Genomic DNA, 114,866 nt, shown 5'->3' with positions numbered 1-114,866 from the left:
CTTATCTGGTTGTTTCTTGTCAAATTGCAGCTTGGTTACAGTAACCATTACCCAACTCAAATTATTATTATTTTTAGCAGCCGTAAATAACTATTAATTGAAGATAATTAACTACTAATACACACTTTATTCATAGTGGTTGTGATAAGGTGTTATTAAAAAAATCTTGAGAATTGTAAATACAGATGTTGACATGTAAAAGTTGCAAACGTGAGATAATGAAGCAATTTCTACTCGCATTTTGACCCAGTTAGTAGTGCTGGCCTATCAGGTTTAAAATACACTGAATTTAATAAACTTGGTCACATTTTGTGGTTTTATACTTGTTGTTGTCATTGTTGTTAATGAACTTCCATACAGCGACAGGTGGTAGGTTTGTTACCGTTTAACACTCTAAAGGCGTCGTTCATGATATCACTCTCATGTCCAAAGCCAAAAGTAAATCTTCAAAGTTAAACTTAGACCTTAAAATTAATTCTGAATTAAATGATAAACTGAAAAATGAAATAAAAAAACATAATTTTAATAATTCTTCATCTTTTGGATACATAATGCTGATAAATCATCTGCACAAGAAGGAAAAATGTTGTACATGTTTTACATTCTACCAGAGACATTCAACACAACAATCTGGATATCACAATGAATGCCACTGTATCCACGGTGGCATTCATTGTAATATAATCTGTCAGAACATTGTTTCATCCCTTCTGCAGTTACACTGTAGAGAATTTCCACATCTCATAATCAGATCAAGTTTGCACTCTTGTTTTGTTTTTTATGGTTTGGATGTTCCTGAGTTGAATATTGCTTGAGACAGTTGTGCTTCCAGTCACCAGAAATGTAATATGATCTGCTGCTGCTTCGAGAAATGTTTCATTCTTTTAAATCAAATTGTACTGATGCTGTAACTTACTTTTTAAAAAATGTCTCTCAGTTGTTTTTCCCACCAAATTTGCTAAATTGTCTTGAAGAGTTTTTTTTGCCCCAGAAACTGGTTAATTTAAGCATATTTTAGGTACCTCTTAACGTTAGCTAGTCACTATTCTATTAACATCTGTAGCCCTGTGTGCCTCCATACATAGTTTCTGGTATACAGCTAAAACATGTTAATGAAGTGTCTATACAATAATGAGTATTTATAACCTAGGGACGCAACAAGTAGTCTGTATTTGGATTGGATATTGGTCAGATGTGAGGTCATCTGTTAAATTCATTTCGACTCAGAGTCCACTTGCGATCAGCTGTGAGCTGCTACACTTCTTGGAAAGCTGATGTGTGTTGTAAGCACGAGTGATAACATTTCATTTACGCTTTTGTCTTTTGTTGGATATTTATTTGTAACATTTTATTTTACTCACATCTCGAGTCAAGCCTGATGATGCCATAGAAATGATTTCCCAGCCCTTGTTTCATTTAAACACTGGTACCAGAGTGGTGAAACGTGAACTGGAAAATGTTGGATTGTTGCATCCTTGCTACAATCATGTAGAACTGGAGCAGCTTCAGAGTGCTACTTTGCGCTTGACTGCTGCTCACATTGGTTTTAATGAGGAGCGCGGTGGCTCAGTGATTAGCACAGATGCTGCTGGTTTCAAACATGTGTTGGGTCTTTCTGTGCAGTTTGCATGTTTTACTAGATTAATGCTCCCTGTATCGGCCTAAGAAACGCACTCTTCACTTCCCGGTTAAATAAAAGTAAAAAAAACAAACCAACAAACCTGTAACTGAAGAACAATGGAAACTGTATTTCATCTGTGCTTATCAAAGTAAAGCTAACAACCTACAGCAAATCACTGACATGGATTTATTTGTTTTTTTCCTTCTTCTTCTTTTTCATTGGCTGGCACGCTAAATAAAAAGTATTTAATGCACACTAGCAATGCAGCAAATGTCTGGCACAATTTTGATGGTGATGCCATTGGTAAAATGCTAATTTAAATAAATATGTTTTGCCATGCACTGATTTTTGCGGCACCATGAAATGCATAAAATGTATTTAATACCAAATGAGCCAAAAAAGGCAAATTCTGTTTTGTTGATTGATTTTCTGTAGTATATTCTGTAAACATACTGTGTATATACATATACATATATATTTATATATACATATACTAGGGGTGCAACGATACTCGTATCGATATTGAACCTTTCGATACAGTGCTTTCGGTTCGGTACGCATATGTATCGAACAACACAAAATTTTTAATTTATTTTATCAACTTTCCTTCTGACGATGCTGTCTGTGTTGAGCGCTCAGTGGATCTGCGCTCGACAGTGCAGCCTAGGTGGAGTAGTCGAACGCAGATTTACTAATCACCTGATATGTTTAATATGCTGCTGAGAATATAGCCCAGAAGAAGCGTATAGTATAGCTTATTTTGGAAAGAGCCATTTCTCTGTAATAAACTCTCTTTTCCAAAGATGAGTGATTTCTCAATCAGATAGATTTATTTATTTTTTATTACTTTGTTGTTTCAGCAACATTAATTTTAAAAACTGTACTTTTGAGTTAAAATATATTTTTATAATTTTAATAAATGACAAATTAAAAAGGCATGAACATTTTTTGTATCGAAAAAATATTGAACCGTGAATTTTGTGTATCGTTGCACCCCTAATATATATATATATCATTAATATGTATACTGTGATAAATATCAGAATATTATAATTATATTAGAATTTTGAATTGGCACTGTTAACAAGCTTGTGGACCTTTTCTTTCAGGAAAGTCTACAAACGTTTGAAACCAGTGGTTCCCAAAATTTTCACCTAAGACTGAGACGTGTTTAGAGTGCGTTTGGGGTGCAGTGCTTTCTTCATTTAGGTCGTTTTTGTTTGAATTGCAGTTTGGAAGGCAGATATAGAAAAGCTTAAAAATCTTATTAAAAATGACTTGAAATGCTTTTATTCACATGGCATGCTCATGTTTTACCTCCAATACTCTAATGCTCTTTGGCATACAAACTCCACAAGCAAGCAGGATTTAATGAGGCTTTAATCTGTGCCTCCTCGTCTCCCCTGTCCTCCTCGCTGTGACCCTGAATCAATCTCAGTACTCCAAGCTGAGGGATGTCTCACTTCCTAAAATGCATCAAGAGGACAGAGGAGAGAGGACAGGCTGAGGCACAGGAAGAAGCTGTGATTAAGGATGCACAGACATATCCTTGGAGATGTTTTTAGCTTCACTATAAAAGAAGCATGGCACATAGCTGGACTATGAAGAACATGGAGAGAGGAGAACTCATCTTTTTATTCATATGTTGTGTCAGTTATGTAAGAGGATCAAACATTCAGCCTTTGTGTGTGAGATTTTTGAAAAAAAGGTATGATATCCTGTCACATTGCATCATATTATGAATTTAATTCACAACATGATGCAATGCCCTAAATATAAAACATGTCACGAGCACAGTTACATCTGAGGTCATAAATTCGGCAGTAGATGGGCTGTAGTTGTTGTCGTTTCCATTCATCGCCTCCCCCGCTTGAATCGCTGGTGGGAGGGACGTGGGGAGAGGAGTCGATGATGTTCAATCTGGGAAAATTAGAAAGGATGGAAACCGTCGCTTTTCTCTAGTCATGTGCAACCAACAGGAATCTTCTAGCAATAGGAATCAACAAAAAGCACTCACATCTACAGAAAGCCCTCATTTAGGCCGAGGTGTTTGCTGGTCTGTAATTTATAAATCGAAGCTTGTGTTTGTGTACGTCTTCTTTATTTGTTGCTTCTTTGTATGTAAAGAACGAAGTGGTCCGTTCCAAAACCTGAAATTCGGATGGGTTCTGGATGTCCAGGTTGATGACCCGTAGATTGTCCTTTTTGATCCAAAGATGTCTTTTTATGTGGACATCCTTTTGTACGCCTCATCCTATTGGTGGAATATCCTTCACACCAGGTTGTGTGTATATGTTAGTCCCCATAGGGAAATTGCTCCTCTGCATTTAACCCATTCACCCAGTGCAGCGCCCGGGCAGCTATGTGCTTTGCAATGGAACTTTGCTATTGTTTTAATAAACAAAGACTCTTATTAGTGGAAGTAGCAAAGAGGTACTATTTCCTGATGAAGGCTTGTTGTCGAAACTCAAAGAATTTTCATTGAACATGACCACGCCATGAGAATAACAGGCATCTTTGATTTTTAAGCTGAGACTTTATTTTAGCGCTGTCAGCGTTAATCTTGTTAAGATGACATCAACGCCATAACCACATTAACGCAGTTATGGCGCTAACGTCTCCGTTAGCGAGTTAGTGCGTATCGCTCCGTGCTTGGGGCTGCACGGTGCTAACGCGTTAACGAGCTAACCGCGCTAACGCATTGACGCCGTGAAGCCCCACGCACGGTGGAGACGGAGATTTGCCGCGTTAATGCGGTTAAGGCGTTAACGCCATTTTAACGAGATTAACGCTGAAAGCACTACTTTATTTACTTGGGGTTATATTTGAATGAATGCAGATGGTACGTATATAGATAGATGTAGATGGTATACAAAAGGGAGTTCTTCCCACTGTTTCCAAGTGTTTCTCATAGTCGATTATCTGTTTGTTGCCGTTTTATCTCTAATATTATACAAAGTATAAGCCACTGTTGTTGTGAATAGACACTGTGTGAATTAAATTTAATCTAGTTTAAGGATTTAATAATGTTGATTTAGAATAAACTTCTTTAAACTGCCTATTTAAAAACTTGCCATGTGACCTCTTATGGGTCCTTATCCCGTATATTGGGAACCACTGATTAAACCATACCAGCAGAGATGGAAAACATGAAGACAATCAGATTGGAAAATTACTACTTAATCTACTATATGCAATAATGTTAAATTTGGGATTATATAGAATCAACATAGCAATACAGTGTTATAGACAATTTGTAAAATGTAAGTTTCAATATTTATAGATATCATATCTGAGAGTGCTTTAAATACAAACCTACTTCAGTCACTAGTGTATTTACATTCAGATAGATTATAAATGCTGGGTTTTACATATTCAAATCTATTAACATGTTTATATATTTATATATATATTTAAAACACACACATCCATGTGTACAGATAGTAAATGTCATATTTACATACAGTAGGTCACACTGTTGTGAATGTGCTGATGGCCTGTTTGAGTTCAGCAGCTGGACTGGAAATAGCGCTTCGAGTCGAGCTGCTTTGGGACACGCTGAGATTCCCGAAGGCAGCAGGGGTATTGCTTCGTGTTTTATTATTTTCTGACAGAAAAAAGTGAGTCTCGACTGTAGCCTCCTGTTCCCCAAAAACCAGACCTGGACCTGTTAGAGCATTGCCCGGGGCGTTTCCTTCTCCTATATTGCTTTCAATATTGCTGCTGTTGAAGGAGAAGCCCGGGAGAGCTGTGCCGCTGTAGTCCAGGGGCGCTGACAGTGTTTAATAAGGGTGAGGGATTCAACGGGAGGTTGGAGTTTGTTGCTGTGTCTTTCCTCTGTGGACTGGAAGGGTCAGAAAAGATCCTGAGGGCCCAGGTGGATGATTATAGGTGTGGCTATGGTCTGCGGCTGGTAATAGGCACTGTCGATGTACAGGCCGCCTGCGGAGAGGAGACAGGCAGGGTTAACATGATTAGGAATCATTATCAGCTAATGGAAGGCTTTTTTTCTGAGAGTAGATAAACCCACTAAGAATAAGTCCATACCAAAAGCTGCTGTTCTGAAGCGGATCTCAGCCTATATCCAATCTGAAAATTACTGCCATCTTGTGGCCACAGTTGGTTACTGTCTCTGAAAGCTAGCTTGCCTACCAGCCACTGAATCTGTCGTGTCAAGGGTTATGGTCCACCCTCTGTCAACAAAAGCTGGAGCTTGTTAATCATAGAGATTTGAACTTTTTTAAAAGTTAAAATCATTTGCTAGTCGAGCTGTTCCTGCCCTTAGGCGGTATAAAAGATGAACACAGCTACTAGGATGTCACCCAATGGTTAATGAGGTCTCTATGACGCCTCGAGCAGAGTGTTTTTACCATTTTCATCTTAGTGTAGCTAGTTAGCCAATGAGCATACCTAGGATAATCCTCCTTCACAACTGTAGTAATGCACTTTCTCACAAAACAAGAGAGTTGCCTCGTTTTTTTGCAGCCAGAGCAGTCGCCCCCTGCTGGCCATTGAAAAGAATACAGGCACTTCCAGGCTGGCTTCATTTTTTTAGACGTTGAAGTTACCCCCATGTTTTATAAACATATGTTACAGTCTGATTCTGCAGATTTGTGTGGAGACGCAGGTAGCTGTAGCATGATGGTCATGAAGAGGGGACCATCAAAACAGGAAGTTTATCCAGCAGTATTTTTAAACAGGAAGTCGTAAGAGGTCGTCTTGGTTGACCAGAGTTTAACAAGTTTCCAAACAGGAAGTCGCAAGAGAGACGCTTTCAGCACAGAAAACAGAGGCAGCACAAAATTCGGAAATGTTGTGTTTTAGTCGACTTTAATTTGTATCATTGATGTGTTAACAGTCGAACTGCTCATTAACACAGAGGATAAATTGGGGAGCTGCACTGAGGCATAGTATAAGAGAAACGAAGCTTATTTAGACCTGTGAATAATGCAGGGCTTTACTTTATGCTAGTAAAGTCAAAGTATGAATAAAAGTCTTAATATGTTGTAGGTGGCGATAAGGTTTTCTTCCCGATTCAGTGTAAGCAGTGAACCTAACTGCACTTTTCTCTATACTGTAGTTGATCGAGGATACGGGCTTGGAGATCAACTGTATGAGTGAGGAAATGAATGTGAGACAGTTGCTTCAGCCTGAGCAGGTTCACGGTGGAGCCCTCGGGGAGTTTGTTGTAGAAACTTACCCAGAATGTGAGCTCTCCTTCAGGAGCAGAAAACCCAGAGTTTCCTTCATCACAAGTTTATCAAACTAAACTCACTTACTGGAACAAGCCCCAGGGGATCAAAACTCATCGAGTGCAACAGTTTTGGTTTTTAAATGGTGTTAATGCAGTTCATTAAAACTCCACCTTTAAGATATTTTCTTCTCTCTGCAGTCAGTTTAACAAAAACAAACAAACAAACCAAACATCCAGTGTCATCAATTTAACCTGTAACATGAGCAGAGCAGGATACGGATCCCTAACATTCAGGGTGCTGCTGTTTTTAGAGGAAGCTTTATTGGCTCTCAGGATTGTTAAAGGCCAGAAGAATTAAGTAGATTCAATGCATGCATGATGGATGCAAGCCCTTTAAACAGGGAAACAGAGAAACTTACAGATAAATAGAGAAACCTATTAAAGCCTTGTACTTGGTGACCGCGATGTAAAGTCAGGCAGAAAGAGCATTAGAGATTACTGCAGACATGGCTTTACTAGCATTGTTTAGAAATCTAATTTAATTGTTTTTAAGACCTGTGCACATTAATACCTGTTATCCTGCTCTAAAGCTATCGCTATATTAACAGTTAATTAACTAACAACTGTTCTGTATGTACTGCAAGGACTAAAACCTTCACGCCTCTGACACAAAGCCTTAAATAATGAATTTTAGAAGCTTCAAATTAATAATTATCTTGAGATTCTTCAATTAGCCAATGACAAATTTGTTAATGTCAAAGATAATAAAGCTTCTTTTCTGAAGGCACCGGGTGGACTTTATCTTCAAATTATGAGAAGGTTTTGAGTTGATAAATACTGCAGAAAGACAGATTTCATATTTTAAAAAAAAATCTGTTTGTACATCAAAAAATTCAGAGATTTTATTTTAAAAAGTGCTTGGCCTTGAAAGTTTAAAATATGATGCTAACAAAAGCCAGAGCTATGAAAATTGGATGTAACAATTATAATAAACTTGAGGTCATGTTTAAGGGTTTCTTAGAGGACACGTGAGATGGAATAGGTGAGTATGTTTTGCATTTCTATTACCCAAGTCAGGACAAAGTTTCTTCAGGTTATATTTGCCTGACTGTGGATGTTCAATACTTTACAATTATTTCTTACCCACGTTTTGACATATACGATCCCAGTAGCAGTTGGGGTCGACCCTGCCACTAGTTGCTAGAAACTGGGTGGTTGTTGACTGCCGCTAGGTGAGAATGATCACAAAGACGTTGCTTCAATAAAGACGGGATCTGATGCAGCATTGTAAACCTCTCTGTGACCAGTATCACCCACGGACTGTCAGCACCCTCCAGTTCGCCTGTCGGTTGTGGTGTCCAGAGGCTTTTTAGCAATACCATACATTGGTTAATGCGATGAATATCCATCGGCATGGGAAAAACTAAACGTTTCACACATTTGGCAAGAAAGCCTGTCCTGTAACAGAGTAATTAGTGTGACTAATACAATATACTAATTAGAAATTTCAGCATGCAACAAACTGGGGACCACAAGTTAATCAGTTGTTGACAAAAATATTAATTTATTTAAAAAGAATATTACCTACAAACATAAAACAGCTCTCTGAGAAGAAATTATTTGAACTCAACACAAAATGGCTCATACTCAACAGTAAGTGTAAACTCGGACACTCGATATCCAAACGAAAGGAAAATATTTCTCAGTGCAACCGAATATTGTAAACCTGTCTTTTTTCTCTCTCTAACAGAAACAAAACATCTGCAGAAAACGGAGAGAAATGAAAATACAAAACAACATTCACATATATGAATGATTGTTAAAGGAATACATAGCCTTTTGACAAAGAAGCTCTGATCACTTTCACCTCAAGGACATGCTTTAATTTAACAAAGTATGTTTATAATTATTCATTTCCCTACAACAACTGATTTTTTTTTTTACTCTATTAGGGACGCTGAATTATTGTATGTTTAGTGTGGTGTTGGCTCTTTTGGTTCTTTACAATCACGGTATAGCTCCATATTGTTGGTATTTAGTAGTTACTTAGATTTGAAAGGTCTTTGGTTCCCTCCAGATTTATTTTTAGTTCTCTAGTTTCCACATTGAATATTTGTTACTCTCTTTTTTTCAAAATATATATAAAAAAAATAATTAAAAAAAATTTAGTTTGCTACTTTGTAGTCACTTTATACCCGGTCTTAATTTAGTTCCCTCGAGTAGTTAAACATTTGTTTTTAAATCTATTAAATCAAATAGAATATGGTAAGCTTTGGGACACTTTAGGGAAATTAAATAAATAAATAATTTAACTAGAGATGATGTTTTATTGAATATTCCCATCGTATTCTTTGTCATCTGTGTTTCTTTTGCTAAAAGTTAGTTTTAGTGAGCCATTTCATCATCCGTGTGTAGTTGTTGCTAATTTAGTTCCCTAAAAACCTGAATTTATGCATTTAGTTTTAAGTAACCTACCTGCTAGTATATTACATTTGTTTTGTAGATACTTAATACTTAGTTAAATGTATTTTTAAATCCCTTCTGAACATTTAATGTATTTATTTACATATTTACTGCATCGTATTTTCAGTAGTCTCACTTCACTTCCTTGTAATGCTCATGCCATATTTAATTCTCTGCAGTAGCCATCTTCAGTAGATCGAAGGGAACAAAATAAGAGCCTCTAAATATATCACTATCCTGTTAATTTAATCCTACAGGGAATGTTTGGATCATTAAAATAATTTAGGAACACTGTAGGATGATGTATTAGAACCAGTTGCTTTTCCCCCCACTGCAAAAACTCTCACCGATAATCATGTAGTCGTCCTATACAGAAATTCCCACAATACGAAACTCAACCATGGTCATAAATTATTGTTTATTGCGCCTCATAATACTAATGACATTTAAGTGGATAATATATTTTTGTTTAGTAAGTTTTAAGAAAAACAAACTACACTGTATTATTGTGTTCTCTGCTGGATGTATTACCCAGCAGGACATGTAGGGCTGTTTAATTTGTCATATTTACCTCACCAGTCTTCCATACACTGCTCATTAAACGCTGAACTTTTGATTGCGTAATGATTTAATGATACAGAGCTTTTTTGTCAAACTCTGTGTTCACATGGATAGTAATGACATGACTGTGAAACTGTTTTAGCCCAGAGGATGAATGCTGTACAAAAATCCCACTGCCTGATTTGATGCTTAAAGGTTTGTAGACTGCAGGGTTGGGTTTGTGTCGTGAATACACAGCCAGTCAGGATATTCCTTTAACAAGTGACTTCCTGTGAAGTGGGTGAGGGAGAGTCCTAATAGGGGTAGAGGTGGGTGACGGGGTATGCTGTGGGAACTCTGATGACTGGGACAACTACTGAGGGCATTCTGGAGGGAAAACCTGAGGAAGAGTGAAAGAAAGAAAAAGAAACTCAAATGTTGGGGTGATGGAATAGATTAAATGGATGGATTAAGGATCGAAAGTGAAACTAGGAAATTACCGTAAGCAGGGAGGGTGCCTGCAGGGCTGTAACCATAAGGAGCACCAAAACCTGCGGGGAGATAAAATAAATCAAATGTTATCATTAAATAGCACCTATATATACACACCAGTATCACCCACAGCTTTTGTAATCTATTATCATCTCAGCAATAGTTTTCACCTACATTTATGTTGAATCATATTAAAAACTGTTGTGCTTCCAGCCCTTTTTCCCTTGTAGATTGTCTGCTCAGCTGCCCTTTTATTATGAACCTCGCCAGAAACTTTGTTAATCTGAGCAGCTTTGTACAGCACTGGGGGGCAATTCAATGTTGCACTCAATTAATGTAGCACTATCAATCTGCTACAGCTTTAATTGTGAGGCGCAGATGGAACACGAGTGTGTATTTACCAGTGAGAGAGCACCGAATTATGGCTAAAGTTACTCTCAAATGGGGGAAAAAAAAAGATCTAATCTACTGTAATTGGTGGACACAAGGGTCATGTCAGTTCATCAAATAAAAATAATAATCCTACCAGACCAAGATGAATTTGCCTGAAAGAAATCTTGGGAAAGACATGTCTTAATATGAATTATACAAAATTTTGGGTCCAGGCTGTCATTAGTTTTCTCCAATAAATAAATCAGGGTGAGGTGTTGTTAAGTGTTTTTAGCACTAGATCCATTATCTAGAAAACTACTTGAGATAGGTCCTTCAAATTTATTCTGGGTAAATATTTGGTGCTAATCTGCTCCATTCTCTTGGACCTGGACACTGGATAGTGTAGTGGTAAGACTACACACCTTTGGAGCAGGAGTCACAAGTTCAATTCCCACCTGGTATCCAGTAGGTCCTGGCTAGACCCCCCCCCCCCCCCATGCTTAAAACCAAGCCCTGGAATGGCGCGGCTATGTCTGCAGCTCGGACGCAAGAATTTCACTACATCTTGTACCCTGTATAACTGTGTATGTGGGAAATAAAGGTTGTTTGTTTTGTAGGGGACTGATTTTATTTCCAGATTCTTATACAGAAGGCTAAGAGCAAGAGGAAGCTAATTAAAACACTTTACACTCTGGTGTAAATCCTGAGCACTGAATTAAAGATCATTCAGTATAACGCAGGTTTGTACAGCTTAATAACAGTCAGTCAAATGAAGGAGTATTGATTTATTAATTTTCCCCTTGGTATATGTAACGGACATGTTAAACAATGATGTGACTGCTGTGTGACTCACCTGGTGGGATGTATCCATGTGCGGGTGGGGTGCTGATGTAGGGAGCTCTGGGGATAATGGGGACCCGTGGAGGTCTGGCAGCGAGGGCTGGGAGGGTGAGGACCGAAGCCACGGGTCGCTTTGGCTGCACAAAAAATAGACCACAGTAAGAACAATACATGTTTTCTTTCACTGGGAATTTATCAACATTTTACTCACATCCTGATCTAACTGCTAAAAGGAAAAAGACTGATTTAAGTGTAAAACTCTCTGATTTGTCTCATCTGTCAATATCTGCAGGACGTTAATTTGAAAGTCATTCTGAGAACCTTAATGTTTTACTCACTGGAGGGTTTGGCCGTTTCTTCTTGTTGGTCGTAGATTTAGAGCCGGAGAACAGGCTGTTCAGAGCGGCGAGCGCAGCGCTGGCTTTGGCTACTTTCTTGTTGGGACCCGTTCCCCGAAAAACCTGCTTGTCTACCTCAACCTGTTATCGCACACAGAGATGAGAGCTCATATTAACAGGGTTCCTCCTGCTAAAGACTGAAGTCTTCAAGACGACAAAGAAGAACAAAAAAACCACTTGGATTTGTGTACAAGATCGACTCAACAATAACTTTATTAATAAGAACAAAACGCTGTTCCCCGATGGTTAGAGAAAAAGTTTATGTTTGAAAGAAAGAAGAAAATCAAAATGCTTGAATTTGAGCGGGCTGCCTCGATTCCCATCATGTAAAAATTTAAAACACATTCTGCACAAACACAACACGGCTTCAGTACAGCTGCAGAACTGATTCTCATTGAATGTGCATTTCTTTATTTTGTTGCTAGCAAACATACAGTGCAGTAAACTGTTTATCCAACTTTTAAATTGCAATATTAGAATTTTATTTAAAACAATTAACTCCTGCTTCCTTAAATCCCCCTTTAAAGCATGTTAGCATGATTAAGCCTGATGTCTGTAGACTAATACCAGTTAAGGCCCTGTTTTTTAAGATAAATGAATTTTCTTAAAATTTAAAAAACAAATTTACATATTAAATTTACATTTTTCTGTTATATTTACATATAATAGAAACATACAGATTTTCATTATCAATGTTACAATAAATCTAATAAATTATGCCACGCTATTATAGATTATGCCAACCAGCTTAATCTATAAAAAGTCAAAAACAACCTTCTTTTCCTGAAGCACCGCTTTGAAAAAGCTCTTCTTTTGTTTTAATAATGACTTAATCGACAAGGGAGAAACCGGAAATTAAAGTAACTGCTATGTGATATGAGTAATTCAGTCCCACACCTGTCGTTAACATAGTCTCTGGAGCACCTTTGTTTCTTAATAAGACATCTACATATGCAGCTCTTTTGTTGTTAAGGCCAAAGGAAATCATCGCCACATAAAGAAACACAGAGCTTCTTGCATAAAGCACTGCAACAACATATAGCCTTAAAAAGCAAGCAGAAAACAAACTACAGCAGCGATTTTACAGGGACTAAACTAGTTTCATGTTCGGCTGCGTTTGCTGGCATTTAAAGCTGTTTTCATATACAGGAAGCTCTGAACATAAAACGCATTCTGTCGTTCATCTGCTCCTAATAAGAGAAGACATCGGAGACAGAGCGGAGCAGTGAGTGGAGGTGTGTTTGTTTTCCTACCTCTATGATGAAGCGTTTGTCGTAGCTGCTGCCGCTCTCCGATATCAGCTCGTATTTGAGGCCGCGGCGTTTCTCATTCAGCTCCATCACCGGGTTCTTACCTCCTGCCGTCAGGATCGGTCCAGGAGCTCTAGACTGCAGACGCATGCAGAGAGAGAGAATCAGCTGCAGGCTTTACATCCAGTTTATCCCCTGAATGAGGAAACATGAGCTCTTGAGCACAAAGTAAGACAAGCTATCTAAGCAGCCCGTTCACATCAGGTATACCTCCTACATGCTGGAAGAGTGAGAAAGAACAAGCTGCTGATATTCAGTATTTGCTGCACAGCTTACAGATACAAATGCCTATTACAGCTAATTAGAAAATGTAGTCTTTTTGTTTTTCATCTTTACTAAGCTGCTTCTTTTCTGTTTTCTGTTTAAGTTCCTTGAAGATGTTTCACTCTCTCATCCAAGAAGTTTCTTCACTTCTCAGAGAGAAGAAGAGTGGAGAAGTGGAGAGTCCCAGGTATTTAAGCCCTAGTGGGAGTTGTGCTGTGAAAGAGACGCAACAAATGCAACAACGGGCGTATGTCCCACAAATAAGTGTCCAGCCCGCAGTATTTAATTATTTAGTTAGTTAGATGGTTATAAGTGCACAAACTCTGTGCTGACAGGTAGGCCAAAACAGTCATTAGCGTTCAACCTGGTCTTAATGAAGTATGCAGACGGTGCTCTCAGCACCACCAGGCTACCATATTTTTTTTTAACTATGCAATTCTGATTATTGAGAGCTGATACCTTTTTTTAAATTATATTTTTTCTATATTGGTTCTTGGGATTGTTCAATCAAAGCATCATCATCATATGACCCCTCAACCTGAATGTAGGGAATAAACCACGCAAAATTTACAGGAAACCCCGGGGCCTGTCTGAACCCTGACCACGAATAAAAATAAACACTTTAATAATTTAATTTGTTAAAATTTATGGAATTCACATAGTAATAAGTTTTGGTATGCAGCCTATATTATGAGGTTCTTTGTGTTTTTGCTCACATTTTCAAAGACATCATCCCAGCCCACATAAAACGCAGCCCACTGATAGTCACACACCCATGCACATCTATCAAGTTAACACTGATCTAACACACTTTAATTTCTATGACTGGAAGGTTAAAACAGAGCTTGAAAAAACGTTCTGAGGACACGACTGAAAATGATTTTTAAAAAGTATTTTCAAATAACAACTTTGAAACATCTTGATGTAAGTTGGAGAGCACTTAAAATAAAAGAAAAACTATCTGAAAGTCTGGCTCAATACTTTAAAGAAGAGTTCAAAGAAATCTATAGAATAAATCAAAATATCAAGTTGCAACCTAACAGAATAAAATGAAGCTCATGCTTCTTCATGGTCTGATGAACTAATAACCCAGCAAACCACTGGCTAAATGAAAAATCAGGTTCTACCAGTCTCAGAAATAACCTCCACATCTGGTTTGGGATCTATGAGGAAACCTGTGTGTAAGAATATTATTTTACTGTATTTCATTTTCTTTTAAATTGTATCTATTTTTTTATGTTATTAGATTAGACTGAAATGGATGAATGAAGAAATGCTTACTGGAAATAGTTTCGGTGATTTGCAGTATAACATGTCTGAATGGTCAAACTGACAGTAAACTTTTATTTATTTTACATTTTCAAAACTCAACTTTGAGTTTTTATATTTTAATGGATGAGGAGGTTTACAATGAAAGCTATCAAAAGAATGAAATTCAATTAACTTTTATTTATATGGCGCCAGACTCCCAGCAGCTGAGCTCTGACCGAGCAGCAATTTTAAATGGCTGTATCTGTCATTTTAAAAAAATGATTGTAAACCTATCGAGATTAATATTTCACACACAACACCTACAAGCAAGGTCGTCTGCTCTTTATAAAACACGGGCATAACCATTGTGAGGTCGACAAACGTTTTTGAAGTCCCAAGTTGAGTGTTTTCACCATCGCCATTGTCAGTGGTTTGACGCCGGACGTGACGAGCGAGGGGCGGCTCTGACTGTGAAGTCTCACTCTCATTGAGTGTGCAAGTATGTAAACCTACTGTACACACACACACACACACACACACACACACACACACACACACACACACACACACACACACACACACACGTAAAAAGGAGACACAACCTCAACAACCAAGGGACTGCAGGGGACAAACGGAGCTACAGATATAAGAACTAATAAGATGATTAAGCAAAACTTGCTTTCACGCTGCTCATGTTATTGATACCTGATGACATGTTTCTGTTTTGCTGGCCTCAGGGTAATCCCTAACATTAGTTAAGTGTGGTTGTGAAACCCAAACTCTCCCCACACTCTGCTGGAGGTCTCTTCCTGTTAAAAGGGAGTTTTTCCTTCCCCTAGTCACCAATTGCCCCCAAGAGGGGATCCTCTTTCTAAAATTTTACTTTATGATGAAAGCATCTTGAGGTGATTGCTGCTGTGAATTGGTGCCATATGAATAAAACAGAAATGAATTTTAGTGGTGATTTTAAGAGAGGCATTGAGGTATCCGGGAGTGAGTAGAAACATGACGGCCTTTTGGATTTTTAGAAAATTTGTCCTTCAGGCTCTCAGAGGCAACAGAGTCGGGGAAGGTTACATTTTTGTTCACATAAGGACAGGAAAAAAAAAATTAGTAATACATGAAAAGAAAGTTCCACAGAACATGTTTAAATCCAAGGTTTCCAGCCTTTGTAATCAGGACGACCGAAAATCTGCAGAAGAATTTTTATTGTGTTGAATCTCTAATGAACCTCATGGATGTGTTGTAATCAGGAAGAACCTTTCACAAAAGGCCATAGTCTGTGTGTGTGTGTTCGTTCCTCACCTCCTGTGTGTCTGTGGAGGAGGTGATGGAGGTGGAGCTGGAGCTGGTGGACATCCTGTCGTTCTTCCCTTCGCCATCTGACTTCTCGTCGGCACTCAGCGAGTCCACGTCTCCATCGCTGCCGAGCACGTAGCCCAAAGCCTGCAGCGCCTGAGGACGACAGCAGCGAAAACAAAAACAGCCAGAGGACGTTCATTTAAATTTCATCACCGCACGACTTCCTGCTGCATTCAACACGACAGTCATCGGATTACAAAAGTAGCGGATAAACTTTTTGTGACGTCCTGACAGCCGCAAATGGGAGATGAGTCACGCTTTCACATCCATCATTTGTCACTGAGCTGTCCTTGAGCAAGGCACTCAAACCCCAGCTGCTGCAGTGAGGCTGCAAAGCGAACAACAAGAACAGAAAGACTGGCTGTGCTGAGAGTGTGAAAGTGCAACTGAATGAATAAATGTGTGTGAAAAAGACTCTGTGTGAGCAGTCAAACTTCTAGTTCAATAAAAGATTTGTTACAAAAAGAACATTGTGTGTTCTTGTATCGATTTAGAAGAAAACTTCAGCTGCTGTTTCTTTGTCCAACTTAATGTTCAGCTTTTAAACACCTGAGTACAAAATTATTGACAAACCAAACTAACAGGCAGACACAGGACTGGAAGCTAAAGTGGTGTTGTTAACCCTCTGAACCCCCTTTTACTTGCTTCACTTACAGATGTCATAATTTTAAAAGTAGAGAAAGCAACTTGATACCTGTGCTGATATTAAAGTGGACCTATTCTGCTTTTCCTTTATTTTTTATGTCTTTTGCTTTTAGTGGAGTTTCTGCAACTAACGACAAACCGGATTTCCTTTGTTCTCATGATTTCTCTTGTTCTTTTTAGTCTTAGAAGACTAAAACGGGGGGCGACCGTGGCGCAGGAGGTTGGGAAGTGCATTTGTAACTGGAAGGTCGCCGGTTTGATCCCTGTGCTTTCTGTCCTGGTCGTTGTGTCCTTGGGCAAGACACTTTACCCTACCGCCTACTGGTGTTGACCAGAGGGGCCGATGGCGCGATATGGCAGCCTTGCTTCTGTCAGTCTGCCCCAGGGCAGTGTGGCTACAACTGTAGCTTGCCTCCACCAGTGTGTGAATGTGAGAGTGAATGAATAGTGGAATTGTAAAGCGCTTTGGGTGCCTTGAAAAGCGCTATATAAACGCAATCCATTATTATTATCATTATTATAAAACAGTTTTCAGCAGTTTGAAAACTCTTATATGTGTATTAGAATTTGAAATTAGAGCCTAAAAGAACTGCAGGACAGTTTGAATCCACTTTCTGTGATGTTTCCTGTTTGTTTTGTTTTTTAATCTTTCTGTATCTGCTCGTCTGTGTCTAAGTGTTTATGGAGCTAGTGCTGTGGAATCCAAGTCCCTATAAATCAATCGGTCTATCTATGATAACCCAGTTAACCCAGTATCTAAAGGAATAGGCTCTAGCCCATTGTGACCCTGAGCAGAATTAAATGGTAGTGATGTTCATCATTTTAGTTTGTCTCAATCTGAAGCTTTCAAACATTAAGCACAAATCATACTCTGGATTTTGAGGTGTTTACATGTCCCAAAGAAGACATTTGCTAACCGATGACTATCAGACAACCCATCTAAGGTTCATTAAAATACAACCCCCAGACTTCTGTGACTTTTATGCAGCTCTTTGAACTGTGTTGGTACCTTGAGAGCTACTTGGAGCTTGGCGGTTCTCTTGGAGTTCCCTGTGGCCTGGTATGTGGTTCCCTGGATTTCCACGGACATGGTGAAGACTGGAGCGTGCACTGGGCCGGATTGGGACAGCAGGCGGTACTGAAGGCCCGGGTGGATCTGGTTCAGACGCATCAGAGCATTCATGGGATGGTTTGGATCGGTCATCCTCCAGTCTAGCACTTAAAGAGGAGAGATGCACATGTTATTAATGAAACAGAGACCTCATGACTCCACAAGCAGGAAGTGAGAGAAGCCATTTCATTGGCCCAGCTTCTTTCCTATTAGCAGCTAGCTGATGGGACTAGAATGACACCGTCCGGGTGTTACACCACTGACACTTCAGCCAGCGACACTTCACACCTACACAGTGACGAGAGATGAGCTGCCTCCCCGGAGTCCTGAGCAGTAATATCTCACTGATGAATTGGAAATGAAACCTCACTCCTGGTGACATCCATTACAAAACAAGTGCTGAGTGTCGCCAAATAATAAGCATTTTTAATAATAAGCAGATTTTAGTCCAACTCTGTCAACTGTGCTATGAGGCTACAAAAGATTTGACTTTGTAAACAAATAAGATCTATAAAGGACAGAACTGAAGTCAAATGACATTTGTCAGCTGTCAAACTTTTAATATTAATATAGAAATGGGAACAACATCACAGTCTGAAATCAAGTTCAACAAGATGCTTTAAAAAAACAAAAACTCTTCGGACCCACAGGAAAACTGATCAATTAAACAGGTGCTGGTTGTTTCCAAGGAACTGACGAATGCTCATTACATAAACGTGTGCACAATATAATGGAGACAGATCCATGTACGTGGACTTATCCAGTCAGTTCTATTTATTAATCTATGAATTTAATAAAAAATAAACTGTTCAAACAACCTGCAGGGTTTCATAGAGAGGTGATAACAGATGTCACCAAGTGGAAACATCCGGGGCAGAAAAATGAAATCAATTTCCAAAAAGTGCAGTTCCTGTTAGGGCCACCTGAGCCTGGCTTCAAAACGGAGTCAAACCCACAGACTTGTATGTTAAAATGTACAACTCTAAAACAGAGATGAACTTGCAGGTATTAAAACAAATAAACAACCATTTTGGCCTCTGTGGATAGTGTCCACTCTTCCTTGAGTTATACTGGTAAGGCTAGAAGTTATGGCTCCTCTGACTGACAGATGCTGTTCCTCTAATGACCACTTGGGGCTCGTCACAAAAGCGAGTAAATCCACATAGAAACATTCTGTTACCTGTTTAGATTTTTTTTTTTAATTATTCTTGTCATCTGAGTTTTAATTTGTAGTTTTATAAAAAAAACAAAAACAAAAAAACATGCTTTAGAGCTTCAAGGCTACAGCTGTCACCACCTGTACCATTATTACAGGTATTCAAATCTAACGCAGGGTTAATGGACTGGGCAAAGTTGAAGAGGAAGAGGGCCGGCAGAAACGTTCATGTGTAATTTCAGATTCTTGAGAAACACTACAGAGTTATCGATGATGCTGAGGTGATCATTTATTTGCATATGGCCACCCACAGATTTCAGCTTTTGTGTAACAGGTGTCACAGCGGGGACACTTGAGGCTTGTGAAGTGTGCAGCCGCCTGGTTCTGCAGCCACTGTGTGTAATTACTGAAAGGTTCTGACAGGCACTTTAGACTTGAGTGCGACTTCTATGAATATGGATGCAGACGAGGTGTAAGAAAACGAATGTGGAGGTGCTGGTGGACAGGTGCCGGAAGGAAGACAGGGGGAGGTGTTAAAGCACTGTAAGTGTGTGTGTAAAACCCAACATGCGCGTGTGTGGTGGGAGGTGGTGAGATAATTGCGTGGCAACAGCAGCAGTATTAATCCTCCTCTATCTCTGCCTCCGTCACCTCCTTTGAACTGGAAGCAGATGAGGGTTGCCGGAGACGATGGTCCCAGCGAGGGCCAATTTAATTACTGTGACACTGACAGACAAGACTCTGAGAGCGAGGGGGAGGAGGAGTGAAGAGGCCGAAGGCTGCAGCCATCAGTGCCAAGACCGTTTAGTTTACGGCTGCAGCTAATTATTATTTTCACTGTCAGCTAATCTGCTGATTTTTTTTTTTTTTTTTTTTAGCAATTATTGGATTAAACTGTCTATAAAATACCAGAAAAAGCAGCCAGACATCTTTAAATGTCTTGTTTAACGAGCAGTCCATGGCTAAAAATATCCATATGAATATCTGTACAAAACAGGTGTCAAACTCATGGCCAAACACAGCCCTCTGTATGCTTTAATCCAGTTGGAACATCCCTTTTTGGCTAACACATTTTGGTCCACCTAAGCTCAGCTGTGGTCTGCACAGGAACACAACAAACCAAACAAAGGGATTCAGCTTCCCAGCACCCGAGCTTACGAACACAAACTGGCGAAAAAAAAAAAGACTGGTGCAGAGGGCAGGCGGTTTAAAGAAAGATGGGAGACTGAGAAGCGTGTGTGAAGGGAGGCCTGCGTTTCCACCACGACACAGGCTCTGTATTCAAACAACATTTCAACTCCACGCACCAGCAGAGATGCAGAGCCACGGAGGAGGAGACGCGAGGCAGAAAGCTGCTGAGCTGAAGAGGCAACTAAAGCCAAACATGTTTTTTCTCAAAGTGAGATTTCTTCACTGCAGAGGGGAGAGCTGAGCGAGAGATTTTCAGGGAAACTGAAGTTTATTTGCAAGTTTTCATTTTTATTTGTTACTTGTAGTTAATTTTATGCAACACTAGCCTGTGTGCAGCACAGTACATGATCAAAGATTCTTTTTCTTTTGTTGCTGAGACCAGGATATAAAGAACAGAACTAAAGTAGTGCATTAGGAGAGAAACCTATATGATCTGAAAGTGAAAGCTGATGTGATGCACTTGAATACACCATAGAAGCTAAAACCATTCAGTGTCTGAACACAGGTGATGTGATCTGTGCATATCAGGTGACCTGTGCACGTGGATTTTATGGATTTTATGGTCTGAACCAAGAGAAAGTTAAAATCCTTTGAGACATCAGTGGGCAAGTAAAAATTATTATTAAAAAATTGACATAAATCATCAATATTTCATTGAATTTGAGTGAACTAGAGCAGCGGTCCCCAACCCCCGGGCCTCGGACCGGTACCGGGCCGCGAGAGTTGAGGCTCAGGTGTGAAATGTATAGTTTTCAGGGTTTTCAGCGTTATTTTGTTATCGTTTTTATCGTTTACTCGGTTTTCCTGGGTCTTTTCACGTGTGTTATGAATAAATCTTTTTTCGGTACCGGTACTAGTTTTATTTTGTTGTATTTACCCGCAACACCTTAAAGGCCGGTCCGTGAAAATATTGTCGGGCATAAACCGGTCCGTGGCGCAAAAAAGGTTGGGGACTGCTGCACTAGAGGAAAAATGTCTCATTAGCAGAAAAATCAGTGAGAAGTTGTGTTTTGAGTGAAACTTTGTGTAATATGTCAACAGAGCAGCACAGCAGGGGGGCCACACAACACTGTAAATCATGTCCTGACAGCACCATATGAAGTTATGTCAGCCAAGAAATATGACAAGATGCCATACTTAAAAAATTAGCCTGATAAACACACTGTCACAACAGAAGACGCCGCCTGTGTAAGTGCTGTCCAAACAGCTGCCACAAAACCCTCTGTGAGGAGGGAGCGTTCAGAAGGCTAATAAAAATCTGGGTGGTTTGACACTGTTCTGGTGTTCAGGACTGAAATCTGACATTAAGCCACTGTCACACAGACCTCTGTCAACCTGAGCTGATTGATTCCTAAAACTGTCCGAAGCTGAATGTCTTTTAAGCTTCACCAGCTTCTCTATCAGCTCTGTGGAAATCTGATAACTTCACACAATTTTCTGCTTCGAGGACACATCTCACCTAAAAGCCACTGCTGCCTGAAATCTTCCTTAACCCGCTTCATGCTGCTGACTAACGCCGCTCTGAGATGCAGTGAAGGGGGCGACCTGGTTCCTGAAATGGATTCCTAATAAGATCTCATGAAGATATCGGACGTCGCTGCCTGCTGGGTTTTACACATCCAGACTATAATGGATCACTTTCAGCAGGGTCAGGCCATTTTCTCTCCTCTGATACAGAGATTGAAGTGAATGTGCCGTGTTATTCTTTGGCCTGACAGGCCGATTTGATCCCTGTCACAACAAAGCGTCCCGGTTTCTGAGAAAAGATCAGCGTCGCTGCTCACTTCTTTCAGCTCCAGTGCTTCACTTTTCCACCTTTTACACAAAGACCTCTTTTACAGACAGCTATAGTGCATGTCCAACACACACTGAACCATGAGCCTTGTCTCTTAGTCGTCAGTCAATATCCACTTATCTGCTGTGAAGAGTTTTTGTCCAGGGAAGTCAGCCTCTGTGCGACGTGGCAAATGTGACCCGCACAGGATCAATCTTTTGTGCACATTTTTAATATGTCGCCATTTTCCATTAAAGACAAGCCAGAGTTTTTAATATCATGATGGTGGAAAGGAATCCAAATAGCGCTTTAGAGGACACAACCTGCAACAGCCAGTCCCTACAAACACATTAGCGCTGTGTCACTAAACGTCGTGTCTTTTGTTATAGACAAATGCAGGGTTGAGTTGCTTTAAAGCACTTCATCAGCACTTTAATTGCCACTCAGATATGCACAAGTGCACATTGCTGGAAAATTACGTTTGTCAATGGGGTAATTTGACTGTTCATCGAGAGCAGGAGAAATTAACCACCGCCTTAATAACTTTTACAGAGCTGGAAAATCCGCTGCCACAATATTACAGCAAACGCGCTGTTTAAACAAAATCTGAATGAACAAAAATCAGCTTAGTATTAAGAAGAATCATTATTAAAAAGGCAAATTTAAAAGAGAAAGATAAAAATGGGTTTATCTACAAGAAGTAAAAAAAACAATCTTACTTTCACATTGGTTCATATGTTAACTCATGAATGTTCAGCTGTAATCCAAAAAGTTCCAGGAATGGGCTCATAAAAAGAAAAAAAAAAAATCTGACTTAAATTTGGCAGGTTCCAATGTGGCGGCTTATTTTTAGATCATTCATTTATGCCCTCTTGTACCACTGTGACGAGTGCTGGATCAACTCCAGTGGGTCAAAGCAATGATCCTTCAATCAGATTTTCATTTTCTGGAAGTGGACAAAGTCACAGAGAAGCAAAGCTGGCAAGCAGACGCATGGTGAGTACAAACTGTGCTGGTGTGGCCAAAAAACTCCAGTGTTTTCAAAGCACTTTGTGTTGGCACGAGATTGCACGCTGGCAGGTACTAGTTCAGAGGCACCAGTTCAGAGCATTTCCTCAGAGTTTTCTCCATCAGATGGTACGGGACATTACAGCAAAACTCTGGGCTGGCGGTCTCCGAGTGGGAAATGAATTCTTGGTGCAAAGCAAAACAGCAAATGCTTCCAGTCTCGCTCATCGCCTGACGAGCTGCCTTTGTTCTTCCGCTGAAGACCGCTCGGTTGTATCTGGAGAGCCAGCTTTGATGACACTCCTCATAAAATTTGAGTCTGTTTGAAACAGAGTTGATGTTTGCTCTTTGTGTTAGTTTTGATCACAATGATCTAAAAATGAAATCTTCAAAAACTCCAGAAGATGACCGTGAACAAAAGAGCTTAAAAATGTAAGTTAGCTGAGGCTTTATGGTTTTATCACTGCATCCAATGATTTTATGGTCTTAAATAAACGCCGAAGCTAGTCTCTAACTTTCATCTCAGTCAAATTATGATCTTATATTCAAACACAATTTGCAGTTAACTATTGTGCATTACTTTTGGAGGGCACTGCATATGGTATCTACAGTTGTATAAATAATTAATATTTGATGAGCCGTTTCCAAGAAGTGCCAGAACCTCTCTGTGGCTCTTGGCCAGAATAATATGAAAGAAAGAAAAGACCAAAAAGCAATAGTTATAAGATGCAATAAAAATAACATTAGTAAAATATAAAACAATAATAAATTCATGATAAATCTAACCCAGCTATCCTGCTGCTCCAGAAACCAGAGGCATGCTGAACTCTCACATTACACACATACTTTCACCCACATGTACTCACAGTACTGCAAGTGTCTGACTGTGGTTTTATTGCAATAATTACACTTATGCATATGTGTTTTTGTCTCTTTTTGTCTTCTATTTAAGCATTTTTCAGATAAATTATGACCTTCAAGAAAGCCGGCTAGTTTAGCAGCTCTGTTCATGTTGTATCATATCTATAGTCTTCTTTATATTCCTTTTTTGTCTTTTCATAATGATGTAATGAATTACGCTGTCAGTTTTCTTATGCAGAAAGAAGTTTTAGGATCACAGCTCCAACTAGATCTTTATGCCATACTTGGCATGTTTAGAAGGGATGTATCGCCTGAAACTGCACCTGCCCCTGAAAAGCTACCAACTGTTCATCCACACAGAGATCAGGACGAGCGATATAATATTTAAACATGCAAAAATCCCTGAAAAGATATCCTTCATGCACATGTAGAGTTTAGATGTGGAAAATACAACAAAAGCCTGATAAAGTTTATAAAAACCCACCAGCACACCAATGAACCAATTTATCTAAGTGACTATGGGAAGTAGATTGATGTAGGAAACTTTATGTTTGGAAATATCACAAGAGCATAGAGAAACATATGGACTGGGTTAATAAATGAGCCCCTTCAGCCACTTTAAAGTTAAATTACAGCACACAACATAAGGTTTTTAATCAATATTCATTATATCGGAGTCTTGCTCTTTTCTCCTGTGTGACTTCGAGCTTCCAGCAATGAACTCTGTTTAATATAAAGCTACAGCCAGCCACGTGTATCAGCCTGAATCTAAGTGTCTGCTGCACCTCAGAAGTGAGAGGAAGAGGATTTCGATCATATGAGCAGTGATTCTTCGATACGGGTGAGTTGACGGTCAAAGTCACCTTTCATCCTTTTGATGAAGTCTCTGTCGTCTGACCCGATGTCCTCCCGGAGCCTCTTCTGACAGCCGCCTGCAGAGCGGAAACGACCGAGCACTTAAAACATCACACTGCCCACTCAGACGCACATGCCGTCTAAGCATGCTGTTTTTATTAATGCTGCCAGGACTGTATCTGAACAGAGGGCTCAAAAATGAATTTAAAAAAGGTAAAAACAGGGAAACGAATAAACTTGCAAAACAGAGAGCACAAACAAGTCTGCACGCACCTTCTAACAGCCTCGGTGAGGGCTTGCTGGCTGGCAGAGGATCCATATTCAAGACCTTGTAAAGCTGTCCAAAGGCCAGGAGGCGTAACGCATGCTGAAACACACACAGCCGACAGAATAAGGGCACATCACTGCGGTGGTAAAGCAACAGAAACCCTCCTGCACTCACAGGAGAGCAGGGCCATTTATTCTCAGATCAATGTGCTTTAATTATCGGGGAAACTTGAGCGAGCTGCTCGCCGTTTGTGTAAACCAACTAATTCTGTTGGGAGAAACTTCATGCATTATGGAGACGAGGCACAAACAAAGGAGGAAATGGGAAAAATATATTCCCAGACTTGCACTTCATCAAGAGAGCAAAACAAAGATGAAGATGAGGATGTCTTTATATTTCTCACTGCTGAGCCTACACTTTCTGCCCGGGGGCCAGATTTTGTTATTTTGTGTGGAGCAGCAGCGGTGGTGGTGGTAGTAGTTGTAGTAGTCTTGGTGTGGGTGTAGATGAGGAAGAGCGTTCCCACGGTCATTAGCTGGCTAATTAAGCTGCCAGTTTGTCAAAGCTTCTGCAGCACTGAGGGGCTGCTTATCTGAGGTCAGAAACCGTGTTTCTGTGGACACTCAGCTATTTATAGTGCTGACATGAGCTCAGGGCTCCACCGGCGGAGGCCCAGGACTCGTTTTAAATAACCCTCCATCAATCGGTGTAGCGGGAAGGAGTGTTACATGTCCGATTTACTGGAAAAAATGCTGACTTTCGTACAGTGGGTGGAGGGGGGCATCGAAACGCACCATAGTGGGATGTTTCAAGGTCTCACAAGTTGCATGGCTGAGTCTGACTTTTTCTTTCTTGGCACATGAACTGATTTTTCTCAGTGTCTGTGGCTGGTTTTATAGTTGGAAAGCAGGAAGGGAATTTCTCAGAGGGAAAGATGTAAATCTAACATCCATAAAGAAGAGTGTCTTAGATGGAAAATGGATCTCTAAATTCAGAACATCTGTGGTTTTGCAGCACTGATTCACCTCCAGGGAGGAACGAGTTTGGACGTCACTGATCTCTGAAAATACGGAAATATTCTCAACTTAACTTTAATCTTTCTTTTAGTGATTTAGTGTTTAAAAAAATAAAATAAAAAAATTTACTTCTTCTCTCATCCCAGACTCGATGAAACTGGAGATTTTCAGCAGCACCAGTTAAAACCTGGACAGCTTCTTTCTGTCATCGTTGTATTTTTACTCAGTTGTATATAGTATTTGTATTTGTATTCTATTTTTATCTTATTGTATATTTATTTTATTTTATTCTACTGTATATAGTATTTTATTTTATTCTATTCTGTACAGTTGTGTACTGTATTTATTCTTATTATATTCTAATTTTTGCCTCATAACTTTTGCACTGTCCACTTCCTGCTGTGACAAAACAAATTTCCCACGTGTGGGACTAATAAAGGTTATCTTATCTTATCTTATCTTAGCTGTGGCCCACAGGTGAGACATGGAGTCCTTTAATTGAAGCTTTCAAGGTTCATCCCCCAGGAGCAAACAGCATATTATGAATGGGAACTTCTTTACAGCTACGGTCAAAGAGCGAGAGTAATTTGGCTGAGCTAAAGGGGGTAATATAATATTAAGGTGTAAGCACAGTTAGGTTCATAAGTTTTTGGGCAATGACACAATTTTTGTAAATTAATGGACCTCACTGTGTATCATTGTGCAAAAGGGATATAACGGCTCACTAAATCCACAGTTTGTGTCTTCTTTTCCTTCAAAATAAGACATTCCGTTCCTTCAGAAGGCTCGACTGAAGGAATATTATACTAGTAGGTGTTCAAATGTAAAATATGCTCAAAGTCTGTTCTTGCAGAATGTTGTAAGCTTCATCATGCCTTCATCTTATTACACATGAGACATTTTGTCATATTTACTGAGTAATCTCAGATCAATTTCAGATAACCGGTTAACAAGAATGTGGTTATTATGTAGTAGTAACGCCTTTGTCACACAAAGCAAACAGTATTATACAAACACACTGAAACCCACCCGAGGGGAAAAAGTCCTGCACTATGGGGCAGATGGCTAAAATACTAAAAAAAAATCGGTACCTTTATGTGAATAAAAACATATCAGTATGATATCTGCTGAGTAATTACTACCATTACTCAACATCCTCTCCTACCTCAGTGATTCCTTCACTGCACTGGTTGTCTTTAAACTTGCTCCATCTCAATCCTGGCAGAACTGAGGCGCTGGTGTTCAGCCCGACAGTTTCTCTGAAAAGGTCAGTCATTACATCGGCCCGCCTGCGAGCAATATCAGATCTTCTGCTAAGACGCCTGGTGTTATTTTTGACCAGCATTTGAACTTTGAATCTCACATCTCAAAGCACCTCCAGTTTCTTTCATCTAAAAAACATCACAAAAATCAAACCTCTACTGTCATCCAGTAATTCTGAACTTTTAGTACACACTTTGATTTTCTCCCGTCTCGATTACTGTGACTCACTTTTCACATGGATCTCTCTCTCTCTCTAGTCCTCCCGAGCTCGTCTTTCAGCTGTTCCAGAAACACTAGTCAGCGCTCACACGTCAGCCCGTTCTTGCTTCTCTTCACCGGCTTCAAGTGAAATTCTGCATTTATTTTATTAACAACATAAAGACCTTGTCTTATAAAGCCATGCAGGACCAGGCTCCACACGACATCTCATTATTATGTAACTGCTTCCCCTCCCTGAGCCTATTTCTCCTGGAGGTTTCTTTCTGTTAAAAGGGAGTTTTTCCTTCCCACTGTTGCCGAGTGCTTGCTCACAGGGGAGTCATCTGATTGTTGGAGTTTTCCCTGTATTACTGTAGGATCTTTACCTTATGATATAAAACATCTTGAGGTGACTGTTGCTGTGCTTTGATGCGATATAAATAAAACGGAACTGAATTAAAAGGTTACCTATGCCTATACTACATATGCCTATGGTTACCAGAGCCTGAAATGTCCTTTAGCCACGAGCCTTCAACTACAAAGTGATACACAATGAGCAAACCAAAGCCTTAAGATCAATTAAGCTGTGAATTAGTCGACTCTTCCCCTACAGCAAGAAGGCTCAGATCCTCCAGCTGGCTTGCACCTTTCTGTGAGCAGTTTGCATGTTCTTCTTGTACCTGTGTGGGTTTTCTCCGGATACTCCACCTACCCTTCACAGTCCAAAGACGTGTGGTTAGGTTGGTGATTCTAAATTGCCCATAGGTGTGAATGTGAGTGTGAATGGTGATGCATCTGTGTGTTAGCCCTGTGACAGACAGCCAACCTGTCCAATGTGTACCCTGCCTCTCACTTACCAGCAGCTGAAATGGATGGGGAAAAAATAATGTCAAAAAACGTGACATACATTCTGAATTTTGTGGGTTGAAGAGCTTAGCATGCACACTGCAGGAAGAGGAAACCGTGATGTCATCATAGCAGGCGGATGGGTAACATGTTCACTGACCTGAGCGCTGTGTGTGATGGCGTCGGCCTGCTGGGCGCTGAGGTCAGACAGGACGTCCATGGGCTCCCTCTCACAGGGGTCATGAACTCCTGGACCCCCTTTGAAGGAAAAAAAAGAAGAAAAAACAGTCAGACATTCGAACTTTATTTCACTCAACAGGTAAACAAATTATTCTCCTCCTGCCTTAATGCTTTTTATGCCTCACGTAAAGCACTCAGTAAGACCTCAGTGCATGAAAGGTGCTTTACAAACAAGCTCACCTTACTTTAATGTGCACAGACTGAATAATAACTCATCAGTGACCGAGTGCATTCATGAAACAAACTGCCCTCAATGCTGAAGGAACTTCGGAGCCAAAATTTAAAAGTCCAGTGACATCATCACAAGGACGAACTCGCTCGAGCTGAAGTTTTCCCAGATGAAGCATTCAAACACGGCAGCGAACAGCGGTGGAAAAAATAAACGTGAGAACATATTTCTGTTTGTTGGAGGTAAATAGGAAACATTTCTTCATGTGGACTGCACGAAAATGAAAACAGAGTCTCCGGGGATAAATGTTCCCATGATTCAGGAAAATACTCCATCACCAATTTTAACTGAATGAAATCATGCTGCTGTGAACCCGCTGGGACTCTGTGCCCCAGTTTGGAAACCATGAACGCATCACAGTGCACTCCACAGCCTGCCATGAATCTTAGGACCATATATGTAAAGGCATTACATTGCAGAAAAACCACCTATTGACGTCTTGCAGACACGTCACAGCTTACCACGTGACATTAATTCGTCGGCCATTTTGGACACATCAAGTGAGTGAAAAACCTGCTAAACATTATGCAGATGAGAAACTATGGCAATCATGAGTAAACAACAAGTGTTTCTCTCAGAGGAAGTAAAACACTTTCATGGTAAGCGTCTTGCTCGTTATGTGGAGAAATTGGGCAAAGGAGGAGCTGAGGATGGATGTTTATTTACTCCCTCTGAGTGTGTTTACTCATGTTGTGAAGTGCAACCCTGGCCCTCTTCCCCCTCAAATTATACTGGATGAGATCTGAAGCCCTATAAAAGTTTGGAGGCTTATCAGTATTTTGTGTCAAGATGAGTAAGAAGCCTCAGTCATGGGACTCTGCCTGGAACTGTAGTCACAGGATCAAGTGGTCACTGCTCGGGTATCCAACGGATGTTTATGAAATTTCTGATATTGACATGGCTCTGCGTATTATCCCTAACATTCTCAACAAGTCAGTGTAGATCATTTGTGATTGATGAGAGTGATACTGAGGCGAATTGTTGAGAATATCCATAATTTTCCATCAGTTAGCTTCTGTTCACTGCTACTGAACCCTTTTTTGGAGTGGATCTAACGTGGGTAGACGTGAACTTAGCATGTGCTGTGAGAATGTGATCAAACTGTTTATCACAGGAAAAGTAAGAGTTTTAGGACGTTAGCATAACATTAAAAATAGCTTGCATAAACATAGCTTATAGCATTATGTTTTTTAGCCGGCTCTTGTCAGCTGTCTGGAGACAGGAGGGTCACATGTCTGATCTGCTGACGATGACCAACTTCAGAACCGGACTTCAGTTTAGGACTGAGGCTGGTAGATGGATGGCAGAAACACCTTATAACTGATACTATGACTGATACGGCTGTATCAGAGTTTTTTAGCCCCCATATTCTTTTATCCAAATCCACAGGAAAGCGATAAAAAAAAAAAAAAAAAGATTTTCTTTCTTTTCTTGATGAATGCAACAGTGCAGCAGAATATAGGCCAAAAAACATGGCAGCAATAATTTCTATGTAAACAAAGTACGCGTTATTGCAGGGGTGGGCAACTCCAGGCCTCGAGGGCCGGTGTCCCTGCAGGTTTTAGATGTGTCCTTGAACCAACACAGCTGATTTAAATGGCTAGATTAGCTCCTGCAGTTCTCCAGAGGCCCTGTAACGAACTAATCATGTGATTCAGATGTGTTGACCCAAGGTGAGATCTAAAACTTGCAGGACACCGGCCCTCGGGGCCTGGAATTGCCCACCCCTGCGTTATTGGATATCGCTAACAGTTATCACATCCAGTATGGCAAACACCTCTTGAAGTGATTTTCCATGATGTCATATGCAAAAACTCAAAGTCCTAAAACTGTCTGAGGAGTTTTGATGCTGTGTTCATCTTTATCGTTTTTTGTCCTCATCCTTTCCTGATGTCTTCTGCTTTTCTTTCTTCATGTCTGTTTCCTGTCTTATTTGGCTGTTTTGTGTTGCTGGTTTTCCTGCCCATCTCTGCGGTAGTTGGCCATTGTATCTACCTGTTATGCTTATCCACTTTCACTGTGTCCTCTTTGGGTTTCTTCTTGACTTTTTTGGGGGACCTTTTACCCAAGTATTGCTTTATTGTATCTTGCTGCTAACCCTTTCCATCACTGGGCCTCATTCACAAACAAATGCACAATTTGAATACAAATCTGTGTCTCTTCAGTTAAACACAGAGAAAACAAAGGCAATTATTTCTTATTTTAGTGGCAAGGAAGACACATTAATGGTGACTGGATTGAGGTTGTAAATGAAAATAAATGCTTGGGGACAGCAATCGATGAAAAACTGTGTCATTCAAACAAGTGTCATTTACAAAGACGCACTGCAGCGATTGAATTCCATGCGGAAGCTGCGACTCTTAGGAAGCAACCACACACACTTGATCTTTTATATTGTTGTTTTGGAGAGAGTATTCAAACTTTCCACTTTATTGCCTCATATCTTTATTTCCCTGACGTTAACGAGAACAAATTCAATAAGATTGTAAATATGTCTGGTGAAATTGCAAGTCAACATGTATTGTGACACATCTTTGAGTTGAGTGATGGAAAAAGGGTGAGTGATCCTCAGTGATGTGCCACGCACTCTCGAGGAAAACGAGTTCCAAGTGTCTTCTATGCCTTACAGTATTGTAAAAATCCAGGGCACGGGAGCTGTTTCACTTGGACTATGTGATGCATTAATTCTTGGTGAACATCAAATGTTACCTGAAATGGCTTAAACATTTATGACCTTACTGGATACCACTCATGTCTCAGGTAAAATCTCTCTTGTGTTTTTTTTTCTTTTAAATGATTACAGTGAGTTTTTCCTTCCCACTGTCGCCACGTGCTTAGGGCATCACGTCATCTTTGGGGTTTCTTTCTAATATTGTAGGGTCTTAGCATTACAATATAAAGTGCATCAAGGTGACAGTTGACAACTATACAAATGAAATCGAATGCAGCTGAATTGTTTGTAAGATTTTATTTTTTTATGTAATGTTATGTTACTCTGAATGAAAATCAATTTCTGTACACGTTGGCTTCTTAGTTTATTTGCTTTTTTTTCTGATTTCTGTTCTGATAGTTTACAGTTTACACCTGTTATCAGGTGTGTAAGCACTGCAGAGTAACAGTGCATGCTCAGGTTTAAATGAATGAACTAAATATAAGCAAAACTGGGATTATATTTTATCCTAAGTCTATATATTACAGATATTTGCCGCAGTTCTTCAACTCATAGTGCATACCTCTCAGTGAATTCTGTATTTGTTGAGTTGCCTCTAAATTTCTCTCAGGTATTCATCAGATTTTATATGACTTCATGAATATTAAGATATTCCTGGATGAGCTGTGGCTTCTGAATTGCAGCAGAGAGAAAAGAGTGAAAGTGTAAATGATTGCTGACCTGGGAGAAGAATCCCTGAGGCGATGCACTCGATGACGCGGCGCAGGGCTTCACCTGGACCCAGCGGCCGGTTACAGGTGGCTATGGCCTTTTCACAGATCAGCTCCAAAGGCTGCAGAGGACGAACAAACACAAAATACTCAGCGAAGGATGAACTATATCAGTCACAGTCCCGATTCTGTTACTGGGGCAGTTTATTACACGTCACACATACCAAGCACTTTTAAAGGACAAACTTAAAATAAAGCTTGCAGTTTGCATCTTCCATGTATCTACGCCAAACATTATTCTGATTCTGGAGCCGTCACCTACCCAGCCCTTGAGAGGCTGCCACACAGGCAGCCGGTTGCACATGTCTCTGAGGATCCTCAAAACGATGACGCAGGACTTGAGGTCTGTGACTCTGGCCTAGGGAGGGAAAAACGGGCAAAAGTCACCAACAGCACGAGAAGCATTTTAAAGAGGCAAGTGCTTGCAGGCTCAGCAGCGCCAGCTCTAAAAAGTGAAACTTTTAGACTCTGAAAGATGAAAATTGTGCAGCGTTATGAGAGGCATTTTCATGAGTTCTGAAATTTCAATATGCTGCTAATACATCTCTAAGAGACTGAGTGCGAGATTTAACGTGACAATGTGAAAATATCAGACGTATTACATTCAGGGGAGCTCAGCTGTGGAATAAATACTGCAGCAGCTGCCTCTGTCACAACCTCTAAATTCAGGCTTAGAGTACCTCGGCTGAATCTGAATTTTTCTATCCTGTCGCCTCATTCCTGCTGACTTTAAGCTTTAAGTTAACTGTGGTTTATTGTGTTTTTGCCTAATTAATGACTGCAATTTCACATGCTGACTTTGTCTTGAGGGAGAGTTTGGGTTGAGAGCACAGCTCTTTATGACTCTGCACACTCCCAAAAATCAAACTCCTTATCTGATTAAAATTTGGGCAGCTCCCACCTCAAGACTGCATTCCTCTCATGCACTGCTGGACCACTCCCAGCATGGTTGCCATGTTTAGATTTCTCCCTGGTAGTCCAGTTCTGACTTCTTGCACTTGGAAGAAATGCGCAAGACAAACTTAATCTGTTCACAAATTGTATATATGTTATATAAATATGTACTTTTTACATCTTTTTCCTTAATCGTTCAATTGTATGACAAAAACGGATGCATTAGGTGCTTCTTTAGAGAGCCACAAACACCCTACAAGCTCTGCAATCTCTCTATTCTGTCTATTTATGCAACACTGCATGTACCACAGCTAACTGCTGGGCTCTGTGGTACAGACACAAAGCAAAGTGGAACAAGAGAAAAGAGAAAAGGCACAAAAGAAGAAAAAGAAAAATGAAAAACTCCACCAAAATCTTAAAAAAAAAAAAAAAAAAAAATCCTGACCAGACCAATGAATGGGACATTTCTCCAAAGAAATAAATGAACAGCCAACACTGAGATAACACAAGTGAAGCCGAAATGTAGTTTTCAAAATGTGATTAACTAGAATGCCTGCATAAATATTCATATCGAGAATAATTTCATTTTGGTGGATAGCTGGTTTGTTACAAGTTTGTGTGTGGTTCATTTTCCTCATAATCATCATTCTTAGATGATTAAATTGATAAAATTTGAATTACAGGGAAACTAGAGAGATGAAAAAAATAAAAAAAATGACACATCGATTTCTTTTTACTTTTCCCTCTACTGAGGCAGACATCTCAGCATCGTTTGCCACCCAGAGCTGCTAAATCCATCTGGATTTAATGAAGTCTGGTAGAGAGGTGGGAATGTGGACAAAGGAAGATGCTGATGTATTATGGAGTGGATAGAACAGTGCATTTAGACCAAAGCGTTGCCCCGGGCTGCTGTTTTTGGACCACTTAGGAACCCAGAAATGACTCTCCTCCTACACAGAGTGGAGCAGTCACTAGGGGGGACACCAGTAACGAGAGAGGGACCAAACTGTAGCCAAAGTATGATGCGAACCGCTCTGTCCAACGACCTGAAACTTTGTGCTCTGTGCACGCTGTACAAACACAGATCAGATAAAAAGACAAGCAAACAGAGAGTGTTATTTGTCACTTTTTAAATACGATAATTCTCCACACAGTCCCTCAGAGTAGAAAAAAAAGTGTCTAAACTCAGGACAGATGATTCACTCAACACCTTTACATTTAATAAAATAGCAAACCTGTTGCTAAATTCTTTCAAGTTTAAAAGAAACCACTTGAAGAATATAAAGAGAAAAGTAACTGAACTACCCAAAGAAGACGGTGGTTGAGGCTATTACATCTAGACTTTAATAGAAAGCAAATTAAGCCTGAGATTACTGACACTTTAATTTACACAGGATGGCTTTTCATAATAATCAAGACTGTAATTTCATTCTGGTGGTCTCACTGAAACTACGCAGACAGGGCGAATGAGACAGACGTCGCCATTTGTATCTACAGTTATTACAAATCAGTGGAGATCCTCAGGTCATGTCAGCCCCGTCTGAATATGATGAAACAGAACCCGGCTTGTGCTGCTACACCTTCAGGCCACAGTGCAGCCCTTCACTCTGATAGTACTTGTCAATTAGCTCTCCTTCCCCGAGGGAAACTACTGGCCGGTTCACCTGACCTTGACCCTCATCTCTCTCTCCTGCCTCTCAAGTGGAGGAAAAGCTCAGTTCATTCAGGACAGCAGAGCTGAAGCTCATCTGAAACTTGATTTGGTGAAGAACCTCTTCATGACCCCGTATCCGTCGGCGCTATATCTCAGGCTCCTCAGCTACTCACGCTGATAAAAACTTCACTACTTCTACCGTTTCTTCTATTCCCATGCTGCCTGTTCTTTTTCTAACAAACTCTACAAGCTCATCCTGGAAACATCTATATTCAGCTCTGTTACTCCACAGTTGGACTCACTGGTCAAGTTTCTCACAAAAGAAAGGGCAAAGGAATATGCATCGTTATCCAGAGCAGTTTTCTGACATCTGGAGTTGAGCTTATTGACTGATCTGCCATTAAATACGGCAAAGAGCACATATAAGATTTATTAGCATAATGCACAAAGTGCAAAACTGTGTTGAAGGAACTGTTCTGTAGGTTATCTACTAACAATTTGCAATCAGTTAATTCAAATAAGGACAAAAGCAATACAACAAAAATAGAGAAAACTGGAAAGTCAAAAAAGCAGACCCATTGAGGGAGCAAGAAATCTTAAATATTATATCCATTTCTCTCCAGAATTTTTCAACACCTGGCTCTAATTTTCTGTCTGTATGGGAGGTTTGACAATTTCAGGTCGAAGGAAAGAATCTAGCTCCACCTGTGGGCATCAGTTACGCTCAGTGACACCTAAAAGACACATTGTAAAATTCATACAATATTGCTGCCTTTTTAATCGAGCCCAAGTTGCTTGTTAGTGTTTTGTATTGAGCCAATGTTCTCACTCTGACTCCACATTAAGTTCCATTGTGTTGTATTAAAATAACAGTTTTATTAAAGACCAGGAACAACCGAGGCTATGCTCCAAATATTCAGGGTTAAGAGCTAGTGGGAAAAACCAAAGCCCCCACAGTTTGAAGCAATCCACCCACATCAATTACATGCTCCTTTGGATAACTACCTGCCATACCTCACAGCAACTACTGCAGCTAAATAAAGCGCACAATAACATTTTCTCCAACTTTAAGTAATGGTGCATTTTGGAGTAAACAGACTGCTACAAACATGACTAAATCACGTATTTAAATACTCTCCTCCCCACATTTTTGCAAATGTTGCATTTAGGCGAATGCAAAAATAACTGCCAATGATTTCAGTCATTAAATGTTGATGCATGTCTTTAATAGATCAGGAAAGCAGCTTTGGAAAAGGAGTAAAGAACAGAAGACATGATGAATGATGCCTATATCTGCTGTTTAAATGATTAAAAAAGGAGCTTCATTTCAACCTCTCATTAATGTGTTCATTGTGGCTTGATGAGTTTCAGGGAAATGAGATGCACAAGCTTCACTGAGTCATCCCAGAGCTCACATACTTTACACCCCTCTCTGGAAGCAGGTTCTACAAACTGTTCAACAGTTTCTTCCCACAAGCTGACGGCTCCTGAGCACCCCGCTGCCCCCCAACCACCCAGTCGGCCACCTTGGAATGTCTATAAATTTAGACCTATTGTGCACATTAGTTCATTTGCATACTGTCTTAAAATTGCATTATCACTATGTAAGAGAAATGAAACAAATATACTTTACTGCTGCTGTGAACAATTTACAATTCCCAGCTCATATTCAGTCTTCTTCTTATGTCCTTTATACACGTGCTTGCATCGTGGTCCAGGAGTAAGTAACAAAGTGAACAGCTTTTCTGAAAGTGTTATTTTCATGTAAATTACTTCAGGTTTTCAGGACCACATTGAAGACAGTTGAAGAAAAACACAGAGTGTATTTGGTAGCAGTGGCTCCTAAAACAGACATCCATGCCAACAGACAGGTTCACACGATGAGACGCTCCTGAAATTGGTATTGGTTATGACATCAGTCCCTCTATACTCAGCGATGATGTGCTTCCCCCTTCCGATATGTTTTGTGTTTGTATTCAAAATAATGCATGTTCATCCCAAAATGTCTTATAACGCCGTTCTGTTGACCACTTGTTTGTCCCACTGCTATATAAAACTTCATGGCAGAAAAATAACAGCTGTGTTTCGGCTGAGTAATAACGTCCACAGCGGGCGGTTGGACGGGTAATTGCAGGTGTATCAGACAGCCTGGTTCTTGTCCCATTTGGTCTGCTGTTTTTCTACTTTCTAACTTATTACTTGGGCATGGTTAGGAATAGAACACACTTTGAAATCTGCCTCCTGCACAGCAGTAACCTTGCTAGTCTACAAATGACTAGTTACCTTGAAGCGCTAGGGCACAGATGTGGACAAAAAAAACACCTTAAATGATCCATGCTAGTGGTTTTGAACTGCATAAACTAACAGGACTGTGAACAGACTCCCCCTGAAATTAGTCCTAAAAGAAGTCAGGGGAAGTTCTTGTGTTAGGTGGAAAACTGCCTCAGCTTATACAAGTAGAGAGAATGAAAAACTCTGAACGTAAGGAGCAGGTTGTGTCTTTGTTGCTGCAGCAGTGTTGGAATGAGTGCATCAGTTGAGCAGTAAAAAGCTTCATAATGTCAATGCCGTAACACCTGCGTGCTAATGATAGACTTCATTACTTTGTGTCATTTATTATGGTGATAAAAAGAAAATCTAGGTGCCATTACGTTTCCTTCAAAACCAAGTTGCTGTCACACATTAAAGCCAAGCAAATGTAATTTTAGGCACACGGCTGAATGCTCAGGTTGCCAGAATATAAAGACAGTGTAGAGAAATCTGTCACAGCCCAGCTGTGCTCACCTGGAACCATTTGGCGTGTCGGAGTGAAGCCAGTGCCGCCTGGCACTTCTGCCTGTCCAGGACGTCCTCCTCTTCCTCCTCCTCCTGTCTCTGTTTGTCAGCGTCCTGCTCGCCCTCCTCTGGAGAGAGGGACAGGATGAGACAAGACAGACTGAGCGTGAGCACGCTGACCTCTCACACTCACACACAGACACACAGGCAGCAGGGTCGGACAGCTAATTATTAGGCAAACCCACTGATCTGACCGAATGAGCTAAGAGGAGGGGAAATTTGAGAAATTGTGTGATTTTTCTGGGAGAGGGAGGATTCTCATGCACAAGGCAGGATCTTTCATGACACTGACAGGAGGAACCGGAGTAGACGTGAGCACATGCGTCTTGCTGCCCGGCCGAAGTCTCACTCTAGATGCAGATCAGTGGCTGAAGGCAATGGAACACGCCAGATTAGTGTGTTATCGATTACAGCGCAGGACGAAAATGAGAGCATGGCAATGACTCAGGACCAAAAGCCAGATTAGAGATTAAAAATAACACTTTAGAACAAGAACACATTGGATGGATCGAGAAAAACTGGCTCAAGGGGGTCTGAGTTTGGGTCACAGGCAGAGTTGATGCAAAGAGACATTAGCTATTCCACTTGAAGAGGGGGAAAAAAGTCATCCTGCTCAAAAGGCTTTGCAGTTTTCTGGGGCGCCATGCTAGTATTTTCACTCTTGCGGGGTCGGTCAGATGTTTATGTTTGACTGAAACAGTCTCTCCACACCGGGTTCCTGTGGGGAGCACTCCTGCCATGACTGGAGGCCAAGCCATGGGAGAACGACAGCAGAAGAAGAGTGACAGCAGATGACAACATAAACATCTGAGAGTGAGAACGCCACCCTGGAAAGAAAGTGAAGGCTGTTTGTTCTCAGGAGCAGCTAAGGGGTGCCCACTGTGGGACAGTCAAGCAGACGAACAAAAGGGGGAACAGACCGCAGATCACACTGCAGAGCTCGGTGAAGGCCCGCAGGTTATCTCGTATCAAATAAATCTAAGATAATGAGTTCCCTGCAAGCTGAGACATTGTTGCAAATATCAGATATTGATTGATGTACCATCTCACTCGAATCAGTGTCATTATGGTTCAAAGCACTCTTCCAATGAGCAACAGCCAGCAGAGATTAAATTGGGACTAAAGCTGACAGGAGTGCTGACGCAGAGCATTAAAAGGCTCTTGCTCATAGAGAGGAAACAGCAGTGTAGCCTCTAAATCCACAAGTATTCAAATTCCAATTTATCCATGTGGCACCGCAGCAGTAAAGCGAGCCGAGGAGCGATGCATGTGGTCTGGCAGTCTGTTGCTGTAGAGACCGTAGTGAAAGCTGAACAGGATGGAAGAGGTGGAAGACAAACGAAGGAGCTGATGAGAGAGACGGGGGATTTCTCCCATGTCACTCCTCCAAGACCAAGACTGAGTGAGGACCTTCATGTTCTGCCCCCGGGACTTCTGGCTTCTATTTACCACTTTGGCAGCAAGTGTGCAGCTAATGGTGTGATTTGTTTTAATCGTGCATGTGTGGGCGCACTCTTTACGTTCTGCTTGCTTGATGCATCTGGAGACCTCGGAAACAAATGAAAATGAAGTGAACCCCGACAACAAGCCATTAAGAGGCTCTTAGTTTGTGGCTATAAACTAAAGACGGAGTACAAAGTAGACAATTGGATACCAGGGTCACGCAAACGATGTTCCATATAGATAAACAGACAACAAACCAGAGCATGATGGATACAAACACTTTACACACTACACGACAGGCTGAGTGGATCTATGGAGTCTCAAGTGTGCCATGCTAATTACAGGTGCTTATTATTTTCAATAATTAATTATTTAACTTAATGGAAAATCTTAAAAGTATTACAAACACGTCAGACCTTTACATTTACTGCATTCCTCTGCTCTTAAATGTGCCAGGCTAATGATCGTTTTTCTTTGTAAGTTGGAATCAATCATTCAGTTTTATGTAAAGTCTAAAACTAAATCATTAGAGACCTACCTAACCTTTACTGCATGACATCTTCTTCATTATAGTGAAATCTATGGAGTCTTTGGAGCCAATTAAATCCTTAGATTTGAAATACACCTCATTATCATTACTATTCTAATTATTTTGGCAGCAGAGTGGTTCAGTAGTTAGCAATGTGACCTGACAGCAAGCATGTACTGGGCTCAGATCCACTGGCTGGACTCCGCATGTTCTTCGAGTACCAGTGTGGGTTCCTTCGGCTTCTTCTCACAGTCAAAAAGCAGGCATGTTAGGTTAACTGGTGATTCTCGGTTGTTATTAGGAACCCTAATAAACCCCCCTCCCCCCCAAAAAACTATAATGACATTTTTCTCAACTTAAGGCTCTATTCAACCATTTTGAGTTTTTATGTTTTGTTGTTTTAAAAGGTGCTTTTAACTTGTTCTGCTTGGTATGAACACTGTGAAAAAACAAAAAAACCCAATCAGATTTATTAAGACGGCTTGTTTGTTTTGCTGTTTTGAAGTTATAAATTTCAAAATTCAAAATTGTAGAAACAGATGTCATGTGCTACTTTTACTATAAGTACTATTTATTAGACTGACTTAAAACATTTTATTCAATAAAGACAATATGCAGGCAGCTGTGATTTGCCTGATGCAATACTATATACAAAAATAACTACTGATGTCATCCCATCAATTATTTTAATTATTTCTTTCTTTATATTTTTTGTCTAACAACACAAAACTAAAAACATTTGGACAACTAGCAATTATCTGATCTGAGAAGCTGAAAAAAGTGAGTGTTTGTATTTTCAAAATCCCTGACTGACATAAAATTGCCAAATATCAATTTTGTGTTGTTTAATCAACTAAACAGTTCATTCTTATCTAACACGTGTAGCTTTGTCTCTGCTCTTTGCTTTGTAAGTCAGTTTGATACAAACTGCAGGGATTAAAGCATCATTCATCATCAACACTGAACTTCTTTTTAATCCTGTGTACTGAATATAAACCTAAACCAATGATAAATTTTGGTAATTAACCAGAGTTAAATTTTAAAATTAAGACCTACAAGAAGCTACTAGAGGCATTAGCTTGTCTCATGGCTTGGCATTTGTTTTAAATATTCTGATTAGCTTTCATTTAAAGATGACTGCCTGTAATTGAGTTCACAGGACTGCCGAGCGCCACCTACAAATTAAATTACATCTAAATGACAGCAACAACCAGATTTAGATGGACCAGCTGGCCAGTCATTAAAAAGTGAATTATTCTGGCAACAAACTCAAAGCTCCACTACAGCAGAGGGCTAAAAACACACGTAGATTTAATCATGAAGGAAAAATAAGGAGTATGTGTGTGAAACAGTGAGCGGTGAAAATCATTTCCCAGAGGCAGGCCATGAAGGAACCATCAGTCAGAGGTCAACACCACATACAAATAAGGACAACCCCCACTAAATTCTCCCCGACATCATTAGCTTAGGGGAATTTCGATTAGTGACCGGGACATCAGAGTAATTCAATTAACACAATTTTTCCAACATGAAATTATGGGATGTCACTCTGAGCCAATAACAACTGATCAACAGACAGAGGTCAGCCCCAGTAATTAAAGCAAAGGGAGCACAGGTGTGGATGTGGGCTGCTGGGTAATGTAGTCATTTTGTCCTTTTGGTGTGTGTGCTCTATCAGTAGACATGGACCAGAATTTCATGGTGACCCAGTGAGAAGTCCAGTTAACAGAGGAAGGGGTGGGAGAAGAAGGAGGGGGATAGAGGAGCATGTCTGAGGCAGAGAGTGAGAGTGGGTTGGTTTGGTTTGGTTGTTGGGGAAGCCCCTTGTACCCGGGGTTTCCTGCTGTTGGGTGTGGGGGATGCCTCGTCAGCAGCGGGGCCGCAGAGATGTGCCAATCCACGCAGCGAGGCGACCTGCGGAGCTATGGCAACAAAACCAAGAGTCAGTGAGCAGCGGCCAGCTACAGGAGGCACACGATAAAAACCAGGGAACCACTTAGACTGTCAGGGGTCAGTCACCAGAAAAAAGACCCTCAGAGACCCTGCAAGGTAGCACAGATAGGGTTGAGTTTGGCTGGCATTTTATTACTGATAAAACTCTATTTTAACATGTGTAAAAGACAAAAACCCAGAAACAGCTGAAGTTAGAACTAAACTTGATTTTGATTTGATATCACCTTTACTTGGCAAAGAAAGAAGAGACACCCCATTGGTAACCTTATTATTTAAAAAGAGAGAATGAAACAAACAGTATGTGTCAAACATGTGTCCTGGGGCCATTCTCAGCCTGCCAAAGGGTTCTATTCAACCCACCAGATGGCTTTTTCAAAGCCTGAAAACTGCAGTTAAGTAATTAATTGCTCGGATTTTTCAATAAAATGCACTGGTACACATCAGTGGAGATGTATGGAGTGTTAAAGTAGACAATCTGTTTCAATCAAAGAATTTAAAAACCCTACTGTTTATTAATCAAACCTCTACAAGTGTAGGTTTAGCAATTTTGCATTGTTATCTGTTTAACTTTTTTAAACAAGTGACGCTTTCAGTGGTTTCACGACCTTCATATCAAATCAATTATTTATTTGTATTATGATCCATGTTCTACTGCTTATCAGGACTTGACTGTGACACTTAAGCATTCAGAAACCCCGCCTTGGAAAGCGTCAGGGTTGGACATGTCTGAAGCATCTCACCTCACCACACGTTCTCAACTTTTCTAGGCAACAACCATGAGCGCTGCATGTGCGAATACAAATGCCCTGCACAGCTCATGTTTAACCTGCCAGCTCTCTATTTTAAAGTCTGTGTAAGTTCAGTTTGTGCTGAAAAATGCTGCTAATATTTCAGTGAATTCGCAGCTAGAAAGTGGGTGTCATGTCCTGCCAACTGTGTAATCTCTCCAGACCTGATTCTCCTGAAACTGTCTGTGTGGAAACAGCCTTAATCAGATGTAATTTCAGGTTTGCAAAGTATTTGGAAACGTTAAACTCTATGGCCGTCCTAAATACCTTTTTTATGGATCCATCCATCTATTTCAACCATCCATCTATATTTTCTGCCTCTTATTGGCATCCAGATCACAAGCCCAGAGGCTCAGACTTTTTCTCTCTCTCTGACTCCACCAGCTCTTCTTGAGGGTGGAGGTTAGATCTACATGTAGTTAGATATACCCAAATCTCTACTCGGAGCTCTTTGTCCTCTCTCTAAAGCTGAGATTAGACCACCTTCAGCAGCTGGTATTTGTAAACATCATCTTTCAGTAACTAACCAAAGCTTGATGCCACAGGTGAAGTAAGAACCAATGTTCTACAATAAATGTGGTCAAATTTAAACAGTTAGCGAATGTTTATTAACCTGCACAATGTAACACAAAATTTAAATCTCATGTTATATTGCAGACATTGAAACACTCATGCATGTGTTTCTGTCTACAGACAAAACTCAGTTCTGGCATGCTTGTCACAGAACTTCATGAACTTGTTAAGTCTAAACTGACGCAGGGCTGATGATGCAAGAAGAGTCAAAAATGTGCCTCCACATTACAGTTTCCACTTTCTGAAACTAAATAAAACCAGATAAAATTGCATGTCTGCTGGGCACAGATACAAAGCTGCTCAGAGCCAGCTCATCACAAAATTAACTAGTCAATATCTATAGTCTGCAAAGTAACATCTGAATCAAATGACACACAAATAGAGCCATTTGGCCACAATCACCAAACGTACATTTGGAAAAAAGGAGTCAGTGCTTGATGGAAAGAATCAACTGCTGACTTTTTAGCACTGGGGTGGAAATATTCTGCTTTGGGTTTGTGTAACAGCTAGTGGCACAGAAACATTACAATGATGGAGAGAAGGATGGATTGCGCTAAATTTCAATTGCATTGATGTCCTGCAGTCAGTCAAGAAAATGAAACAGAAAAGATTACTTCAGCAACAGCAGAAAAAGCCAAAGAAGACATCAAAAGCCACTTTTAGCTACTATAAGAAACATAAGCTGGAGCGTTCAGAATTTCCCCTCAGCCATTTGAGCTGAACATCTGCAGTGAGAACTTAAAGTAATCTGGAGAAAGAGGGTTTAAAAGTGAGAACAGAATAAAAAGACTATTACCTGACTATAAAAAGCATTTGCAAACTGCCATAGAGGGACTGCTGAGTACTAACTTAGTAGGATACCCAAATCTTTGCAATTTTTACAATTGCTGTTTATTTTTCTGCAGAGGAAACGTCCTCCTGGGTGGTCCAACTGTATACATGCATCCTCCTCACATTCGAATAAAATGAGTAATTCTTGCTTAAAATGTGTAATTTTTCTCCCATTTTTTTAAGATCTACTTGTTCCAAATTCTATTGGTTGGATCCAAATTTTACTCTGCATGTAGCAAAAACAAATAAAACAAAAAATAATCCTGCTGGTCGCTTAACAATCAACAGCGTCAATCCTTAGATTCATTCAATAAACTGCCAAAGCACTCTTTGAATGTGTACAGATGCCAGGGAGGAGGTGCAGGAGTCCTCTGCTTTCACTGATGTACCGTACTTCCAAGTGAAGACTGAAAACTTTTCACATCACATGACATTGTGACAGCCTTCTCACAGTCTTGGAGGTGGGTCCAAGCTGCAGCCTCTGGACCTGACAAATGAAGCCAACGGTCAAGTCACAAAGACTACATTTCCTCTAATGGCCAATTGAAGCTGCCTTCAAAAGTTATCCAAAGACTACCAGTTTAAATGGCCAGCGAAGTCTGAATTCCAGCTTCATATCTACTCACCCTATATATAAACCTACTTTTGTGTCCGCACTTTCCACAAACCCACCCATCACTTACAGTAACACATCCACTGACTACTTGAATTAATGAAACTACTGCCTTGCACACACCATTGTTGTCCTGTGTTGGTTTAAATGCATTTTGTTTCTCTTTTCGTTGAGCCTCTTGCTTGGATTCCTATTTGTCACAGCTCTGAAAGAGTAACTGGGAGACTCCAAACGCTGACTCCGAGATTATGCAATGAGCTGACTGACAGCAGACGGCCCAGTGCACAAAAACACTCAGAGTGATGCATTGGTGCTGCAGAGTGCTGTCTTTTTATGTAACAAACAAGCTTCAGCTGAGTTCCGACACCAGCTCACAGTGTTGCAGGTTACCTTTTTGGACTTGACGGTTTGGATTTCAGCCGTTTAAACCAACCTTGGGGACAGGCCAAAAGATGTTCTTTATGTATTCAGTAGTTTAACAGTGCTATATCTAAATATCCAACTATGTGAAAACATGCTAGGTCAACCAGAGACACACCTGCTAAAAAGAATCCTAATATCTCAGGATAATATCTCGTTAAATAGAAATTATTAAACCAAGCATGAAAAAAAAAAAAAAAGGTGTTTAAATGAAGTGTTTCTTCAGGGAGCTACTCTGTGGTTCACCTGAGTCTATTTAGAATATTTCATTTAAATTCTGCTGAAGTGTATGAAAACAGTATACCGGTAATATGTCACTGTGTTTCATTTCACACTGAAATGAAACAAAAGAAACTGTGTCCTTGTGAGTCCTGACAGGGTGCTGAAGCTGAAGAAAAACAGTTTTCCCTTCCTTGTTGCCCTGAGCTCGGCTGTGCTCTGCCTCTCTCCTGTTTGGCACAATCCATTTTTTTTTTTACCTTTTTTGTGAAGGCTCAATCTTTCCCACTGTGAGTGAGAACCACTAAGGGACTCGCGCTTCTGTAATGGCAGCTCTTCAGTCCCAGCTCGCCTATCATTCATTTTTAATTTCCTTCCCATCTGTGGGCTGAGAACAAACAATGAAACCGCTGATGGCAAACGCCGGCGGCTCTTGAGCACGTTTCCCATCAAATTTGGTCACCTGAAATGAGATTTTATTTTTTTTATTTTTTCCACAGCTGGTTACACGAGATGAAATATCTGTTTGGTGACACATATTGGTTCACTTGTACAGCCAGAGTTGTTTAAAATATATCTATTCTGTTTAAAAGAAGGCTGACTCTTTTCTTATCAGAGTTGCAGGAATGCAGGATGACACAAAAGGACACCAAAGACGGAAATATCTTTTTTCGTCAATCCAAGCCAAACATTCTCAGTGGAAATCATCTCTCCTTGGCTATTTCCACAACACTTGACCCAGATCCATATCATCCCTTCTCCTTTTTTCTGCCCGTTTGCCTCTCAGCTTTCAGACCTCTTGCTGTATCATCCTCCAGTTTTCCCCAGACTGTCTTTTAGTTTAAGCTCAGGTTTACCTTCACATCCCTTCCCCTCTTCCTTCCCTTTCAGCCTTCTGTAGTCATAAAAAGGTCAGATAAAAACAGGTGAGGCATCCTGCCGAAGCAGGAGGCACAGATGAAGGTGGGTGGAGGGAGGGGGTGGAAGGGGAATGGAGGAGGAGTCAATACCTTCTTCCGTGGCGCTCTGCTCGTCCCTCATGGCTAAGGACGAGAGGGTGATCTTCAGCGTGAGATGGGGGTCTTTGGTGGTGCAGACCTGGATGGCCGCCTCGGGCACGCACGACCGCACCTCGTATTTGTCGTCGGTCATTGTCTGCAAAGCAAAACTACACGATTAATTAAAAATCGAATCACAGTTGTAGCACTGACTCCTGCTGTTTGTAACAAGGCATCACTGCTCTACCTATTTGGAGACTGTTTTACCTCAAGCTCAGGGAACTAATGGTCAGATTTTATTGTTAAATTAAGAAAATAAGATGTAAAATATGAACGGACATACTTAGTTTTTACAGAGCTATTCGTATTTTCTCTTGTTTTATGAGAAGTCTCAGCCATGTGAAGAAACTCAAAGCAGCAGCCACATGCTGGGTGTTAAAAAGCACTGAATTTGATGAAGTTGCTCATACATTTATGTTATTCCTAATCTGCTGAATGCAACAGCTCATTACCATTTTTGGAAAATCTCCGGTTGGGTTGGTGTCCCCCCCCCCCCCCGAGTCCTTCATGTCACCCAGAGTTTTTCCTCCCAGGAGCTTTCTGCTTTCTGTTTTTCAGCTTGTAGTCTGAGCTCAATTACTGCTCGAGTAGGCTTTGGTCATGTGCAGTTAAAAAGTATCAGTGGACAGGAAAAGAGGTGATGCTCTATACTTTTGCTTTAATTCGATTTTGAAATCATCAGCTTTCTTTTTTCATTGGCTTCCTAAACGAATCTCCGGCATGTTTTGTGATTTTTTTTTTAAAGTAATTTCCTCTATTATGTTACACTTCCTGGTCTATTTACACTGTCAGTTTGTGATTATCTTCTCCGCCCTTGTTAGTACCAGCTCTGTATAATTTGCCTACCTGTGTTCAATCAGTCACCTCAGTATATATAACTCACGGCTTTCACCTTCCACTCGCCAGATGGTCTTGTTTTTTGGCTCAGGCTTTCTAGCTGGTTTCTGTTGTTCCTCTTGTTTTTCATTTTCCCTCGTGTATGACCTTTTGTTCCATTTCATGGAATATTTGTCTTGCTGTTTGTTTTCCTGTGTATGACCCCTGCCTCCTTTACATTAAAGATTTAGAGTTTGACTTTTTCCCTACTCCTAGTTGGACGTGACAAGACAGTGGCTGTATTTTTATTCTAATGGAGTCCATTATTTACAAAGTGAGCATCACATTTTATTCAGAAGCAAATGTTTGAGACAATAGACATTTTGAATAAACAGTCTATTTCCTGGTAGGAATTTGAACATTTTCATGAAATGTTGGGTTTACAGTGATTACAAGCAAGAAAAATATGTATGAATTATGAGCGAATTAAAAAAATTACTGTGTTAAAAAGAGAAACTCAGAGCGCCCCATCGGTGGGTGTCACATGACCTCTGTCGTATTGGTGGGATTAGTGTTTTTGTTAAGGCCCCAGGTCACTCCAATCCTCCCTGCTTGTGTAATTTAACAGTTTTTTATTCTGATTAGTCTGTGCAGACCTGTTCATTTTCCATGTCTTCCTCAGCTCCTGACTCCTCCTGTGTCCTGCCTTTGATTGGTCCAGCGAGCGGTCTGCCCCATTCCTCTTTGTTGTTTGGTACTTGATTAAAATTACTTAATTCCTTTACAAACATAGCAGGCATCAATAGAAAGGTTTGCGTGCTGTGGGTTTTCTCCCAGCGAGGTTTCAGTTTCAGTAAGCTGCTCATGTTTCTCTCTGTTTGAGGCAGAAAGCTGGATGAGGTACTAACTGTTACTAATTTTTCTACAAACACCAAGCTGTTAGATATCAGTCAGTCAGGTCAGTGACCTAAGGATTAAATTTTTTTCCTCTGGTAGCTTTTACGCTTTTATTACTCTGTGTCTTTGCGTTGTGTTGCAGCCAATCACATTGCACTCCCGCGTCTTTCCTTTATTGTGTGTGTTTGCTTTTATCTGTGGACTGTGAAACCTGCTCGGACTAGCTCACGAAACCTTCTGCCATCTGGTTAACGAATATTGCTCTCCCTTCACGTAGCAAAGTGGGGTTGTAACAGCTGTGAACATATATATCAGGAATTTACCTGTACATGAGTCATTATATTAAAACTAAATAATCCTGCTGACCTTATTATTGAACAGCCTCTGCCCATTTGCAACCATCCCTTTATTTAAATAACAGATTATCTTTTTATAATTTATGGAAATGCGTGTGAAAGATGACCTTTAGGCACTGAAAGAAATAATGGCAAAGCACATCTCAACAATGAAACACTAAGCAGGCCCATCAAGGCGGCAAAAGGCACAAACAGTTGTGTTTACATGCAGCTTTTCATCTCGAGTTTACACGCCTGTTATTGCCAGCCGGTTCCCAGCATGCCTCTTTTCTTTTATTCCACCCTTAAGATTGCTGTTACCTTCAGTGGCATGTTTTCAAGTGCTTTCTCTCTATCGCGTCTCTCTGAGAAATGACCCCATCAATCACCCCACTGCCTGCCAATCTCTCCCAGTTTGGCCCAGGAAACGAGAGCTTCAAATGGTTTCCTCCCTTGATGATAAAGCACGCACGGCAGCTTTGGCAGGTAATTAACTGAGATGAGGGGAAGAGGAAGAAATTTAGGCTCTGTGGATGACACTGCTGCTTTGTTAGCGACTGCAGTTGCTTGGGGAAACACTGCGTAGGGAGGCGATCTTCTGATGAAATTATTTGTACGACTCAGGAGCACAGAGCTCAGAGCTGGGATGCTTAAACTCGCTGAGCTCTCAGAGTGTCGGGATGCATCATATTCAAGTGAAATGAGCAAAAGCAGGGAAAGTCCCAGTGGCCAGAGGTGCAGGGGTGAGTTTACACTATAGAGTCTGGGCTTTGGATGTCTAAAGGAAACAGAATGGCAGACATAAATCAAGTACGATCTCAGCAGCAGCAGCAGTCACTTCCTTATATCATATCCACTTCAAATCATCTCCTCTGTACCCTCTCCTCTCCCATGGACTAAAAATAATCCTTTCATCTGGTTTAAGAAAAAAGAAACACCGTCACCCAGACAGATGTCTATAAAAGTCTGTGCTCCATTCAGACTGCAGCGCTCCTCCGTTGGTTTGTGCTTAAATTTATTTTTAAATGTGCTGCTAAAGCTCTGCAGGAGTCTTAATTAGAGGTCTAAACAATGATTAAACGATTATTTGTTTTTTGCATGGATTGGAATATCAATAACAACCCATTTTAAATATTAAAATTAATTAACCTAAGAACATGAAAATGATCTAATAAATTTAGGCTTTTATAAACAAGCCAAACGCAAGTGTGGTACAAAACCATGTAATCCTTCCTAGTTTTGAAAGCCTATCTTTGTTACACATCACAGTGAAGAGAAAGTATTTGGATTCTGGATTGAACGGAGTCTGAAACCTTGACTTTTATTTCTGCTTTTCTCCATTTACTGTCCACGGTTCATTAGAGTGCCTGCATCATTTTAAAAATCCAAATGAATATATTTTAAAACATAAATTTTTTTAATCAAGGCCTCAGTCACACCTGCGAAGAGACCAGTCACCACTGCATGTCAACCATTAGTCACTAGTGTACAGTGGAAAAATGTCTATCCTCTAACTGTGTGGCGAGTGGTCGTAAAGAAAGCGAGTCACAAAAAACCTGGTTGCTAACATTTTACATGATGACGGTCGGAGAGACCAAAGTGAAAAACAGTCTCCAAGATTTCCAATTAATATGAAGCATTAATTGAAGCACTCGCTCGGATGCACACAGAATTATTTGAACTGTCTATAAAGAAGTTGTTTTTTCTTTTCTTTTTTTTTTAATTACTTTAAACCTTTTTTAAGGGAAAGGCTTGATATTCATCGCAGCTGATGCATTTTATACACTATACATTACTGTCCCATTGAGCCACATGAGAGCTCCTCTACTGGTCTTATCATCATCATCATCATTATGAGCACGTCTGTTCTTCAATGTCACCAAACAACCTCTGTGGGTGTTGTTCCACTGAAGCTTGGATCATAAACACTTTTTAAAGCCTCCCTCAGCTGCGTGGCTCATTTTAAATGCGGAGTGCTGAACACCACAGTGGTGGAGGTGTGGCTGAGCGTACCTGGATCTGAAGGGGGAGGTTGGTGCTGATGGTGTAGAGCAGCAGTTTGGTGGGTTTCTCTCTGCACATTAGAACCAATTCCAGGTCCATGTCCCCTTTGATGAGGAGCCCTTTGGCTACCAGGCCGACACGCGTCACCCCACACAGCACCGATGCAGCATCCAGCCTGAGGGCAGATGGAAGGCAGCCAGCGTCAGATTATCCCACAGCCATGCAGAGAGTTTAGAGGTGATAACACACACACTGAAGCCAGAGAACGAGCCCTGGGCTGCTCAACAGGGTCTGATATTCCAAATGGATTAGCAACATTGAACAATGCTGAACAAGAATCTAGTGAACGATCTCTGCTGTCTGCAAAAGTAACGATCCTTTTTCTTTTCTTTTTTTTTTTTTTAAACAAATCTGAGCTAAAACAAATATTTCTCATGTATTTTTCCTCACTGGTTAGCTTTTTCACTAGTTTTTTAGGCCAATAAATATTTAAAAATTGTTTAACTTAAAAACAGAAAACATTGACAAGAACTTTTGTTAATGGTTCCTTAAATATGAAAAATAAGAGATAATAGTAGGAAATTATACGTTTGATTAGTTTCAAGGCTAATAAAAATACATTTTTTAAAAATGCTTTATGTGTAGTATATGTGGTATGAAGTATGCAATCAGAGTTTTGCAGCTCTTTCCATAAAAAAAATAAAAATGAAAGCATACCGATACCCAATCTAAATTTGGCCCATTTTATTATTGTTGGGTGCTTGGGATTTTTGTAATATGCAGGTCATTCCCACTTTTACTATATTTTTTAATGCCTGTGAAGCACACGGAAGCCAAACATTCCCATAGACTTCAGTACAATCAGAAGTATTTTTATAACCAGATGAGTCACCCCCTGCTGACCATTAAAGAGAATGCAGGCTTGGTGTATTTATATATTCAATCTGTGTATGTGCGTGTCACTTGCAGAAGTCCTGCAGATCGTGAATGACATGCTGAGCAAAGGGGCAGGTACCACGTGTACTTCACAAAGCTCCTTCAGGATCCCCTCCTCCCAAAGAAAAACAGTTCATGTGTGTACTAACATGTGTCTGTACTGACCTGCACCATCACATGAAAAACCAAAGATTTTCTTTAACCGTCCTGGTTCCCTTTTATTTGTATAAAACCAGCTCTGCACTAAATCTTCATATAGGTGTTTTGCTAATATAGAAGCTCTGTGTGGATGTTTAGGCTACAAGCCAAATGCAGTGAATTTATGACCGCTGTGCATGTTTAATTGCCCAGTCATCACACCTCACTACCCGATGAAGATATACGACACAGTTTTATAACGGGAGCGAGCTGTGCACAGGAAACAGCTGAAGGTAAAAACATTCTTTAAAAACTAGAACAAGACATAAATTTATGTCATGTTACGCTCTGAAAACGCGTTCTTATAAAACTGAGCTGAAGTAAAATACTGCACGAACATAAAAGTCATGGTCACGGTACAAACATTAAAGAGCACTCGCCGTGGGACGTACTTTTTCTCAGCAGCATCTTCCTCCACCGTGTCATCCCCGGCCTCGTTATTGGTGGATGTCTTCCCTGAGGATTTGCTGAGGTCATCCATCCAATCAGAGACTTTCTTGAGGGCTCCCTCCACAGTAGACACCAGCGTCTGGACAGCCTCCAGCTCCTCAGGGGCTGGATAGATGCTGGCGTGCTTGGCCATGACGTGGCGGTCGTCGTTTGCAAACGACCGAAACGACCTCTGGAGAGAAAGAGAGAGAGAGAGAATTTTTTACTGTCTTTCCAGCTGGTGCTTACATCAGGCATGAATCACACAGAGAGAGCAGGTGGAGGGTCATAGTGAGATTCAAAGACATGGAGACAGGAAATATGTTCACTGATGGACTTAAATGGACTCAGACCCATGGCCTTTACAACTTGTGACCTTTGAGATGGTCTAGTTGATCTAACGTTATTAATCAGCATAAATATCACACCAGTGAGCACATAATGACCCAATGACTGAAAAGAGGCTGTAATGTTTTTTCTTTTTTCAGTAGAAAATGTTTTAAAATGAAAAACAAGACTTGAAGATACAGTTTAAAACATTCTCAGTTATAAATAACAGAAAGAGTTTCCTATTAAAACAAAACCACAGAGCAGAAAATTTTTTTTTGCTGATTTTCTGTCAACTGTGAGAGCATGTTTGACTCCATTTCCCTGACTGTGAATCCACATTTTTTTGTATTCACCAAACATCACGGATGAAATTAGCCCCTAGCCAACAGAGAGACACTGATTTCCACAGGCAGTGTTGGAGAGTGATGAATTTTATCAAACTGGTCTTGAGGTAGCTGAAAGCTCCTGAGAGCCAAAACAGTGGACTGAGCAGTGAGCAGGCTAGTTGGGAAACTTAGTCGGTCGTTGTTATCTCACAAGAAAGATTAAACAAAAATTCTAAAAACTGCTACAATAATTTGCAGAATAATATTTGATTGCAATAAATATGGCTGTCAGCTGACAGAGTGTGGAGTGCAGATTATAAGTCGTTGCCTCAAGTGCAGGAGTTTGAGTATCACAGCTTCTTCTGGAGGATGAGTCTAGAAAGGGAATGACAGACGCATTAACGTTGATGTGAAAAGAGCCAGGCTCAAAGCAAAGCTGTCAATTTACTGGTTGATCTTTGTTCTGACCCTCCTCTATGGTCACGAGCTGTGGTTAGTGACTGAAAGAAGGCTACAATCGACAGAAAAGAGCTTCCTTACTGGGGTCAGCTTAAGAGATGAGGTGAGAAGTTAATTCATTCAGCAGGGGTTTAAAGTAGAGGTCCTACTCCTCCACATAGAAAGAGGCCAGTTGAAGTGGTTAGGGTGCCTGCTTAAGCATATGATGCCTCTTGGATCTCTCCTAGATCAGGCATTTCAAGCATGTCCTACTGGGAACTCGTGAACCTGTGCAGACCCAGGACATGCCGGAGAGATAAAGTCTCTCGTCTGGCGTAGAAACACCTCAGTGTCTTCCTACATGTGCTTCACTCCTTAGCAGCCTGTGGTAAGCTTGCTTCTGTTCACAATCATTTATTTATTTCGACTAAACTTCAAAGAAACTGACTTCATTAAGATGACAACTTTCTTCCTTTCCAAAGTTAAGTCTAATATTGTTCAATCTGTGACTGATCAATTTTAGGTAATCGCGATCAAAACGTGATTTTCGCCATAATCAAGTAGCCACACTAGACGTATACATGTAAAGTTCATGAATGGACAGTGTTGGGTAACATCACACATTACACCCTTAATCACTAAACTAGTTGTTATTTACCTATGCAAGCTATTCAGTTAGCAGGATGGTTAGATAGAAAGAATTATATGTGTGCAACATTCACTCAAACTCAAGTCATTTAGAATAAGAATAAGAAGAACAGTGAGGTGTACAATATTTAAGGACAATTATTGCAACAACAACTTCTTATTGCATGGAGGGAAAAGCAAAACGTGACCGTAAACAAAGGAAAAACAATTTTAAAAAATAGATTAAGGGGAAAAAAGTCACTATTTAGATATTAATTAATACTAAACACCTCTCCCGCTAATGCACAACTTCCCCGCAGCACCTGCAGACAGGTAAGCACCGTGCCTTTTATGAGAAATTTTGTGAGGTCAGCAAAGCTCCCATTTTAACAGCACTCAGGTACTGAACAGTGTTTATAAATGGTAACATGGTCGGTGCACTTTACTGTTAGCATCACCGGCCTCAGCCGGTCCCAAGCTTGGATAAACAGGAAGATTGTGTCAAGAAGGGCCATCCAGCATAAAACCTGTGCCAGATCAAAAATGCTATCTGTTAACTTATCATTAAGGTAGCAGCTAGCAGCTATGGCTAATAATAAAATAATATTTATGTGAGAGTTGGCATCAAACATTATCAGTCCCTGTCTGTAACATTAATAGAACAGAATAATACAAGTGTTTGTGTCTAGAAACTGTAACACTACTCTTAAAAGCTCAGACTGAGGCTGTGAAAAGTCTAGCAGCAGCTGGACAAAAACAGTGTAGTCGACCTTACCAGCTCTGGTCAGCAATGAAAATATGGAGCCAAGTCACCAGAAACACAGCACCAAGTCAAAAAGCCTAAAATGTTTTGTTTTTTTTATTAACTACCTACGAGAATCTGTCATATACATACATCTTAAAATTATGTTAATGTCTATATTTCTTTGCAGTACATTCGACAGATTAAAATTAGTGCCATCGTTTATGTTAATGCCTCTTTATTTTTGTTTTATAATTTTTTCCCGTCATATCAAAAAAATGTATCAAGTATTGAATATATTCCTGTGTATCTTCTAGTATTGGGTAATTAGCATCGTGACAACCCCAGTTAACATGTCGAAGCTCTACAAAAGCAACACGTTAACGTGGTCACAGGCAGGATTTATGATGCTAAAAGCCTGTAGCTGACTGCATGCAGACCCTAACCAAGAAGCCAAAGCTTAATTGACGACAGCAGAGGTGAACCGTCCTGTAGGACTGCATTTCTACACAACATCTGTTTGGTTATATCTGATTTTTTACTGACTTGGCTGTCAGCTTTTATTTAAACAGGCTACTAAAACCCTCCTTTTACGCTTATGTGGATAGAGATTTAAACAGATACATGGAGATATGAAAAGTTTAGTGTTATATATTACTGCAAAAATATAACAACTTACTTTCTTTACAGGGAAAACTAAGGAGTAATAACTACTGAATAACAGGAATCTTTTACAGGCTTCTACAGGCTCTGTCACGACAGTTGAGTTAGTGGAGCAACAATCTGCTCACCAACAACAACCCTGGAAATTGAGGTTCTCTTAACTCACTCCTCTGCCAGTGATGAGTGAAATTATTCAGTGCTGATGATCTGGATCATCACCAGGCTGTCAACAGAGTAATGATTCAAACTAAGAATGTGTTCTGTGCGTTCATTACTCTTTGTGTTCATTGTCCATTGCTTTTAAAGCCATAAATAGAGCATTTAATAAGCAAACTAACTGCTGATGTGGTTTACAGTAGATAAAATGCAGGACAGGTCCACCCACACAGTTTTATTTACTCATTTACAACCTGCTTCCCAAACAAGTAAAACAAAATGATCAGGACTATATAACACAACATGATGGTCACCTCAGACACTGCAGCCCCAACCATCTGCTGTTCAATCCTTTTGTTTACATGGGGCCGCTGATGAGAGCAATGTTGAGGGGGGCGGGGCTAAAACACAAATTTCTTCCAGACCAAAGCTGAACTGAGGGTAAAAACCAAGTCTGCAATTGCATATGTAGGAAGGGTCTTCCCAGAAACCTGGAGGCTTTTAAAGCAGCAGAATATTCTCTCTCTCTCTCTCGTTTTATGGCCATGTCACTAAAGTGCCAAATTTGATCAATGATTATAACAGATTTCACATATGCAGATATTCAGCAGCCAAGTTTTAAAGGTCATCAATGCCAAAATACCAGAAAACTGGTTCAGTGGTTGCAATTTGGATTATCATTATCATCATCATCATTGTTACTCATCAAACACCATCATCAAAGCACTGCCAACTCCTTTTAATTACAGAGAAAGCAGGCTGAAGCTGAAGCCGCTGTTGGAGGAAGCAGACTAAATCCAAAGCCAAATCGATTTCTTTGAACTTGAACACACTGTTTATACTTCGATTCCCGGTGCTTCTCCTGTTGCTGCTGCAAATGCTTGTTTCTGGTGTCAGAAAGATTCCTCACAGTCAGCACGATGACAGCATTACACCTGAAGCAACCTGCGCTGCTGCCAATCTGTGCGTGGCCTAGATTCTGCTGCTGTTACTTAACATTAACATTTATGGCATGTGCTTAGGGATGGAGCCCATCTCTCTGAGGGGTAGATGAAAAAGGGCTGATGTGCAAAGCGTATCAGCGCTCGCTTTTACAAGCCAGAGTACGCCGGTCGAACATCACGGCAGGCTTTCAGTCCAAGGTCAAACTGCTACCTCTCTCAATCATCCCTTCCTCTTCTACTCCAGTCCTCCCCTCTCTCCTCCTGTTCTCCCTGCCTGCAGCGTGTAAGCACCCCTCATTACGGTGAGTTATTTATGACGGTGCTTTAATAATTCATGGCCACGAATCTCGAGGGCTTGTGCTGGAGTTGCGGGGGTCATTCATCACGACCTAGCTAATCTCTCGCTGAACTGCCACGGGGCATTCGTGGCTGTGTAGCGGCAAGTGTGGGCAGCGTCGACAACCATAACACACAAACATTAACAAGATCTACATGAAAGATTAAGAGTTTCATGGCATCGGCGCCGATTTGGATCACAGCCTGGCTTCATATCGGGCTGCTTCCTTTTGTTTGTGGCCTACGAGTCAGCTGGGAGTTCAACCTCGCGCTGCAATTAGAAGATAATCAAATCTACTGCTTTAATTAATTGCATTGCAAGGTTTTTCGGAGGATGTCTTGTACTTAAATCTAACATACAAATCAGAAGTAATTCCTTTAACATTTTGTTTTCACTGTGGAATCACTCAGGAGGATGATACCTGACACAAACAGGTTTTCACAGAGTAAAATCAGCCGGGTTTACTGTTAAGCCAGCAGACATATACAGATATGGATCCAGAAGTCTTTCTTCATTGATAAAAAGATGTACATAAACGCTCTCTCAGGACATCTTAGCTGCATGCTTAAACCAAGCGGCAAGCCACTACAGTAGTTCACTTATGTTTGGCTTCGAAAGTGAGTTAAACCTGAACTTTGTGGCATCACAGTCAGATCCACTCGCTCATCACATCCAGTTTTAAAATGCCAAGGTCAATGGGACTTCTGTATGCTTCAGAAACCAATGAGTGACTTAACCAGATGTTGAATTTAATAAGAACAAAAACTCCTTACATCCAGCCTTTAAGAACTCACTCTATAGCCATGTCAATTATTTAATTTAGTGGCCAAAGGCAAAGAGCAGTATATTCATTTTTTCAATTTTGAATATAGATTTACTTTAAAATTGAATATAGAGGCTCACTTACGGGAAAAAAAAGACACATGATGGAAACTTTTAGTGATTCTGCTCAAGTCTACAAATACTTATTTTGGTCCACCCAGGTGGTTCAGGTCTGCAGATATCTCCTCTCTAAGATATGCGAGAAATTCCTACTATGAATCAGACCTCAGGTTAGGGCCGTGCGATATGACCAAAATCTCATATCCCGATATAAGACATCTATCAGTCCCGATAATGATACAAATTACAAAAATTTAACATTTTCTGTAAATTTTGTGAATCTCGGGCAGCTCGACTTGCGTGAAGTGTTTCCAGCTGGGCGTGGTGTACCTGGAGTCGAGTGTTTTAACCGATGCATGAAACAATACATTTTTAGACACAAGTTGTAACGGCCGCCGTTTTCTTTGTGAGTATTTATTACACGGCGTGCTGCGGGGAATAGCCTGTTCTAACGTTTGAGTCTAAGGTTTATTTTTTAGCACCTGGCGGCTCTTTTTTGTTTCTCATCCATAAACACTCTGCATACTAGTTCACGGGATTCAGTTTATTTTGAAAAGTCTCAACAGGATCTTGAGCTTTATTGTGAAAGGTTTATGTGGAAAATAAACAAGTGGATACTAGAGCTGGGCGATAGAACGATAACGATATGTATCGCGATATAACTTTTACTCGATAGAGAAATTAAGCTATCGTGATAGACCTCGCCGCTCTTGTCCTCAAAAAAAAAAAAAAAAAAAGTCAGCCAATCCAAATTAAGTAGCGCAGAGCCGAACCAATCACAGCCGCAGCGTCACGTCTCGTGACTTGTTAGGTACAGCACAAGTGCCAAGCCGCACGTGTGTTTGTTTGGGAAGCAGCCAGCGGGTAATGGAGCCAGCGCGTAATGGAGGAAATGAGTGTGCCGACTAGAAAAATCAACCGAGCGTGACTGAAGAGAAAACAGATGATGGTTCCAATGCCGGAGAGATTGTCAAACGGAAGAGCCATAGAAGTTCCGTAGTGTGAAGGTATTTCGGCTATTTCAAGTCTGACAAAAAACAGAGTAGCGTGCACTGTAAATTGTGCCGAAAGCAAGTCTGGAAATACAATAAACTGGTGCATGCGTCACACTGCGCCACGTTATTGTTTCGGTGAAATGAATTTCTACAATACTGTTTCTGTTAATTCTACTCTCTGCAGTGTTTAAATGCTTACATATACACACAGTTACTGTCCGTCCACACATACGACTCGGTTCTGCTTCTATGCCCCAGCTTTGTTTACTTTTTCCCACCGAGGCTTCTAGACTTCTGATTGGCCAACATTTCTGCACGGTTAGGAATCTAGCGCCACCTGCTGCTTTGGCATGTTCATAGCAGCGTTTTCCTTCATTTCTGCCTTTATGTGTGGACGGGATTATTTTTTAAAACGAAAACGGAAAATCTCAGTTTTCAAAAATACCCGTGTACGTGTGGACGTAGCCTCAGTCTCTGACTGGAAGCGCTAATTCGTCATTCGGCTTTTGTCAGACTAAAGTAACTGTTAAAACTGTTTGAAAAGCTCAGCTATACAACAAGGAGAGATTGAGAATTTCCTTTTAGTTCTCAGTTTATTTGATATTGACAAAAGTTAGTCAGTTTTGTCTGTTCTTCTGTAAAACAAACTAAGATTTATTTTTAGAATTAATATTTTGTTTCTAAGTGGAATTGACAATTTAGTCTGTTTTGTTTGTTCTATTTTGAAACTTAAACGCTTTAGCGGCTGCCTTTTGTGTAGTTTGCAATATTTGCCTTTATTTATCTGAAAAAGTCTCATGTTCCTTAAGTACATCTACCCTGTTGAACTTATTATGGGAAATAAATATTTAAATAAAAACAAGCTGCTGATTATTTCACATTTTACTTGTGAGCAACGGCACATTTAAATCTTACAAATATAGTTATTTGGCTTATATCGTGATAGATATCGTTATCGCCTGAAATGAAAAAAACATATCGTGATATGAAAAAATCTCATATCGCCCAGCTCTAGTGGATACGTGATGGTTTTACCGTCGTTGCTAACAACAACACATAAAAACAGGCGGTTGTCCGTCCATAATGTGCTTATATTAAATATAAGAGAAAGAGAGAACTTAAACAAATATATATGTAGCCACTACAATGACCACCAAAACGATCAAAAAATATTGCCGTAAACAGTTTATTTTGCGACATCACGAAACAAACGATAGCGTAAAATGAAACGATAGATGTTTTTACATCGTCATCCGATATAGATCGTTATACCAAACAGCCCTACCTCAGCTGTCCGCACACCTCATTCATGACAGTCTGCAAATGTGCTCTAAATACAGAAAGCAAGTAATTAAACCACCTGTGGAATCTTTGACCACCACAAAGTAAAATATACATTTGTATTTGTTTTTAAAATCTGTATAGTAAAGACACTTTTTTTTTAACAGTTAGCATTCGTGAAATTTAATGTAATATAGCTTTAGGCATTATTGCAGTTATTTTGGTTTTCTCAGCGTACTGCCTGACAAGAGTTCCACTAATTTTAGACCATTTCAGAGCAGGAAAGGAGGCAAGTGTTTTTTAACATGGCAAAATTAAAAATAATGAACAAAAAAACCCCAACAAAACATAAACAAGCTTCCAATCCTTTTGGCTGGCACATTCAATGTCTACGATTAATTATATTGTCTGACACATAAACAAGCCACTAACCTGCCAGTACTCTCCAGAAGACATTATTTCTGGTGAGTGCACAAACAAAAATGCAATAGATAATATCTTCTGTTTGGTTAAAAACAAAACTTAGGAAGTAGCGTGAACACAAAATGTTACAGGCTGACACATACAGGATGATACTTTCTGCTAATAATAAAAGGTGGGGGTTGTCTGATGGTAAAGACTGTTTTCAGTCCATTCTTAGTGAGTCCTTCAGCACCAGGAATGATTGACTGGCACCATTCAAAACGGTTTTGTTTGGAGCTCAAAAGGACCGGGTGCAAACTGCGACTTTAAGAGAAAGTGATTCAGAGGTTTAAAAGCCTGACAGGTGAGAGTGTAAGACTTGGACTCCATTACTGTGTTTAATGCTTCACTTTTATCAGAAAAGTACTTGAAGACTCTACTCCTTGGATGTTGTTTACCTCAGAGAATCTTTACCATCAGGATGAGTGTGAAAACGTTACTTAACTAAATGACTGTTATCAGTCGTTATCAGACGCAGGTGGCCTCTTCTGCTTAAAGTGTTGTATACTCTAATGCAAATGTGGTTATTTTCTTCTCCTGCTGTGTCTCGAGTCAGAAAGAAAACAACAAAAATCTACATTTGAAGGCTGGAGGTGTGGCGGTGCCTGGATCCATCATTCAATTGCAATTTAACAACATTTCCTTCACAAATTCTGTTTGGTTCATAGACTAGACTTACCAGCTACCTCATTAGGTGTACTTGATAAACTGTTTGTAAAATATCTAATCAACCCAATCATATGGTTGTAAAAATAAGTGAATTTAGGCACATAGACATGGTCAAGGTCGTGTGCTGAATTTCAAAATTAGTATCAGAATGGGGAAGAAAGGCAGTTTAAGTGTCTTTGAATGTGACGTGTTTGTTAGTGTCAGATGACTGCTTTCAACCAAAGCAAGCAGAACAGCATCTCTGAAATCTCAACCCAACAGAGCACCTGTGGGATGTGTTGGAACATACATATCATGTATGTGCAGCTGAAAAATCTGCAGCACCTGTGTGATGCTACCATGTCAACATGCACTAAAATTCATGACAAATGCTTCTTGAACCTATGCCATAAAAGTTTAAGGCAATTCTGAAAGTACCCAATATGCAGTGATTATCTTGTTGTCATTCATTAAGTACAAGACTGCGTTGTGAAAGCCCAGAGGCCTGCGTGCCAATTAGTGCCAATTGACAGACTAATCTCAAGACCAAACTTCCTGGAATTATTTGTTAGATAATTCCATTATAATTCCATTATAAATGGTCCAAAGGGCACAAGAACCACAAGCATCACAAGAACAGCTGCCCGTGTTGTATGACTAGGTGTTTGACTGCTCATACACCTAAAGCCTTAGCAACAGTGGAGAAGAAACAATCCACCATAAAGCCGATATAAAGAGGGAACAAGGCATACAGACCAAAACCTTTTTTGTGGTACATTATTATTTTAGCTGTAAAGTTTATCATTGTAACCTGGGAGTCAGTAGGGATTTACTTCCCTTTGAAACAGCCTCAAGTGGCCTCTAGAGGAACTGCAGTTGTTGACAATTAGCTCTAGGGTGAGGAAATAAAAAATAAATCACAGTCTGGGTTAAAACCCAGCCTGTTAAACTTTGTCACAACATTTATCACAGCATTTACCATCAGAGCTTTTACATGCACTTCTTCACACAACCACTAGATGTCTACATAATCTGGTTTTCTCCGCTGGTCAGTGGTTGCAATGAATGGTAAGAGTCTATGAAGCCTGCTCAACGGGAGAGAAGATGCCCACTGGGGATGTGTATGTGACTGATAACCATTAATAACAGCTATGATTGGGGTGATAAGATCACAGGGCATCATCCAATCAGCTTTTTCTCAAAAATAGGACATGGAAAAGTAGAGTTATTCTTCTTATCAAGTTGTCGTGCTATACTGGAGAATTCTAGCATTTTAATTTTGTTTTCAATGTATTTTTCCTCTCCCTGAACGAGGTAGACATGATCGGTCATCGTGCTGACTGATCATGTACCTGATCAGTCTTCACACTACAGGTGAATATGTGTATATAACAGCTGGAAACACACTATTGATAGCTAAACACACAAAATATACAAACACCAGACATAATCAGGAGACTCACCATGTCCAGGCTTTTGGAGAGGTCGTGGGAGGGGTTTAGGTGAGGACCAGAGTCCCGTCACTCGGCCTCTTCATGCAGTCGAACACCTCTCGACTGTCGGCTCCTCGGTCAGAGTCTCACTGCGGAGACAAAATATAAAGATTAAGTCCTCCATTAACCTTTGTTACACCCACACACTCAGAGAGTTTATTCATTTGTTGGATTGCTGGTATTGCTTTAATCTTTGTATTTGTACAGTTTGTTGCTTATAATGTGGGTGATCCAGGATTTAGAGCTTATTCTAAGCTGCTCTGAATAAACATCAGCTACATGCTATAAATGTGAAGCTGCATTATCAAGACTTAAACAATAATCCCAAATGTCACATTTTTGGACATTGTGCTCCATGTTGCACATCTATTAATCACAAATCTTCCATTCTCGTACAACTATAGTGGACTTAAAACAGAAGGTATGAAAACTGAGAAAACTTTCAGAAAAGCATCAGAGTAAAGCAAAGATTGGAGTGGAACCACACTTTCCACAAATCCACCACATCTTTTAGTTTTTATGTGAGGGCGGGACGTAAATCTGACGTTGCTGACGTCAATCTGCCACAGACTCCACTGTTGTTTCAGAAATTCTACTCTGAAAATAAAAAAATGGTAATAACTAGAGATGGACCGATCCGATATTACGTATCGGTATCGGTCCGATACTGACCTAAATTACTGGATCGGATATCGGAGAAAAATAAAAAATGTAATCCGATCCATTAAATATCACGAAACCACCTCACAAAACTTGCAACACACCGTAACTCACCTCAGAACGTTAGCACGTCGGAGCAGTATGCATCACGTGATAGAGCGGCTGTGGCGTGGTCTGGATAGCATTTGGAGCTTCGCTAGCAACCCGGCATTTCATCTCCGACAAAGTTATCCCCGAGAGAAGTAAAGCAAGTGTGTAAGTCCATCTCTGAATGTTTGTAAAGCATTCCTGCGTTAAGCTTAACAAGCGACTGCCTCTCACTCTCCGGCTGCTACTTCAATCGTGAAACTGCTTAATGATCAGCTGATCGGCTTTTCTGTCGGGAGTCCGTCTGTCTTGTTTGTTTTTGGCCCACTTTGCACCAGAAAGAGGAAACCAGCGGCTGAACAACAGCAGCACGTTTAAGCTTGATAAGCTGTTGTTAGAATTTATTTAATATTACTTTCTACTCCAGGATCTTTTTCTACAGCTGACGGCTGTAACTGTGCAGGGGCGGATCTAGCAAAGTTTAGCCAGGGGGGCCGATAGGGCATTAACAGGGAAAAGGGGGCACAAAGACATACTTTTCTTTCTTATTCTCATTTAAAATGTCGAGCTTTTAATAAATAATTATCTGACACCCAAAGTTTTAATTTGATGTAAAATGAATAGAAGTCAATTACTGTATATAGTGACTATTAAGTCTAATATATATACCCTAGTAAGCTATAGTACTTTTTCCTTTGGGAAGGTACCATCTGTGCAGTCTGCAATTCTGTTGAAGAAAGATGTTGAATCTATTTAATATTTCTTGAAAAAGAATTGATTTCTGTGCATTTTTTTCACACTTCATCAAATTAAGGTTGATTACGTCGATTAAGCATCATGAGGTGGCGCGTGAGGGGTGGTTCCCTATTTTTTATTTATTTATTTTTGTTGTTGCTGGGAGTTGGAACCCTATTAGTTAGGTTGCTTAATATTTACGCTAAGTACTCTTTAAAATACCAGAATAGGGAGGATGGTGTAGGTTTAAGTTTATTAGATTGATCAGTATTGCTGAACTATGAAATATTTTTTTTGTATACAGGTATAACAGAATAGCTTTAGTGTAGTTGTTGTTTTAAACTTGAGTATGAACTTATACAAAATGCAGCAAGATATTTTAAAAAACAGTTTTGTTGATTAAAAAACACTATATCGGATTCATATCGGTATCGGCAGATATCCAAATTTATGATATCGGTATCGGACATAAAAAAGTGGTATCGTGCCATCTCTAGTAATAACACAGGGCATGAACCACAATCTCCCGAGTTAAAGTCCTGTTTACAGTTATGTGTCAGTAATTTTAAACTCCAGCTCTCTCGTTTGTGTCTCTTTTGTCCCACCTTCCTCTGCTCTCTTCTCTTGGCAGATGGCTGGCCTTTCCTGAGCCGGGTTTTGTCAGAGGATTTTTCCTGTTAAAATGACGTTTTTCCTTCCCACTGTTACCAATTGCCTACTCACGGGTGGATCGTTCAATTGTTGGAGTTTTCTCTCTAATAATTTAGGGCTTTAACTTTACAAAATAAAGTGCCTTGAGGTGACTGTTTGAGATTTGAAATGAAATGAAACTGAATGAAACTGAATTGAAAGCTAACCATCATTCACCACCTAATTTTTGTAACCTATCACATACTCTGTAAATCCCAGGGGGGATTATTCTGAGCAGTGATTTTCTTTTTTATAGGTGCCACAATGGCGCATTATTTGTTTCTAGATTTGAATTTCATAACCACTTTCTGTGAGGAGTTTGCATTAGTAATGTGTGTGATTGGTCGACTCTTTGCTGAAATGTTGCTTTCCATTCCACAATAACTGAAAAGAATGAATAAACCAATAAACGTATTGTCTTAAAAGAGCAGAATATTTCAGCAAAACATATCAGTGTCTTTCCACAACTCTTTACCAAAATATTTCTAATATATTCAGGAATTTAGACTCTGGATTTTGTACTTTATACACAAGAAAGTCAGCAGCTTGTTACGCACCCAAGTTTCTGTTGTGATTTAATCTCTAGCTATTGCTTGGAAATTAATGCAATCAGGGGAATCTGTCCTGTTATAAATCCAATCAGATCATCCATTTCACATTTGTGAAAATTAAAATTATTTTTAAAAAGTCTAGAAGCAGGTGTAAATGTAGAAATAAGTATTTTAGTCCCTTAGCTCCATTCGCCGAGGGCTACCTCCTGCTACACCCTTGGCTGCCTCCAATTTCTGTCCAACGTTATTAACAGGAACTGCCTTTCCACTACCATGTGGCGCTACTAAGCAACTGCACCTTGAAAATATTTACCAGGTTGAATTCTCACATGTGCAGAATAATAAACAGTCAAAATTAAAGAGAAAAACAGAAAGAAAAGATATATGATGACATCCATAGGATTTCTTCAGTTTGCTCAACAACTCCTTCAAATCACAGACCTGTAAACATGTACCATGTACCAAGTGTAAGTTATTTGGCTATAATAATCTAAAAATTCACCCACTGATGGTGCTTTATGTTTAATATGGATGATATCAAAGATGTGCTCCCTATTATGAATAAAAATAAACCAGCTATTAACAATTTGAAACACACCACTTTGATTGTGACGCTGCTGTGAAATTGTTTTAATGTTATCTGACCGCAGACTCACACTAAGGCATTAATTAAATTACTCTGAATATAGTCTCACCATTAAATGCATTAGATGAAACTGCAGCTTTGGCCCACACTGTCAAATGCTAATGAGATGCAAGTCGCAGCTTGTGGTGTAACCACGTGGCAATGGCGGTGCAGGAGGGTGAGTGAGCAGCGCTGCTGTTAAACATCCCGGGGGGACTGGCGGGGTTGAGCCAAGCGTCAATTAGATTCTCCGTCACCTTGACCTTGTTTTCAATGACAGACCAGAGCAGGCTGGTGGTGCTGCTGCTTCTTTTGCTTTATGTGGAACAGCCATTTTTTACCATCCAGTAAAAGGAAAAAACAGTGCAACAGTGGGCAGAGAAATATCAGGAAAAAGGATTTTGATCAATACAACACAATAACTAGCTGAGATTTCTGCCTTTCAAAGCCTCGCGTCCCCACTCCTACTCTCTTTTGGAGCACAAACTCCCCAAACAGCACAACTTCAAAGCATTTACTACTGCTCAATAATGGAGGATGTTGCTACGTGTGAGAGACCAGGAACGCAACACATGAATGCTAACGAGCCTGCTTCTCACACTAAGAGAGCTGCATTTCTGCCACAGGATTCAGGCCTCCTCGCTCCACTTTTCTGCTACATCTCTGCTCCCATTTGGTTAACACATCTCTAGCATGAAAAGTGTGATTTGACTGAGTGCCAGTGATGGATTACTGAGGAGGAAGAGGATGGAGGACGCAGTAAGGTGATGTAGTTACCACTTCTTTTGTTGGCAGACAGACCGAGGACCAGGCCACGGGTTTCTCTACACTCGTGTAAGTGACACATTTGCAGACAAAATAATAGAAAAATTCAAAATGGCTCTCACCGTTTTACAGAGCTGCAGGTGGAGGTAAACACACTGCTATTACTTGGGTGATTTCCTCGTGTTCCTTGGACTACCGCTGCAGTCCAAGATCCCAGAGGTATCCCAAGGAAACTCACTACAGAGGCAGCTGATTAATGTGCCATTATTTAGTGTCATATATTATATCATATTATATCATATTATATTATATTATATTATATTATATTATATTATATTAATTTCGTTAAGAAAGAGCAGGCGAGCCTCCTTGTGACGTGACATGTCGGAACTTCAATATGCTCAAAAACAAAATTATCTCATTGACTGTGTTGTTTTCTTAAATCAGCATTTTATGATTAAAAGTGGAATTGATCAGAACTGTAGGAGGATCTAAAATCAATCACACTACAAAAACCAGAACAACACAAACAAGTCATACAGAACTAATATAAATACAGCCAGAGGAAGGATTCAAGTGTGATGGATGTAGCTTCAACCACATATAAAAAGAAAAAGAAAAAAAGAAGCACATGGTACAAGGACAACAGGACCTACATCCCCAACCGTGGCTGTATATACACTTGCATACAGAGTTGTGCTTCAGTTTTAATAAAATCCCCGTGTGGGCTCATTTTCTAATAACCTTTCATCTCCCTGAAGAGGGCAGGTGATTAAAGCAAGATAATTAAGTATACAGCAATGACTTTTTAAGGACGTTGACGATACTGCAGCAGTGGCAGATGGTGAGCTCAGCATGTGACAAAAAGACAATGATGATTTAAAAAAAAAAAAAGAAAAGAAAAAAAAAAGTAAAAAGCAGGCCAGGGAGCGAGCACTAGCAAGCAAGACTGTTAAAAATACACTTTCCACACAACTTTTATCATTGGACTGACATGTTTTACACTGAAAAGCCTGCATAATAAAGGATGTAAACACTGCGTTAAATGCATCCACTCTCTTTGAGTCAGGTTTATTTGCATAAACTTAATCACAGCTAGAGTCTCAAAGGGCTTCAAAACACCCACATTATAGGACAATAAATTAAAACGCACTCCCCAATCTCAGAGCTTCGGCAAGAACAAAAACTCTGCAAATGCATTTCATTTGATTCTGTCAAACAGTCATTAACATCATTAAACTCCTGTCAAAGACAAATGTTTGCAAGAATTAAGCAACAAAAGCAAAATTAGTTTCACTGCGCTTCAGTGACGTGGTACAAATGCAGTGCTTGTTGCACATGGAATACAAATAACCTTAGTTGCTTATGAGGACTGGTTATTTATAACAGAGGAGGGTCGAGCCAGGCAACAACTTGGCTGTGAGGACAGGCACAGAGAGGGGGATCAGTTACACGAAGGGATCTTACATGTCCCTAATTAAATAATAAGGAGCACAAAGATATCATAATCCAGACCTAGGCTTTTAATATTTAGCATCTGCCAACAAGTGTGATGACACTTTTATTATATTTGCTTGATTTTTCTTCTGTGAGGCACTTTCTTTAATTATTGCAAGTTACATGAAAAACAAAGCAAATTATGTGCATTTAAAATGTATTAAAATATGTTTTTAACCAACAATAAGAATTAAAAGTATCCTGTAGTCTAGATTTACATTAACGTGAATTCTAAATTAGACTGAATGTGAAAGGAATTCTCCAGTTATATCTTCCCATGTCGTGACCATCCCACAACACTGCTGTTGAGCTCTCATTACTTTACCAACAGGGGCTTCGAAAGGTTGTAAAATGAAATGTGGCACTTCAATGCATGAATTTAAAAAAAACATACAAACCAGGAGGAGGAGGATTAAGCAACAGCTATGGCAAAGAAATGAAGGCATCCTTAATTACTGTAGCTAACTGCAAGGACACTATTGATATGTTTGGCATGATTTGTAGTGAACTACACTGTCATTGGGGTCCATTTAGCCACCTTTTTTATATTAAGATCATGTTCTGTCTTGGTGTGCACAGGTGTGTAATGGTTCAGGTAAAGAGTAAACTGAAAATAGCTTTTATTGCAGGGCGATAGTGGCAAGGCTTGTTGCAAAAAAGCACAGGTCATAGGCTGAGCCCAAAAAAACAATGTCTGCACACTGATCAGCTATAAAATTAAAACCATGTAACAGTGGGTAGGTCCCACTCATGCTTCACAACAGCTCTCATATTTTGCGGTACGGACAAAAGACCTCTGGTGTCTACCACACACCACTGGCAGAGGATGCACTGTGGCTTGTGGGTTGGGACCTCTGCAGATCAGGCTTGTTCTGACACATGTTCAGATACTTTTATTGGACAGTCACTCAGCTATGGGCTCTTTCTGAGCACGTTCCTTGAACTGTGGGAGAGGTTGATGAGATCTGGGTGTGCCCTGGGCAGTAATAATGTTTAGGTGGTTGGGATGTGTTACACAAACCGTCACAAGATTTTGGAATGAGAGTGGCCTGAATAACACAGTATTTTCAATACTGCAGATCACATTTTCGGATGTGTTACACTTAGTTTGTATTTTACATGTTCTGTTGAATGTGGCCATATACAGAAAGCAATCCGATAGGAGACGTGAGCAGATGCAGTAAACCTGGTGTCAGTCAGAAGATTGGAAACTAGAAACACAACTGGCAGAATATAGGATGTTGTAAGAGATTGCTAGGATTGCGTGAGCCACAGTAGGCGACTAAGGTATGAATGAATGATGCATTCAGACAAACAAACAGCTTCACAGCTCAAGATATTTTCAGAAATCTCACTGAAATTCAAATAGACAACTTCCACATACAACCTTTGTGAATGTGTGCGACTGTGTGTGCAGAAAGGCAGAAGTGCTACTGGTTCCATCCCCAGTGGGACTGAAACACTACCATCACTACCAGCGTCAGAGGTCAGACTGTAGCCTGGCTAAAAATGCAACCACTCATGCTGCTGTAATGCACTCTGGACAACTACATCCACCAAATAGCTGCATTCTGCCACTACAAAACCATCCCATGCTCAGGCACTCGGTCCCTAATGCCTCTTCTAGCCTCTCCTGTCCCCATCCTCCATTCTGAGGAAAGGTTAGCTGAACCTGGGGAGAGTTTTATTTCAGGGCTGTGTTTATTTAGGTCGTTTTCACTGCAGGGAACTTTTATGAGCAGGCTTTTATGTTCATACAAGACTTCAAATAATGCCCTGCGCAATCCTGTGAGCTTGCACCAGCGGGGGATGGGAAGAAGAGAAGAAAAAGGCTTTTTCTCTTATACAAAGCTTTTCTGACTAACATTTGATCTGACGACAAAAGACAATCCAGACTCTCTCATAATAATCCAAGTGCTGAGAATGACACTGTTTCCTACACTTGAGATTTGCTTCTGAAGTGATACCTGCAAACTAAAGTAAAACGGCTCAAAAACTAATGAGAATAAAATTAACATGATTTCATGTTTTAGTTTTTGTTTCCATGACCCTCTCTCTCAGGAATTTATTTTGTGAAGTATAGTTCCTCTGTATTTTCCAGTTTTACCATCCACCACTTAAGCAGAGAAAAACTACCAAAAGCTTGGGGAAAACAAAAGCCTATAGCCTGGCTGTTTTAGTTTCTTTCCCAGGAGATTTGTTGCCAGGTGTCCGACAGAATTGCACTGTCAAGTAATCAATGCATCACGCTCATTTCCTTTCTAGAAAGCTGTATTACTACAAGGGTTGTTTGCTGGACTTTCAGCAGAATGAAGCTCATTCAAAACAGGATGCAGCTTGTTCCAAGCATGAGGCCAAACTCTCAAATAGCCAATGTCAAAAATGAATCTGAATCCAATTTGAGCAAGCATATATTCAGAGACCAGACACACCAACTGTTAGGTTTCAGTCACATTTAGTAATCAGGTCAAGCCGATGCACATTTTCTTTATCTATACCATGCTGGCTGTTTGGTTTTCTTCTAAGTTTGTGTGTTTTTCCTCCTCTCGCTCTTTCTCATCTTCTCTCTCGGTTGGTTTTAATGCATGTTAAAGTTTTGGTTGTTTTGGATTTTTCCTTGTGTATTTGTATGTTTCGCATTTTCAATATGTTGATAAATTTTAATTTTCTCCCATTTTTAAATATGTTTTTCTGCCTGTGAAGTCCTTTCAAACTTCATTCTGAGCTTGACTTGATAAATCTTTAACATTTAATGTTATTTATTTGCCAATTGTCTACATCGAGCATGGTTTATTTAAAAAAAAAAATGTTTGGCCTCCGCCATCTTGGTTACACAAAAATGCAAACAAACAAACAAAAACAAAAAAACCCAAAACAAATTGACTGCTCGCTGATTTGTGATTGACATTAGTCGATGTGCCGTGGAAAACATGGCTAATCCACCTTTTTATAACGTGGTATGACCAAAATGTACAAAATAAGAGTGTTGGTTTTATTCAGTATGACACAAGGTGAGCAACTGAGCCCATAAACTCGTAAGTATTTACAGAGGTCCAGAAAGAAAGCCATTTCCCAGCCAATTGCAAGCGTTTTTGCAACCACAACTATCGCCATCTGGTGACCTTCAGATAAATTGCAGGTTTAAGGCACTTCCAAATTGACATTTTTCTGACCAGAAAGTTACATCCATATTTTATACAATCTATGAATCTAACGCAAAATGCTTGTCGGTTTGGATTTCTGTGTCAAATATTAAACAGGAAGTTGTTAGGCTGCTTCAGCAAGCCAATCAGATTCAAGCTGAGACTCACCTTTGCATCCTAGTCTCTCTCTCATTACTATTTGTAATGTTCCATACATTAACATCTTTCATTTAAAAAAAAAGAGAACTTAAAAAGGAAAAAATAAGCATTAAAAAACTCAAGTATACACTTTTCTAATTTACTATGAAAAATTTGTGTAATGTAAAATCAAACTGATAAGGGTTGTACAGAAAAATACATGCAAGTCCTGACAACATGAAACCGTAGCCTCATTCACCATCTCCCCCGTCCATCAGTCTGTGCACACTCACTCCTTTATCCTGACTGCAATGTGATTTCCAGAACACACTCCGGATTTGGATATTTTTGGGGCATGCTGCAGGTTTTCAGTGTGAGAGCACATATTATGACAGATGTGCAGGATGTGAAGACGGGTCAGAAACTCCTTCTTCTATACTTAATTTCAAAAACAATGTGAGTCTTGACCCGCTAACCTCAGTGACAGAGCCTCATTCTCTGCAGCTTTCTCCTAACACTGAGGCAATCTGTGTGGGCGCTCCCACCAGCTCTGCAGAATCATAATGCGTTTCAGTGCAGGTACTGTAACCCTGAACATTATGACGCCTCACAGCACAGCAGAGAACATATTTCACCAGCTGCACAGATCCTCTGTGATCTCCTGGCAGAGCCCGAGATGTCCGACTCTGCTGCAGAGCCAATAAACCCAACTACAAATGTTATAAATGTGAGCCACAGCTGGCAGGGAAGAGCTACACTCAGCAACAGAGATCCGAAGGTACACATCCGAAGGTAGATGCTTTTAGGGACAAGGCTATATTTACTAGAGATGGACCAATCCGATATTACGTATCGGTCCGATACTGACGTAAATTACTGGATCGGATATCGGAGAGAAATAAAAAAATGTAATCCGATCCATCAAATATCAAAAAAGCACCTCACAAAACTTGCGACATGGCGTAACTCGGCTCATAACCGTAGCACCTCAGAGCAGTGTGCTCACGTGATAGAGCGGCTGTGTGTATTTGTAGCCTTGGTACCAAACCAGCATTTCATTTCCGAGGAAGTGATCCCAGAGAGAAGTAAAGCAAGTGTGTAAGTTGATCTCTGAATGTTTGTAAAGCATTCCACACGTTAAGCTTAACAACCGATATATGGAGCGACTGCCTCTTCTCTCTCCCTCCCTCTCCTGTTGCTACTTCAATCATGAAACTGATCAATGATCAGCTGATCGGCTTTTCTGTCGCGAGTCCGTCTCTCTTCTTTGTTTTTGGCCCACTTTGCACCAGAAAGAGGAAACCAGCGGCTGAACAACAGCAGCACGTTTAAGCTTGATAAGCTGTTGTTAGAATTTATTTATTATTACTTTCTACTCGAGGATCTTTTTCTACGCAGCTGATGGCTGGTAACTGTGCAGGGGCGGATCTAGCAAAGTTTAGCCAGGGGGGCCGATAGGGCATTAACAGGGAAAAGGGGGCACAAAGACATACTTTTCTTTCTTATTCTCATTAAAATGTCTAGCTTTTAATAAATAATTATCTGGATCTTACACCCAAAGTTTTAATCTTGTGTGAAATATATAGAAGTCCATTACTGTATATAGTAACTGTTAAGTCTAATATACTGGGTGGCTGTAGCTCAGGTGGCAGAGCAGGTCAGCCACTAATCAGAAGGTCGGTGGTTCGATCCCAGGCTGCATCCTGGCTGCATGCCAAATGTCCTTGGGCAAGATACTAACCCCGTGTTTGCCTACTGGTGGTGGTCAGAGGGCCCGGTGGCGCCTGTGTCCGGCAGCCTCGCCTCTGTCAGTGCGCCCCAGGGCAGCTGTGGCTACAATGTAGCTTGCCATCGCCAGTGTGTGAATGTGTGTGTGAATGGGTGAATGACTGACTGTAGTGTAAAGCGCTTTGGGGTCCTATGGACTAGAAAAGCGCTATACAAATGCAGGCCATTTACCATTTACCCTAGTAAGCTATAGTACTTTTTCCTTTGGGAAGGTACCATCTGTGCAGTCTGCAATTCTGTTGAAGAAAGATGTTGAATCTATTTAATTATTCTTGAAAAATAATTTATTTCTGTGCATTTTTTTTTCCACACTGCATCAAATTAAATTTGATTACATCGATTAAGCATCATGAGGTGGAGGGTGGGGGGTGGTTCCCTATTTTTCTTTGCTGGGAGTTTGCAACCCTATTAGTTAGGTTGCTTAATATTTCTGCTAAGTACTCTTTAAAATACCAGAATAGGAAGGATGGAGTAGGTTTAACTTTATTAGTTTGATCAGTATTGATGAGCTTTAGTGTTGTTGTTTATTTAAACTTGAGTATGAACGTATACAAAATGCAGCAAGATATTAAAAAAAAACAAAAAAACAGTTTTATTGATTTAAAAAAAACCCCACTATATCGGATTCATATCGGTATCGGCAGATATCAAAATTTATGATATCGGTATCGGACATAAAAAAGTGGTATCGTGCCATCTCTAATATTTACCTTAAAAAAATATCACAGCATGCTCTGAATTTATAGCCAGGAGTCGCAGACAGGGTGAGATGTCTGAGCCAGGCCTAGTTTCCTGTGTAAGACTAGAATGCGAGAAAAAGGGAGTAATGTTACAATAAGTGTTATACATTTCAGTGAGCCTCTAAAGATTTGCACAAAAGACTCAATTTCTAGATCTTAACAAAGCCAAGCACTGGAAAGAAGAGTCAGGGCTAACAGCCAGAGATAAAAATAGCGTGTAAAATATCATCAAAATTAAGAGGGATGTTAATTAACACCTGGTTGTCTGTGAAGTTTTAGCTGCTGCTCACAGTCTTTTTAAAGAAACCATTATCCCATATCACAGGCTGGGATCTGCAGAATTTCTACACATTTGCTTTAAAGATGAGAGGCGAGACCACATCAGGGTCTCTAGAAAAGTGCTAATTGGAGGCAGAGGCCTCCAAACATCAGGCATCCTGGTCGTAGTTTAAGCAGACAAAGCAAAGGGTGACGGTCCACACAATTTAAAACAGAGCATATCGACTAACAGTTCACACCACGGCCTGTCCGGGCTCAATTGTTTTCTCTGCAATTGTTTGCGTTTAAATCTTAAATTGGTACTGGCTGTAAAGATCCATTAGTTGAGGTCAAGATTTATGATATACAACTGAGGTGTCTTGAGATAGTAACTAGATTATTGGCTGTGTGAGATGAACTACACAAGTCCTACCTTTTTTTTTTAAAGGGGGAAAAATTTCATTTGTTATGTATTTTTGCTTATATGGGTATAGATATATAAAACAAACAAACAAACAACAACAAAAAAAAAAAAAAACACAGGTGGGCCCGAGGGTGTGAGCCTCAGTTTTGTAAGGAATAAAAAAAGGCCTTGCCAGGAGGGGGAGACTCCTCTAAGAAAAAGAGCATGTCTGGGAAAACATGCTTACTTTCTCTGTGACATGACTGGTCCTTTATCGGCTCAATCCCCAGTTTTTGGAACACAGTTCATTCCATGATGAACTATATGCACTAAAGTTTTAGCCAAAAAACGTACAGTTTCACACTGAGATCCGACCACCAATGCTCAGCTCTAGACTTCGTCGTGGGAACACACTAACCAATGGGTGACTGCATGCTTCTTTCATACTAGCTTTAAGGAAAAGTTGCTAATTATAAATTATTGATGGTGTTTTCCACAGAATTCGATTGTATTAGCGGCTGAAGTGTGGATGGAAGCACGTGTGTGTTTGCATGTTCTCGGATGGATAAAACATTAAAATACGTGACAAACTATGCACAGATGGCCATCAATACACCAGGACAGCCCGCGCAATAAAAGTGTACGTGTGAAATCCTCAATAATCAGCAGATTATATATTGTATCACTGTTGGAAATAAGCTTTCCTTAACAAACACACAGCTCTGTTCTTTGGCTCTGAACCCTAATGCACCATCAAGACTCTCGGACCAACAGGGAGAGTCTGAAGACTGACTAGAGCCTTCAGGCTTCTGTTGAAATCATCATTTGGACAAAATTAACAGAACAGCAGTATTTGTTAAAGTCTGGCCTTGCCATATTTGGAAGCTTGTTAAGGATCCCCCGGTGTCACAATTAAATGGTTGTTAGAAAAAGAAAAGAAAAAAAAAAGGTCTGGGTTAATTTTCTGAAGGAGTGTATTTTAAGCCAATACCATAATGGCACCGAGTCAAAGCTGAGCCAGGTAAGCCTGTCAGAAAATATTCTAAATTTGATTATATAATCAAATATTACAAACATTTGCACATTTGACTATGAAAATGAATAAGTGATTGTGGAAAAAAAAAAAAAAGACAGTGCTAACAGTGGATGGTTTTCTGGATTTCCACCATGAAAGTGTTAGACCCACTGGCTATCCACCCACCACACTACATACTGTGTGACAAAGCCATAACAGCTGTTTGGCGGGAGTTTAGGTGCAGTTCTTGCTACTTCAGACACACAGCGACTGATGACAGAACAGTAAATCATTTCATGCACCACGCTCCGGACTGATATCAGCTGAGGACCTTTTTGCCCAGAGAACTTTTATTTGGATTTTTGATATTTTTGCATTCTTTTCCCATAGTAACTCTTTCTGTCATTACATGTGTAATTAACAGTCATGGCGAGCCTTTTAAATACATAAGTAAGTGTAACAGAGCTAGCTTGTGTCTGAAAAAACATTTTAAAAATAAAACTAATTCTCAATGCTTGGCAGCACTTAAGTAAAGCAAAAATCACGAAAGCTCCTGAGCTGGACCCTAACCACAGTCTCCACTAAGAGACACTCTCCAGTATCCAAATGTGGGCTCTGAAACATTTTAGAAGGCCAGTGATCCCTCTCTGCATCCAACAGTAGTGATGACATCAGTGCCAAAGGACACCTGGTGCAAAGCTCACACCGTAGCACAATGACAGAGCATTCATTGCCCATATTGACCCATGTTCTGCTTGTTTGTATAAACAGTTTCTAATAATATTTTCCTCTTAAATATTTTATTATAAATGTACATCTAAAGCTAAATAACGGTACTTTAAATTTTCACTTATTTACTGTGGTTGTCAGTTGTATATGCAGGTATATGGAGAACACCCTGCTGTGTTTTTTGCCGATTTGCAGTCTGGCACAGCATGCTTCAGCCTCCAGTCCTGTTATTTTCTACAGCTGTTTAAAATTGTACCATCAAAGTCGTGCAGACAACAATCAGCTGAACTACTCTGGTGCTGAACATGCCTACATTTAATTCAGGAGTTATGTGTACAGATGTAAGCTCTCAAAATGATAACAAAAAAAAAATAAAAAATTAACAAGCAGATAGAAAAATGTATAAATGAGTAATTGTTGTCATCTTTGCAGTGTTGGAGCATGCACACTGAACATAAAGCTTTAGGCTGGCGCCTCGCGGCATGTGTTCAGGTCTCTCCACAGAACGGTTAACCTCTGATCATTAGCAGCAGTTTTAGCAATAGACTGAGCCCACTATCTGCACGATCACCTGCAGTCAGGCTCCTTTGGAGGAAGGTGAAGTTTATAAAGCCCAGCCGGGTGACGCCCACACAGAGAGCTCAGGAAACTCAACTATTTAGTTATGAAACGGCAGCTTCAGTGGGTTTTTTTTTTTTTTTTTCCAGAGGAGGATTAGGCCTTCATTAATGCATTAATGGATCAGCGCTGCACTGAGGGCCTGAAAATATCCAAGTAAGCACAACAATCTCATCCCTGGCTGATACTAAAAAGCATCAGCAGCAGTGTGTGTCCATGTTTGTGTAATTGTATGCACACTTTAGACAAATGTTGTGCACTGGGCTTGTGTCACACTAGGACGAAGAGATTCTAAATTTAAGCAGTTTTGTTGTAAGAACTCAAAATGGTCCAAACAGGACCATTTTAACAAGAACCTTATATTTCAGCTAGGCAAGTGAAACCCTTCAATAACCCATTAATGTGGTACTTTGACACAAGTAGGCCTAATCATTTTGTCAGCAAAGTTTTTGCCATTGGACTTCAAGCCTGCCTGGGTTTAGCTCATGCATCCAAGAAGTTTAAAAACAGAAAAAAGGAACAAGCAAATGTTATTACCTAGTACTGTCCATCTTTACCATCTGTCCACTTATTCCCACTAACAGGGCAGCAGACAGGTCTAAAAAACCTTTTCAAAAGTGGTTCAAGGTACCAGAATTTCTGTTTGTCCCTCTGGAGCTATTAATTTGAAAAACCTAATCTGTCACATATATTTGCAAAATTTAAGTTAAGTTAATACAGAATGTCTACCTCAGGATCTACTGCAGAGATTTTACAAATGTATAACAAAAAATGAGCTTCTTGTATAATAATTTGTAAATTTGTTTAGTGCTAAAGTGTTTTATTCTTTGCACTCGTTTTTTGCACTGCATTCAGACAGAGTTAAAAAAAAAAAGAGAAAAATAAAAACCATAAAGCAAATATACTTCAGCAGCACTGTGTTGTTGTTGTTGTTGTTTTGGCTTCTAGATGAGTGCACACTTGCTTTTTTTAGGAAAATAGAAATCCCTCCCAAAGGAATTGAGCTAAAGTGTATAACAGGTAAGACGGAATAACAATACGACACAAACTTCGAGTCTGGCTGTGTTGCTGCCACTGAACAGCTTCTCCAGATGGACTGTACTTGGCTGTTATTTGATCATAGATGTTTACTTTAACTTTTTTTGAGCATTTTAAGCTAATTCAGGATCTGAATTCATTAACTAAGCTGTGCTTCTCTGTCCTTCTTTCTCCCTGCAGGTAAGGGATTTCAAACTTGCCAGACTCTGCTGACAATAGCCAAAACTTTACCCACCAAAGTTTTCCTGCAAAGGAAAACTGAGTCAAACTGTGAATGTGAGGATGTTGTCATAGCACAGAAGTGTAACCATCTCCCAGATAAAGCTGTCTCTGTATCGACAATGACTCAAAGAAGAATTTCCGCCTGGAAATTGTGAGACAGAACAGAGAGCAGCTGCTTTCTTCACTTCTGCCTTATTATTCTCATCCATAGAAGGAAGCTTGCCTTGCATTTTTATTGCTTGCTGTACCATCTTCCTTATTATCCTTATAGTGTTTGTAAAGCACTTTTGCTTCTGCCCAAGAAAGTTTTATATGCAGCAGATTAAGTTTACATTTCATGCATGTACGTGTGTTTCTGTTTGTGTGAACTGCTGCAGGAAATTAACAGGAAAGTTGAGTTTGCACTGTGGATATTTACCAACAGTAATTAAATAGAAACCCGCTTTCTGTTTTAACAGACAGTACCGCTGTGTTTGTAAGGGTAAGCCTGGTTAGTCTTCATTGTTGAATGCATTTCTAACATCCATTGGTTTTATTGTCGATTCTATGGATTCTTCAAATTCTGTCACCGTGAACATGAAGCCTGGATTAATCTTTGAAAAGTTTCAGGAGTCTGCAACCTTTTCCTTTTTGCATCTGTTCTATGGAAACTCAAAGCTAAAATTTTACCCAAACAGTTTTTTCATTCAGTGGGTAGGCAGTAATTTTTCAATGTCAGGACTCAGGTATTAGTTTTTTCACACTGAAGATTTTAGGTTGTTTGCCTCACCCAACTCATTTCCAGCTCTATATTTTTATTCTTGAGCCATTTTATAATAGCTTTACGCGATTCAAAATTCACAATAATCCTTATTTATGTTATACCATGAAGTCACAGAGAGCCTTAGTGCATCTTTTGTCTGAAAAACCGCCGTTTTGCTCCCATCTCTTTAAAGCTCTGCTCCCTAGGAGCCTTTTTTCTGACTGGCTGCCCTTCGCCTGACTTCCATTAACAGCTTTTAAGCCACACCTCATCTAAGGAACAGCCAGTCCAATAAATTTCTTGATGCATGCTCAATCATCCAGGTAAGAAAAGTCAGTTCTGTTCATCTGAACTTAGCGTTTCCAGTTGGAGAACTACGTCCAGATAAAAAAAGTCAGTTTTTATAGGCAGGACAATTATTCATTAATTAGCAATTTTTCAAGCAAAAAAAAATATTCAGAGTTGTTAAATTGTGCTGCTCTTAAATTTGAATATCTTTTGGGTATCTTTTCTTTACTGAACTAAAGATACCTGAAGTTTTTATTCCACACGGACCTGTTATGATTATATCCAGCTCTATGTTTAATTCTTGAATTTTACTAGCATAGAGCTGGGTCCTTCACCAAACAAAATAATCACTGTAAAAATATTATGTTTTTACTATTCATTCTTACCCCCATGAGAAACAGAAAAAAAGGAAAAACCCACAAAATATCAACTTTCATAAAGGCTTAAAAAATTTAATCAAGAAAGTAAACTGTTAATGGCAACTCCAGCTTTATTGTACCCTGGTTAAAGAGCTGCTTTGAACTGTCCTACTGTAAACAGAGATTCACATTAAATAAACCCATTTTTTACCTTTCAAGTCCACATTAATTGCTCATTTTCTCCTAGCTGTCAGCTTCAAATAATTAAAACAGACAACAATAGGGATGCAACCCATACAGCCTCAAAGAATAACTAGTCACTAGTTATTCTTTGAGGCTGTATGGGTTGCACTTTTGCACTAGTTACTAGTGCAAAACGCCCTGCAGAGGACTCCTTAAACAACAACAAATAAGCTGGCGAGCAGACTTTGGTATATGTGCAGCTGTAAAACACTTCTTGTATCCAATTTCGCCTCATGGCACGGGCTGCAACGAATCAGAAGAGAGTGACAATGAAGCGAGTTGCCTGCAGTGAACACAAGCAGTAGGTGGTATATAAGTGTGCGTGTGGCAGGCAGCATGTCCGCCTCTCAGCCAGGTAATGGAGACATCATGTGGCCATGCATGGCTGACCACTCACAGCTCAGCAGAGAGGAACTCAGAGGGCAGAGAACGTGGACACTTACACTCGGCCGTTTCCTTCCTAAACGATTTCACATATCTGCACTGTTGAACAACTATATATTTGAGTAAATGGGTGTCAGTATCACTCTGACTACAGGCTACTGCTTAGAGTAACAAGCTGACATTCGGAGTATAGCACACAAGTGTAGTTTTTCATTTAGCAAGAACACAAGTAAATCAATCAATCAATCAATCAATCAAAATTTATTTATATAGCACATTTTTAAGACCGAAGTACACCAAAGTGCTTTCCAGTAAAATCGCAGTACGAATAAAATCACAATAAAATATAAATTACAAATATGAACTTGAAGTGTTGGAGCTTTAGAAAAGACTAACTTCATGTTTCAGTTCATTTTGGTAATTAACTAAATTTACAGTTAAGCTATAAATGATTAAGTAGGCATTAAAAAAAAGAATAAATAACACCTTCTAACACCTGACAAGTCAAAAGAAAAGAAGCTAGATTTTTTTCACGATTAGACAAATAAAGTGAGGTAAATAATGTCCACTCAGGAGTGAGTTCAGCACAAAAATCATCTGTGGAAACTGACCAAAAACCCACTGCAGTTATTTGTGTGCTACAGTAAATGGTGCATAGAATTATTTGAGCATTTGGCTCATCCCTTTATGATATAAAAACTGAAACATTTGACCCATTCACCAATGAGCCCAAACAAATTTCTTTCAATCTATTTTTTCTGCTTCTTGCATAGCCTTCATTGTTATTTTAGTGTGGTTGTTGTGTATTTTGAAGGGAGTGCACAGAATGAAATGCCTTTCCCAAACTTCCCTGGGAGCCCTGTGTGAGCCCTGAATAAGGTTCCAGTGTAAGAAGCTAATTATAATACACAGCAGCGTAGTATTGGGCTCCCGTCCAGGCAGCCTTCATGGACTCAGCCCAATTCAGTACAACCATTCACCTCATACAATCCAGTGCCTGGGAGAGAGTTATCTCACCGCCAGACTTTTCACCTCGCGGCGCTCCAGCAGACCTGCTGCCACTACACCTGAGGAATCAAATAAAGCTGTGAGCCGCACTCTGAAATCCACTTTCAAAGTTCGGGGCAGTCTATGCAGGGATTTAGGGACCGTTTTTGTCCTGATATTATGATGTTTTATTTTTTAAAAATCCATTTCCCAACATGAGCTCTTTTATGCAACCTTGCAAAGATTTGGCATCAAAATAAAATACTGATGAAGTGGCCATGAAATTTAAGGATTTTATTTCAATTCAAACGATATGTAACACAAATGGTGAAAATTGTTGGTTTCTTTCATAAAAGAGATAGTATACGTAGAAATAGTGCTTTGAAACAAATACAAAAACATGCATTTTTATACTGCTTCCAAATCCAAGGTACAGCAGCATCATTAGATTTTACCTTGAATCCCTTAATCTTTCACAAAACAGAGCAAATCACACAAGGGCCTGAGCGGTCTCTCTACTCTGACTTTACCATAACACATAAACCATCAGAGTTGCTCTTTAAATATTATCTCTGGAGGTTTCAGCACCTGATCTCGGTGTTCACTGAAAGTTCAGTTCAATGAACGGCCAACCTGAGCTGATACGAGTCTCTGTACCTTCTAGGTGCCTCAGTAGGCTGTTGCCTTTAAGAGGTGGTGATGTTACGGTCGTATGAAGACGCACAAGTAAAAGTTTCATTATCAATGTTGTGTTAAGCTTTGTAAGATGTTCCTATAATGTATTTTGGCCTAAAGTTTAATCTCTTTCCACAGCACAGTACACTGGGTGTCTAAACCTAGCAGTGTGGACCACCTTCCCTAACCAGAATGTGAAAATGAAAGCAAACACCAAGAAAAACTGTTTTTCATGACTGAGATAGGGCTGCTTATGAATTTTACATTTTCATTATGATTTTAACTTTTATTGACTATGAAAACAAAATGAAAAAGCTACTTTGGGCTGCTCCCTGTTTCACAGGTGGCTGTCACAGTGGGTTGTGCCGCATGTTTGGTTTGGCAGACTTTTCACACCAGATGCCCTTAATGATGCAACCACAAAGGTGTCTCCTCCCAGGATCAAAATCAGAGGCAAACACGTACTGTACACCACCACACTATAGAGCCACTAATAACAATTAAAACAAAATAATGAGGGTAACATTATTCCTCTATTTTATTCTTGTTAAATAAATCAACACAGCTCTTTCCTTTATAGCGATGCATTTTTCCCTGCCTTTATAGTCCGTTGTGGATCTATACGCAGTCACATGCAAATGACAGATGATTGGTTGATCCTATTAAAGGAACAAAGCATTTCAAAATGATGCCAAACATGCGAGGAAGAAGAAGAGCCCTAACAAACTAAACAAACAGAAAGACCTGTAAAGTAGGAAAGTGGCGAGTTCAGAGAGGTTATGACTTCAAAAGCATCAGCACAGTCTGCTGCATTTACCATCTTACGGTAAAATTGAGGTCACGCACAAAAATCCTACTAAATTTGAAGACATGGAAACTGTAATGTTGATTTCAAAGTGCAAACTCATATATAGTTTAGTTCAGCGTGAGCCATGATGACTAGTTTAGTTTATTAAGATCTGCCATTAGAGACAGCAGTGCAGTAGCTATTCTTCTTCCAAATGATGCAAAGGAGAGTCAACAAGCTTTACATTTTGCTGGTCTCCTGAGGTACAAGAGTCCATTGCCATCTGTGGCCCTGCACACACAGACTTCCAACACTGACAGCAGGAAACCAGCAGTTAGTTTTGTAAGATGAACTTTAAAAGTAAAAAAAACAAAAACTTTTTTTTTTTATTGTATACAATTTTCTGTACCTTTGGGGAAAAAAAATTTCTTTTCTTGTTATTATAAATGTAAACAACAACAACAATAACAACTAGGGACTCAAATACCTTTTTTTGTTTGTTTGTTTTTTACATTTCAGAGCTAGGACAGGAATTTATTTATTTTTTTATAAATAAAGGAGCTGTACCAAAGCCGAGCAGAACATAAATGAATCATAACTGTGAATCATGCAAAGCCACTGTAGTGGAGTCTAAGAATAAACACTTGTAACTGAAAATTTGCATAATAGGTCCATTCACTTTAAAGTGATTTTTCACATATAAAGAGCATTTTGAGATTCAACCAGCTTGCTGTGGCTGTACTTTCCACCAGCTGGGCCATCAGAACAGCCTGAAACAGTCCTGAGCCCTGAGCCAAACCTACTCACTGTCAGGCCCTAAATACACTATGAAAAACACAAAGAAAGTTGAGCTTTTATGTTCTCAACAGTGAAGATGAAAGCTTGAGCCCTGGCAGCTTTTGAGGGCCATGATGCAATTCCCGTACTGGATAGCGCTCAGGTGAAGCTGTGGGAGAGTCTCCTCTGAAGTAGTTCAGTCCACTGATGGCTTTCATTAGTGTGCCTCTTGACTCCACCTCATCACACTCAATGCTTACATACCTATTCACAGTTTTCCTGCTGTGTGAAATAAAAGAAGCGAAGAAATGAGAGGGAGGGGGAAATAAAAAAATATTAAAAAAAAAAAAAAATCACCCATCCTAACAGCATCAGATGACCTCAGCTTTAAATTCATATACACCAATAAGTGTTTTTATTTTCTTCCAGTTTAAACCTGGTTTAATGAGTTGATTTAAAGTTCAGCAGCAAGTAATTTCAAAAGTCTGACTTGAGTAAAAAAAGCTCTATGATGCTACCAAAAGATGAGAGATATCACTCAGGGTTAGCAAAGAGATGAAATGTAAGCTCTCATCAGCCTGACAGTCGAAGCCATCTTATAGTATAAACCCTGAGACAGTCCTTACCTCGAGATGTAAGCACTGAAGTGGTTATATTAAGCCACACAGAAAAACAACCTGCAAATAAGTTATTTGGACAGTTTTGTTGTTTCAATTGTCAGGTTTTAATCTGATCACCAAATATTTACATTCCTTCATTAGTTTGATCTGGTTTTTTATAACAAACTCAGGTCACACTAAGCAAAATACTAAATTTCACATGAGAGTTTCAGATTTTCCTAATAGCTGCAGACCCCTACCGCAGTGGTCCTTGATATCATTAAAATGCTTCTTCAGAAAGTTGTCTCTCTTGTGGCCTGATGGATTTCAACTCCACTATTGTGGATCACAGCTTGAGATGGTAGTTCTTCTACAAAACCCACTGTGAGCAACATGGTCGCTCTAAACAGAACCTACAGCTCACCAGGGCTACAGAGCAGAATAATGACTATTTGTCAGCTAGAAGAAAAGACAGCGTGCTTCCAAAAAGTAGAGACTCTTACTTTATCCACTTGTTAAGTCTGACATTATTATTCATTTCAGATTCAAATGATCCAGTTCCCAAAAGCAAACAGACACTGAGACCACCGGGAGCTAACTCTTTCAGCTCATGTAACTGTTCTCCCAACAGTTACAAGAAAATCTCATATCAACATAGACATGAAAAAAATGATTTACAAGCATCAACAGAGTCTGGGGTAGTTATCTGGTTTCTAAAGCTTCCATTAAAGAATAAATAAATAAAAAGGAGCAGTGCTATAACTTTGGATGTGTAGAAAGATGGAAAACTAAATACCAGCAATGTCTGGAGGTAAAGTCGAGCTTATTTTGGCTAGCAAAAAGACTTATAGGCATGCTAATATAAATATATTAGCACAGCAACGTACAGCTGGACAATAAAAACATTAAAATAATTATCGTGAAAAAAGTTCCTCTATCGCAATATAAAACATCAATATAAAGTTGACAGAGATCCATACTTTCACAGACAACATGAACAGCCAGTGACAATGGTAATAGCACCCCACAGACCAGTCATGTGGCTGCAATAGAGTTACAGCGATGTCAGGTTAGGTTGATACACAGAGCATAGCCAGCAGCATCACATGTGCTAATGTGTGGGCTGCTACACACTAGTATGTAAGGATTTTACGTAGGAAGAAAAAAAAAGACAAAATGAAAACTAAAGCAACAGCGCTAGCACCCCAACACACAGCCCAAGTCTGAAAAGACGAGGACACTGTCGCCTTTTGACCTAATTTGGAAGTGTGGGGATATTCTAGTTATTTAAAACCCAACAAAGGAACAGAGCAGAATACACATTAAACTGTGTCAAAACCATGTTTTCACAAAAACAGGTAACACACCCTGAGAAGCCATGATAACAGTAAGGACTGTCGAAAAATTATGGATTTACGCAGCTAACAAACTCAGCCACCTGGCGTGGCTTTGTTAGGTGAAAATATTCATTATGAGGATGAGAGCTCATCCAATGCGCTAGGCTTAAGGAACGAGAAATAGGATCATTAGGTCATCACTTATTAAACAGAAGTCATTTAGGATGCGAACAGCATTCGCCATCTTTCATGCGCACTCTCATCCACACGTGTATGCACCCCTGCTATCACCACAAGTAGAAAGCAGTTCTGTGGTAAACACTGGACTCCAGTCAATTCAATATTGTCTGCTCTATTACTGAACTTGGGTTGGGATCAGAGCCAAAAAACTACCGTAGATATCAATAGCATTAATTACATTTGTGGTGATAAAAAAATGTAATTTCATCCAAACCATCTGAGTCTACTTCAGATATTTACGTGCCAAAAATACAGACAGCATATTTGAGAGTCTGAGTGGACCACTGAGACAAAACAAACTCTCCACTGACATCACACTAGTGACATTTCCTTTTTCTTTCCTTTAACAGAATAGAAACTCAGCATGTTTCTAGATATGAGAGCTGTGCATCTACAGTGAGATGCACGTCTCTCTTAATCAGCCCAGATTTTCCCAGAAAGTTTTCCAGTATCCTTTGTTGCTCACATCGTTTACTGGACAGCAAAATGATATGCAGTCAAACATGTCACATTCATTCCAAAGAAAACTGTAAAGTTCAATTATTTTGGCACGATACGCTTCAATTTAACATTATTTTCAGTTTAATTGCCCTAATTGGGTGTCATAGCTACCAACCTGAATTATATTAGGAAAAATAGACACCAACAGTCTAGTCAACAGATAATTGATAGTATTTCCTGCTGACTGATTGAAAGATGACAAAAAGTATCTACAGAAATAAAGTCACAGCATATTTCTTTGGTCCTCATGCTGTGTTTAGGGATCATTGGCTGCTGATGTCTTGATGATAGATAAAAGGGCTAGTTTCAGCTCAATGTGCCAGTGTCACCCTGAAATCCATTTTTATGCTTATCCAGTGTATAAGCTCTGTCCTTCATCTGCAGGAAGCTGGATGAACGCGAATGCACAGAGGAGAAAGTGAAGACCATCCTTTCATGCTGTGTGCAAAGTACCCTGCTTCTATGCGCCTTTTTCCAGCAAACCTCAAACAAGCAGTGGCTCAAGTCCATCTCTTTCAAACGGTCTAGAGACTCATTGGCAACTGCCTGGCAACCACTGGTCGCTAGGAATAAATGAGTATCCAACTAAACCAGCTACTCGCTAAGAGGTAGCTAAAGTGTGACGAGAATGACGCAAACCAGAAACGGAAATTCGCTTTGACAGTAAAAGCATTTAGTTGAAACATGCTGCTTTCAGGGGTAAGGCACAGCGTTTACTGTGAAGGCGAACATTGTTCTTGCCAAATCTGGAAACCAACTATCCTCCATCCTAGTCCTGTATCCCTGGGAGGCTTCCATCACCCCTGATTCAGCACAGTAACTGGAGTTTGTGTGGAAGAACTGGAGACTACAGCCTGGTTAGTGCAGGTAATGCACTGGGATGCGTATAGCTTGTTAGGACTGGTACAAATCCTAGTTCTTTGCAGGGTTGATTGGTTGTTATAAAATATATGTCAGACTTTGATTGGGACTGGCAACCCAGCATTCACAACTGACCCCCTACATGTTACTGTGAGTACCTTTGACCATTATAATCAATGCATTATTTCCAGCAGCCTGTAAACACATCAGAACTGAATTTGAGCCTGACAGCTGATCAGGAAGCTGCACCAGTGCCAAAATGTAATACAGTATACATTAATGTCTGTGCAAGTTCAGCATACAGAGATTAAAAAATTCATAAGTTTACTAATGCATCTTCATTTATAAATTAGACAGCACTAAGGCAGCACACAAACTCCTAAAGTGAGACTGGTTCATGTGTTGCTGACTCTGAAAGATCAATTAATCAATATTTTTACATTAGAAATTACATAGAAAACCCAATAAATGTGACAGGAGTTGTTTCAAGTGATTAAGTGACAGATTTATTAGTAACCTTGCAGTTATTCTGAGTACTATTGTTTTGGCTCTCCCATCTCATACTGCACTGTTTTATTTCCAGCAGAAACAGGGATTTAAAATGATGCTCACCTCCCCCACCCATCTTCACAGCAATCATATCAGGTATTGGCAGTCTTACAGGGTGATGTTAGGACAATCAGACTATGAAGAACAGTTTTTCCCTCACAGACTTACATTGTATTTGTGACAGCGGATATTATACAAAAAAAAAAAAAAAAAGTTTGTCACCCTTCCCCAAAGAGACTCTGGACTTCTCCCAAAGTCAAATCACTAGAGTGGCAATAACAATATTTCATTATCTGTGGATCAAGGTTATAAAAATAAATGAGCAGAAATACCAGGAAAATGCAAAGACGTCTTCAATTAGGTGGCATGGACTCTTTGCATCAACTATACACTAATCATGGTAACAAGCACAATAGCCTCTCTCTTAAAAATGCATTTTGAGTCAGGAAATATCCGATGTGTACACACACATAGGCACAGATGAAGTGAAAATTGGTACATTTGCTTTTCTAAGTGAACTCTCAAACAATCTTGTTCATGTTTCTTCTCCTGCAATCATTGTATTAGCAAAATATTTCATGACCAATAAAAAGCTAAACAACATAATCATCTGTTACATGAAGCTCAAGCAGTACTGTCAGCAGCTGGAGTCCAAGTTGGTGGAGATGGAGCATGTCTGACCAGAGTACATTATCTTTCCTTCAGAAGTACTTGCTACCTCTGTGGCAGAAACTTGGCCACTGAGCCAGGACAAAAGTAATTTCTAAGATCATCATTGCTAATTTATAGGTCAATATTGGTGGAAGACTGGGTTTTTGTCACTATAAAAAGACAATGGATACAATGAATTTTTGTATTTCTCATAGGCAAGTCATCTTTGAAAAAATTAAAGAGATTTGTGATATTTGGCCACATACAAATGTCGCATACAAAATTCTCTGTAAAAGATTGACAAGTATTATACTTAAAAGTCTGAACTCTTCAACATTTCACTCTTTATCCACAGCTTCCAGTTGCTTTGTGCTGTTGAAAACATGTCAGTTTTGCACATCTGGGTGCTCTCCCAGTGCCCTTCTTTTTTCTTTTCCCTTTTAAAAGATCTGATATGTTCAGCCCTTCCTCACCTTTTTTTTTTTTTACTGCCCATCTTTTCCTTTTCACTACTTTCGGTGGAACATTGATTTTTATTGCTGCTGCACAACCTTTTACTGCTCCAGGTTTAATGGTTTTCCACAGGTGGTAGCATCCATCTATACATTCATTTATTGCTATTCAGAGGCTATGACATCGAGTCACTACTTTAAAAAAGTTAAACTGTTAAATATTGACTATAATTCAGGCCAAAATACCAGCCAGCAGTTAAATAGCCCACCACCAATTGTTCCAACTCCAGAGATGTACTGCTTGGGCTAGCTGGTTAGTGGAACTTTCAAAATAAAAGTAAGAGACTTGTCCACTTGAAAACTGGCCACTCATGCAAAGTAGAAATAAAATTAGCAACCAGACATAGTTTAGTCACAGTGAGCTGCTGAATAGCACCACACAAGTTCATAGTCACAACCACAACACACATTAAATAGTTAAATAGCAAATGAAGAAATACTTCAAGAGAGGTCTGGCTTTTGATGCATGTCATTGAGGAATTGAGTGTAAATGTAAGCTAACAGGGCTGTGATCAAAGTCCATGCAGGGTTTGGTAAACAAGTTCTGGTGCTGGCAGAAATAAACTGACTGGCAGCTACCACAATTCAAACATCCAGAGTGCTGCAGGGTTTCTGTTTTCAGAGCACATCAAACAGCTCAGGAGAAGAGATGTCCTCAGGGACTCTCGAAAAAAAGTTTAAAAAAAAAAAAAAAAATGTCTCAGATGATGAGATATTCATTTCACCCTAGCAAAACCAAAGAGATGCCGGCTCCAACTGGATTCTGTCATCATCAGGGCTCTAAAGCAAGGTTACTTTCTGAGGTTTGTAATGCAGGATGAGCCGGGCTCTCTAGCTTGGTGAAATGAGGGCGAAGGATGAGCTGAAATAAGAGAAGATGGAGCTGATGGTGGTAGGAAAGTCTCTACTCAGGTTTCACAGTTTTACCTCAACAGCTCTGTTCAGTTACAGAGAACAAGAAGCCTCTGCAGACCAGCCAATACATGAGAGCAGACCGGAGTCTGAAGATCAATGCTGGCAGCAGGTCGAGAGAACAATATGCTGATGTAATTTTCATTAAATGTTAGTTTCAATTCATAATTTATGTGATTACATGTGTCCAGCATTGCAAAGCTTCTCTGTCATAAGAAATAAAGAAAATGAAGTTTTAATCTTAATCTCAGGCATTGGCTGTCCTTTAAAAGGACAAATGGGTTTGTGCGGATCTGACAAATTTACAAATATCAGGACAAAAACGAAAAGAAAAACAGTTTGAATTACAGAAGCCATACTACTACTACTAGCCAAATATTGAGTTATCCGTCTCTAAAAACAGGCTGAATCTGTGGCCTCCACTGTAATAATGCATTATTAAAGAACATCAAATCTTATTGCTCCCATCTCCATTATTTATGTTTGATTTTTGATTATGTTTTCATTATTAGATATTTCTTGAACTGCAGCATCACAGATGCATCTTATATGTAAGATTCCTTTCAGTCATGGACTTATGGTCCAGAATACTGACAGGTCGACGATGTTGTGGTCTTTCAGCTCAGTTTGATGAACTCTTGATGGTGGCTGGCGATGCCAATTCTTCTTCTGCTCTGTAACTCTGCAGCTCACTGAGGCTACAGAAGAACAAGGACTACCGCCCCGTAGTCCAACAGTGGAGTTGAAGTTCCCCCACTGGAGAAGAAAGTAAGAGGAACTTGTTATTGCCGCTATTTACCGTCATAAAATACAATCTATTTCTGTGATAAACTCTAAATTTACTGTTTGACTGCGAGTTTTAAACATCACCATTATTGGTGGAAAAATGTATAATCTCATCTCAATAATGCACAGTCAATTTATGAACATATTTTTCAGGTTAAAAGGATTAATCCCCCACTCTTCAACAAAAACGAGAAGCTTGTAGCTTAAAGAGATGCAGAGATATTTCACTATTGATATGCACCAGTGAGATTCCCACAAGATGTAAGCAAAGTATGACCTTCACTGCTAGATTTCTTTGTGTATTTTTACAAAGGGTGACTAAGGTATATGGGAAATCTAAATGTCATACAGTTAGCATCCAAATATTATGTCACATTTAACCTCTGATCTCACTTTGACATTTTGTATCTGCTTTTCAAGTTGACCCCAAAACACATTTCTTATCTTTAAAGACATTACTGTCAAGAGAAAGAGAATGAGATGAATGAAATATAGTGTAGTACAATATTAAATAATATAAAATAAACGACTACAGCCTTAAAAAAGTTATAAGAATTAGTAAAACAATGCTACCTTGAAGCCAGTCATTATACAACAGTTCCCAGTGAATACTTAATAGCGGTTTTGGCCTAATCACCACATTTTTTAGCAAGTTAATCCACCATTTCTCATTCATACATGTAGTTATTAAATAAGTGTGGCAGGTCTGTCTGGGTTGAGATCTTCTAACAGCAAATACTTTCATGAGGCTGGTTTCCATGGAGAGCTTTAGCTTCCCGCGATCATCTAAATGTGTTTTCAAAGCCTTTCCATGCTAAAAAAAATAAAGGCATGCTCAGTATATGTTATTCATGAAAATGGAAGATCAACAGGGAATATAAAACATCCTGAGACATTCACTTAGTGCAGGCAGCTCTGCTATAAAGACACTGTGTGCTACTGCAGGGAGGGCAAATCAAAAGGACAGCATCACTGCCATCCCCTGCATGTACTGCAGAACCTGAAGTGACCCACAACAGCTGGGGATAGCTAAAAAAAAAAAAAAAAAAAAAAAAAAAAAAAAACATACCATGTGATGGTGCTCCAGAGCTAATGTCACAACCGACACGTTGGGAAAAGACCGTGAAGTGATTTTAGACAGCTGCACAGCTGGGATGTCCAGCATGCAGTCCACCAAAAACGTCCAATCCCGTCCACTGGATGACTTTGTAAAAAAAAAAAAAAGGAGGGCGTGCATTTTTAACTTTTACCTGTATTTTGTCCTTAACAATCGATTACGCCCATGGAGTCTGAATTCCTCATTTCATTTGAGCAAGATGAATCTGGATCATTGTTCATTTTATAGTCTTTTTCATAACAAAGTTATCATGGCCTGTCATTCACCACTACATAAGTAAGAGATTTACTGGCAGTACTACATTTGAGAAAAAAAAGTTTTAATAATAGATAATGTTCTCTGTTATTTAATGCTTTAAGTGATGAGTCCAGAGATTTTTCTGAGTGGTTAGGCCAGAGAAGCCAAGCCAATGGGTTTCCTTTGATTTACTACAATAGCAATTCTACATAATGTGCAACAAAAATATCAGTGACGTAACATCTCTTCTCTTGATTGGCATAAGAACTAGGAAGTCATTCAAAACAGTTACCAACTTGTCCCATCCTAATCTGTTAACTTCTCAGTTAATAAAAGTATCAAGGAAAAAAAAATTAAAGCTCATGACACTTATGGTGGAAAAATAAACACTGCATGGTTTTGTTTTTTTTGTTTTTTATGTCAGACACAATGAGTTTGTGCTGATCTGAAGTCAACCTCAGCACCACTGGTCACCACAGCTTCAAATAAACTCTTAGTATTCACTGTTTGTGTATTCCTTACATACAGCACAGGACAACTCTAATTGAAATCAAAATATCACACACACACTTGATCCTCATTTACAAGAGCAGTGTTGCATCCTCGTCAACACTTTTAGCTGCACCCCATCCCAAGGAGGCTGAGCTCCAAGGTTAGGCTCTGGTTACCGTTTCTATTTACCTTCCTTGGGATTGGAGAAGCCAGTTGCTTCGAGCAGTGCTCTGCTCACCGAGTACAACCCCCCCATCTGAAACCTGAACCTGTGACGTGTGCGCGTGTGTGTGTGTATTTATCAGGTTCAGGCAAATGCATGGAATGCAAATGCAGGGGAGCAGTAATAGTACAGAGCTCCTCTTTGTTCCCAAACACTAATATTTCCATGTTTTAAGCTGCTGACTGTCCATTACAGCAGAGGTAAGGACCAGAAGATCCCAATTTCTCTTCCCCGTTGCCTTTCAAGCAGTAAAACCTGAGGAGGAGAGGATCTGTTGCTGTTCCATACCAACTTGCTTTCATTTGAGCCTCAAACTGTCATTTAAAACAGCAGCAGCTTCAGAAGTGACTGTTAAGTCATAATCAGCTGGTTCAATCTGGCACAGACATGTGACAGAGTAATATAATTAAACATAGATTAGGCATGAGGGTTTTTTAAGTTACTTTACATCTGGTAAAAAGGCTTATTTTTGGCCTCTGAATCCAATGACTCTGATTCACTTGTTATAAGAGCGGTCCAAGACTCCAAGCCTCCCCCACAGCTAAAAATTCACTCCACACAGTGCATGACTTCAGTCTCGGATTATTTTCTTGGGTGGGTGTGGGCAATTCTTAAGAACTCTGAATTTTGAATTTTTCTTATCTTAATTTGATATGCATTTGTGAAGATGTGATGACAAATGTACCAAGAATCAAGAGTCCTTGGTTATGACTCTAAAGGTTAATAATTTACAAGTTGGGCAAAGCCCAAACTCAGGCAAAATAACCCACCCACAACTTTAAGCGTTCTTGCTAACATACAGATATTTTTGAAAAATCCAGACAAACCAAACCAAGTCAACCTCCTTAGTGGATGTAAAATAAGAAAAGGGTTGGGTGACAAAGCAAAAAAAAAAATACCATCACCACTAATATAAAAATATAATTTCTCTCAGGTTTAAAGGCAGAGTTTTGGAAGATTCCTGTATGATTCTTTGCTGCTGTGTTGCCTGCTGCTCTGCTCTGTGACCACAACTCTGTCTGTGGGTTTGTTTGATTACCTGTACCAGGTACACCTTAGGAACCTGAAGGTTTGTATCTATATCAGATATCATGATGCCATCATGTTGCCTAGCAACCACCTAGGAACAGGCTACAATTACCCATTTTTAGCATATAAATATGGTGTGTTTTTATATTTTATTTTGCTTTACTTTTCTCAGTTTGATTAAGCGATGGTTCCCTGGTGTACTGGTTAATACATTCACTTTACATCAAAAGATCCCTTCTTTCAGACCTGGAAGAGAACAAGCCTCAGGGTCTGTGACACTAGCTTGTGTCTCCTAGTGCCAGGCCCTACCTTGGATAAATGGAACATCTGCTCTTCTAGCCAACAAAATATGTCAACTGTCTACAATAATAACATGAATTCTACACAAACCTTGAGCCAACACCAGTTTTAATAATTTTTAAAATGTCTCTTCTTGGACACAAATCTAAACTGTACAAATTCCCTGAATGTGATTAAAATTCAGATTAGAACTTCACCGTTTACATAGACATATAAATATAATGTGCAGTTTCATTCATTAAGCATTTTAATACAATGAATCAATTTGTCTAACTTTCTGGGAAGAGTAGAAGTTGTGATGTCTGATATAAATACACACTGGATTTGTCTTGATTTCTCATTTTATCTCCACCTTGTTGTGTTCCCCAGGTTTCAATTTCTCCCCTCTCGCAATGGTCCCCATTTCAACTTTAACCAGTATCAAAGCAGCACAATACATAAGATGCCATCTTCACATTCTGTTGATATTTTTAGTTAATTTCTGAATGATTTACACTCTTTTTAAACAAAGGGCATTTTTAGTACTGCTATAATTTGTTTATCATTCAGCCCTATACAAATCTAAACATTAGTATTAGTAACAGTTAGTATTTTTAGTATTAGTATTTAGTAGTTAGTATTTTTCTGTAACTAACACAAAAAACATCAAGTAACCCATGAAATGTGAACATACAAAAAAAAAAAAAAAAGATAAAAGATAAAAGTTGTTATCCAAAGGTTTGACCGGCTCAGCCTACTTGATATCTGCCTGTATGCAGCCAATTAACTAAAATGAATTTCACACCTGAATGTCACAAAGCTTCAACTACTGCCATGGTAAATCCAAATCCTTATTCAATTCTTTTTTGTGTGAAACGTCTTTTGTCAAAAGCTTTGGTGCTGCTTGGTATTGTTTGCCTGAGAACTCTACTGAACCTCGCAGATTCAAAAGATACTCCCAATACTGGTATCTGTTGTTTTGATGATGATCTTGTAGCATCCTGTCTAAAATTGGGCACACACTTAACAACTGTCAGGCTAATTATACATGTGAATAAGACATGATCACTGGCAAATGGCCCAGGTCTCTTCCAGTCAGACTGAGCCAGTGTTTGGAGTCAGCAGATAGCCATGTAGTGTGACACACACACACACACACACACACACACACACACACACACACACACACACACACACACACACACACACACACACACACACACACACACACACACACACACACACACACGTTGTATTATTTCCACCTATAAATATTTTTTTTCCCAGAAGTTAAAAAAAATGCCAACAAAGACCAGCAGAAAGCGGAGAGAAGAAATGTGAGTTTTTTGATGGTTTTTCAGGTTGTGAATAGAACAAAAACTTCTAAATGGGGAAAAAGTAATGGAGGGAAAAATACCTTGGCAGATGTAAAGAAAGAAACATTAGTAAACGTTCGGCAAGGTTAATGGCAAGGTTCGCCAAAAACGCCGGGCACGTCAACCATTTTTACACACCAACAATCACAGCTGCAGCTATTTATAGCGCGAAGAATTAATCCTCCAATTAATAATTAAACAGTTATAAGATGCCTGGCACAATTTAACACACACAATGAATTATTTACAAGGCATGAATGGTACATTGTACATATTAATATTAATGTCTGAATAGGAAAGAATTCTCATTTTGCATTTGAACATGACACATCAGATTTCCAAAAAATGAGGACATTTTCTCTAAGGAATGCCTGTGGTTTTAATGATTTTTTTTAATCAGTTTTAAATAAAATATAAACAAACTAAAGTTCCCTAACTGAGACATTTCAAAAACAATGGCTACATAAACTCTTTTCCGCATGTCAAATCTTTTCCTCATTAAACAAACATGGTCCAGGGTGTGTTCAAATGACCATAAGGCGATGGCAATGATTACACAGCCAGTGTAGTCTCACCCAGTCCTTCTCCTTGTAACCTGAACATCCTCATTACAGCTGCAGAGGCTGCAGAGCTCTGAGCCTTTATTCTCAACAACCATGATGAAATTATTTGACTTATTATTATCAGTCCTTTGAGACGAGAAAGATCTTTGTTGCTTTTACTCTTATGGCAGCAGGACTATGGTGATTTATTTTATGTCCATGTATCTTCACATTGCCTACATATATTTTATTCAAACCTTAAAATAGGGTTGCTCAATTAATCGAATTTTAATCTAAATTACGATCTGGGCTTTCAACGATCACCTCCCTCGTGCTTTACTCTCACGCTGCTCCGTGTTGCAACTCGAGCGCACCTCTCTGCATTTCGAACACGCATCACAACAATTAAGAGGACCCCAGGGAAGCTTGGAAAGCTAAGCAGAAGTTATTTGGAGAGGAGAGTGACTGCCGTTGGTTGAAAAGAGAGGTAAAAAAAAAAAACAAAAAAAAAAAAAAAAAACTTCAGTGGTGTGGAAACATTACGGGTTCGCGGAGTCAGACGTGGATCAAGTAGACAGTGTGTAAACTTTGCTGCGGTGTCGTAGCTGCACCACAGAGCAACACTGCAAAGTTCACTAAACACAGATGTTTACATTTTTCATTTATTTCTTATATTGCAAACACTTGCACTGTTTGCAGGAGTATTTGCACACTATTTTATATTCTTTTTTGACAATCTTTAAAGCCATTATTCAATACATTGTTATTGTTAAATAAATATCGTCAAATAATCGAGATCTCAATTTCAGTGAAAATAATCGTGATTATCATTTTTGCCATAATCGAGCAGCCCTACCTTAAAACTCACTATAGTACATTGTATGCTTGTGTTGGACAGGCCACTTTGTCATTTTATAGACCAAACTGCTGGTATTAGTAGGAATGTTTTCCCAGGAAATTTTATGCAGTCTTTTAAGTATAAAATAACTGTAACACTAACAACAACTAGAGTAATTTAACTTTATAACTTGAGAAGCGCTGCAAAACACTGCCACAAAATAAAACAATGTTTTTTGTTTTTGTTTTTTTACCTTGAATGTTTTATTTTCGTTCAAGTCTTTGTAACCAGCTGCTTAAATCGCTGCTTTTCCACCACATAACCATATCAGTAATTTCCATCATATTGTTTACTTTTGGGCTGCAGAACGGTTTTTTTGAATATCTTCCAAAGCACTGTGCTTTGGTGGAGTTTGCTGAAGGTACTAAATCTTTATCAGAGGCTGAGATTTGCCTCCAGCTCTGAGGCTTGCTGAGGCTTGTCTTGTTGTTGTGTGCACTTGGATATGTAAACACATGGCATTGTGATAGCAATGATATTGTGAAATATTCCACTCCAAAAAATTATACATGGATGACATGAAATGGCACAGCCCAGTCACACAGTGTATGACAAGAACTTTTATTGTGAAAAGACGGAACAAGGAGCCCTTTCGCACACTCCTAGAACAAATCTTATTTTGGGTATGGGCCGTTTTTCAAAATGCACACATGTGTGTACTTCTGTACTTATGAAATGTAATAAGTAGCAACCCCAGTACAGTTCCAATTCAAAATTGCTGAAAATGCCCAGATGTGTTCTTGCTCCGCCCACTCTATCGAGGGTACATTAATCATGACTTGTGTGTGCTTGGTGCAGCCAAGTACCCCAGAATTCATTTCATCTGAAACTCAAAAGCGGCAATAGTGGAGGACAGCGGCCAAAACTGTAAGTAAAATTTAAAATATTACTGTCTTTGATGAATTAAACAAACTTTTAAAATGTTTTTAGGCATGAATGCAGATTTGTAAACTTCAAATATCTGTTTGATTTATCAGCAAGACATTGCCTGCTTGCAAAAGTGCTCCGATGTTTTTGTAGATATCCATTTCTGCTGGTCTAACCCCACTAGCTGTCAGCTGACCACTCATTCAAGGATCATTATACCTGGCAGAAAATCTGAGTCCTGGCACATCATTTTCAAAACCCTTTTGCCACTCAGTGAAAGTTAAACACTAGATATAATTCAACTCATATGATTTCTAACTGTTGATGTTTGGTTTATTTCAGTGTTTTACTTGTTTCTGAGAAAATTGGTTTGTTCCCTAAAGTAGAAATGTGCTGTACTTATTGTAACGGCAGCTTTTCCTGAATTAAAACGAACATTAAAAATATTTTAATCCAGGAGGAAAGTATGAGCCTTTTCTCTGGAAGCAGAAACATCTGGGCCAGCATGTTTATGCTGTTCATGGAGACAGATGTCAAGCTATGAAACGATAAACCATAAATGATCAAATTATGTTTTTAATATTTACTCAACTCTATTCTAAACGCCAGCTGTCTGTTGTAAGTTGTGAGAGTCTACCAGAATAAAAATGAAATCATTCTAGCATCTGAACAGTTTGTCTTTGTTCAATAAACAGTGTGAAACAGATCATATGAATCACTAATAATAATCATGAAGACTAAAAGCAGTGAGGTTGCTCTGAGTGCTCAGAGTAGAAAAGTGCCATATAACAACCAGTCCACTTCCCATTTCAGTAACATGTGCATACATGTGCCATATAAATTACATTTTAAATCTAGAGGTTCTGACTACTATCATATTAGTCTTGTTTTAAGATCTAAAGAACAGTCGCCTCATTCACCCATTCACACTTTCTTCTATGCTTTTTCTTAGTGAGTGCTTTCTATCTAACATTCACATTCCAATGGATGCATCGGAAAGCAACTTTGGGTTAGCATCCTACCCAAGGATATTTGGCACGCCAACTTGGAGTAACCAGGGATCAAACCACCAACCATGCGATTAGTAGATGACCTGCTTCACCTCCTGAGCTACAGCCAACGACAAGTGTTTACTGCAATTTTTCTAAATTAAGCTATTTTCTAAATCTTTCTATATTATTTCACCTTGATGGCTTTTTTATGCTTATTGTTCTTCTTCAAAGAAATCTAGTAATTAAGCATATCATGGGCAATTTCCACCGTAAATATTAATCCGTGAAATTAAGGGGGAATGGGCGTAAAAACATAGCCAAGGTGGGGGGAATAGGCTCCAGCCCTCCCGCTACCCTAAAAAGGATACGCGGAAGAGAATGGATGGATGGATGGATTGGAGTAAAAACATGGAGATGAGTTGGGCTGAGCTGAGATGTCATGTGATCAGATACACTGCCATTCCACTTGTCCTCTGGAAGTACTGGAAGTACTAGCAAAGTACACAAGTACAAACTTGCGTACTTCGGTATTGAGATACAGTCATGCACTGAACAGCAATAGCTACAAAGACACAGCAACCACATAAACACAAGCTTGAGTAGCCCACAGACCTGGTCCACACATTTCTGACACTGCCCCCTGGTGACACTGCACAGCTACAACATGTACGTAACAGTCTGTTCTCCTGACAAGGAAGCACATTCAATGGAAAGCAAAGGTTTTCTCCTCTGATGTGGGTGGTAAATAAATGCGCACCTGCTGAAAACTTCCTAGTTTGTCCTGTTGTGGGTTTTTTGTTTGTTACACTAAGAGGGCTCAGTACCACCCAATGACCCCCCCCCCCCCCGACACGCCTCTGAGAGTAGCATGAATATTAAGGCTGTTTGTCCAAAAGATCCATATTTCAGCCTTTAGCAGATGGAGTGCTGTATTTACAGCATTACTATGAGGCAGTGCAGCAGACTAAACATGCAGCATTACCAAGGCTGCAAAGTACTGATGCTGTTCAGTGGAAACCTGCAGGGTAATGTGTGATAAATCATGCAGGGTGTAGGTGCATCTGCGCTATGCGGGCCTACCTGTCCTCCTCAAATACTCCAACAAACAGGTGCTCTTTCTCCGCTGGTCAGAGCCACAAATGAACGCCAGCGAAAACTTCATTTGGCATTTACTAGCAGGTAGTACACACGCTACCTACAGGAGAGGGTTTATACCCTGTAGAGGAGTGCTGACAGTTTGTTTTCTCTTAAAAGCCACATTCAGGACGGTTCGCGGGTCTCCACGCGCGAGGAAAACTTCCCGTTAAACTGTCCGTCTCGTGAACGAGCAGTTGGTTCAAACACGTTCAAACAAAACACGGAGTCCTGAAGCTGAGCTAAAGCCGGTCTGAAGTTAAACCAGGCACCCGCAGGGCAGCAGCCGACCGCTCATCCCAAAAACTGTCACAAAAAGCGGACACTTACCTCAAACCACTGTCCGCGGACGACCGGGAGGAGGACGGGAGAGGAGAAAGCTCAGCCGGTCAGCGAGTCCAAAGCCTCCGAAAACACTTTGCTGCTGTTGTTTCTGTCCTTTAACTGAATGTAAGTCCCGCTCCGGCGTCACTTTGTATCCGGACGGAAGCTCACAACGTGGAGTGAAGCCGGTGGCGGCGGAAGCAACAACAACAACGGCAGCAGCACCAACGGTCTCCGGCCAGCCTGCTGCCTGTCAGCGTTCAGCGCAGGGAGAGAGAGTGGAGACTAACGCCGCGCATGCGCACGACGATCGCTACTGCAAAAACAGAGATCGTCTAATGAGCAGTTGCAGTCCAGTTTGTCTCTATAAATGGGGTTTGTGCCCTGGTCACACTATCTTTAGAGTACAGTACAGCTTTCAGATTTAGTGACATTCAAGAATTCAAGCAATATTCTTACATTCTGTCCTTTTCTGCCTATGGAAGCAGTCTTACATTTTCAGATCAATAGGACCAGGCAATATAAAAGCTGCAATCCCCCATTAAAAAGTTTTTAAAAAGCGAAGCAAAACAAAACAAACAAACATTTTGGCATAAAAATCTGTTTGTTGGGACCAGTCTTTTTTCCCCTATATAATATTTTAACCTGCAGAGCAGTCATAATTTTAAGTCATAATTTTAATAAAAGGGGGTAGCATTAAATCTGTTAAAAGTCTAAAAGGTGCACATTTAAAATTCTGTAGTTATATTATTATATTATATTATATTTCCAAAATGTAAAAACATATGAGAATGTGGGCTTGTTTCTTTTTTAATAATTACACTAATTCTTTAATTATCTTTGTCCCCTTTTTCAACACCTATTCCACTTAATCCCAAGGAATAATCTGGCAGAATGAGATGCACACTAAATTCCTCCATGATTCTGTAGAAATTATAAGATGATTTCTATAAGGGACAGTGGCGCGGCTGCCCCTCTGTTGGTCTTCCTTGGTCTCTTGTGTTCTGGGGGCCTCTGGATGTCTGGAGTTTTGATCTCCTCCACACCTGCTTCACGCCCTGGAGGACGGGGCTGTGGCCCCCCCACACCCTCTAGCAGATCATTACATGAAGGAACCTTTTAAAAAACAAAAAACAAGCGCGTCCATGCTCACAGGTGTACACACGGGTGATCACACCCACAAACTACACCCTTTTTGGCTCCTACCTCAAAGCACACTGTGTTCTGTTGATCTTATGTGCTGCACAATAATGTTTAATATTTAGTATTTACTGTCATATTCCCATATATCATTGTGATGTTGTTTATTCTATTACTCTTGTTCTCTTCTGCTTGTTTTCTTTTTTCTTTCTCAGCAGGTGACCCAGGTGATTGATATATGCATTTTTTTTCTTTTTTTCTTCTTTTTTTTCTTTTTCTGCTCATTCTGTTGGTTTTTGGTTTTTGCCCTTCTCCCCCGTCCCTCTTCTCAGCTGTTTCTCTTTCCCTCTTTCTTTCTCCCCTTCTTTCCCCCAGTCAAGTCTGTCCCATGTTCAGTAAGTGAAAATAAAATAAACAATAAAAGGTGAATCAAATGGACCATTATGGCAAGGCTGGGATGGTCAATTTGGTAAAGTAAATCCGTTGGGCATCTTTCTTTGCCTTTAGACAACAATTCTGATGGCAAAAGAGCCAAACGGGACAGGCAAAAAAAAAAAAAAAAAAAAAAAGAAATTATAAGATGATTAAATATATTAAAATTATATAGGTTAAGATCGTATATCATACAACCCACCAGGTCCATTCTGATAAAATCCTCAGGGACTGGTTCCAGTAGAATTTTTTTTTGTATCCTTTAAGGACCTTTTGAGTGGAAAAATGTTACTGAAAGAATGGAACTGGATTAAAATTAAATCAGAAATTTGCTTATTTTTTGCAAGTTGTTTTTCATCTATAATTCAGTTTGGAGTTTTTCTCAAGTTATGAACACACAGAAAACTGCATAAAAGCTAATGCTATTCTATCAGAGAGACACTGTAAGTCTGCACCCACCAGTTACCATGACTATCATATATTTGATATAGTATATAAAATATTTTCAAATACAGTTTAATTTTCCCTAAAATCTAGCCTTTTATTGAGTTTCAATAGGTGCCTGGTGGTTAACCCAGACTCTTGGAAAAGAAAGGTATAACTTAAAATATTCTGAGATAATCTAAAATGAATGAGATTAAACATATCAATTTCTCCCACACTTGGTCTCTATTAACTCTTAAATTTAGGAAAAACTGAATGTGTCTAATCAGCACAATGCTCAGGCAGTCTATATTTATGTGATTTGTTGTGTATGTCTAGGCTACAAAAGCTAAAGCTTCTTGACAGTTTCACTCTCAGTCAGTAATACACAGAAAAATACCTGATTCCATGGATGATAGAAATTAGTACTAAAACTAAAAGCTGTTTTATTGCTCATTAGTGATGGCTGGTAATGAATGGTGAATAATAAAGATTATTGATAATAGAAAAGTCAGTGCTCTGGGAACACTGAATATTCCATCTGATTTTTATTCCAGATTACAGTTTATTTATGTGTTTTTTTTTTCTTTTCTTCACCCAACTCAATTTCATTTATAACACAGAAACAATGGTCGGTAGATGCATTATGCTTATTTAACCTTTGTGCTTCTACAAACTTATTTACAGTGTGTTTCTCATTCACTCGTTCACACAGCTGCTATGGAAGATGCTGGTATGCCATCTGCAGTACCTTGGCATAGTTCATAGATCAGTTATGCTTCGGGTTCACAGGTATTTAGATTGAGTCAGATACTGTATCCATGTGCTGCAACTTCTGTCTATTTGCAACCAACCATGCACGCATTTTCATGATTTTCACTCGGCTATACAGGTTTAATTTGAGCCTAAAAGAGCTTCTACTGTTGGGCTTAAATGTGCTGTACACTATATAGCAAAGCAAACTGTGCTTGTAAATCTGTACTTTTCTGCATTTTAGATGCAGTGTTGATAAGATTTTCTGTGAGATGTGCAGCTTACTCAGGCTGAAGTGTAAAGGCTGAGGGGGAGGTAAGTTCCCTGCAGATTAGATAACACAAGCCAAGGACTTTCAGGGACTCTGGGCACAGCTGTACTAAAAATAGAGCTCAAAATTACAACTTTAATGTAGCTACATCAGGAGGCTAGCCTCTGCTGGGTGAAGATTAATGGATGATCGTCCATAGCTATTCTTACTGTGCATGCAAGCCCTCCCATTCAACTGTTTAAATGTTCCATCTGCAGCCTCTAATTTGAAAACTGCCGTGACATTGCACACCGTGCTTTGGTGCACTGTTTACTCTTAAGCTGTGCCCAGTCAATAGCAGGCTGCTGCAAAACAACCACTCAGACCTCTGCGGCGGCCGGCGTGCACCTCTAGTCTGGCTGGTTGTAACGCGATATTCTCAAAGCTAATTTGACTTCGGCCCACAACAAAGTCACTCAGTGCACTTACCAGTTAGTGTGAATCACTTTGCTGCTGAATTATCCACAGAAAATGTGACACAGCTGTACAGTTCATATGCCCACCAACTGACAACCAGCTTTCAAAGACATGAATTCAAAATTTAAAAACACATCCAATTTATAACATGTACTACAAAATTAGTGCCATTAAATAAACCATTCGTTCAGTTGAGCCTCTTATTTTCTGGAGCCTTGACTTCCATAATTCCCTCCATTCTAAAAAAAAACAAAAAAAACAAAAAAAGGGTAAATGGCCTGTATTTGTATAGCGCTTTACTTTACACTACATTCAGTCATTCACCCATTCACACACACATTCACACACTACCATAAAGGATTCTCTTTACTCAGGCTCCCTCTGAAGGGAGTAACTTGGCTGTTGGTCGGAAGTGGGTGAGGTGGCATCATTGCCTCACCCAGTTCCTAACTTTTTGTTCATTTCAGAGTGAATCTTAAGATTTTACTGTAATCTTTCAAAACCCATCTGGGTCTGGCCTCAGGCTGCATTGCAGAATTCGTATCCTAGTTTCACCTCTTCTCTTCTCTGGGGCCCTTCTTGCTGTTCATGGCTGAGAACTAAGATCACATCCACATAAAACCATCAAAACCCTGTTTTGTTTGTTAGGTCTAGGTGAGTGTCTGGGCAATAGGCTTGCATGCATTTATGCAAGTAAAGGCTTGGTTCTACATTGAAAATAATACAAGTGATGAACAAGAACAGCAAAAAGAGATTAGCAGAGCAGAAACCATTGGCACTGCCAGTCAAATATGGCATGAGAGCAATTCTAGAACCAGCATTGCCAAACAAAGTCATGGCGATGTGAAGACACCCACACGTGAAGGTTGAAATCACAAAAGGAATGTGAGCCTATCTGAAATGTGTTTTCACTTGATTTTTAAGTCATGGTAAGAGGTAAATATGAGTGCCTGCATGATTATTCTCCACAGCTGGTCTGGACTAAAACACTAACTCTCACGTTTCAGATTTAAACTGGGTTTCTACTGAGGGGTTATAAAACACATCAGCCTCATGGACACTGGGTGTATTTGTAGTTTTAAAGTGAAGACAGCGCGAGTGTACCTTAGATCTAAAGGTGACTGCGGTTTTGGCATCAGGACCATCTACTTGTAAAACAACCTGAAGAAGCGTGCACACTGACATTTTAATCTTCTATTGCTTTTATTCCTTCATTTAATTTATTTATGTTAACATTCACCTATTTGCCCTTTTTTGCACTTTACTTTAACTTAACCTTGATTTTATTTGACTTAACTATCTGGCTTTCTGTTTAAACGTATCTTCTAAATACACCTCTGTTTGTGTTAAAGTATTTTTAAATCTCTTTTAAACATAAGTTATTGTGCTGCAGCACAGATGGCGATAAACTGAACTTTGTTGCTATTCTTCTATACATAGAGTATACTGTAGGCTACAAGTAAGTGAGAGATGGATTAAGGTGCATACAGCAAACACCACAGAAACAACAGTAATTAGTACAACCAGACAGACAACAGCACTCACAATTGTGCCAATGAAATATTGAAGTCACCAAAAGGCTGTAAATTGCATACCGGTAGGAAGTGCTATTAGATCATATCCTTTAAAAAAAAACAAGAAAGGGTTCTGGGTTTGAACCTGGTTGTCAGGTGCACCCATGCGTGTTCTCCTTCACCCTTTTTCCACTTTTCATTATTGCCTGGCAGAAGGCGTGATCAGCCATGTTAGTTTTCCCCATAGAAATGACCACATGGGCCTTTCAGGTTAACTGTTGAATCTAAATTGGCCTTAAGTGTGGATGTGAGTGTGTGGTTGTCTGGCTCGCTGTTTTTGCACTGTGATGGACTCAAAAGCTTTCCTGGGTGTATGCTGCCTTTCAGCCTATGATACCTGGACATCTGCAGATGAATACACTACTTATACTATTACTACTACAAAAACAAATAAAATAAATACAAAAAGTAAATTGATGTGCACTGGCAAAGGAGGTGCTTTCCCACTTCACCTAAACGAGGACAGTCTGGATTTTGTGCATGATGGTCTTTGCTTGTTACCCCTCGCTGACCTCAGAGAACCTGTGCACTGTTATAAATGGCTGCACGTACCATGAAATGTTTGTTTCAGGGACACGAGGACAGTCTGTCCTGTAACTGATGAAATTCAAGAACGCTTCTTTTTTCCCTGCTGAATCCTGTTATGTGGGGCTCATTTAAATAAAAGAGAGGGACAGTGGAATTTGTGTGAAGATTCACAGCAAAGGTGTGAAGACTGTTAAAGTTTCATTTTCAAGCAATGCAACTATTACATGTCTGTGTAAATTACAGAAAAAGGGAAACCACATGTTCTGTGAGCATGTCGGCATTCAAACATACACTCCAGGTTCTCTGTTTATTTAAAAAAAAAAAAAATCTTATATCTCCTTTTATCTCAAAAGACGTGATTTTTTTTTTTGTGGAAGAATATTTATGACAAGGCTTGCTAGTCATGTCATCGTTTTTGAGGTGTGGCCAACAGGGCACATGGAGGATGTGTTCCAGTTACCATATTAGCATGCTAAAAGAAGATTTAGTTTGACCCAGATACGGAGCATGTTAAAAGCAGTATGTCAAAAATTCCAGGTTGTTTCACAACATCTGGGCAGATTTTGCAGCACCTCCAACCGCTCTGACCAACAAACCTGTGCCAGCTACATGTCACTCAGTTTAGATCAAATTTACATGTCATTTAATTTAAATAAAATAAAAAATAACACAAGTTAGTGTTATTACAGTGAAGCTGTGAGGAACATTAAAAGAGAAGTGACTCATGTCTGAATGATGTCACTTTAACCACTGGATGAAACCAGCGATGATCCCATGTCTGAAAAAAGCTTTACCCGTGGTTTTCAAACTTTTTTTGCACCAAAGGACTAAAATTTCAGGGAACACCACAATAATCATCTGCACAAAACAGCTCATCTGAGTTGGCACGAGTTCTTCTTTCGATTGCACTGTCAGATAAGGGCAGTACTGACTGCTGCTTTCTGCAGTCTGGACATGGCATCAAATCTATGATATCTAAATTCATAACTCCACCAGTATATAACTTGCACTTTGCTTTCCTTGTCTATTCTATTCTATTCAAATAGCCTTGCTTTCTCTCAGAAGGGATGTTTAGTTTGCAGTGACACACTCAAACTGAGGTCTGCTGATGATTTCAGTCCAGTTGAAGCCACAGGCCGGTAGATTTCATGATCCCCCCCCCCCCCCCCCCCCCACACACACACACACACACTTTTATGTGTCTTGCTCCATAAAAGAAAGCGATCTCTTTCCCTATTACTAACCTCCTCGTTGTCAAAGACCTGAGAGATAATGTAGAGCATGTCCATGCAAGCACTTAAACTGTATATATCTACATAGATCTCTCTCTATAGATATGCATCCATCCATCCATCCATCCATCCATCCATCCATCCATCCATCCATCCAATGCAAGTAATACTTCCCCAGAGACATCTAAAAATAGACATCAATTAAAGCCCAACAAAGTAAAAGTGTCCTCTCTCCTTACATTTCTAACAGTCTTCTGTCCTCTAAAGGATCTCATGTTGCCTATTTCCATCCATCGTGTAAATCACTGTCGTCTCGAAGCTACAGCTGATTATTGTTTCTGGATTTAGCTCGACTTTGAGCCACAGATGATTCCTGGGTGTGTCTTTGCTCCACTTGCAAAGCTTCAGCTTATCAAGCTCTGAAGCGTATGGTTTTCCTGGTTGTTTGCATATTGTGGACAACCCTCTGGTCTTTGATGGGAGGCTGACAGGAGACCAGCATGTTAGATAAGCTACTCCTGGCTCTGCTTTGACTGCCCTGAGATCAGCCACGATCTGTGTATCAGATACGTGCAAACAGAAGTAGTGGCAGCAAGTGAATACATAATTACTCTGATTTCTCATCTTCACAAATGAATTTTCTGTTGTTAATCACATTTGCCAACATGTCTGATGGAGATGAGTTTGTGGTCTGAACAAATTTTTAATAATTCCTTTAACACTTTAGTGATGAAATCTTTCACAGCGATTATTCTGGTCACCAGGAGAAAACCCCCAGTTTCCACCGAGTGTTTGGCAAGTGAAACAGCTGCAGGTACCAGCTGCACTTTCACATCAGCATGTATGACAAATCACTTAATTGTACAGATGTGCTAACCAGCTGGTTTTATAATACACCCCCTTATTTTTTTAAATTACTGGATTATTGACAGTTAATTCTGTCATACTGTTCTCGTTTCTAATTTGGCTGTGATATGAATGAATACAGATTAATTCAATATACTTTGTTTTCTTTCCTCTAAACCTCTAAATATGGAGTTACAGACAGGAAACACAAAGCTACTGAACTGGAACGAGCGGTGCACCAGTGAGTCATCTCAAGCCAAATCTTAAAATGAGGCGCCGTGAAGGCAACTTTTGTTTTAATGCCTCTCAGTAAACTTAACATGTCAGGACCTTGATCCGATTCCCATTTTCTAGTGTGGCTCTTTGTGAATTTTACACTACATGGGTCAGTGGTCCATCACAGGGAAAACACTGAGAGACAAACAACCACACTCTCTCACATCCAACCCTACGGCGAGCTGTCCTGCCCATATACTCAGATATGTCTCCCTGTTGTTGCCAATCATATCCTGACACACTTAAAGATGAAATATTGATATATTGTCAATAATGGATATATTGTAATATTATTATTAATGTTATGCTGAGAGGTGATTTTGGTTCCTAGATCCTCCAGCAGAGTGGAGCATCACACTTTTTTGACTGATCTCAGGTGTAGAGGCAAAAAAAGCTCTCTGGCAGCAGAAGCCCAGGCAATTCAGGTAATACAAAGTAATCCTGCTGGTGAGTCACCACCACCGTGCAGATGAATAAACTAAGAAGTGCAGCGTGCTAATATACATCACATATTATCCAAATGAGCATTTGATTTTGATGACTTTATGCCACGTCATGTTGAAAATTGCAATAATTGCAGCAATTTCCATGCTTAGCTGGTTGTTCTCGTTAATTAATAATCACACTCTGGTTCAGCTGAAAGTTGGGGCTGATGAAGACGACATGTGACAGCTGATCATTTAGGCTCCTGTGGTTTGAACTGGTGTGTGCGCACCATTGTTGTGTTTGGTATCTCTCACGCTGCAGCAAAGACACACACTCGCGCTATTTTTTCTGCTCTCATTCTCCTACGATATTTCTTTTTCTCTCGCTCACATTTAAAGTCAGCTGTCTCTTTCACACAAACGCACACACAATCTCACATTTACACACGCACAAAGCTGACTCCCTCCATCTGGTATGCGTTTAACGCCACAGACGTCAGGTCCCCCACGTCTATCTGTAACGGTGTGCATCAGCAGCCGTCTCAGCCCTTCAAGTGGAGAGAAGGACGAGGCTTATCTGTCATGTTGCACCGCTCTCAAGTAACACTGTTTAGATGGAGAGACACACTGGCTGTTGTACTGCTGCATCAGCAAAGTGCCGGGTTACAGGGGTGAGCGTGTGTGTGTGCCTGCGCGCGTGTGTGTGTGGCAGCCCTGTCTGCGTCACTTAGCAGCAGGTGGACTGTGGAGTGAGAGAGCCTCCCTCACTGCTGCAACCCTACAGCCTGTTTTCATATAAACACGCACAAGTTTGGATTGTTCCACTCTTGGCATCGTTCTGGTTTCACACTTATTACAATCCTGTGGATTTATGTAAGCTGAAAACTTAGATATTTAGACTTTCATTCCTGCTACATTATGCAAAGTCTGACTACTTTTTAGGCCATGTTCAGATTCACCGCAGCAGAGCAAATAAAAAAAAGGAGTCCTCTCTTTCTGTGATTTCAGTGAAAAGAGAATTCGATATGGAAGAGATCCCTGACTACTTATGAAGTTCAGTTCAGTTTGGTTTTATTTATATGGTGCAAATTCTCAACAACAGCTATGTCAAGGTGATTTATATTGTAAAGATCCTGCAATATTATAGAGAGGATGTTGACAGATGGTCCTTTTTGAGCAGCTCTTGGCAACAGTGGGGAGGAAAAACTACAAGGTGGGAAAAAAGACAGAAAAAGGAGCATAGACAGAGAAAAACAACAAACAATCAGGCACCACGTGATCTTAAAGGCCTCATAGTACTGCATAATTCTAATAGAGCACTTCACTCTCAGACTGCTGGATTACTTGTGGTTCCCAGGATATGGGAGGCAGAGCCTTCAGCTTTCAGGCCCCTCTTCTGTGAAACCAGCTCCAAGTATGTATTCGGAAACACACACGCTCTCTGTTTTTAAGATTAGGCTGAAATCTTTGCTTTTTGACAATATAGGCATATAGGGCTGGATACTTACTATGTGTTTATACACCAATCTGCATTTAATCACTAGTATTTACTAACCTCTGCCTTCACTAAAAGCTTTGTCAAAAAGAACAGAGTGTCTGCCTCCTCCACCCAAACTGGGAGCTCCCAGGAAGCTTATGGCTGAAGGCTTTGCCATTTTACTTTTAGAGACTCAAGGAATCACGAGTAAGCCTGCAGTCTAAAAGCAAAGTGCACGGTCGACGTGATACAATACTAATAGGGCTTTGAAGTAAGACAGGTCCTGATCATCGGATGTTGTATGTAATCAGAATAATTCAACGGGGAGCCAGTTAAGGGAAGCTAAAATGCATATAATCTCTCTTTCTAGTCCCTGTTAGTACTTATGGTAATAAGGAATTACAACAGTCCAGCCTACAAATAACAAATGCATTACTTTTTTGTAGCATCACTCTGAGACAGGATGCTTCTATTTTGACACTATTGCACAGATTAAATAAGGCAGCCCTACAGATTTGTTCAGCGCAAGCTAGAGGACACATTCACAGCGGTGCATTCTGGAGGAAAGCAGCAACTAATGCACACAGTGAACCTGCGTGCTCAGAGAAATTAAATAGATGAAGTTTTGTAAACTTCATATTGTTGAAAATATGTTTGTGTTTGTTTTGCGTTTTGAGTTTCTGCATTGTAGCTGTTCCCAGTTAAATTACTCAGCTGCAGTAACTCTCTGGAGACAAACACATGGATGAGAAATCCACTGCCAGATGGACATTTTCTGGATGCACACATCACTCAGCCATCACAAATGCTGAGCTTAGCTTTTGTTTGACAAGCGAGTGGATGTTCAGAAAGCCCGTGACGAGCCAGAAGCAGCAGATTTTTATTCAGTGCTCTCTGAAGCTGAAGCAGTGAAACACAGTGGCAGACAGCTCTGGTGGGAGTGTTCACAGGTTCGGGTCCAGCGTACTTAATTGCAGAATTTAATCAGTTTTTGAATTTGAGTTCTGGCCTGAAATTAAATAGTGTCGAGCTATTAATCTGATTTTCAGGGGCATTTTGCAGTGCTTATTAATCTTGGGTAGCGTTAAGTTTTTTTCCCCTCCTACTTCTAAATGCAAATTACAAAACTTCCAGGAGCCTTCCTGCCCTCACTAACATAATGATAGAATTTTTACGTCATTTTTGTGTGTAAATACGTTCAGATTTGCCTCTGAATCTGTGCTGACGATCTCTTTTGTTCATTGATTTGTTCAAGGTTTTGGTAAGTCTTAAAATCTGTGTTCTAAGTAGCTTGGAAAGAAAAGCGTCTGGACTTCTTTAAGTCCAGACACTTTTCTTTCCAAGCTCCTTAGACTACAATGATCTGGATGACTGAGAACCTTCACAGACATAAAATCTGTGTTCTGCACACCCTTTTCTTACTGTAATTTATGCATTGCATGGATTGCATTTGTAGCTTTTATACAGAGGATCAGTCACAAAAGTCCATCCATCTGTTTTCTCCCACTTATCTGGGTCTGGGTTGTGGGGTCAGCAGTTTAAATGGAGATGACCAGACCCTCTCTCCACAGCCACCTCCTCCAGCTCCCCAGTGGGACACTGAAACATTCCTGGCATCCCTGTCAGAGAGGGGAGACAGGGAGGAGAGTTAGGAGTAGCCAAGGTGAGTTCAATGAAATATTGTAATTATTGAGAACAGTTTCTTTTCTGAAACAGGAGCTCTGGGGTTACTGGCAGGCAGGTGAATATCTCAAGTATGTGGATGAGAGTCAGAAAGAGTGGACAGCTAGGTGAGTAACTGGTAAGTACTTTTCTTTGCAGGTGAAGGAACTGACTGAGATAATCATGTTCAGGTGACTTGTGGTGTTTGCAAAACCCCTCAGAGAGCAGGGATCCAGGTAAACAGGTTTGCAGGTCAGACTTGAAGCAGGCAATTGAGAGGCAGATAAAAAACAAGGTTAGAGGGCAAGAAGTGGGCCTGATTACCACCATGATGACACTGGCAGAGAACTGCAGCAAATGTGGGAAGAAAAGCCCAAGTGACAGAGACTTAGCCCAAGGTGGGCCAGCAAGGAAATGCCAGCCCTGGACATTTTTCCTTCTATGGACAGAAGAAGAAAGGAGATACCAAACCCAAGCCTGCCTGGACCTGAACACCTGTTTTACTCTTATGCTCTAATCTACAGATAGGACTATCTTCAGTGACTATCTTCCCTTTTTGTAAACATGTCTGTTATTCTTCTTCATGGGTTACCCTCCATGATTGCTTGCATTTTTTAAAAAAAATTCCTGTTGGACCCCAAAGCCAGACTCATGAGAGCGGAAATAAGCTTAAAACACAGATTTTATTTGCTGGCAACAGATGGTGTTATTTTTTTGGCAAATTGACTGAAAAATAAAATTAGAAGCAGCCACACCATTAGAGGAGCATTGAGAGATGAGAGAGGACACAACAAAGGCACGAGCAAACTGAAGGTTTAAGTACATAAGAGGGGATTAGGGACAAGTAGATACACCTGGGGAAAACCGCACAGCTGAACTAAATCCAACTAATAGGACAGGATGAGAGACTATCAAAATAAAACAGGAAGTAACTGGAATCTGAAACTTGACAAAACAAAATGGGTAATCAGATCACTACATAGACAGAACACAAACAGACTGGGCAGATATAGGGACACGACTGGGGAGTCAGAAAGGTATCACAGAAGATGGTAACCGAGTAATACAAAACCAAGAAAATGAACCAAAATATAAACGGACTACAAACAGAATACCAAATATTGAACATGGTGTAGTACTCATAGTGCACTAGCGGACGTATACAGACTGAGACACACTAACTCACATTAGACTGTTGTAGTCAGTTTTATACACACATGAGATTACACCAGTCAGTAGAGGTGTCTGTAAGCAAGTACAGGTGTGAGCAGCTGAGAGGCATAATAACAGTATCACCTTCCACATAAAGTAAATCACAGGAAGGATAACGGTTTTACTGCAAGAAGAGGGAACATAAAAATCCAGACAGACTAGAGTCACGCGCCCAACAGTGATCTCAAGGACAAAAATAATTGTGCATCTGCTTCTTTGTTAATTTGCCTGACTTAGCAATCATGAAACTACAGAGTAATGCAGAAAACCTGTAAATAGACCAGGACCAGCAGTTAATGTTAGTGTTTATTTCTTTCTCTTTTAGATGAAACAGGGCAGAATTTAACTAAATGTAACGTGGCTTGCTTACAAGGCTGAGGCATATTCTGTTGGAGCACACCATATTAAAGTGTCTGCTGCAATGCAGCTATTAATGTGACTGGTAGACCTCAAGTGGTTTAGATTAACACCTGAATCGTAAAATGAAAGGGGAAATATTGACTTTAATAAATACCTGCAGCCTGAAAAAGGGCGATGGATAGACACATGGCACAAAAACATAATTAACTTAAGAATCTTGCAGTTAAAAAATATTTTACATTCTTCTTCATATCATATAATTCAGCTGCTACACAGATTATAGTGGAATGGTTTGTCACACTCCAGCTCTCCTCTGGCTCATGGCTTTGCGGCTGTCTCAACCTAGAGGCCCACACAAGAGTTTTCGCTTGTATTGATTCCCCTTCAGCTGCTTCTCATGGTTCTGAATTGCCAGCAAGAAATCTACACTTACACAACATTATTTTTAGTGTGTTACTCAGTCCTTCATCTGGTCTGCTTGTTTTTGTCCCACTAATTTGTGTTTGCTGGTGCGAGAACGCTGCTGGTCATTATTGGAATGAACCGGCTGTGTCTTTGGTTATCAGTTAGAGCATTCTCAGTAGATCACCAGTGCATTTGCTGAATTTGAACTGTGCATTAATTTGTAAATCCGACCAGGAGCAACTTGGGGTTCAGCATCTTACCCAAGGACAGCAGTGAACCAGGGATGGAACCACCAACTTTCTGATTAGCAGATGACCTGCTCTACCTCCGTAGCCACAGCCACCCCAGCAGCTTCAATGAAATGTATTCTCCCTCAGTTTTATCAAGGTATCCAAACGGGTAATGTCAGGGGGTTGTTTTTTATTAATTTTACTGATAGTCAGCAGAATTTGGATCACGTAGCAGGACAGCTGTTGTAAACATAAAAGAATACTGAGGATACATTTGAGCTGAAGCAGTTAGGAGGAAGAAAACACCTCCAAAAAGTTTGCAGGTTTGATTTATGACTACCAGAAGGACATGTTTGAGGTTTTGAGGTCACGTGCTTGGCATAAGTCATCACAGCACTGTGATCACCCATTAGGCGATCACTTGATGGATCTTCAATAAAGGATTATAAATTTTGAATGCTGTTATCGTAAGCACCTCGTGTTTGTCTTTACTTATGATTTATGTGAGGATAAAATCGCAGAACTAATTAATTAAGCAAACCTCATAATTCCTTCTTAACTGGGTTTATGTGGGGCAAAGCAATTTGTGGCTGATCACTCAGCTTTACAGAATGACTTTAGTGAATAGCCGGTGTTTTTACTGAATACATGAGTGGGCTGTTACACAACATCAGTCCCTCAGTCTGCTGCAGTCACGCTTTGAAAAAGAACAACTTAGTTTATTAATAGCAAGCAAACAAAAGGCATTTATAATCTTGGCAATTCAAATGCAAATTTAGCATTTGGTTTTCTTTTGATGAGCACAAAGATCAGTAGAGAATTTTTATTTATTTGTAAAGTGAAAAATGATGCCCTTTGCTACCTCTCTGCCTGTGAGGCTTCACGAGAGCAATGATTTATTTTTTATTTGCTTCTGAAAATCAATTATTTACTCATTTGCATTGTTTGGTATTCATTATTTTCCACCTTTGACCAGAAATAATTAGTGTAGATGTGAAATGACTAACACGAGAGTGCAGGTGAAGACTGAGGCTCATTAATACATTTTTTTCACTGTTATTATATTATAGTTATGAAACCAAGTGAAAATAGCTTTAGGTTTGCTTAATTAAAAAACCCTAAAAAGCCATCAGTCTAATTTCTTGATGAAATGTCTGAATCATTCTTGCAAACACTGTGAAACAGCGTTTCTCTTGCTTCTGTGCATTTGTTAGGAATATATTTTCATCAGCGCAGTTTAACTTGGCTGAAGTTAGATATGTTTGCATTAACCAGATAAAGCAATTTAGTCTGAGGCTCTAATTGTCACGGTCTTTTGGATGCTGCTCTAGCGGTTGTGCTTACCTTCTCCATCACGGCGGCGCCTGAAGGTTCTGTGTCCCCCTGGATTCAACACCCACAACTTACTCACCCGTTGTTCATCCCAGCTGATTACTCCAGGCAGTATTCAAGGCCTCGTGGAGTACTGGCCTTCGCTGGATTGTTATACTCTTTTCAGTTAGTGTAGCCCAGCTCTTCTCTAGTGTGTTTTTCTGTGATCTCTTGGCTTGTCGCTTTAATCGTAGTCTAAGGAGCTTGGAAAGAAAAGCGTCTGGACTTCTTTAAGTTTCCTTGAAGATGTTTCACCTCTCATCTGAGAAACTTCTTCAGTTCTAAGAGCAATTGGTGGAGAGTCCCAAGAGGGTCATGGACCCCCTATTGACCCTCTACCTAATCACACGAGCCAAGGTGTGAAAATGGGTGTGGTTCACAATAAGCTAAGGTTTCAGGTGAACCCATTGTGAAACCTAGCCCCACCCTATTA

The 114,866-nt window shown here is 39.8% G+C and overlaps 1 protein-coding gene across 2 annotated transcripts; it reads right to left on the bottom strand.

The window, feature by feature from the left end:
- Positions 1-2,593: 2,593 nt before the first annotated feature.
- Positions 2,594-99,678, bottom strand: LOC113033382 (spermatid perinuclear RNA-binding protein-like). Of its 2 annotated transcripts, none has more exons than XM_026187122.1 (18): positions 99,367-99,678; positions 61,929-62,047; positions 51,598-51,827; positions 50,081-50,246; positions 45,972-46,116; positions 37,542-37,660; positions 32,472-32,567; positions 32,160-32,271; positions 28,460-28,557; positions 24,982-25,075; positions 24,717-24,785; positions 17,762-17,970; positions 16,051-16,200; positions 13,174-13,308; positions 11,861-12,001; positions 11,536-11,659; positions 10,319-10,369; positions 2,594-5,563 (listed from the first exon to the last, which is right to left on the bottom strand). In XM_026187122.1, exons 2-18 carry the CDS (start codon positions 61,929-61,931, stop codon positions 5,475-5,477), a joined length of 2,031 nt encoding a protein of 676 aa, XP_026042907.1. In that variant the 5' UTR covers positions 61,932-62,047; positions 99,367-99,678; the 3' UTR covers positions 2,594-5,474. The 2 variants fall into 2 exon arrangements, with proteins under 2 accessions (XP_026042907.1, XP_026042908.1); XM_026187123.1 differs by lacking the exon at positions 2,594-5,563 and adding an exon at positions 8,356-10,218 and having other exon boundaries at positions 99,367-99,676.
- Positions 99,679-114,866: the final 15,188 nt, after the last annotated feature.

The sequence above is a fragment of the Astatotilapia calliptera genome, chromosome 12, assembly GCF_900246225.1.
Source record: "Astatotilapia calliptera chromosome 12, fAstCal1.2, whole genome shotgun sequence".
In the NCBI taxonomy this organism is placed as follows: domain Eukaryota; kingdom Metazoa; phylum Chordata; class Actinopteri; order Cichliformes; family Cichlidae; genus Astatotilapia; species Astatotilapia calliptera.
Note: the sequence above shows the minus strand (reverse complement) of the source record. Positions and strands in the feature narration are given on the sequence as shown.

Bases quoted from the DNA above. Each gene is read 5' to 3' on its own strand.
- LOC113033382 (XM_026187122.1), bottom strand. The intron at 50,247-51,597 runs GTACGTCCCACG...ATCTGCCCTCAG, and splicing joins GAAGATGCTGCTGAGAAAAA to GCTGGATGCTGCATCGGTGC. The intron at 12,002-13,173 runs GTAGGAAAACAA...GTGCGATAACAG, and splicing joins ACAAACGCTTCATCATAGAG to GTTGAGGTAGACAAGCAGGT.